Here is a 121,896-nt window from a genome sequence, read left to right on the forward strand (position 1 = left end):
AAATATATATATATATATATATATATATATATATATATATATATATATATATATAATTTCTGAAAGCAGAGACCCCGGAGAATCAAATGAAAGTAGTTGCATTTTTTTTTATATCACACAATATTTGCGTAGTTAATTATCAAATGCAGATTTTCAGGAAAAAAATCCACACAAAAATCTATTTTAGTGCAAACAAACACAATAGTACAAAAGTAAATGGATATCAAACATGTCAGGTCTTAAAATTGCACACAGTCATGAAATCACAAAAAAAAATTGGGTAACAAAATCTCTCTGTAGGCGATGTTTTAAAAGCCTTTACAGGTCATAATTTTAGAGTTACCTTTGAACTTTGGTCCTAGAATTATTGCTCTCACCCAATTGTTTGTGGCAATACACAAACTTGCTCGCCCTATGCTATGCTTTTTACAGTGCACCCAGAAAGTATTCATAGCCCTTCACGTTTTCCACATTTTTTTATGTTACAGCCTTATTCTGCATTAAATTCATAATTTTCCTCAAAATTCTACAAACAATACCCCATAATGACAACTTGAAAGAAGTTTGTTTGAAATCTTTGCAAATTTATTAAAAACAATAAAATCACATGTGCATAAGTATTCATTGATTGCAAAATTTCTGCTCAGATTATCGAGGGAGCCGATCAGGGTTGTGACAGTTCTTCCCTATTGGCCGAAGAGGCCATGGTTCTCATGGACAATGAGCCTCAGTGTACGTCGTCCGGTCAAGATCCCAGTATTCCCGCAACTGCTCTCACAGGGAAAGTTTTTTCGTACAGCCCCACACAAGCTGAACTTACATGCCTGGATCTTGAACGGAAAAGATTCCAATCCCTAGGATGTTCGGCGGGCGTAATTTCAACCCTATTAAAGGCAAGGAAGCCCTCTACTAATTACATTTACTCTAAGATATGGGATAAGTTCAAACAGTTTGCGGAAGACAGACAGTTGAACCCAGCTGTGCCGTCCACCTCAGTAATCTTAGAATTCTTACACTCAGGCTTGGACTTGGGACTCAGCCTAAGCTCCCTAAAGGTCCAAGTGGCAGCTATTTCAGCGAGTACCCAGAAAAGATGGGCAGAAGATGCACTCATCGTACAGTTCTTTAAGGCAGTCAAGAAGATTCGCCCACCGCTAAAACGTTCCTTTCCAGCCTGGGATCTACCTCTGGTTTTAGAAAGTCTAATGGCTCAACCGTTCATCCCATTGGATTCTGCTTCACTTTGAAACCTAACCCTGAAACTGTTTTTCTTGATGGCTATTACTTCAGGAAGAAGAGCTTCAGAGTTGCAAGCGTTGGGGGTAGAAAAAGAGCACATAACCTTTTTTACAGACAGGGTAGAACTACAGACAGTGCATGGTTTTGTCCCGAAGGTTTCTTCCCGTGCCACACTCTCTGAAGCCTGGGCACTACCAACCTTTACAGACCACACTCTGGGGCGGTACAAGAACTGGACATTTCAAAAGTCTTAACATGCTACTTACAGGTCACGAGTCACTTTAGGCTATTCATAATACCATGGGGTAAGAATAAAGGGAAAGAAGCCACATCTAGGACTATTGCCTCTTGGATCTGCAAATTAATTCAAAAGGTGTATAGGGCAAGAGGGTTGGATCCGCCGGCGTTCAGAGCTCATTCCACTAGAGCTGTTTTGTCCTCATGGGCGGCAAGGGCATGCATATCTTTAGAGACTATCTGCACGTCTCCAAATACGTTCATGCGTCACTACAGAATTGACCCAGGGGCACTAACTTTGGTGGAATTTGGTAGAAGGACTATTGAGTCAGCCCTGGCATTGCCTTAAATAAAGTTTTCCTTTAAAGCATTACCCACCCTGGTTTTAGCTATTCATTGTATCACTGGTATGCTGCCATGGAGGGACCAGGAAAATGGAAAATTGTTTCATACTTACCGTAATTTTCCTTTCCTGGTGCCTATCCATGGCAGCATACATACCCTCCCTGGTATTCGATATAATTGGAGAATGCTAGGGGGGGATATGGGTTTCCTTTTTATAAGCTAGTAACTATCCTGAGGGGAGGACTCCGGGGCAGAGTTATCACTGGTATGCTGCCATGGATAGGCACCAGGAAAGGGAAATTACGGTAAGTATGAAACAATTTTCCATTTTTTTTCAATAGAGTAAGGGAGTTATAACCTCTGTCAGTTTTTTTTTTTTCATCTGTGTGAATTGGGGAGATTTCCCTTAAGGTTGGGTTCACACTTATGCAAACTGGATTGGATGCGGGTTTCCCAAGCATCCAATTTGCATAACAGGAGAGTGTTCACACAGCTCCGATGGGGCAACCGTAGTGTGCACTGTAAAAGGGTCCTGTGCGTCTTTGGCTCTGTTTCAGGTGCAAATTCAGCCAAAAATTCGCACCTGATTCGCAGCTGAAACTGTATCAGGGATGCACAGGACCCCCTACTGTGAGCCGCAGCCACAGCTAGTGTGAACCAAGCCTCACTTCCAAAACAAAAAGTCAGAGGAAATTCCTTTAAAGTGATTGAATCCCTGATTGGAAGATTTTCTCTCTGTTCCTGTTCTGGAGACCACCCAAAATTTTTGATTTTCTTTTGCTTTCATTCTCCATGACAAATAGAGAGGATGAATCTTCCTAAAAAATAACTTTGCTCTGTCCACATCTAAAAAAAGTTAAAAATAGTTATAATTTCAGGAGGCCATATACACTTTGATAAATTTCTAATCTGACCAAGCTCTCCTAATAGGAATAATCAACCTCTACGTAGGCAGGTTGAAATGCGTTTATTCTAGCAAGTTAGTAGCTGTCCTAGGCCAGAGGAAAAAGTTAACTGTTGTAAGTTAAGCTAATGGGCTTAATGAACAATGTCCTTCTCTCTAAACCAGTGTTTCTCAAATCCAGTCCTCAGGCCCCCCCAACAGGTCATGTTTTCAGGTTTTCCATTATTTTTCACAGGTGATTTGATCAGTTTCACTGCCTTAGCAATTACCACAGCTGTTTCATCTGAGGGAATCCTGAAAACATGACCTGTTGGGGGGGCCTGAGGACTGGATTTGAGAAACACTGGTTTAGAGAGAAGGACATTGTTCATATTGAACTGTTAGCCCCCATTCACTTTGGAGCGATTTGACATGCCAGATCGCAGCCTATTGGCAGCAACGGCACTGTCCCAATCGGTGTGACGTCGACTTTACAGCACCGCACCAATTTCCAAAGTTAGTTTCTGCACTACTTTTGGTGACTTCGGGGGAGCGATTTCAATAGAAATCTGTGCATGAACCCGCACAGATGTCTTTCAAATTGCCCCTGAACTCGCACTGAAATGCCGGTTTTAAATCATGCGAGTTCAGCTGAACTGATAGTCAGGGAAGCCATCAGAAATTTTGGGGCCCTTACACCACTGTAGGCCTATGACCCTCTGGGCCTGACCGCCAACATTCCCCAGGGCCCACCCACTGGCCGTCCCACGAATCCGCCCACTTTGCATCCCATGAGTCCTTTGGTGCACCCACTTTTATTTTAACACTCTTATCCCAATGTATCCCCATACCCACCCTGAATTATCCACATACCTCTCCAGGAGCAGGGATGGGGATACATTGTGGAGAGGGATGGATGATTCTGGATGAGGATAATGGAGCATGCCACCACCCGCCAGTCACCACCCCCCACCCTACCTACTCTCCTACCCTGGACGCAGTGCTCTGCACCCCGAGCCTACCCTATTTTGAAGCCTATCAGAGCCTCTGGCTCTAATCACGTGCTTCAAAAACCCCATTGGAATCCATCCCCCCCCACCCCCCACATGTGCATTAGGGAGCCGGACGCATGGATAGGAGGTCGGTGCCCCTATTATACGGGCCGCCACTGAGAGTTACATTGTAAAAATGAATGAGGATGATTTTGGGTAGGGATGAGAGTTAAATTGTGAAGAGCCTCTCCACAATGTAACTGTCATCCCCACCCAAAATCATCCTCATCCATTTTCACTGGTTCACTCCAATCTACAGCACAGCAGAACGCCACTGCACACTGGTGACTTACCCTCCATGCTGCTGTTTGTCTCGCATCTGTAAAGCATGCACCTAAGAGGACTGTGTCCACTCCCACCACTGACAAGACTGACCACACCCCCTCCCCGAGTCCCACCCTGCCCAGCCTAGGGAAGCAGAGCGAGTGCAGGATCACCTTGAGGGAGGGAGTGAGGGGGAACACGGAGAGGAGATGACAGGCGGCAGCTTCTTGTGTATGTGTTATTTCTCTATTGCAGACGCCGCGCAGCCAGCAGCTGCCTGCTGTGCTAAGTCTAAAGCCGCGTACACACGGGCGGACTGTATGGCCTACTTAGTCCGTCGAAACACATTTCAGCGGACAGTCCGCTCGTGTGTGGGCTTCAGCGGACTTTTTCAGCGTGCAGTCTGGCGTACTAAGTATTTTGGATTTTTCGAAATACTGTCCGTCATACTTTGGTTTCAGCGGACAATCCGCTCGTCAGTAGGCTAGTTCGACGGACTAAGAATGGCGCATGCTCAGAAAGGATTTACACGGCGAAAGGTTGCATTGCTGTGTATTCGACTTCCTATTTCTAGTCCCGTCGTACGTGCTGTACACGTCATCGCGCAAGCTTTCGACGGACTGTTTGTGCATCCGTGTGTGGTCAAGTCCGTTCATTCGAAAGTAGGACGGACTGTCCGTCGGATTGTATGACGGACTAAGTAGGCCATACAATCCGCCCGTGTGTACGCGGCTTAACAGTTTCATTCATTAAGCTGCTGTGCAGTGGGCCTCTTGGGATGCTTGGGCCCCTTACAAGTCTGTTGCCTGTATGGTGGCCCTGCTCATAGTTACATAATTAGTAATGTTGAAAAACGACACCAGTCCATCCAGTTCAACCTGTGGTGTGTGAGTGTGCTTGTGATTATGTAAATAGTACATTATATACCCCTGTATGTTGTGATCGTTAAGGTGGCCATCTAATAGTTTTTTAAACTATTGACACTCCCTGCTGATACCATTGCTTGTGGAAGAGTATTCCTTATCCTTACCAATATTACAGTAAAGAACCCTCTACGCAGTTTAAAGTGGTGTTGCACAAAAAAAAAAAAAAAAAGGATTAAAATTCCAAAAAAAAAAACATTTTGAATTTTTTTTACCTCTAAATAGCTGTTGCTAGGGGGTCCCTCGTAGTCTGCCTCCTTCAGTGCCTGGGCTGGTGACATCACTTCCCCTTGGCGCAGGAAGGGCTCAGCTCTGCCCCCTCCCTCCTGTCAGTCATCTGGGACACGTGACAGGTCCCAGATGACTGCGTGGGCAATCCCTCGGAGGTGCCCAGAACTAGACGGCATAGTTAAGATGCGGCCGGACCAGAGTCTTGAAGAGTCTTGAAGAGTGGGAGAATTATCATTTTCTCTCTAGAGTGAATCCCCCCCTTTTTTTTTTTACGTTGAACAAACGTTTTTTATTGATCGAATAGGGTATACACATTATGTTCACATTCATGAATCCCCTTTTTTAATGCATGCCAATATTTAGCTGGTTTTGCTTGCAGCAGCATGGCATTGCATGTCATTGCTGAGCCTGTCATTTACTAGGAGGTTATCCCCCTAGCGAGTATTCATATTTTTAACACCCAAATGCATTACTTTACATTTTTCAACATTAAGCCTCATCTGCCATGTAGTTGCCCACCCTTTTTTTTTAAAGTCGTGTTGCACAGAAGACAAAAAAAAATTCATTGAAATTCCGAAAAAAATAAAAATAAAACATTTTGAATTTTTTTTTTTAACTCAGCTATAAATGCCTGTTGCTAGGGGGTCCCTCATAGTCTGCCTCCTTCAGTGCCTGGGCTGGTGACATCACTTCCCCTCGGCACAGGAAGGGCTCAGCTCTGCCCCCTCCCACCTGTCAGACATCTGCGACATGTGACAGGTCCCAGATGACTGAGCGGCCAATCACGGCACGCGGCGCTGCTCACGCATGCACAGTGGGTCCCAGACTGTGAAGCCACAGCCGGGTGCCCACAGTTGCAATTCCGGTGTTGCCGAGCGGAGGGGGGGACGAGCGGGGCTTCAATCCCCCCGCATTTCTGGACCCTGGAACAAGTAAGTGTCCAATTATTAAAAGTCAGCAGCTGCAGTATTTATAGCTGCTGACTTTTAATTTTTTTTTTTAATGGAAACTCCTCTTTAAGGTCTTCTTGTAACCCACCTTCTGTGTGAATGAGTGCTTATGCTAAAACCTGTGCAGTAAAGTTACATTAACATTTACATTTACAAAATTAAATTAAGATTTACAAAGTTACATTAACATTTAGAAAAAAGTTGTCTTTAATTTCCCAGCGAGAATTTCCCAGCTTGTATAGTGCACGTCATGTGATGTTGATCCCTGACATAGGCGTGTGCCAGGGCACACCCTAATCACTACGTGTGGATTCCCCCTACTGCCCAGGCTTCACCTGGAGATGCAGCTTTTCCCCAGCAGTGCTGCTGGCTTCCCTCTTCTCCTGGCTGCTGTGGGAGCCGTTTCAGAATGGAGAGAGGGGGAAAGGGTTAGTGGACACACTTACTCACTGTGTTCATTCATAACTGAAGCATAGTAAACTGTGTATACTATTCTTCAGTCTGTGAATGAACAGGAAGCCGCACAGAGCACCTCCCATTCATTCATTGCAGCTGAGGCTACAGAGAAAGGCATGTGTGTTTGAGCTTTGGGGTGCACACTCCCTGAGAAGACGTTGTCAGTCAAGGCAGAAGGGCGGGACGGGGAGCGTGACTTTACACTAACTACAGAAGATACAGGCACACTGCTCATGCTTAGATGCCATACTTTACTCTCAGAAGGAGAGGCGCAGGCAGGATAAACCAGGTGACTGAGAGTACCGGCAGCCACAAATACGATATTATTAGGAAAAATCACATTCAAAATGTCACGGTTCCCTGTACATTGATCTGGTGCCAGGTTTTACCTCCTGTTCGGGCTGCTCGGGTTCCTGCCAATCTGCCCTGATCCTAGGTGTTATTAAGCCTTTGCACTTGTAGCTTAGTGTTCGAGCAACGTGTCTCCACGCTGAAGCCGAACCCTTCTGTTCCCCTGGTTTTTCCTATTGCTGAGTATTCCTTGATTCTGTGTGTTGTTTGATCCTGTTTTTGTTCTCTATATTTCCCTCTGGCTGTGCAGTTATATAAACTTTGGTTTCTGTCTGTGGATCCCTTCATTTCCTGTTGCTGTGTGTGTGTCTCCCTCAGTGTAGTCTCTGTGTGTACCGTGTCCTTCCAGCGTGCTATTTGGTTGCACTGTGCCCACACAGATGTGCTAGAGAGCCACAACCTGGGGGCTGCCACAAAGCACAACATCCACAGCTCCAGTGGCTCTGGTGAAGACCAGGAGGCTCCTTAGATCCTGCGACTCTGGCACACCTTTGTTGTGTGAAGTCACACTGCTCCCAGACCCCATGAGGTCCCATACCAGGGTTGCTAGTTCTTGAGTTACAATCCCAGGTGATCTTACCCTCTTATCGTGACACAAATATGTTAAAGCAGAGTTTCATTCAAAAGTGGTACTTTTGCTTATACTGTCTCCTCCCCCCTCCAGTGCAACATTTGGCACCTTTCAGGGGTGAGGGGGGAATGGGTACCTGTTTTTGACAGGTACCATTTCCCCACTTCTGGAGATGGTGCTGCAGCCCTTCCCCCACCGCCCGCGAATAAAAAAGCACAGCGCGCTTTGCGCATGCGCAGTGGGGAACCGGCTGGGACGCGGAAAGTCTTCACTGCCGGTTTCCCTTACCAGGAATGGTGGCAGCAGCACTTGAAAATTGGCTGGGGTGCCAACATCATGGGAACCCTGGACAGGTAAGTGTCCTAATATTAAAAGTCAGCAGCTAAGTTGCTGACTTTTAATTTTTCGTAGGAGTGGGGGGGGGGGGGGGGGGTCACTGTATGAGGCTAGTGCAATGTTTTTTATTTTTAGCTTTAAAAAAAAAGGCAGGAAAGGCAGATATGCTTTTTTAAATTGAAATTTTGAACAGGGCAAACCTAATAAGGGAGTCACTGAAAAGTCTAAAAATTGTGTTTGTAATAGCAACGGGTGTCTAAAAACAGGTGGAATGGAGAAACAGAAAAACATGTGAAATGATGCCTGAGAGTGCCACCTTCTGGCTAGAAATATCCATTCATAACAATCAGATTTCAGGTTTCCCTGGGAAAAAAATGTAAAACCTAAATCCAAACATTTTTTTTTTCGATTTTGGATTGAGTGAGTTAACCACTTAAGGACCGCCGCATGCCATTGTACGTCATTACAATGGCATGTACAGGCACAAGCACGTACATGTACGTGCTTGCCTTCCAGCGGGTGGGGGGTCCGATTGGACCCCCTCCCGCTGGATGCGGCAGTCCGTTTCGCTGCAGGAGCGATCCGGGATGAGGGGATGGCCATTGGTTTCTGGCCATCCCCTCTGGATCGCTCCTGGCGAATGAGAAGCTTCCTCCCACTGTGTATTGTATACACAGGCAGGGAGGAAGTGATGTCATTCTCCTCAGGGCGGTCTTATTGACCGGACTACGAGGAGAGGACACAGTAAGTCTGCACCAAACACTACACTGACACTAAATAACACATAGGCACACAAACCCCCCCCCCCCCCCCCCCGATCACCCCCCCAGTCACAGTGTCACTGATTGCAGTGATCATTTATTTACTGATCACTGCATTCAGTGTCAGTTGTAAAAGTAAAAACTGTCAGGGCAGTTAGTGTTAGGTCCATGGTAGCCCCCTACCACCCCCCAATAAAGATTTAACCCCCTGATTGCCCTTAGAGTTAACCCTTTCACCCCCTTTTGCCAGTGCCACTAAGCGATCATTTTTCTGATCGCTGCATTAGTGTCGCTAGGTAGCTAGTTATTTTTTTAGGTTCACCGCCAGGTTTTTATAGCGCTAGGTACCCTGATATACTACCCAATAACGGTTTTAACCCCTGATTGCCCCTAGTTAACCCTTTCACCCCCTTTTGCCAGTGTCACTAAGCGATAATTTTTCTGATCGCTGCATTAGTGTCCCTAGGTAGCTAGTTATTTTTTTTAGGGTCACCGCCAGGTTTTTATAGCGCTAGGTACCCCGCTATACTACCCAATAATGGTTTTAACCCCCTGATTGCCCCTAGTTAACCCTTTCACCCCCTTTTGCCAGTGTCACTAAGCGATAATTTTTCTGATCACTGCATTAGTGTCACTAGGTAGCTAGTTATTTTTTTAGGTTCACCGCCAGGTTTTTATAGCACTAGGTATCCCCATATACTACCCAATAATGGTTTACCCCCCTGATTGCCCCTAGTTAACCCTTTCACCAGCGATCACAGTATAAGTGTCACTGGTGACGCTGGTTAGCCAGTTAGTTATTTAGGTTCCCCGTCAGGTTTTTATATAGCGCCAGGGATCCCCATATACTACCTAATAAAAATTTGAACCCCCTGATTGCCCCTAGTTAACCCTTTCACCAGTGATCACCGAATAAGTGTTACGGGTGACTCTGGTTAGTTAGTTTGCTTTTTATAGCATCAGGGCACCCACCATTTATTACCCAATAAAGGTTTAACCCCCTGATCACCCGGCGGGTGATATCAATTAGGTTTTAGGGTCAGGGTCTGCGTCGCCCCAGGCAGCGCTAGGTTAGTGCCAGTACCGCTAACACCCACGTGCAAAGCATAAACCTCCCGTAGTGGTATAGAATCTGAACAGATCAATATCTGATCTGATCAGATCTATACTAGCGTCCCCAGCAGTTTAGGGTTCCAAAAAAACGCATTGTTAGCGGGATCAGCCCAGATACCTGCTAGCACCTGTGTTTTGCCCCTCCGCCCAGCCCACCCAAGTGCAGTATCAATTGATCACTGTCACTTACAAAACACTAAACACATAACTACAGCGATCGCAGAGTCAGGCCTGATCCCTGCGATCGCTAACAGTTTTTTTTTGGTAGCGTTTTATATTTAAATCCGGAAGGCAGTGCTTGGTTTTCGGGGTCCAGTACGTGGCTAGGCTCCCAAAAAATCCCCCACATGTGGTATCCCCGTACTCGGGAGAAGCAGCAGAATTTATTTTGGGGTGTAATTTGACTTATGCCCATAGCATGTGTGAGCAATATATCATTTAGTGACAACTTTGTGCAAAAAAAAAAAATTGTAATATTCCTGCAACTTGTGGCAAAATATAAAATATTTCATGGACTCAACATGCCTCTCAGTAAATAGCTTGGGGTGTCTACTTTCCAAAATGGGGTCATTTGGGGGGGTTTTGTGTTATTTTGGCATTTTATGGCCTTCGAAACTGTGATAGGTAGTGAGGAGTGAAATCAAAAATTTGCACCCTTAGAAACCCTGAAGGCAGTGATTGGTTTTTGGGGTGCCGTACGCGGCTAGACTCCCAAAAAGTCCCACATATGTGGTGATATGTGAGCAATATATCATTTAGTGACAACTTTTTGTAAACTTTTTTTTTTTTGTGTCATTATTCAATCACTTGGGACAAAAAAAAAATATATTCAATGGGCTCAACATGCCTCTCAGAAATTTCCTTGGGGTGTCTACTTTCCAAAATAGGGTCATTTGGGGGGGGGGGGGGGTTGTACTGCCCTGCCATTTTAGCACCTCAAGAAATGAGATCGGCAGTCATAAATTAAAAGCTGTGTAAATTCCAGAAAATGTACTCTAGTTTGTAGACGCTATAACTTTTGCGCAAACCAAAAAATATATGCTTATTGACATTTTTTTTACTAAAGACATGTGGCTGAATACATTTTGCCCTAAATGTATGACTAAAATTTAGTTTATTCGATTTTTCTTATAACAAAAAGTAGAAAATATCTTTTTTTCTCAAAATTTTCGGTCTTTTTCCATTTATATCGCAAAAAAAAAAAATCGCAGAGGCAATCAAATACCACCAAAAGAAAGCTCTATTTGTGGGAAGAAAAGGACGCAAATTTCGTTTGGGTACAACATTGCATGACCGCACAATTACCAGTTAAAGCAGTGCAGTGCGAAATTGTAAAAAGACCTCTGGTCCTTAGGCTGTTAATTGGTCCGGGGCTGAAGTGGTTAATATGTCTGGATTTGTTTCTGCCTGTAAACCTATTAGCAAGGTATTTCCTCACTTCCTTTCCCTGTGACGACCATACAACACAAATGGGGGTACAGTTGTCTGTGGGACAGAAAGGTACTGACACCGATAATCACTTTGTGTCGAAGAGATTTGTCATTAATTCTTACCACGCAGCTCTCTGTTGAGCTACCCCATTCACTCACATTTGTAAATCAGGCAGAAAAGACATAAAGACACCAATCCATCTAGTTCAACCTGAGTGTGATGTGTGTGTGTGTGAGACTACTATTTTCCATAGCCCTGTAATTTGTGTTCGCAAAGAAACACATCTGCATCATGTTCAAATAGGAAAAGATCCCATATTTTACACGTGTCATCATAGCATGTTACTAGACTCAACATCAAAGAGTGTCTCAATCCTTATAGCACAATCTGTCAATTGCCACTTTAACAACCTCCTCAGTAATGGTTGCCACTCTCTATGTCAGTAATACTAATCAACTTAGTTTATTTGCTAAAAGTATTTAATTTATGAGAGGTGACTTTAAAGTGGGGTACCAACTAAAAAGAAAACATTTAAAGTCAGCAGCTAAAAATACTGCAGCTGCTGACTTTTAATAATCGGACACTTACCTGTCCCAGGGTCCAGCGATGCGGGGGAACGAAGCCCCCCTCATTCCCCCGATCCGCTCGCAGCGCCGTCATGCATACTGTGGGCACCCGGCTGTGGCTTCACAGTCAGGCACCCACCGCGCAATACTCCGTGATACGCCGCACAGTCACCTGGGGCATATGACAGGTCCCAGGTGACTGTGCGACGCGAGGGGAAGTGATGTCACCAGCCCGGGCAAGGAAGAAGGCAGACTACGAGGGACCCCCTAGCAACAGGTATTTAGAGGTGAGTAAAAAAAAATTATTTTCCAATTTTTTTTCATTTATTTTTTTAAAGAATTTTACACAACTTTTTATTTTTTGGTGGCAACACCACTTTAACATCACTCTGGAACTTCTCTTGGATGGTTCTAAAGGAGTTTTTCATCTATCATAAAACCTTAAAAAGTTTAAACGTAGGCTAACTTCTGACAGACTTGTTTAAGCATACGTATCACTAACCCAGATACACATTCTATATACATTCAATTCAACGTACTCTCCATTTGACAACTTCTTACTTAGACATTAAAATCTCCATAATATCATACCCTTATAAATTTAATCCATCAACCTTGATAATCCTGCACTGGTCACTCTTTCTCCAAAAAAGTGAAACTTCTCCTTGTGTCTGGCAATGAAAAATGAATTACTTTCTCTTACAAACTAAGCAAATTAGGAATTGAATTGTAACTCGGCTGAAAAACTCTAACTCTCAGCCTGATATCTCACCCTTAACCATATAGGAAGCTCATAACTGTGTCTTCAGGGTTGATTAGGGTTGAGAATCAGAAAAGAGTAAGCCAACAGAATGACCTCTATCGTGACTCAAACCTCTAAAATTGAAGAAGCCCACAAGAAAATTCCTCCCTAATGAAACATAATGCCCTCAGGCAAAAACTCTATTCTTTACTACCTAACAAAATCAAGGCTTCTTAACACAAATTTAAACATTATATATACTAACACTGTAACATACCAGGAAAATTTTTTGTCAAATCCCCTGGTGAAACCAAACTATGTTCATACATTCCACACATAGATCCACACAAAGGTGGGTCCTAACCAGGGCCGGTGCTACCACTAGGCGGATTAGGCAGCCGCCTAGGGCGCACTGCCGCCTAGGGTGCCTGACCGCTGATTGTCCTACTCCAGCACTATCCACAGAGCTTGCACTATACACCAGCGCTGAGCCTCTGTGTGAAGCAGCGCACCTCATCCCCCCGCCCCCCCCTCTCCACACTGACACATCAGTGACATCATGTCACATGTGTCCACACTGTCCAGAACTGCTCCCTCACGCTCTCCGCTCTGACAAGTTTCCAGCTGTCATCCCACCTCCCAGCCTGCTCACCACTCTGCGCTCTGACTCAGAGCGGGGATAGTTCCGAATGACAGTGATATGTGTCCAGCAGCACCAGCCTTCCCCACCCCACGCTCTCTGCTCTGACGTGTGTGTCCAACCACCAACCCCCCGCCCCCCGAAGATGCTCTCCTGGACTGGCCGTGTCACACTGGAGTGGAGCGGAGAAAATCATGGGGAGGTCAGCATGGCGCCTGGCGGCAGCTCTTTAGGCTTGGGGACAGGTGGAGCCTGGAAGAGGCACAGACAGGAGGCAGGTACAGGCGTACAGAAGAATTTTAGATTGGCACGAGCGAGAAATAGGCAGCAAGCAAACAGGCTCACGTCCTCAGATACAAGTTTGCTGAGCCCAAGACTATCACCTGACCTGGTGTGTGGTGAGTAAACACTGTTGCTGTCTTGGATAATAATGAAATTGTATATATTGACAATGACATACAATTTGCAAATGTTGTGTGTATATGTATTTATATTCACTGATCTGCCAAAATGCCAAGTATGTGCCGAGCACCCCGCCCCCCCCCCCCCGTGAGGGGCTGCATTGATTGGCAGTGGTGAAGCGGCATTGATGGTGGGCACAGCTGAGACTGTATTTTATGGGCACAGGTAAGACTATTTGATAAGCACAGGTGAAGCAGCATTAATGGGCACATGTGAGACTGCGTTTTGATGGGCACAGGTGAGGCTGCGTTTTGATGGGCACAGGTGGGGCTGCGTTTTGATGGGCACAGGTGGGGCTGCATTTGATGGGCACTGGTGAGAGTGTATTTGATGGGCACAGGTGAAGCGGCAATAATGGGCACAGGTGAGTGAGGACTACGTTTTATGGGCGCTGGTGAGGTTGTATTTGATGGGCGCTGGTGACGCTGCATTTGATGTGCACAGGTGAGGCTGCATTTGATGGGCGCTGGTGAAACTACCTGAATTTGATGGGCACAGGTGAGGCTTTATTTGATGGGCGCTAGTGAGGCTGCATTTGATGGGCACAGGTAAGGCTGCATTTGATGGTCGCTGGTGAAATGGCCTGAATTTGATGGGCACAAGTGAGGCTGCATTGATTGGCACTGGTGAAGCCGCATTGATGGGCACCGGTGAGGCTGCATTTGATGGGCATCCCTTACAGTCACACACAGACACAGAAACACACAATAATCTCTTACACACACAACAACCTCTGGTCTGCTCTGGTTCCCTCATTAAAAAAATGGGACATACATGGGCAGGGCAATGGGGGTGGAGCCGTGGGGGGCGGGAAAATGAGGTTTCGCATAGGGTGTCAAAAATCCTTGCACCAGCCCTGGTCCTAACCATAACGATTAACCAATATAGTTATATCATAGTTTATGTTGGAACTACAACTCAATATTATTACCATATATGTGATATTTTCTTTTGCTGCCACCATATATACTTATGTATGCTAATTGTTAAAATTCAATAAACAAATATGTTGACTTGTCAAACTTTAAGCACATGTTAAGCATCCAAAAGTCCTAGCAATGAAAACTTCTGTATCAAGTGGAAGCTATCCAGAAAAACTTCAAAGTTTAACGGACAACCACCTGTTACTTGGGAATACAAATGACCCCAATCATTGCACAGGTGTTTGATGCCAAATTTTCCCGTTTTCATTATTATACATAAAAAAACAACAGTGGGACAATTACTACTTTTCCTGGTTTTGGCAGAGAAAATGTGACCAGGCTCTTAAACATTTTTTTGGCGTAATATCTTGTTACTAATTTACAATGTGTGATTACAAATACATACGTTATCAATCATAAATAACAAAAAAAGGTAGACAGAGAAAATAAAGAGAAGAAAGAAACATCAATAAATTAGTTTAAAAAAAAAAAGAAAAAAAAAGGGGGGGGGGGGGGACTATTAAAATTAAAAAAAGGAGAGAGAAATATACAAAATTTGTATTTCAACATGCAAAACAACTTGAGGGGGAGGGGGGAGGGGTATAGGCAATCATTAATGCCTTTCAATAAACAGGATCTTAAACTTGACAAATACTTATTACATCTTCTTGGCCTGTGTAAACACTGCTTAAAAAAAACACTTCTCCTACACCTACCTAATATGGCCAAAGCTTGTATCCTCACCTTAACCCTCCCACACCTACTTCCACCATGGCACTACCTTTTTGTGGTTTCTACATCTGCAGAATTATAATTTTGTCTATTGTAATCTTTATTATGGACCCATACTGTGCTCTATTTCAGGAACCCCGGGATGGCACCTCCTGGGCAGTATAGGGTAACCATCTCCCTTGCCATCTCTTCCTTTTCCAATTCATCCCTTTTTTTTCTCCAATACAGACACAAACATCCACACACATACTTCCTACCTTATCCACCCCAACCCCCACCTGCTCCTTTCTTCCAGTGCACCCTTCACACACACACACACACATCACACCACTTCCACCAAAGCTTTATTGTCCTTGTGGTGGAGATGTGGGCAGAACAGAACACATGCGAAGATCAAGATTGGTTTTAGGGCCCCTGGCCAGGGGGGAGTCTATTTAGGGGAGCGGAAACAGGGAGTTAGCTAAAGGGAAGACCACGAGGAAATAATATTAACTCCATCGCTGTGAGGGACAGGCAGAAATATAACAGGGTGGCAATAGGGCACATCAAGAGATAAGTCCAGAGGCACAGGTTAGAAATCAGGTACAGCAGGGAGTTAGTCCAGAGTCACCGGGCAACAATCCAGGCACAGTGAGTAGCTGGCCATAATATGGTACTGCACAGGTTAAATTCTGGGTCACGGGGCAACAATTAGGGCAAGAGGGATATGCAGCAATCTGGTACATCAGGGACTCACCAGTCCAGAGTCAAAAGCTAACAATCCAGGCACAGTGAGGGTTCAGGGACTCACCAGCCAACAGTGGCCACAGCAGTGGAAGTACAGGCAGAGGGGCAGGGAAAAGGAGGTCCAGAGGGTAGTTGTCTATCACAAACTCTTCGTGAATCCTTGGAGGGCTGCGTGTCCTGGCCTTCAGGACCACACAAGCAGCAGTTGAAGGAAGAGAAGAGGAAAGAGTAGAAGCCCACTGTCCAGAAAGCCACACAGACAATGCAGAAATACAAGCCCCAATAGTGCAGAAAGCACAGCACAGCCCATACGGAAGTATCTGTTTTAACAGTTCCATGCATTTGAGACCTGCAGTCATGAGCTCTTCTGTCCATCACTGAAGCAAGCTCTGAACAGTCTGACACTCTTCTTTGTTATCTGATACTTTGAATTCAGCCAGAGACCTCGCTCCCCTGTCATCCAATTAAGTTGGGCTGTCCCTAGGAAATCTTCAATATCAGCTGAGGTAGATGGAGTTGGTGGGTGGAGCCAGGGGTATGGCTGCCTCCTCCACTCCTCCCAAAGACTTGTTCACTCACTGAGGAGGAAAGACCACAGCAGCCCCAGGATTGTTCATATCCAGCAATGCTGTAGGTGACTGAGCACATTGTCACAGTATACAGCCCTATACTGCCCTATAATACCCAAACCTGCCACTATACCACCCTATACTACCCAAACTTACCTTTAAACCTCCCTATACTATCAAAACCTGCCAATATACCACACTTTACTACCCAAACCTGCCACTATACCAGGCCTATACTAGTCAAATCTGACACTATACTGCCCTATACTACAAAAACCTGCCACTATACCGCCCTATACTACCCAAACTTGCCACTATACCTCCCAATACTATCAAAACCTGCCACTATAACACACTTTACTACCCAAACCTGCCACTATACTACCCTATACTACCAAAACCTGGCATTATTTCACCCTATGCTACCCTAACCTGCCACTATACTTCCCTATACTACCCAAACCTACCACTATACTACCCAAACCTGTCAAACATTGCCTATAGTAGCCAATCACATTTTATCCTTATTTTATTTATCACAGTCAGATCAATGAAATATGCTTTATGTTAATATTGTTAGAGTTTTGTTAATATTTATTTTTGTAACTAAATTATGCATAAAACATTTAACAGTGTAATTTCATTAGATAATTTAAGAGGGCGTGTTCAGGGGTGGAATTAGTTGCGGGGCGGGGTAGGGGTTGTGTAGGGCAACTGGTGGCGAGTAACTCTTAAGTCCTGGCTACTAGCTCAAGACTTGAAAATTTGAGCCCTGCAATAACTTATGCACTGCCTACTGATTGTAGCCTCACCTCCTACCCCCTGTGGGGAAACAGGAATTCACAAACCAAATTATGCAGATAAATTGTCTTCGTTACACACTGCATCTAGAGATCATTCTTTTCACAAAACAAAAAAAAAAAAACATTTTTTTTTTTAAATATTTCTGCCTTTTATTACCATTCTCAAATACCTAAATGTCTGATTCAGGCTTTCTTCTTACCTTAACATAATTAACCACTTCCCAATCGGTGCACGCCGATGTACGTCGGCAGAATGGCACGGGCAGGCATATTGGCATACAGGTACGTCCATTTCTATATGCCGCCCTGCCAGTGCTGGACGGGACCCCCGCGAGTCCGGTCACGGGTCCCGCGTACTTGATTGCCATGGGGATACCCGCGATCGTCTCACGGGGCATCTGAACGGGGAGATGCCGTTGTAAACAGCATCTCCCTGTTCTACCTAGCAACAAGTGACACTGATCTCTGCTCCATGTGATTGGAGCAGAGATCAGTGTTCACTAACACAAAGTCCAGCCCCCCTCAGTTAGTAACACACCCCTAGGAACACTTAACCCTTACACTGCCACCCCCTGGTTAACCCCTTCACTGCCAGTGTCATTTACACAGGAATCAGTGTATTTGTATAGCACTGATTGCTGTATAAATGACAGTGGTCCCAAAAATGTGTCAGAAATGTCCGATGTGTCCGCCATAATGTCGCAGTCACAATAAAAATCGCTGATCGCCGCCATTACTAGTAAAAAAAAAAAATGCCATAAAACTATCCCCTATTTTGTAAACGCTATAACTTTTGTGCAAACCAATCAATAATCACTTATTGCGATTTTTTTTTTACCAAAAGTAAGTAGAAGAATACGTATCGGCCTAAACTGAGGGAAAATGTATTTATTTTTTCGATATTTTGGGGGGATATTTATTATAACAAAAAGTAAAAAATAATGCGTTTTTTTCAAAATTGACGCTCTATTTTTGTTTATAGCACAAAAAATAAAAACCACAGGGGTGATCAAATACCACCAAAAGAAAGGTATATTTGTGGGAAAAAAGGACGTCAACTTTGTTTGGGAGCCACGTCGCATGACCGCACAATTGTCAGTTAAATCAACGCAGTGGTGAATCGCAAAAAGTGGTCTGGTCTTAAGCCAGCAAAATGGTCCGGTCTGAAAGTGGTTAAGTTAACAAAACACCTGTATCTTTCAAAGTCTGTATCTTTAAAATGTGGATTCTGTGATACCTCTATTATTATTATATTTGAATAACCTGTATTGTGTCACATAATGCTATACCTTTTGTACCCTTTTTTCTTTTTTTTTTTATATAAAACTTGCTAATAAAGAATGTATGTCAATTAAAAAAAATAAAGCCGGTAAAACCTAGTGAACCACACTATTGCTGAGTAAAGTAGATAAAGAAAAATAACATTGAACCACATCCATTTCCTGTGCATCTATGCTGCAACCTCAGAGGAAAAAAACTCTTAGCAGATGGCAATGTTTTATTCCACAATCCCTTATGTTAAATAATGTTATAAATAGCTCTGTTGGTTTTACGGTGTCTGCTTAATTTAACATTGATGACTGATTAATTACAAACTCAACCTTTAAAAGATCTTGGTTAGATAAAGCAACGTGATTCTCTTCTCCAAATTCAGTGCATAAAATTACTCAAGCGTCTTAGAATTCTGAATGAAATTTAATCTGCTATTCTAAGGATTCTGCATAAGATTTATAATATTATAATTACACAATCCCTGCATAAAATTAATATATCCAATGATCTACTCTTTACAGTTATAGCCTCACAAAATAAATATACAAGTATTTTTCATTCCAAAGCAATTTTTATGAATATTTAAATAGGTAATATTAGTATAAAATATTGGGGTAAAAAAAAAAATAGTTTCAACACAATTGTATAAATATGTACATGCTTTAACATACATACCACAGTACAGCCTTTTTCAACAAGGGTGCCCAGTCACCCTGGGGTGTCTTCTGGGTTCTTCAGGGGTGCCTTGGAAAAATGCTTACAAATTGCCCAAAAATTGTCAACAAGCTGGCGGGTGGATCAAATTTTCATTTTTGTAACAAGGGGCCACAGGTTTTTTATTGTGCAGCATTACAACCTTGGACATTGCTTGGGCCAGTGTTCTAACCACCAATAATGTAATCGATTGATAAGGAGGACTTCTACACAACATCCTTGTTTGCCCCTCTCCATCATCACTTGGGTCCCTTTAGCTGAGGGAATGAAAGAAACTGAGGACAAAGAGAAATGCTGGAATACTAGTCAGTACCAGTGTGCAAAGGTATTTGCTTTGTAATAATACATCACCTCTAATGTTGGGTGCCCTACATGTGGGTGTGTTGCTGCAATGTGTAAAACTATTAGTTCAGTTTTTTACAATTTTGAATGGGGTGTCTCAAGATTATACATAATTTTACAGGGTTTAGCAATTGAGTTTTTTTTTAGAAACACTGCCATAGTATATGCATGGGCATTTTTTGTGATAGCATAGGTAAGGGTCCTGTCTGTTTCCTCCCTGGGGAGAATACCCTTCACCTTCTTTGCTGGAAATGCAACAGGAAATAAAAGAAAATTTCCCTAAAGCAAGGCTAACTCCCATTTTTGACAGCTGACACCCAAACATTTTCCCCAATTGGATGATTTAACTTTACTATTTTGCTGTGGTGATAATTTTAGAAAACAAATGCCACAACCAGGACCCATCCGGTTTAAAATTTTGGGGTACAGACAAAATACACCCCAATTGGAGAGGGTCCAGTATGGCACGTGAGATTTCTAAATGGATTTTTCTTATGAACACTTTTACACCGTACGGTATGAATGTTGAATTTGATTGTTTCATAAGTGACCATTGACACATAGATTTTTTATTTTATATTTACATTTATAAAATACAGATTTTTTGTATTATATTTACATAATACTGGAAGAAAATATATCAAGATATAACGGGGAGTAATTTACAACCAGATGTATTGGTTTCTGTACTATCTATGATTCCGGAATCAGTTAAAAAAAAAATAAAGAAGGATATATTAAAACATTTTTTTAATAGCAGCAAGAACGGTTATAGCAAGAATATGGAAAAATTAGATAGCTCCCTCAGTAGAGGAATGGATGGTAGAGATGGATGAGATGCGTTTCCTGGAGGAGAGAATTGTGATCGAGAAGGATCTGAACAGGCAGATAATGTTAATATGGCAAAAATGGGAAGAATATAAAGCAACAATATCAATACTATCAGTAAGGTAGGACGATAACTCAAATTAAGATGGAGGAGAGGGGGATATAGAGGAAGAAGGGTTTGGTTTAAAGTGGGGGGGGGCTCTTTTTTTTTTAAGTGTTATAGGGAAAGATAATCAGAATGGTTACTGTCACGTACCTAGTGGTGAGCCCAGAATGCAGAAGGAGACCTCTTTTGCGTCCCCGACTCACGGCCCCTGATGATGGTGACAGGAGGCGCGGGAGTCAAAGGTAGCACGAGTGCCTGGCAGGATCAACAGCCGGTGGATGGATCAGGCTGACTTCAGGAACAGTAGCTGGACAAGCAGGCCCCAGTGGCAGCGGACAGGAACCAGTAGACAGCAGGAGACCAACAGGAACAGGTGGGTCACTCAGGGGCAGGCACGCAGAAGAGTCAGGCAAGCTGGGTCAAACCAAACAGTCAGTACAGGAACAGATGCAGCAGGCAGAGGCAGGAACGTGGAACAGGCCGGGTCGGTAACGGATGAGCACGGATGGACCAGAGGATGAGACAGGTGCAGAGTCGTAGACAAGCCGGAGGTCAGAGGCAGGCAGAAGGCAGGGAAGGTCACAGGTCAGGCCCGGTCAATACACAACAGATCAGATTCAGGTAGTAGTCTCAGGAACGCTGTAGATCAAGCAGCAAGATCTGAAGGGAGAACTGGGTTTAAATAGCCCGCCTGGCGCCGGGAACCGTGCGTGCACGCGCACGCGCGCACCCGCGCGCACCCGCGAACGCATGCACCCGCACGACCGCTATCGCCCGCAACCGCGAACACGCACACCAGGCACCCGCAGGCGCGCACAGACAGGTGACGGACCACTGTCCCCAGCCAGCCTTTCCTGACAGTTACATATGGATATTGAAATGTAAGTAATATTTGAGTGAAAATAGATTGTAATCCAACATTGTGAAAGAGAGAATGGATTGATAAATGTTGGATGAGAAAAAATGTTTTGTCAAATAAAGATTATAAAAAAAAGTCACTTTCGGCCAATGGTCTTAAAGGGGAAATTTTTATTAAAAAAAAAACAAGAAAACAAAACTCAACATTTACTTTATTGAATTCAAGTGTAAATGTAAGATCTGAGGTATTTTTTACACCAGATCTCACATTTGTAATAGGAATAAAAGTGAGCCAAATTTTTTTTTTTTTTAAAAGGACAGTGTAAAAATAAAAAAATAAAAAGTTAAAATAGGAAAAAATAAAATAAAAACGAAAAAAAGAAAACACCCCATCTCACCCCATCTCACCGAGCTCAAGCGCAGAAGCAAACGCATACATAAGTCACTCCTGCATATGGAAACGGTGTTCAAAACACACATGGCCAGACTGCTGGTTGAAAGCTAAACAGTGGTTGACTGCTGGTAGGTTGCATTTTTAGGTTCTTTTTGGGGCTTTTCCTTGTAGCTTAACACCTTTTTCTGTCACTTTTTAAACAGCATTTTTTTTCCTTCAGCCTAATAATTAAGGGGAGTGGTTAATTGGTCACAGGTGCTTGAGGCCTATATAACCTTCTGTAGAACTCATTGTGAGCATGCTCATCTTTGAACTTGCTGAAACTTAGACCAAGTGGAACTGGACTAAGTGGTGAGTTAAAAAAAAAAACACACAATTAGTGGAACTGGACTAAGTGATGCGTTAAAAAAACAGAGTTGAAAACAAGAGGTTGTAACAGAAATACTGCCATAGTATATGCATGGGCATTTTTTGTGATAGCATAGGTAAGGGTTAAAACCCCTGTGGGTTTTTTTTATGTCTGTTTCATCCCTGGGGAGAATACCCTTTACCTTCTTTGCTGGAAATGCAACAGGAAATAAAAGAAAATTTCCCTAAAGCGAAGCTAACTCCCATTTTTGACAGTTGACACCCAAACATTTTCCCCAATTGGATAATTTAACTTTTTCCCCAATTGGATGATTTAACTTTTTTATTCCATATTTATATTTACAAATACAGATTTTTTGTATTATATTTACATAATACTGGAAGAAAATATTTTTAGTATTATATTTACATGATGGTTTAGTAATTAGTGATTATAATATCAGAATTTGATTTAAAAGGGATCTCAAAAAATTTATTTTATTGTTAACCTGTAAGACAATTCATTTATCCTCTTTATGTATTAACCACTTCCCACCCGGCCAATGCACATATACGGCCGGGTGGGAGCCGTCTACTCCTGATAGGACGTTCAGAAACGTCCATCAGAAGGAGCGGGATCGCGCACGCGCGTGCCCGCGCAGCGGCGCGATCCCGATGCGCCCGTGTCACCCGGACACGGCGCATCTCAGATCGGCAGGAGGGCTCTGTGATTGGCCCTCCTGATCACATGATGGCCGTGTCCAATCACGGCCGTCATGTGATGTAAACAAACAGCCGGTTGCTAGGCAATCGGCTCCTCCTCTCCTCACACAGAAGTCATCGCTGAGGAGAGGAGAGCAGATCGCTGCAGCCGGCTGATGATCAGTGAGTATGAGCTGTTTTTTACAGCTTTTTACTCACTGATCACCAGTCTAGCGTAAACACAAATCACCACACAGTAAACACATCACACAGTATAAACACAATGTCCCCACACATGTCCCCAAAACATACATGTCCCCAAATAATAAAAACACATGTCCCTAATAATAAAAACATGTCCCCCACATATGTCCCACTAAAATCACATGTCCCAATGATTATCTGCACACATATGTACGTGATCACCTGCACACATATGTACATGATCATTTGCGTACATATGTCCGTGATCACACAAACCAATTATTATACACTTAACGGAATTTTTTTTACCAAAAACATGTAGCAGAATACATTTTGGCTTAAATTTATGACAAAATTTGATTTTATTGGATTTCTTTTAAAATAGAAAAAAGAAAATATTGTTTTTTTTTTCCAAATTTCCGCTTTTTTGTGCTTATATCGCAAAAAATAAAAAACGGAGTCGTGAATAAATACCACCAAAATAAAGCTCTATTTGTGCGAACAAAATGATAAAAATGTCATTTGGGTACAGTGTAGCATGACCGCGCAATTGTCACTGAAAGCGCTAGAGCGATGAAAGCTGAAAATTGGGCTGGGAAGGAAGGGGGCGAAAGTGCCCTGTATTGAAGTGGTTAAATATTACATTTATCCCATGATTTTTGAGAATTTAGAGAAAAGGATATGAGAGTATTTCATTAAAATAATCAGTTATCATCGGTTTAATATTATCACTTTCCTCTATTGAATTTAGATTTTTAAAGATTTTTATAGATTTTTAATGTTTTTTTTTAAGATTTTTAATCTAAATATGATAGACTTTTTAAATATATAAGTTCTATAATTATAGTTAAATAATTGTATTTTATTATTATATATTTTATGTTGGAGATTGTATAAGTGATTCCACTACTTTTTTCACTGCTGCCTTTGAATTTTGAATCTTATAAGATGTCATTATCAGTCGTCTATTGTTAATTGATGTATTTATAGAAGTAATAGTGAATTGCACAACATTAATTATTTTAACCCATTTTAAAATTAATTTTCTACCACACTAGTGCCAATGGCCGATCCGTGTGGATCGTAACATCTGCGGAGCTGGATAACATCTAGCGGCCAGCAGCTGGGAGGAGTATGGTTTGTATTCCTCCCGCCTGTGTTCTACGATTAATTAAAGTAGCCACAATGTAGTTTGTTTTTGCATGTTGCTTTCTAACACTAGCAGTGTGTCGGCGGCTCCTATTGTAGTTGTCTCATAGTCTCCTAGATCGACAGTATGTGACACATGTGTCGGAGGTTGGAGAGATTGGTGTCTCTGCCCCGATCCACTGTTGAACAATTGAAACGATATGAAGGTTAACCAGAGCATTAACCACTTTAAGAGCGGGCCTCTTTTTTAGATGTGGTTTTTATAAGTTCAAAACAGGTTTTTTTTGCTAGAAAATTACTTAGAACCCCCAAATGTTATACATTTTTTCTAACACCCAAGAGAATAAAATGGTGGTCGTTGCAATATTTTTTGTCACACCGTATTTGTGCAACGGTCTTACAAGCGAAATAAAAAAAAAAAAATAATACACTTTTTTGAATTAAATAAGACAACAGTAAAGTTAGCCCAATTTTTTTTATATTGTGAAATATAATGTTACACCGAGTAAATTGATACCCAACATGTCACGCTTAAAAATTGCACCCGCTCGTGGAATGGCGACAAACATTTGCCCTTAAAAATCTCCATAGATTACATTTTAAAAATTATACAAAAAAAATAAATAAATTGTGTCACTTTTATTCCTATTGCAAGGATTGTAAACATCCCCTGTAATAGAAAAAAAGCATGACAGGACCTCTTAAATATGAGATCTGGGGTCAAAAAGACCTCGGATATCGTATTTACACCAAAATGCAATAAAAAAAAAACTTGTCACTTAAAAAATTTTTTCAAAATAAAATGGCCCTTTAAGAGCTATGGGCGGAAGTGACGTTATGACGTTGGTTCCTCCCTGCAATATCATGGAGACGGGTGGGGGCCATCTTTCCCTCACTCGTCTCCATGCACAGCACTGAGAAGGATCCAATCGCCTCCGCCGCTGCTGACGGCTCCGGTAAGCGGCAGAGGGCAGCGTATCATGGCAGGAGGGGGGCTCTCTCCCGCCGCCGATAAAAATGATCCCACGGCGAATCCACCGCAGAGACCACTTTTATTGGACCGCCAGATGAACACTGGGATACCGGGGTTATGACAGCTAGCTGTTGCCATAACAACGATATCCGTCCCGAAAGTAGAATGTACATCGGCCTGCGGCGGTCCGGAAGTGGTTAATATATGTAGTTGGCATTAATGGGCCGTTCACTATACAATGGATGTGCATAATGGGTTAAGTTAATTGTATGATTTGAGCATATATAAAGGGTGATCTGTGTTGATTAGCCACACCCTCAGATGATGTCCTAGATGAAGAAATGCATCAGTGCGTGGCTATACAACAAACCTTGAATGAGTTTACACACCAGTGAGAGAGATCCACCATGTTTTTGAAAATTGTGCCAAGTGTGCAAGCAATATGACCACGGGACTCCTTCGGTTGTAATATTTTGTTAGATACTTTTTTATTTTGAAAGAGTGTAAGTGTATTTCTTACAGGGAGTTTTTGCATTTAAATAAAATCATTTGAAATGGGATTACGCTATGCAGCATGTTTGTTTTTTCTTCCCCATGTGAATGAGCTCAATTAGCTGAAGACCCGATCCACCTTTCAGCAGCTGCCTCTGTGTCCACTATCCCATGTAGAGAACAGAAATCACTACGAACCACTGTTACATGCTTGAGACCCAGCTACAGTGCCTTGCGAAAGTATTCGGCCCCCTTGAACTTTTCAACCTTTTGCCACATTTCAGGCTTCAAACATAAAGATATAAAATTTTAATTTTTTGTGAAGAATCTCCAACAAGTGGGTCACAATTGTGAAGTGGAACGAAATCTATTGGATATTTTAAACTTTTTTAGCAAATAAAAAACTGAAAAGTGGTGCGTGCAAAATTATTCGGCCCCTTTACTTTCAGTGCAGCAAACTCACTCCAGACGTTCAGCGAGGATCTCTGAATGATCCAATGTTGTCCTAAATGACTGATGGTGATAAATAGAATCCACCTGTGTGTAATCAAGTCTCTGTATAAATGCACCTGCTCTGTGATAGTCTCAGGGTTCTGTTGAAAGCGCAGAGAGCATCATGAAGACCAAGGAACACACCAGGCAGGTCCGTAATACTGTTGTGGAGAAGTTTAAAGCTGGATTTGGATACAAAAAGATTTCCCAAGCTTTAAACATCCCAAGGAGCACTGTGCAAGTGATCATTTTGAAATGGAAGGAGTATCAGACCACTGCAAATCTACCAAGACCTGGCCGTCCCTCTAAACTTTCAGCTCAGACAAGGAGAAGACTGATCAGAGATGCAGCCAGGAGGCCCATGATCACTCTGGATGAACTGCAGAGAACTACAGCTGAGGTGAGAGAGTCTGTCCATAGGACAACAATCAGTCGTACACTGCACAAATCTGGCCTTTATGGAAGAGTGGCAAGAAGAAAGCCATTTCTCAAAGATATCCATAAAAAGCCTTGTCTACAGTTTGCCACAAGCCACCTGGGAGACACACCAAACATGTGGAAGAAGGTGCTCTGGTCAGATGAAACCAAAATCAAACTTTTTGCCCACAATGCAAAATGATATGTTTGGCGTAAAAGCAACACAGCTCATCACCCTCAACACACCATCCCCACTGTCAAACATGGTGGTGGCAGCATCATGGTTTGGGCCTGCTTTTCTTCAGCAGGGACAGGGAAGATGGTTAAAATTGAGGGGAAGATGGATGCAGCCAAATACAGGACCATTCTGGATGAAAACCTGTTGGATTCTGCAAAAGACCTGAAACTGGGACGGAGATTTATCTTCCAAAAAGACAATGATCCCAAACATACAGCAAAAACTACAAAGGAATGGTTCACAAATAAACGTATCCAGGTGTTAGAATGGCCAAGTCAAAGTCCAGACCTGAATCCAATCGAGAATCTGTGGAAAGAGCTGAAAACTGCTGTTCACAAACGCTCTCCATCCAACCTCACTGAGCTCGAGCTGTTTTGCAAGGAAGAATGGGCAAGAATTTCAGTCTCTCGATGTGCAAAACTGATAGAGACATACCCCAAGCGACTTGCAGCTGTAATCGCAGCAAAAGGTGGCTCTACAAAGTATTAACGCAAGGGGGCCGAATAATTTAGCACGCCCCACTTTTCATTTTTTTTATTAGTTAAAAAAGTTTCAAAAATCCAATAGATTTCGTTCCACTTCACAATTGTGTCCCACTTGTTGGTGATTCTTCACAAAAAATAACATTTTTATATCTTTATGTTTGAAGCCTGAAATGTGGCAAAAGGTTGAAAAGTTCAAGGGGGCCGAATACTTTCGCAAGGCACTGTAAATCTAGTAAGAATTAACTCTATAGGGGGATCTTTCTTTGATTTTTACTATTGTAGCTGTGGAAGAATTAAAAATCATTTGAATGTGATTGCTGTTGTTCCCAGAGATACAAACATGGTCTACATTGGTGATCAGTGTAGAAGTGCTCCCTTACCAATTGTATGTGGTTAGTACAGAAATGCCTTCTTTACTGTGGTGATCAGTGGAAAAGTGCTTTCTTACATTGGTGGTTAGGTATTGCTCTATTACACTGGTGGTCAAGAAAGAAATCTTTCCTTACATTGTTGGTTAGTGAAAAAAATGTTCCCCTTACATGGTGAAGTCAGTGGAGAAATTAGCCCTTGCATTGATGGTCAGTGGATAAGTGTTCCTCCACATTGGTGGTTAGTGAAGAGATTCCCTGTTATATTTAAGATCAGAAGAAGTGTTTCCTTACATTGTTGGTCAGGTATTGCCCTCTTTTCATTGGTGGTAAGAAAATCTCACCTTACATTGCTGGTCAGTTAAGAAATGTCTCCTTTACATTGGTAGTCAGGGAAGAAGTGTCCCCTTAAATATTTGGTTAGTGGTGAAATTCCCCCTTAAATTGGTGGCATTGTCCCATTACATTGGAGGTCGGAAATGAAATCTTCCCTTACGTTGTTGGTCAGTCATGAAATACCCCCATACTGTATATTCGTGAACAGTGGGAAAATGCTCTTTTACAGTGAAGTCAGTGAAGAAATTAGACCTTGCATTAATAGTCAGGGGATAAGTGTTTCCCCATTTTGGTGCTACATTGGTGATCAGTGGAAAAGTGTTTCCTTACATTGATGGTCAGGTATTGCCTTTTTACATTGGCGGTCAGTGGAGAAATGCTCTATTACATGGTAGTCAGTTAAGAAATTAGTGCTTTCTTACATTGGTAATCAGTGGAGAAATTGGCTCTTACACTGGTAGTCAGTGGAGAAGTTGGCTCTTACATTGGTGGTCAGTGGAGAAGTTGGCTCTTACATTGGTGGTCAGTGGAGAAGTTGGCTCTTACATTGGTGGTCAGTGGAGAAGTTGGCTCTTACATTGGTGGTCAGTGGAGAAGTTGGCTCTTACATTGGTGGTCAGTGGAGAAGTTGGCTCTTACATTGGTGGTCAGTGGAGAAGTGCTCTTTTGCATGGTAGTCAGTGGAGAAACTATCACTTACATTGGTGTTTAGTGGAGTAATGCTCCCTTGTATTGGTAGTATGTGTAGGCAGGAGATCAATCTGTCACTGTTCAAGGAACCCTTGACAACCTCTGTAGGAATCTTACAGTTCCAGTGAACCCTGTTTGAGAAATAGTTGCTATCATTATGCTTAAACCATCAATCCATGTGTTGGAAGTGAACAAGAGTAACGTTATATATCTAAAGTTCTACACATCTGTTGGTACAACTGAACTCAGCCATATTGATGTTTGCAGTCCCACATGTTTAGAATGTGTAGAGGAATGTGGCAGAATCTGCATAGCAAAGGAGTTATCTTCAGCCCACCTGGTATGCACAAAGCTTCAAAGAGATTGATGACGAAGACGGCCCAGGGCACATCGACTGCAATACTGGCCACAGAAGCCAAGTATGGCAGGACAGTCAGTAATTTTAGGAGGGCTGTCATGTGAACACTGATTGGTCCAAGCAAATGGGACTGGCAGTAGGGTGTGGTATGGCTGAGGTATGTTTAACAAAAAGGGTTGCAACAATGAGTTCGCTCTCTCACTTCCATCATGGGGCTTAGCTGTGAAGGTGGGATAAGTATAAGGCTTATATTGTACTTTGAGTGTATGCTATGTATTATTGTAACTTCTATTGATACCTTATGCACGCTTTCTTATTTCCTTGGGAAATAAATGAAATTTGATTGATCTTAGACCGTGTATTGATTTCATAGCCAATGGTGATAGTATTGTGATATTAACGATAACATGTGCTTGGCGTATTGATAGACTAGCTGAACTATAGGGACTAGACAAAGGAATACATAACTGATGATAATAATAATTGATTGAATTGATCAGTTACTTCATTTGGCACCCCAGAAGGCGTGTAAAACGTATTTTTACACAGAATCCACGAAAATCTAATGTATTTTTGTTTCTGAGTCCCTGTAAGTCGCGAGGACCCTCAAAGACACCCAGAACTGAAAGTCATCTCTAGTGTGGACAAGATTGGCGCTGGCTGGCGAATTCTGAAACCACGCTTGGATGAGCAGGAAAATTCTGTGAGATATTTCACTGGTAAAACGCACGCGTAAAACCTGGTGAGAATTGTGACTGATATATATATATATATATATATATATATATATATATATATATGTACATTATTGTTGTGTTTGCTGCAGAACTGTAACCAGAGGGCAAATTGGCGCACTGGCGAGATAGGGACTGATCATCCCTGGTTATGTGATATAACCGCAGATTGACAGGATAAACCATACAATTTTGAGGGAAAAGTGGAAATATCCACGTGAGTGTGGCAAAGCTCGGTCCCAATAGAAATTCCCTATGGCCTGCTATCGGATAGGAGGGCATTGAATAAGAGTGTGTTCTCCTAACGAAATTCGTGGGTAAACGGATTTGTATTTGTTTTTTGCGTTTTTTAGCGTTTTTTTTGTATTTGGAGTGGGACTACAGGTCAAAGCTAGCTTCTAAACAGCTTCATCTGTGTCTCTGTGTGTGCTTGGTATCTGTTTGTCTAGTGTATTGCTAATGCAAAGTGTTGGTTAGAGATTGACAGGAATGACCATACATCTTTGAGGAAAAAGAAAAAAGTGGGGGAAATATAGGTTTTTATTTCTACCCACGTGAGAGTGAAATAGCTCTGGTAAGATGACCTGCAACCTAAGGCATTGATTAAGAGTGTGCCTTGTGTCTTGTATGCTGTAGAACCACAAGTCACTGGAAATTTAAACGGTTCGTATCTATTTTTTATTTTTTTTGTTGTTTGTTGGTAGGACTAGAGGGGGTTGTCCATTTGTTTGTCTGTTTTCTATTGTCTAAGCAACTGGTGGAGTAACCTTAGTGTGGATAGGCTAATTAGCATATCAATGGAAGCCATTGAAGGTTTCAATTAGCAAGCATGGTGGGATTAGATTTCAACTTACTCATGAGACTAGGTTAATGTATCAATTCAATGAACTTTTGAGACAATGTAATACACATAACAGTCTCATAAGTAATAAATCAAAAAAAGGCAGGAAACAGAGAATGGCCAATGCCTTATGCATGTTAATGAGAATGAAAGAAATTGCGGAACAAAAAGAATTAGAATGGTTTGCTGATAGAGAAAAAGTGATGGAACAGGTAAGTGATATAGCAATGGGGATTGAAAAGGCTGATGCAGATGCTCATAGTCGGATTAAACAATTAGTGACTGAGAAATGTGTATTGCAACAGAGATTAGATGAATTAGAACAAACGTGCAAATTAAGAGAAAGTTGTATTGCCTCTTTGAATCAAAGGGAGGCTGATAATTTGCAGGTTATCACAATGCTTAAGGCACAAGCAGCCATAATGTAATTATCCTCCAAGTGTGCAATGGTGGAGGTGCCCTCCGCACATGCTCAGTGTACAGAAAAGCTAGAAGTGAAATATGAAGAAAACCTGTATGCTATTATCACTGCGAATGATAGTACTGTGATGGGAATCGATGTGGAAGAAGCAAATAAAGGTGGGATAACTGCACTTGAAATTGACTCAGGAGTTGAAACTTCTGATGACTCCTCAGACAACGAAAGTGTAAAGTCTGTTCATTCCAATCGCAGTAATATTATCCAGCAATGTGGGTTTCCAGCGCCATATGCTAAAAAAATGGCCTATGCAGGGAAACCAGAACTAAAATGTTTTTTGTGTAAAAGGGGGGGTCACATTTCAAAATATTGTCGGGCGGCGAATAATGATATCGAAAGGAAATTATACCCGAAAACGACCCCAAGGCTTCATGTGTGTTATTCAGCCAGGTGGGGTAGCCATCCAAAGCATGGAACCCATAGTAATCCAACCCATTTCCCGTGTAAAACTCAAATGCGGGGTCTACAAACTAAAAAGCAATATGTAGGACAGTTGTGTAGAGTCAAAATGGAGATAGACGCATGGTTACTCATTTATATCACTGGGGGAAACAATGTTAGCAGAAATTAGTGAGCTGCAAGCATGGTAAGAATATTCTGGTCAGTGTTTCCCGGCTATGAAAAAGGTTTGATGTAAGTTTCAGGTTCAGAATATGATAGAGGACCTTGATATAGATATACATTTTTTTTTGTTTTTGTTTTTTTGTTTTGTACTTTCAGGGATAAACCTCTGAATTGGTATTATGGTTTTTTTTGTGTGGTTAAAAGATATTTCAGTTATGAGTTTTGTTTTTCTTGTGTTTCTTTAATCTTCTCTTATTGTCAGTCTTTGTAAACTTTTCCTGAGTAAGATCCAATACTGCTGATTAACATAAGAATTGTGTTTTCTAGAGGCCAGGAAGAAGTTAAACTGGTTCATATACGGACATTTGCATTTGTTTGCAGGTCTCTCAAAGTGAGAACAACAGTGGGTAAAATATAGCAGAACAGGGGTTAGGTTATTGTAAATGCATAATCGATTATCACATGGTACCATGAGCTCATTAGTTAGTAATTGTTTGCAAACAATGAGAAATAAATAGTACCAAAAAGATATAAATGAAGCTACAATGTTGTGATGAGATACATATGCTTTGTTTTGTTTTGTTTTTTGTTTTCCCCATTAACTAATTGTATTTCAGATTGGAATGAGCACGCTCCTCAGGAGAAAAGTCCATGGATGTTGTTAACTAAAAGTTGAGTGTTTGTCATTGTTTTATGGTGGTTGTCTTGTCATGTTTGTGTGATCATGGCCAGATTTTAAATTTTGTTTTACATTTTTTTTTTTTTTTCTTCTAAAATTTTTTTTTTTTTGATATTGGTTTAGTCCTCTATTTTAGTTATATTTTTATTCAGGTGGAAAAGTAGTAGGTCTAATCCACCTGAAAGGGGGGGAATTGACAATGCCCTCAGTTAGAACCAGTCACCTGAAAGGGGGTAGTGCATACATCGTAAAGATACAGATAGATGCATTGTTTTTGTAGCTTGTAAAATTTAAAGTTTTTGAGAAGCAACACTGACGTTCAGTTTTAAACATTTTTTGATCATACCATGGGGATCCATTTTACAGGGGGTTCAGCCTAAAGAGGTCATGGTTGTTTGGATAGTTTGATCAGAGTTGCAGAAGCCAGGAATACTGAGATCCTGGGCTCCAAGGAGGGAACTATAAGTAAACATGGTAAGCGAGCAGATATTGTGGATAAGAATTTGATACTGCTCTTGTTTTTCACTTCCAGAATCCTAGTGGAGCGAGAAGTGGAGAGGCTTCTGGAACATGGATCACAGATGATCATCTGGTTGGCAGTTTGTCTGTGCCACACCATACCGCAAATTTGTTCTGATAAGCATCAGGAGAGGAAAAAAAGAAAAAACTTGAAAGATTCAGATTAATACTTGTTTATTCTTATGGACAATGTGGTGCGAGTGCTGAATCTGAAACATCAGAGCTTGTGAAATATTTTTGCTGAAGTCTCTCCTGATGAATGCAAACATGTTATTTATACATGTGCAATGGGTTGGAGGTTGGGGAAGAATTATGACACATCCAATCCGTCAAAACATGAAAATGTAAAATATGTGTTTTTTGTTGGAAGGAGGAATTGGAAAAAGGAAGGTTTTAACATATGACATGTATTGATGTAACGGAGTTAATATGGTGCAGGTACCTAGGAGGCAGGCTGGCACTTATGCATAATAAGGTAGCTGTTGGCCAGACTAAAGGGTGCCAGGTGACACATCAATGGGGTGAAAACTTCCTCGTAGGGGTGGTGTCTCAATCCTAGCGGTCCTAGAGAGAAGCTTTCGGTTACAGGACATGCGGGACACCAGAACTAGACATGGGGAAGATACGCCTGGTTGACGTCTCACCTGAGAGGTTGAAACCCTGCACAGATAATGCCAGTGAATACACACAGGAGCATGCTCCGTTAAAATAAAGGGAACAAACGCTGGCTACCAGGATACCATAGGACTTCACCACATGGCGCTGCAACATCTCACGGTGGTTGACAAAAACCTACCACCCTATATGTGCTGAGTATACACTGAATCAAGTGCGGTCATTGTACCAGTGACTTACTCCCAGAGAATGAGGTCCATGCAGGATGCTTATTTATGAGGAGTAACCCGAAAGAGGAGGGATGTATTCAGCACTATAGTGGGGGGAGAACAATAGCTGGGATGGGTGTTGTTAATGGAGGGGACATCAGCCTCCTGAGGAACAAACTCACAGCCATAGCTTCAGAGAAGGAGCGTGACTTTGTTACCCCAGGAGATTGGTGGCATCCTTGATAACATTCAATGAAGTCACAGAAACACTCAGATTAGAATGGCTCCGGATTTTGTCAACCATGTTGAGAGGTTGGTAGAGAGGACAGAAACCTGTCATTGGCTCTGGCGCGCACTCTGTAGCAGGTGGAAATATCAGCCAACATCAAGCTGATTGTACCGTCTCTGTATGAAGGGGCAGTGGCCTGATGAGTTAGCATCACCGCTCAGTAAGATTTTGCCAAAACACGTTGCTTACACTAATCCAAAGTAGTGGTCGAATGCCTGTATGGGCTGTACTAAGTTGGATTATGAAAGGTGTTATGCTGTATGTTCCCATATACAGAAGTGCAGACTCGGTCTGTATATTTGGTGGCATCAATGGGCTTACTGACTGGGGATTCTATCTTGCTGCATTTGAGGCTATATCACACATGTGTTTAGAGAAGATGAACGCTGGGGGCAGGTGGATATTTCCCTTTGTCGGAAGCATGACCACGATGTCCGTTGTATGCCAGGTCAATACGTGGGGATGAACGAGTAATGTTGGGAAGTTATTTCTCTCTGTGTTCTGGATGGAGAGATCATTGCTGGGAAGAAGGCACCCAGGTATTATTTAGGACATAGGCAAGTTTGTTTCTTTGTCCTAAAGAATACCGGTGTAGTGTTAGTCATGGAACTAGAGGGTTCCTTGAACCTAACCGTAGGTAGAGGTGCATGGTATACAATGGGCATGATCTCTGAAATCCAGGCACAGGGGTGGAATTGTGTGGGTTTGGTAATTGTTGTAAACTTATATGTGTAATTAAGCGATATTTATCTAGAAGGGTCTCCCATTTGTCTATGCAAGTTGAGGGACGATTTGACGGTAAGCTCTCTGTGTACAAATTGGAGACGTTGCTGCCAAGTCAGAGCCCTGCAACGCCGCTGCGAGCAAGCCTGCCTAATCCCGACCCGTATTTACAGTAAAAGGGTATAGGAGGTTGGGAGCGGGGTGCGTAATACATATATATGTATATATTATGGTAATAAGTTGATTTATGTTTGTGGTAGAGTGTGACCTATGGGTATTGTAGGCTAGTAATATGGGCAAGAAAGGCCCTCCTCAAGACTCTGGGTCTGAAAGCTGGGTGATATGTTGCTCTGAATGGGTGCTGGTAAATGGTGAATGAATGGACACCCCTTGCCTGTACTGCCGTCCTGAAGATACCCAAGATACAGAATGGTGACATGGAAGCTGTCGCTGAAGAATGGTGGAGATGTGTCACTCAGTGGCAAAGCGGCACGTGTTGGGAAACATCACATGGTAAACAATTATGGACTGCTCCATAGGACCTGTTTCTGCACACGTTGAAAACACAGCGTGGTAAGACAATTGTGTACTGTTCCATGAGAGATGTCTCTGGAGCGCTCGTTGAAAACAACCACGCGTTACACAAGCTAAGGACTGTGCCACAGGTACTGGTTCGGAAGCACATGTTGGGGAACCACACACGTTAAGACAGTTATGGACTGTTCAAAAGGAGCCGTGTCTGAAGAAGGGTGGTATGCGCCTTTTAGGCGCAAAGCGGCATATGTTGGAAGTGAACAAGAAGTAACGTTATATATCTAAAGTTCTACACATCTGTTGGTACAACTGAACTCAGCCATATTGATGTTTGCAGTCCCACATGTTTAGAATGTGTAGAGGAATGTGGCAGAATCTGCATAGCAAAGGAGTTATCTTCAGCCCACCTGGTATGCACAAAGCTTCAAAGAGATTGATGACGAAGACGGCCCAGGGCACATCGACTGCAATACTGGCCACAGAAGCCAAGTATGGCAGGACAGTCAGTCATTTTAGGAGGGCTGTCATGTGAACACTGATTGGTCCAAGCAAATGGGACTGGCAGTAGGGTGTGGTATGGCTGAGGTTTGTTTAACAAAAAGGGTTGCAACAATGAGTTCGCTCTCTCACTTCCATCATGAGGCTTAGCTGCGAAGGTCGGATAAGTATAAGGCTTATATTGTACTTTGATTGTATGCTATGTATTATTGTAACTTCTATTGATACCTTATGCACGCTTTCTTATTTCCTTGGGAAATAAATGAAATTTGATTGATCTTAGACCGTGTATTGATTTAATAGCCAATGGTGATAGTATTGTGATATTAACGATAACATGTGCTTGGCGTATTGATAGACTAGCTGAACTATAGGGACTAGACAAAGGAATACATAACTGATGATAATAATAATTGATTGAATTGATCAGTTACTTCACCATGCAAACGTGTTCCTCAGCTTCTGTAAAAGTTTACTGGGCTGAATTACAAATTACCAATCAAAGAAATTGAGGAAAACTAAGGAAAAAAAAATAGTCCTATAAATTCAAGCATAAGGGCAACCCTGCATTTAAAGTTATTCACATAAAAGTATAGGAACAAAATACAACACATCAAAAGAAAAGTCACATAGTTGATTCACTAGCCTGAAGCAGAACATGAGCGCGTATAATTTGTAGGTAAACACATTCTAATAATAGCTTTTATGCCACTTCATCGCTAAACCTAGTATGGAACCGTTATAATATTCTCGTGTGCTTCCTGTGAAGTTAGTTACCTGGGAGACCATCCTTAATGGATGCAGAGCTGCCAATGATAATGATGAGAATGACCTCAGAACACTGATGCACCTGACAGATTCGGCAGCCTGAGATAAACTAGTTTTTCCCTATGGACACAAGTGTTTTATTACAGCCAAGCTTTTCTGCAGATTTTAAGCTTGTGGCAAGTAACCTGTTTTCCATGGCTAGAATCTGTACATAATTGCTGTCCCCTTGAGTAATTAAAATCATGCCTGCAAGGAATCTTTTTGTAGTATACTGCTATGTCAGGCACTGCAGGCAGTTGCAGCAACGAGAATTGATAAGCCATAGATTTAGGGAATTAGCATCAACCGTCAGACTATGAATTACACTCCTGTGGAGCATGACTAAACCACATGAAACATCTTTTAAAAATAAAAGAAATATGTGTCATACATTCCATTTTTAGTATATCTGCATGAAGAACTAAAAAGCGCTTTGGCCACAGGTGGCTCAAATGTGGGCCCTTAAATTAATCTAAAATGTGGGGTTTAAAGTTAAAAAAAGATCTATCATTATCATTTGTATTCTTTATTATTATTTTTTTCGTTTGCAATGTGTTTATTACGATTTCCATTAACAGATAAGGCACATATGAAAAAGATGGAAATGTGCAGTCTCCCCCAACTTAACTAACTGACCCAAGGGGTCCAATATCTCCAAAATTATGCTCTTTAAAAGTCTGTAGGGCATCGGAGAGTTTGCCATAGATAATGCAAAGTCTCAAACAACCATATGTACCGTAGATCACGGAGATTCCCCAAGTAAACAGGGATCTAATAAGCCATAGTTGTGAAAGGAGAGGAAAGAAGGTAGCGATAAGGATAGGTACGGGGGAGATGTGTCTAGTTCAACTGGTATCGTCCGTTAGGTGTCTGATCCAGGGATCACCCGTGTTTTCAAACAACGGCAGTTTATCATTTAAGAGCACTGAAAGGCATTTGTTGATCAAGGCCCACAACAGCTTTGTCTTCAGTAAATCAAACTGAACCACTGGAGACTTCCAGGATCTAGCAATAGTGATACGTGATACTATAATTATAAATGTTATCAATCCTCTTATGGGTTTCGAGGCTCCTTCCAGTGGACGACCCAATAGTGCCTGTAGCGGGGATTTTGATGAGGTTAATGCCAGTAAGACAGTAAATAATGTTATACATGCAGATCCAAAATCTTTTGACTTTTGGGCATGTCCACCACACATGGTAGGCCAAGCCCTCTTGGCCACAACCTCTGATGCAGAGGGGGGAGGCATCCGGGACCCACAAAGCTATTTTAGTGGAAACCATGTACCATCACAGAAACACATTGTACTTGGTCTCTATTGAGGTGTTAACTAGATTTTTTGAGGCATGTTGAGCCAGCATATGCCAGTCTGGCAAATTAAGTATTTCCCTGATATCCTGCTCCCAATTAGTCATATAGGGCAGCTTGATGTCTTGGATGGGGCGCATTAAGTTTGCGTAAGTGGGAGTGGCAGAAGAAAGCTCAGAGGTCCATTTCAGAGATGTTAAGAAATGGGCAGTTTGAGTCTAGTGGCAAATCTCTGTGCGCAGTATGTCAAACTTTTCTTTAAATAATTACAAAGGCAATAAACCACAGTGGTCACAGAAATTTTCTATACGCAAGAGGCCCTTATTTGTTCACCAAGAAAAAGTTGGGGGGCTAAGGCCCAAGGTTGTTAAGTAATTTAGCCAAAGGGGTATGAGCAGATTTAAATTTATACCTGTTTGTCACTCTATCCCACAAATTGGGTGAAAAAGAGAGGGTGGGACATAATACCAGAGGCCTGTCCTTATTCTTTTGCCACAATAAATGGCTAACCAGTCTCGACGGGAGGACGCCAACTGCATCCATATGGGCCGCTGAGCCCCGGGTATGGAATCTGTTCAGTTTGGCTAATTGTGCGGCTTGATACTTGACCATGTCAGGTACCCCCAGTCTCCCAATCACTTTGGGGGAGTATAGTGTACACCTATTGACCCTAGGCCTCTTCCCCCCCCCCCCCCAGACATATTATCATTTTTATTTTGTTCACTATGGAACAAAGTACATTTAGTACTACTTTGTCCTATGTTTTTCAGTACTTTCTAAACCTAGTTACATACCTCCCAACTTTTTGAGATGGAGACTAGGTAACCTATTAGCAAAAGTATGTAGGCATAGGACAAACCCCCTGCCACGCCTCCTTAAAGGAAGATTGTGCAAGATTAGTTAGTGTTTTTTTAAGGGGATTTTATGTGATAGACCAACACAAAGTTTCATATAATTGTGAAGTGGAAGGAAAATGATAAATGGTTTTCTAAATTAAAAAAAAAATATGTGAAAAGTATACATTTGTATTCAGCCCCAGAGTCAATACTTTGTAGAACCACTTTTCGCTACGATTACAGCTGCAAGTGTTTTTGGGGATGTCTCTACCAGCTTTGCACATCTAGTGACATTTGTGCTCATTCTTCTTTGTAAAATAGCTCAAGATGACAGATTGGATGGAGAGCATCTGTAAACCGCAATTTTTAAGTCTTGCCACAGATTTTCAATTGGATTTAGGTTTGAACTTTGACCTCTGGTGGTAAGATTAGAATCATTTTCTTGTTGGAAGGTGAACCTCCACCCCAGTCTCAAGTCTTATGTAGACTCTAACAAGTTTTCTTGTAAGATGACCCTGTATTTGGCTCCATCCATCTTCCCATCAATTCTGACCAGCTTCCCTGTCTCTGCTGAAGAAAAGCACCCCACAACATGATGCTGCCACAACCCTGTTTAACAGTGGGGATGGTGTGTTCAGGGTGATGTTTGGTGTTAGTTTTCCACCACGCAAATTGTTTTGCTTTTAGGCCAAAAAGTTAAATTTTGGTCTCATCTGGCCAGAGCACCTTCTTCTACATGTTTGCTGTGTCCTTCACATGGCTTCTCGCAAACTGCTTTATTTCAACAGTGGCTTTCTTCTTGCCACTCTTCCATAAAGGCCAGATTTTATGGAGAACTAATAGTTGTCCTGTGGGCAGATTCTCCCGCCTGAGCTGTGAATCTCTGCAGCTCCTCCTGGGTTACCATGAGCCTCTTGGCTGCTTCTCTGATTAATGCTCTCCTTGCCCGGCCTCTCAGTTTAGGTGGACAACCATGTCTTGGTAGATTTGCAGTTGTGTCATACTCCTTACATGTTTGGATGATGGATTTTTTCTTTAAAGGGTAATCGGATGATGGATTTTAGTTAGGGGTATCAGAGTAAAAGGGGCTAAATATAAATGCACACCAGACTTTTCAGGTATAGATTTGTAAATAAATTTGTAAACCATTTATTGTTTTCCTTCCACTTGACAATTATGTGCCACTTTGTGTTGGTCTATCACATAAAATCCCAATAAAATAGGCCTTTCAGACCTTAAAGACCAAACACAAGCTCTCCAGCAACTAAAACCTCCATGGAACAGCTAGACGCTGCACGTATAGAACTCAATCTTGCCCTAATGGCGAAAGCAGAAAAACAAATCCGTTGGAGTGGGGCGAAATTTTACACTCCGAGAGATAATATGGGTGCCATGCTGACCTCTAGACTATACCCACGGTATCGCACTCACGCCACCCTCGAGATTAGGATAGCGGGACAGCCCCCTACAGCCAACCCAAACAAACTTCTGGAGGCTTTCCAGAACTTCTACTCCCAGCTCTATAATTCACCCCCAGCAGACAGGGATCAAGAAATTCATGATTTCCTAAAGGACCTTCCTCTACCTTCCCTATCTAACAAGCATAAAAATTTCCTAGAGAACCCCTTCTCGTCGGAAGAAGTCCTGGAGGTTATTAAGGATCTCAAGAAGGGAACGGCGCCGGGCCCTGACGGTCTCTCAGTACCCTACTATAAGGCATTTGCCGATACTCTGGCCCCTACATGGCAACATTTTTCAACGCAAAGACCCAGGGCATCCCCTTAGACCTCTACCTCAATACAGCCTTTAGAACTGTTATACCCAAACCAGACAAACATTTAGAGGAGGTGGGGAATTATAGACCCATCTCCCTCATAAATAATGACCTTAAGATCCTAACAAAAATCCTGGCCAATCGTCTGGCATCCTTCATCAGTCGGTACATCCACAAGGGCCAGGTTGGGTTTATACTGGGATCAAGTGAGAAGGGCAGTAGATATTATTTCCCTCCTACAGTCCGGCTGGGACCATGGCCCCAAACAGGAAGGAATGTTGCTTTCTCTAGATTTGCACAAAGCATTTGACTCTGTGACCTGGCCCTACATTTTTGCCCTCATGGAGCGTTGGGGATTTGGCCAACGCTTCATGGGAGTGATCCACGCCCTCTATTCCTCTCCTAAGGCTGTGATACTTCTACAGGGACTCCATTCACAGCCGCTTAACATAGCAAGGGGTACTAGACATGGATGTCCCTTATCCCCTTTAATTTTTGCCATTGCTATCGAGACCGTGGCGATAGCAATACGCTACAACCCAAATATCCAATGAGTAGCCTGTGGCCCGCATACTCACAAATGTGGCACATTCTCTTTTTTCTAACTTCACCGACCACGACTCTCCCCAACCTCTGCAAACTCCTGAAAGTGTTTTCCATCATCTCAGGCCTTAAAGTAAATTATACCAAATCCCAGGCACTTAATGTCTCCCTCAAAACAGAACTAGTCTCAGCACTAAAAAGCTCTTTCAAATTTGAGTGGAGCGCTTCCTCCGTTAAGTATCTGGGGATCACTCTCACAGCCAAAATTGAGCCCCTCTAATTTCCCACCCATATACCAGAGACTTGTGTCTGACCTGACAAATTGGGACAGGGAAGGTTTGTCCTGGTTGGGGAGGATTAATTCAGTAAAAATGACCCTTCTCCCCAGACTGCTATATTTATTTCGATCCCTTCCCATAAACATTAGAAAGGATCACCTAAAATCTTTCCAAAGCAAGGTTACCAAATTCATCTGGGGAGGATCGGGCTACGGACTTCCACAAAAAACTCTATTCCATACAAGGAATCAGGGTGGGTTGGGACTACCCTGCCTCCTATTGTACTTCCAAGCAGCAAAATAGCACAATTATCCACGATCTATACCAAGTTAAAACCAGACTGGATTAACATAGAGAGACAGGCTGTTCCAACACATATTTTAGACTACCCCAATCTTATCACCTATCCTCTTACAATCCTTGTCTCTGTGGGACAAGATGAGATCACTAACATCCCTGACATCGGAAATGTAGACCCCTGTCGCAGATTTTCTTCCAGGAGGCCAGGACATCAAGTCCTTTCAATGGTGGCTGGACAAGGGGCTGTATCGCATCTGCCATTTTTTCACCCCCTCAGGCCCAGTTTCCCAGAAATTTTGTGTGCAAAACTTGGAAATACCAACCTCGGAACATTACAGGTTCCAACAGATACAGCATTTCCTACACGGGCTATGGAAGTGGAAATCAATGCCACCAAAATTTACACCATATGAAATGTGGTGCGGATGAGCTGGGGATCAGAGGGATGGAGTCTCCATTATTTACCTATCACTCGCTCTCCCGTCTTCCAAATCCTCATACATGCTAGCATGGGAAAATGACCTCCAAATTAGTTGGGACCTTGAGAGGTGGCAGTCCTCGTTTTCCAGAGCATTCAGGGGGTGAGAAACATCTCCCTAATTGAATCAAGCATCAAGGTCTTAACTAGATGGTACCTCACCCCCTTGAAGCTGGCCTCCTTTTTTTCCCACAGAGAGTCCACTATGCTTCCGTGGATGCCAGCTCAGGGGATCCATGGTCCATATTTGGTGAGAATGCCCTAGAATCAGGAAATTCTGGAGCGGGATGTTCACCCTGATCCAGAGTGTAACTACTTACCAGCTCCCGAGGACCCCAATTATAGCTCTCCTGAACGCCAATCTCCCTGGAATTCCTAAAGAAAGCTGTAAACTAATACACTTCATGCTGCTAGGGGCCAAGATGACCATCGATAAAGCGTGGAAACAATCCTTATCAGCAGTCAAACCTAAGATCTCCTGGATTATGTCGCAGGAGAAACTTGTCAGCATATTAACAGACGCAGTCCCAAAGTTTGAAGCCATCTGGGAACCCTGGTCCCTGTATGTGGGAGTTCTACTGCGCCCAGGTTTCCAGGCCCGACCAGAAACTAGTGACAGTGGCCACCCAGATCTCCCCCGGTAAGATTGGATCTCACTCTTCTCCGACTCTCTCTGTGTCTCTCTCTTGTCACCCTCTTCTCCCTTTCTCCTCCCATCTTAAGTACTTTCTGACTAAATATTGCCCTTTTGCCAGGTCTGAACCAGAAACGATAGTCTGATATATAGCCTTCCCCGCTGAGCAAAATGGCACCCCGTCAACAGTTCACTACCGCCCACGAGGTCACTAGTCTTCTTTGGGATCGGGGGGAATCCTCCAGGCACAGATAGTTCCCAATAGGGGTGCCGGAGGCCTTCTCCCTACAATCCTGTACAAACGCCTGAGTTGGGGGTCAGGTTCTTTAGATTGACAGTGCCAGCTCCTGGTCAACTATCTTGTTCCATAACACCCATGCTTGTTTGTTGCCATATAGAATTGTGACTACAACTATGAAAAGATTGTACTTGCTGTTTTTACCTGTAACATGACAAAATGTGTAAAATTTCAAGTGGTATGAATACATTTTCAAGGCACTATAGACCAGACCAAAATGAGGGACAGATGAGTTGGAAAGAGGGACAGAGGTATTTTGTTCCAAATCAGGGACAATCCCTCGAAATCGGAGACAGTTGTAGATAAGAGTACCGATCTGCTCCCATCATTTCCTGCCACAGCCGATCCAACAACTGCAAATTTTTTTTCAAGATAATGGCAAGAGCAATGCAGAAGCTGATATGTCCACCCTCTTCCTGCGTTTCTCTTGCTGTTGCAAGAAGAACTGTAAAATAAAAATTATAATGAGAGATCTTCTTTAAATTGTGACAGAGGTTTCATTCTTTACCACCCTCCCAAATAATAAACAATACTCTGTTTATGATCAGTCTCACCTTTATTGATTTTGAAGAAAAAACAAATATACTTTAGCATGTACTTTTCATACAGGAGATCTGGCATAACGTGCTGTAATACATATATACATATACACACAGTGTAATTGCAACAGAAGTATAACTGTCCCTATCCCAGGAGAGCATCTCTTCCAAGTGGTAAATGTAATCAATCTCACAATTCATTTCCAACAGTGGAGGAATATCTGGTTTACGCCAATGGTTGACACATGGTAGTGCCCTTGAATTGGTATCCCTCTTTTAGTGATATAATGGGTGAAGGTAGTGACCTTTATATAATGCCAGCTGTGTGTGGGGCCCAGGGAAGTTAGGGTATGGGAGAATGACCCCCCTGATCACAAAGATATAGTGCTGTGTTTGGGCTGTATTAGAGAGCCCTTTGCAGGGCTGAACTGCAAGAGTAATGAGAAAGGACATTAAGGAGCAGACAGAGAAACCTTAACCCCACCCCGCGCCCTTGACCCTCGACGAGTGGGTCTCTTGGCTCAGTTTAGAGTGGCCCCTGGGCCTATGGAGGATGTCTATTATGTTACAAGAAGGAATACCCGGTGTTAGTAACACTGCAGTTAAAGACCCTGTAACATCTGGGGAAGGTGGCTTTAACCATTCTTTAAGACTTAGAAGGGTTCTGCACTTGTGTGACTTCTGCATGGGAAGTTATGAAAAAGAGGCAAGTGTTTTGTACTTTGAACTTCTCGTGAGTCTTGTACTGATACTGTACTGCAAAGTGTTTGCAACCTAGAAAATGTACTGGAATAATGTTTGTGCAGTAAAGCATTTAAAATGCACTTTGACTGGACATTTATTTATTCTGGGTTACAGGCCTCAGGCTAGGAACATGAGGCGAGCAGGGGGTTTAGGCCAGGTGAAGGTGGCACAATATGGTGGAGTTTTCCTAAAAGAACAGTTGGGTGACTGTCTCATCCAAGAAGGAGCGGGGTGTGTCCAAGGCCAGCATGGCGCGAACCACCAACGAATAACCCCTGCAATACAGAACCCACAAAAAAAGAAAATCGAACCCAAGGAAACAAAACACAAATAATAAGCACACGCATACTGTATTGCCAAAATGTAAAAAATAAAATGTGCACATCAAGCAAAATAAAACATTAAACAATTTGTTAAAAACACAAAATAACAGTCCATAACTCTATGTGAAATTTTGAATAATAAATAAATCCAATGATCTGTATCACTCTAAGTGTAATCCCTACTGTACTGAGACACACTTCAACAAAATGACCATATGTTAAAGGTTGAAAGCACTAATCTACACTCCATTGAATGAAACTTGCTCCCCTTATGGTCTTAAATGCTGTATAGATGGATATCCTAACATGCATGAGTATGTCTGTGTTTAATGCTCAGGAAGGAGTATCCAGCACTATCAGGCACATGTTAATACAATTTCAGTAAGCTAGTATCACAGCCACAACCCATTATTAAATGTCTCACTCAGTATCATGCATGTACACTGCACATCTACAGTATATGCTGTACAAGAATGTGCTGATTTGTCAGTGAGATATCCATCTATACAGATTTAAAGTCCATAGAGAAAAGCATGTTTGATTTCATAGAGATAAGATTCCTAAAAGCGTTTGACTTACCATTAAACAGGTGATTATTTAATAGTAAAAAGGTCAGGTCTGAGCATGTACTGTAGGCCCTTTACAAAATAATCTGGAGTGGGAGACTAAGGACAAAGAGAAGACAATTTTTTTTAAATGCCTTCATCAGCTTTGTGTATACAAAGGAACATGGGGGAGCTCATTTCCAAATTAGGGATGATATTGACACAGTCCCAAATGATCCACAAAGGCTCAAAATTGATATAGTCCAGAAATATTTAGACAGAATAAAGGTGAATAAGGCACCTGGACCTGATGGGATACACCCACGGATTCTAAAAGAATTCAGCTAATTTCAAAGCCATTTTTTCTCATTTTAAGAGACTCGATGACTTCACTTAATGACTGGACTAGTACCACTGGATTGGTGTAAGGCTCATGTAGTGCCTATATTTAAAAAGGGGTCAAAGTCTTTAACAAGTGTAGCAAAGTCCCGGGGCCCCTGAAACCCAATGAGGACCTCCAGAGTTAAGGACAGCTTCAGTGTAGAGTAGGTTACAAGGCATGGTGGGTGTAATGCAAGATGAACAGGTGGGCGCCAGACACTTTTTTTATAGAGATTTATTGTCTCTTAAACAGAACTGTGGGAGAGAGGATTGGGGCCAAGACACCCTTAGGTAGATGTAATGTTAATTGGCAGACTCTGAGACAGGTGAAGGTCTCCAGCCGGAAACCACTTCTGTATAGGCAGGATAACTGTCTCCTATGGCAACAATCTTGTAGCTGTTACTAGCGGTAAAGGTATTCAACTATCTGCAGCACAAACAGTTCTCTTTACCCCACACTCACTCACTTTGGGTCTTCACTTAACAAGCTCCCAGTCTCTCTCTAGACTTCAGGTCCACTAGCCACTGGATCCTCTGAGTTCTTTCACTGTAACAATTAGTATCTTCCTCAAACGTCACCCCTGCTTCACTGCTGGGTCCCTGGCTTGGTACTAACAGATACTCCTCAAGCTTCACCACTACTGACATATTAGGTCCCTGGCTTGGCACTCCACAAGCGTCACCTCTGCTGTCCCGCTGATGCTTTCCCACTTCTTGATCATCCCCGGTTGGCGAGAAGTCTGCTCTGGTACTGGCCTCAGCTTACACACAATGGTCTCCGGTAGCAAGGTGGATGGTCCCTTTGTGGTGACAGACCACAACTGATTCCCCAGCCGGCTGAACCAATACTCCTGGTTGGACTACAAGCCTGCAGTCCCAACCCTGCACTACTTCTGGATAGGCTCTCAGATAGCCTAGCAGCCAGATGTCCCCAGGATAGACCTTAGGTTTCTGGCCTCGCAGCCCCCTGATCACCTGACTCTACCCAAATAAATAGGTTCTCTCAGCGGACCAAGGGGCCCAAGAAAATCCCTGCCTATTGGCTGAGACACCCCATTCATTCCTAATCTGTCCTTGCAATGCCCTCTTCTTATCTAATGTCATCAGATACCCGGCCATCTAGGGACAGAAGAGAGAAGTGCAGCAATTCCAGTAATAGGGTGAAATCAATTGACCGCCTAACAATTGGCCAAGGCAACTATCACTTGGCAAATAAATTTAATAGCAACCCTGCCTAATTATCAGGGTGCTACATCAGTAACTATAGATCTGTTAGTTTAACTTCTATAAATGGGAAGATACTGGAGAGTTCAATAAATGACCATATACAGTGAGGGGTCAAATACTTATTTCACTCATTAAAATGCAAATCAATTTCTAATTTTTTTGAAATGCGTTTTTTTGGGATATTTTGGTTATTCTGTCTCTCACTGTTAAACCGATCATAAGGCCCCTTTCACACTGGGGTGTCGGCTATTTTTAGCAGTGCTTTACCAATGCAAAGTGATTCTATGCATTAAGATAAAACACCTTCTGTGTGCAGCAGCCCCCCTCAGCCCCTCTAATACATACCTGAGCCCCATTTATATCCAGAGAGTGTCTCGGCTGTCCCGGCTCTTTGTCTGAGATAGCAGCATGCCGCCATTGGCTCCCGTTGCTGTCAAAGTCAGTCAGGCAATGAGGAGAGAAAGGGGTGGGTCTGAATGGACACAGGGAGTTGTGGCTCAGGTGCCTCCATAGCAAGCTGCTTGCTGTGAAGGCACTCAACAGGAGGGAGTGGCCAGAAGCACTGAAGAGGGATCCGAGAAGAGGAGGATTCGGCTGCTCTGTGCAAAACCACTGCACAAAGCTAAGTATGACATGTTTGTTATTTTTAACTGAAAAAGACAAGACTTTAGGGTCTTCACAGAGGACAAGGGGGCACTCTCTACGTCTGTAGGAAAAGAGATTTAATCTCCAGATATGGAAAGACTTCCTCACAGTAAGAGCAGTAAAAATTCTGGCCAGCTCAGTAGATTGTTTTAAAAAAGGCCTGGGCTCTTTCCTAAATGCACATATTATAAGGCCGCGTACACACGAGAGGATTGTCCGTCCAACTAAGTCCGTCAGACAATCCGACAGACAGTCCGTCCTACTTTTGAATGAACGGACTTGACCACACACGATGAACAGACAGTCCGCTGAAAGCTTGGGCGATGATGTGTACAGCACGTACGACGGGACTAGAAATACGACGTCCAATACACTGCAATGCAACCTTCGGCCGTGTAAATCCTTTCTGAGCATGCTCCATACTTAGTCCGTCCAACTAGCCTACTCACGAGCGGACTGTCCGCTGAAACCAAAGTTGGACGGACTGTATTCCGGAAATTCCGAAAGACTTAGTCCGCCAGACTGTCCGCTGAAAAAGTCCGCTGAAACCCACACACGAGCGGACTGTCCGCTGAAACACGTTTCAGCGGACTAAGTTGGACGGACAATCCTCTCGTGTGTACGCGGCCTAACTGGCTACTAATATTTATAGGTAAATCTGATCCATCCAGGGAATATCTGATTTCCTCTTCTGGTGATCAGGAGGGACATTTTTCCCCTGTTCAAGCAAATTGGATCATTGTTTGTTTGTTTTTTTTGCCTTCCTATGGATCAACTGTGAGTATAGGTTAGTGCAGCGTTTCTCAACCTTTTTTTCAGTCAAGGCACCCTTTAAAATTCTGCACCCCATTCTAAAATGTGAAAATCGAAACAAAGACTTTTATGTAATGAAGCAATATCTACACACATAGAACACCCAACATTAGAGGTGATTTATTCTTCCAAAGCAAATACACCTTTGTCACTGCATTTCGTTTATATCCTCCCTCCTGATACTTGCATGCTATGGAGGCATTATGTGCTAAAGTAATTATCTTATCTTTTGTGTGTGTTTTTATGCATGGCTTTTAAATCACATCTGAGAGTGAATGGCTTTCCCTAAGTGGATTATAGGCTATCATAAATCTGTGGGCCAGTCGGTCCTGAAAGGACTTATAGTAGGTTAGAGTGTAGCCATCTGGGCCTGGCACCCTTGCAGACTTCATTGATTTTACTGCCCGAGAGGTAATGGGGGTCATATAAGTCTTGTATGATATCTTCTGAGAGTTTGGGCATGCCAGAAGCTTGGATATACAGTTGAGCTGCTAGGCATTTGGTCTCCAGGGAAGAATGAGGAGTCTGTTCTTCTAAATTCTAGAGGGCAGAGTAATAGTCTTTGAAGGCCCAATCTATGCCAGGTGAGGTCTTAACTGCAATGTCTCCCTGCATCCCAATATGTGGAATATTCCTTGCTTTTGTACATTGAAGAGCATTAGCAACCATTCTTCCTGGCTTGCTTCCTAAAACACAGAATGCCCTTATACACAGTGTAAGTTTAGCTTCTGCTTTATTGATAAGGAGGAAGTTTAGCTTATCCAGAAGATTTTTCAGTTGGTCTCCCACCGGTATAGCCAGCGATTTCTTATGTGCCCTTTCCGAAAGTAGGGAGTAAATCTGGGAGTTAAGAGTTTTCTTTCTGTGGGACCCCAATTTTATGAGCAACTCCTGTATCACACATAAATGTGTTTACCAGAGACAGAAAGGTGAAACATTCTAAGTGTCATTTGTGGCAAAGAACAAGTCTAATTATTGCAGGATTTGATTGTTATGAGCCGGATCTTGTAAGAGTATCTTGTTTAATTTCTATTGTCACAATGAAATCCCTAGCTTAAGGAAGCAATGTGTGAGGGCATGGTCCAACAGGTGAAAGAGCCAATAGCGGCAGTAGAGAGCGCAGAAAGGGTACTCTGTGAAATAACGATATAATCACTTCTGGTATACATACTGTAGAAAGTTTTAGTCCTTGACATGTGTATTGAGAGTCCTCTAGCTATCCACTAATTGATGGTCATAAAGTAGCTTTTTAGGTTTATGCAATGTTGAGGTAAATGAGAAGTTCCCTTCAAAACCTCCAATAGGGGATCCAACGCAAGGTTACAGTCACTTCCCATTAGGAGTACGCCCTTTTTTATGTTGCTCTATTAGGGCTTAGCAGGATTCTAGGGAGGGAAACTGGTCCTCATTTGGCAAATACATACTGACTAGAGTAGTCTTTTGATCGTACAGAAAACCTTTTTTATGTGAGAGAGGTGACCTGTCCCGTCTCTAACACATTCTAGTTCTTTTGATGGCATCTGTTAGCATATTGTTTTTAAAGGTGTTCTATGGTCACAGCATACACTTTCATATTATAACATCAGTGTCAGGGTCCCGCTCGCACTTTGCAAGCGGACCGCCGTTCGCGCATTCGCACTTGCGCCGCTAGTCTGCCTTGGTATCAGCGCGGGTGCGCACGCCGCCGTGCGCCCCAGGCACGCGCACACACGTGTGCGCGCTAACGCGATTGGCGCCAGTGGCCCTATTTAAAGGTACAGCTGATGATGCTCTGTGCTGTTTGTCTGCAGCTAGTACCTGAAGAACCCCGTTATCTGCCTGCTTGTTCCTGATTATTTGACCCGACTTCCGTCTGACTCCGCTGTTCTCTCCCGTCCTGACCTCGGCTTGCCTGACCTTGTTACGGACTGCTTACTGTTGCTGAACCCCTGCCTGTTTGACGTTGCTTATCTATCACCTGTCTGCTGGTTCCAGCCTGCCTGACCTGTCTTGTCAATATCTCGTTCCGAGATATTCCAGGATCCGCTACTGCCTTCCAGGTTCATTGGGTCGCCTGCCTTGCCTCTACTGCCAGTTCTGCCTAGCTGTTCCCTGCTTCCACCAGCCCCTGTGGTTCCAGCATCTTGAGGTTCGCCCGCTTTGCCTGCATCTGCTGCTGCATCCGGCCAGACACTCCTACCCCGCTGTGCTCTCGTACCACTGTTCTCACTCCAGTGGGACTTGAACCAGAGCCGTAAGAGAGGTCTTCTTCCGTCAAGTCAGGCTCACCACCCAGGTAGCTCACAATCAGGATTATAAAAGCAATACAAACAATAGTTATTTGTGACAATCCAATTTAGGCTTCCTTGAAAAATCCTCCCAGTTGTGAGTTCTGTCTGTCTTCTGGCCATCTCTTTCCACAACTATCTGGATTCCCTGCATACTTTGCAGCTCTGCCTCTGCTGTTTAATTTCAAACCCTAAGGACTACATATCTCATGGTCCATTGCTGCCTGCAAGCTGTGATTCATGTATTTGTTGAAAAAAAACAGCATAGTAGCTTTGTATACTGTGAACTATACAAATGCATTATACCTGTCTATACAGGTATACCTGTCTATACAAGCAGGTGACGCTGCAGTATTATAGTGTGTATCTATTATATGATGTAAGGGGAGGACGTACTGTTTTTCCTCTGTTTGTACTTGTTTGTGTTCCTGTTCCTGTCTCCATACTGAAAAGATGTTATGATATTTCTCCATAAAAGTAAAGCTGTATACAAGAAGAGAGAAGGAATAGTACACCACACCATACACTCCTGAACAAATGGTGTAGCAGAAAATAAAAAAATCGCACTCTTGTAGAACTGGCCAGATGCAGGTTGTCGGATGCCGCCCTACCTCGCAAGTACTGGGGAGAAGCAGTCATGACTGCAACTTACCTACAGAACAGACTACCATCAACAGTCATTAAATATACTCCATTCGAAATGTGGCATGGATCAAAGCCTAGCTTAGGGCACATCAGAGTGTTTAGATGTAAAACATATGCCTATATTCCAAGTGAAAATTAACCCAAGCTAGAGAACAGAGCCTTAGAGGGCATTCTCGTAGGCTACAGCGAGTAAACTAAGGGTTACAGAATCCTACACCTAAAGGCTGACATAGTGACAATAAGCCATAGTGTTTATTTTGATGAAAGGCCATCATCAGAAACACCAATCCCTGAAAGCTATGAAGTGAATATACCCAGCAAACCAGAAGAAAAGGTTGACCAAAGCGAACCTGTGCAGGAGTTAGAACAAGAGGTGGAACTCATAACGTCTAAATCAAGTTCCCTACCAAATCGTGCTGAACTACCTGAAGTCAGAAAATCCACTCGGACTACAAAGGGGATACCACCCCTCAAGCTGTCATACACCGTCAAAACACACAGCATACTTGAACCAACATCCTGGGAAGACATAGAAAAAACTGCCAAAATGTGAAGCCAATAAATGGAGAGAGGCAGCAGAAGAATTAAAGTCACTTCAAGAAAATAAAACCTGGACACTCACAGAGCTCCCTCCTAACCGCAAAACTATATGATGTAAGTGGACTTTCAAAGTAAAGTCAGACGCAGAAGGAAATATCCACAAATACAAAGCTAGACTAGTTGCCAAGGGTTAATACCAGAAACATTCGCTCCCGTGTAAAACACTCCACCATCAGAGCGATTCTTATGCCGCGTACACACGAGCGGAATGTCTGACAGAAAAGTCAGACGGAAGCTTTTCATCGTATATTCCGATCGTGTGTATGCCTCATCTGACTATTTTTTAAATGAAAATTCTGATGGACCTAGAAATAGAACATGTGTTAAATATTTCCGACGGAACCATTTCCTATCCGGAAAACCGCTCATCTGTATGTTATTCCAACGGACCAAAAACTACGCATGCTCTGAAGCAAGTACGAGACGTAGGCTATTGGCTACTGGCTATTGAACTTTCTTTTTCTAGTCCTGTTGTACATCACCACGTTCTTAAGGATCGCACTTTGGTGTGATCGTGTGTACGCAAGACCGTTTCAGCGGAACTCCGTCGGAAAAACATTCAGAGTTTATTCCGACAGGAAAACCAGTCGTGTGTACGTGGCATTATCGCTGCAGCCGGGAAGGGCATGCAAGTAAACCACCTAGACATTAAAACTGCTTTCCTATATGGAGACATTAAGGAAGATCTCTACTTGCAGCAACCACCAGGGTTTGAGCAAGGAGACAACCTTGTGTGTAAACTTCAGAAGAGCATCTACGTTCTGCAAGGATATGGAATGAGAAAATGAACGAAGTGCTTACCAGAGAGGGATTGTCAAGAAGTAAAGCAAACTCCTGTCTCTACTCCAAGAATGTGGTTTCAGCCCTGTGTAATGAGGTTAGTCGGGGGGGGGGGGGGGGGGGGCTGTATACAGTGCTGGGATGGGAAAGGAGCTCTGCCAAATGACCTGCCAGGGGTCCCTGTCCTCTGATTCTCCAGCAGTGATCCCTGTCCTCTGATGTAAAGAGGAACTCTGGGAACTCAAAACTCTTAAGCCCATTTGAGTATCATGGTGTGTGGTGGATGTATCTGCACGCACGTTGGAAGTAGTGGGGGGGGGGAGACCGGTCAACTTTTGCATTGGGGCCCACAAGCTTCAAGCTACGCCTCTGGATAGAGAACAGTAGTTACTATCTGGGAATCCAAATAGAGAGAGAAGAGGATGGAAGTTATTGTCTCTACCAATCTCAGAAAATCTCTGAAATCTTGGAACAATTCCATATGCAAGATGCAAAGGAAGTGAAAACTCCTATGGAACCATTCTATCAAACGAGGAATGAAACAGAAAACTTGTTACCCAACAATGACACATATCGCAGAGCAATTGGTAATGTCAGGAAAGGTTCCCTCCGCTGGTAATATCGATCATTTGGCGTGCAGTACTGAGATCCACCAGCAGGTGTCTCCTGCTGGAATTATGTAATCTTTGGTCCGCAGTACTGGTGTCCACCAGCGGAGGGATCCTGGCACTGTGGAGCAGGTATTACCTTCTGCAGTCAGGCGTCACATGACTGACAGCAGCCATTATAAATACCCGGCAAGCGCACACACACCTTGCCTTGGTATTGTCCTTGAGCCCTGAGCCCTGATACCTGATACCTGATACCTGACTACGATTCTGGTACTCCCTTTTACTACATAGGCTGGTTTATTTGTTTATCTTCACTGTTTGGTTTGTTCACTCAGTTTGTATTGGTGGTGTGTTCACATTTATATGCGTTTACTTTAATAAATTTACCTTCACCTATTTATGTCTGGTTCACTCTGTCGCAGTCACACAGTTCTGGTCACATCTAGTTCATGACAGAATACCAAGGCCATTCCTGACCAGAAGTGGCTGCACAGGGGAACCATTTGCTTCAGTTTGGTTGCAAACATGAATGCTGATGAGGTCATTTATTTTTCTCTGCTAGCATCTGAGAGTAGTGATTATTGCCACCAGGCTTTGAAAGGATGGTCTAGTGACCAATTGTTTGCAGCTATCCATTTGGCTCACTCCCTGGTCGATCAGGGCTATATATTGTTTGGGGAGGTGCAGCCTTTGATCAAGATCTGTACTGAGCTGGCCCTGCCCTGTATCCCAGATGGCCGTGATGATTTCACTCCTCCTTTTAATATAAATCAGGTTGTATCTTTAGTATGGCTTTTTGAAGATGATCCTGCTGATTTTTGTGAACACTTCTCAGCCTGTTCCCCACAGGTGATTGCTGAGTGCATTGTATCTGCTCAGTCTTTTGTTGGACAGGGAGACTTAAAACTTCAGTTTGTACAACCTATACTTTCAGCATGGTCTGACATGGTGCAATCAGCCCCAGCCAAACAATCCACCTCTGCCATCAGATATGAGCCTACCCAAATGTATGTTTCCCCATCAGCCATGTCAACCTCAGTTGCAGCCCAGTACACGCTGCTCCCAACCAAATACTCATATCCAGTCTCTGCTCCCTGTACTTAGCCTGCATTCAGCCCACCTGCCTCCTCTCCGCTGCCTACAAACCCACAAGTTCTTCCCCCAGCTACTGGTACCACTTCTCTGCCATATCACAAGCCTCCTTTCCAGTCTGCTGCACCCCTTACCTACAGTCACCTACAGAGCTTCAGTGGCTAAGCCAAAGAAAAAACGAAAGTTTTTCCCAACCAAAATGGTCTTACCATTAACCCAACCTGCCTCCACACCTACCAATCTGTCCCAGCCCGGAGTGCCAGAGCCAGAGTTCCAGCCCGGAGTGCCAGAGCCAGAGTTCCAGCCCGGAGTGCCAGAGCCAGAGTTCCAGCCCGGAGTGCCAGAGCCAGAGTTCCAGCCTGATGTCCCGGCCTTCCAGCCTGACGCCTTCCTGCCTGATGTCCCGGCCTTCCAGCCTGACGCCTTCCAGTCTGATGTCCCGGCCTTCCAGCCCGATGTCCTCCAGTCTGATGTCCCTGCCTTCCAGCTTGACGTGCTGCTGCCTGCCTTCCAGCCTGACGTGCCACTGCCTGCCTTCCAGCCTGACGTGCCGCTGCCTGCCTGACATGCCAGCTTCCCGGTCCGATGTGCTTCTGTCTGCTGTCCAGCCTGAGGTGTGCCTGTCCACTGCCCAGCTTGAAGTGCCCGCTACCCAACCTGATGTGACTTTGCTCTTGGCCCAGCTTGACGCAATGGACTTTCCCCAGCAACCGCTAGTTGGAGCGTCCGGAGGTCGCTCCTTCGAGGGGGGGGGGTACTGTCAGGAAAGGTTCCCTCCGTTGGTAATATCGATCATTTGGCGTGCAGTACTGAGATCCACCAGCAGGTGTCTCCTGCTGGAATTATGTAATCTTTGGTCCGCAGTACTGGCGTCCACCAGCGGAGGGATCCTGGCACTGTGGAGCAGGTATTACCTTCTGCAGTCAGGCGTCACATGACTGACAGCAGCCATTATAAATACCCGGCAAGCGCACACACACCTTGCCTTGGTATTGTCCTTGAGCCCTGACCTGCAGCCTGTTTGATACCTGATACCTGATACCTGATCCTTGACTACGATTCTGGTACTCCCTTTTGCTACATATGCTGGTTTATTTGTTTATCTTCACTGTTTGGTTGTTTGGTTTGTTCACTCAGTTTGTATTGGTGGTGTGTTCACATTTATATGCATTTACTTTAATAAATTTACCTTCACCTATTTATGTCTGGTTCACTCTGTCGCAGTCACACAGTTCTGGTCACATCTAGTTCATGACAGGTAAGCGGTTATATGTTGTCAATGTGACAAGACCAGACATAGCCACAGAAGTAGGTATACTATGCAAGAGAGTTTCAACTCCCTGTCAGCATGACTGGAATTCAGTAAAAAGAGTGAAGCAATACCTCAAAGGAACAATTCAGATGAAGTTACGGTTACCAGCAACAACGGATCCAAAACTGGTTGGGTATGTGGCTGCTGATTGGGTTGGAGACTGCACAGACCGCAAATTCACAAGTGGATTAATCTTCCAGTAGGGGGAATGGACCATAAGTTGGTCTAGTCGAAAGCAAGCAACTGTCGCTCTATCTTCAACTGAAGCAGAGTACGTTGAACAGCATATGCATGCCAGGAAGCGATATGGATTTGTCAACTTTTTGTGGACATTGGGATAGACATGTCCCATTAAAACAACCAGCGATGCCAAGCATCACCTACTGAGGGACAATCAAAAGCAAGGAGTTATTGACATTCAGTATTGCCCTTCAGAGGAGATGACTGCTGATGCACTCACCAAGCCGTTGTCGAAGGAACATCATAATAATTTCCAGAAGAATATGAATATAATTTGACAAAGCACATGCTGTTGAGAAGGGGTGTTGAAAGAACAACACCATAGTAGCTTTATATATTGTGAACTATGCATATGCATTATACCTGTCTATACCAGCAGGTGGCACTGCAGTATTATAGCGTGTATCTATGATATGATGTAATGCGAGGAAGTACTGTTTACCTCTGTGTGTGTTCCTGTACCTGTCTCCATGCCGAAAATATGTTATGATATTTCTCCATAAAAGTAAAGCTGTATGCTATATACAAGAAGCTTCCAGCGCATTATTTCAATACTCTGCACAACAGTATTGACTCCGACTCATGAAATACCTTCTTTAAGCACCTCTGTAGTTGGGAAGGCAGGCTGTGTAAATTCTGTGATAAAGCATTGCCAACTCACAGGACACCGTGAATACAATATACGCCACAGAACTCAAGGAAGTAATTGTGCAGGGATCTTCACAAATTAGGTTTACAAACTTCAAGATCATTCTGATATATGAGTAGGCTAGAAATAATTGAAATGTGGAAACGACCATAGATACACTTTAACAAAATCTCTTAAGAGTTACTCTCTAAGGGCTGGTTCACACCATGAATCGCACAGCAACACGCTGTGTGCTCTTGTGCATTTCACATGTGATCCAGGTGCAGTGTGATTTCAGCACATTCATCTGAAGGGGCTGAAATCGCACCAGACTGCGCTAAAAGTAGTCCACACACTTACTGCAATTGGATAACAAGTAGACACACTGTGTTTAGACCTATATTTGAGGTGTCATTAAGTTAACCCTGACACCCACTCCATATAGCAAGTTCAGTGCGCTTTAAACGCAGTGCAGGAAATATGCATGGAATGGGGGTTTCCCGCACCACATCCCTTGGGCCCTGTTCACATCTATCAAGTGTATTAGTAATGCATGTAAAAGTGTGCAAATTCACAAGGCGCATACAAAGTCATACACCTACAATGCACCTGAAACTTGCAAAAGTGTACTGGCCCTAATATTGTACTGGAAGAAAAATGTAGAATTAGACCTCATGCACACAAGTGTAAAAAATGCATTTCAAAGCATTTGTTTAGTTATGAATATGAATAAATGTGTATTGTTTTTAATGGGGACATGCACACAGGTGTGTAAGCATGCACTACATTCATATCCTTAAACCAAAATCTAAAAATCTGCATCTGAGGACATGTATTTTAGGTGCTTACAAGTGTAAATGTGTACAAATGCATATATACTGTACATTTATACCCGATGCAAAAAGTGCATTATTTAGAAAAAAGCAGAAGGAAATATAACTCAATTTTTACACATTTAAAAGAGGTATGTAAAGGCAAGCGTTTTACTCAGGAACTTTTGTGCCAGAAAACCCCTACCTATATGATCAATACAATTTTTGCATGTACATGTAGCATTTTTTTGTGTGCATGTAGACTTCAAGTGAGCAAGTGTCAGCAGGAACTTGCAAGCAAGTGTATGGACAGTTGTAGCTTTCAAAACAATTGAATAATACATACAAGGGAACAAAGTTTATAGTTTGATATTTAATTCAAAAGTTTATGCAGCTTTTTGAATCTTAAAATTGGGGTATTAGGAAAACAGATGCACAGCTACAGCTCTTCCTTAATCTTCTTTGCATCATCATCACTGCTTGTTTCAGAAGAGTCCTAAAAAAGTGTGAGTTGTTAGAAGTTGTTTTCAGGCAATACAGTATGGATTGTAAAATATTATAATATAGTAAATAAAGGAAAAATGTTAAAGCAGTATTAAACTAAAACAAAATATTTATTATATTACAGTTTTTTTCAATTGTTAGATTTGGTGGCTGCTTTCTTTTTCTTTTTAATGCTTTCTTCTCTGCGTACACTTCCACCACTGTCTGTACCTTTACCACTTTCTGTACACTTCCACCACTCTCCGTGCACTTCCACCACTATGCGTACCTCAACCACTCTCAGTGCCCTTCCTCCTCTCTGTGTACACTTCCTCCATTCTGGGTACCTCCACCACTCTCCATACACTTCCTCCACGCTACGTATCTTCACCACTCTCCGTACACTTCCTCTACTCTCTATATATTATACACTACTATACACAATGATTCTTTAAATGTCAGAACTAAATATCTCCTCCTATACCTGCCCATTATGAAAGCTAGCACTAAGCACCTTCCTATTATACACTTGGCTGTAATGATTTTATTTTTTTTTTTTATTTTTTTTATATATATGTAATGCTGGTTTTGTCAACTAGCAACATTTTTTATTTTGTAGCAAATGTGGCAGTTTCTTTTGAGTGGCGTGAAATATTTGTGTTTTTGTTTGTAATATGCCCTAGGCTCTCCATTGGTGAGTTGTGGGTGTGCTAACCTTCTATGGCCATTATAAAGGGGCTCTTCATGTTGGATATTTTATTTTGTTGGTGAATATTAGAGGAAAAGCTGGGACACGTGAAGGTGTACAGGAGACAAGATGTAGAAGAAAGCAAGGGCCCACTGCTCCACCTAAAACTACCATTACAGATCACTTCTAGGTGGACAGTACCTATGGAAGCTGCCGCCAGGAGGAGCAGTCATGTAGGTGAGGGATGATCGCTTCTGTGACATCTGGATGTATGAGTACCCGGGGGCAAGGGCTGCTCTCCAGATACACTAGACTGGCACAGCAATAACCTTCATTGGCACACACCTTCCAGGCAACCTGAGCGATCCCTGGTCGTTTGTGGAGTGACACTGAGCACAGACCTAGCTAGCCAATCTGAGTCTCTTCCTGTTTGTCCTGTACCCGCCTCCCACTCTAGTGCCGCGTACACATGATCGGAATTCCGGACAGAAAAAGACAGATGAGTGCTTTTCATCGGAAAATGCAACCGTGTGTGCTCCATCAGAATTTAGCTGTCCGAATTTTCACCAGCCAAAAATTGATAGCATGTTCTCAATTTTTCCAAGGGAATAACTTTCTATCGGAAATTCCAATCGCGTGAATGCAATTCCGACACGTCAAAAATCACGCATGCCCAGATTCAACTATGAGACAGAAGCTATTGGCTACTGGCTATTGAACTTTCTTTTTCTAGTCCCGTCGAACGCGTTGTACGTCACCGGGTTCTTAATGATCGGAATTTGGTGTGACCACGTGTAGGCAAGACAGCTTGAGTGGAATTCCATTGGGAAAACCATCAAAGCTTTTTGCCGACGAGAATTCCGATCATGTGTATGCAGCATTAGTGTCTCTCCCCTCCTATTGTGTATGACCAGCTCTGCAGGACTTATTCTTGCCAAACCTGCTATCCGCTCTGCTCACACTGCACCTGTCCAGGGAGGACACACCATGGCCATCTACTGTCAGCAAACCCTGTCCCTCTTGTTGAGACAGAGAGCTGCTCTTTCCCGTACCTAGATACCACCCCCTCCAGCGGTGGCTCTTTAATTAGGCAAATTAGGTGGCTGCGAGGCCCTGTGAGCGTGAGGCCTTAGGTGACTGCCCAGTTTAATTAATTAATTAAAGAGCCTCCTCTGAATACAGGAGGTGTGTTACTGGCAATCACCAGTATCACAAAGGGGAAAAAAAAGTCTAAAAAGGAAAACTAATGAAGCTGCCACATCTAAGCATTGGTAAGTTGCAATTTTTGGTTTTGGGTTTAATACCACTTTATTAAGCTTTTGTTGCAGTCTGTGCCTGGAAATTCATCCTCACTTCCTGTCCCTATTCCAGAGAATGTGGATAAATATCCCCAGCGTGGACAGAGACAACATTAAAAATTTTACTCTAATCATACCCCACTCTATCCAAAACAAAGTTGGTATATTGTAGTTTACCAGACCTTCACCTCTTAATGACCACCTACCATAGATATATTGCGGCAGGGTGGTCGCTTTGTACCAGATCTTACATGGTCTGACACTTCCGGGTCTGGGGCGTGCACATGCATTGACGACCCACTCTAGCTGTGATTGGACACAGCGGGAGATATCAGCAGGCCCCGCCAATCGTTCAGGAGAAGAGCAGAACGGTGGTCTGCCTATGTAAACAAGGCAGATCGCCATTCTGTGAGAGGGGAATGTTAGGTGTCAAATTTGTCTCGTGTAATACCACAGTCCTGCTATATATCACTGATCACTGCCATTACTAGTAAAAAAGGAAAGATAAATAAATAAAAATATTCCATAGTTTGTAAATGCTGTAATGGGAATGTTTTATAGCAAAATTTCAAAATTGTCAGTCTTTATTTGAACATAGCACAAAAAATAAAAACCGCAGGTGATCAAATACCACCAAAAGAAGGCTCTATTTATGGGAGAAAAAAAAGAGTACAGCATTGCACACCTGTACAATTGTCAGTTAAAATAACACAGTGCCATATCACAAAAAATGGCCTAGTTATGAAGGGGGGTAAACCTTCTGGAGCATGAGCCATCTAGGGAGAGGGTAGTATCAGGTGTACTAACAGATTTTTATGGACCTGACTATGAATTAAAACCAAACTCAAAAAAACAAAAAAGGGACCACACTGCAACTGAAAGCCAAATCTTTGGCTTGAGGTTGAGGTGCAATATTTACATATAGAATGTCCATTTGGCTGTCAAAAAACAGGCATTTAGGAATTGCCAGTATCGCCTACTGCTCTCTGAAAAGTATTTTAAGTGTTTTTCAGAGGGGTGGCAAAGGCTGCCGTAGGTGTGGACGATAACTTACAGCAACATTTTTTTATTACCCTTTTTGGGATAAAAGTTTTACATATATATATATCCTGGTGGGGGGCCGGGATATGGGGGGCCCCCTTGTTAAAGGGGGCTTCCGGATTTTGATAAGCCCCCCGCCGCAGTACTATTTGATGCTGCAGTTCTTGGTTAGATTTAGCACTTCTCCTAAAATGTTTTTCAGTGCTTTGCTCACTACAGTCACCACAGTCACACGCTGTAATGGTGGCCATGCTTGCTTTGAGTTTTCATCCAATCCATTTGTGATTTAATCCAAACAATCCGCAAACAATCAAATAGCCATAACTTTACTTTTGATTCAATTTAGATTTAATCAGACTGAGCTATTATAGCCAGAGTAGAATATTATCAATCATTTTGCATCACCATCAGTGAGATACTTTGTTCATGAGTACAAATGTATTTTAATCAATCCAATTATGAAATTACATGAGGGAAACAGAGACATGATCGATAAGTTATGATCTTATTTTAAATATCGATCGAAATCTACTTTCAGCCATGTGGCATATTAATCCAATGGATTGTAGACTTTAGATCGATTATTCCTATTGGAAGAGATCAATTGGAGAAGAAAATGATGACTTATGGAAGCCTTTATGGCCACCATAAACATTTAATGGGGATCCCGACCATTATATTCTGTGGTCTCCTTCGACACCTTACTATTGTATGCAAATCAGTGATATTGGATGATGGGCGGTTGGTGATCGCATACATTTTTATAATATCTGTTAAAGATCATAAAATGTACGTTACCTCCTCCTTGGTGTTTGATGACCTGAGTTTGTTTTCTAAAAACTCTGTGAATGCCGTGATTGTTTTTTCTCCTGTATAGCGGACAGACTTAAAAAGAAAAGGAAAAGTTAGCTAGTGGAGGCGTTTTCCCAAAAACAAAAGAACATACATGGTATCATAGCTCCCAACTGTCCCTGATTTTGAGGGACTGTCCCTGATTTGGAACAAAGTCTCTCTGTCCCTCTTTCCTCCACATTTGTCCCTCATTTTGGTCTGATCTATATAGTTGTATGTAGTCCTGGCTCCTGACGAGCATACGCTATATGTTTTTCAAAGTTAAATCTCCTGAAATCACAGTTGGGTTTTGGGGCTAATTTTACTAAATTTATGGTTTCAGTACCAGTCTGGCTGGGTTGCACTGGGTTCTCTTTGGCTGCAGGTGTTGCTGTCACCACTAGCAAGGTTGAGAACGCAGTCTAGCTGGGTGTATTGAATGCCACGTTTCTTTAGGAACCGGTCCAGTGGGAGTGTTCTCCTGCTGTGCATTCTGGGAGATGGTATTTAAGGTACTGACATCACGTGCTAAGGAGGTGTTCTGTTCTGTTCCAGAGGTTATTTTTTGTCTGTTTGGTTCTGGTTCTCCTTCCCAGCCCCCATGGCCCTCCTGGCCTGGGGTGCGGAACCATGCATTTCCAAGTCTCGGGGCTGGCTAGCCCGAGTCAACACAACTGCAGGGACAGGCCTGAATGGATATTGGGGCCTATTGATTCGAAGGTGGTCCAATGCCATCTGATCTAAGGGAGAGGCCCAGCAACTGGAGGAACCCCAGGCCAGGACTCTTCAGGAGAAGGCCGTGCGCAAGGCTGGCTTCTCTGAAGGAGCCTGGAGGCTCAGTTGAAGGACACTTCACTCATACGGTATCGCCGGATCGGTTGAGAGATACTGGTTCCTGTACGATAGCTCTTTAAATTTGTCTATGTCCCTCGGTTACAATAAAGTCTGTGGCAGAGACTTTTACTCAAGTATTTTACGATCAAGTCTGTAGCAGAGACTTTCTTTGGCACCCTGCTGGCTGCTAGGCCTAGTGAGAGGAGGTCTATCCGGGGGTTGTGAAATCCAGCTGTGAAACGGTTATCCTCTGGATTTTTCTTATAAAAGACTTATAAAAGACTCAACTTTTTGCAGTCCAAAGTACCTGAACTTACTCCTAACCCTCTACCCTAAACTGAGAGACTCTGTTTCTACTTATAAATAACCCAAAAGAAGATTCAGTGTCAGTTTCTACATTTCTTTGGGCCATCCCCACGGGAAACCCTAGATGGAGAAGCAGTCAAGAAGGTAACGGTAAGCCCAATAAAACCAGCAGCTCCTTCGGGGGTCAGTGCTACATATATATTAAAGGAGTTGGCAAAAGGTTTTTTATCTTAATGCATTCTATACATTAAGATAAAAAATCTTTTGTGTGTAGCAGCCACCCCCCCCTAATATTTACCCTGAGCCCCTTCTCTATCCAACAATGTCCCTGATTCCCTCGACCATCCAGGACTCTCCACCTCCATTGGCTGGGGCACAGCCTTGGTGCCATTGGCTCCTGCGGCTGTCGATCAGTGCAAAAGTTAGTTAGCCAACAAGGGGAGAGAAGGAGCAGGGCCAGGTTGGGGCTCTGTGTCTGAATGGACACACGGAGCACTGTCTGGACTTGGGTGCCCCCATAGCAAGCTGCTGGTATATGGGGGCTAGGGATGAGCCGGACACTCCCCCCCCCCCCCCCCGTTCGCAACAGAACCTTCGAACGGACCTAAAATTCGTACTAACTTTAGAACCCTATTAAAGTCTATGGCACTCTAACGTTCGAAATCAAAAGTGCTCATTTTAAAGGCTAATATGCAAGATATGCAACAGAGCAACACCAGCAATAAGGGGTATCTTCAGGTTTATACTGTGCAGGAGGCACACAACACCCACTCTAACTGCTGCAGATGCCTGTATTACAGAAACAGAACACCAGCAATAAGGGGTAGCTTCAGGTGTATACTGTGCAGGAGGCATACAACGCCCACTCTAACTTCTGCAGATGCCTGTATTACAGATACACTTTATTACTGGTGTTCTGTATCTGTAATACAGGCATCTGCAGAAGTTAGAGTGGGCGTTGTATGCCTCCTGCACAGTATACACCTGAAGATACACTTTATTACTGGTGTTCTGTATCTTCAGGTGTATACTGTGCAGGAGGCATACAACGCCCACTCTAACTTCTGAAGATGCCTGTATTACAGATACAGAACACCAGTAATAAAGTGTAGCTTCAGGTGTATACTGTGCAAGAGGCACACAACACCCACTGTAACAGCGCTAGGTTCCCAAGAAAGAAGACACTGTCCCTGCCTATCTTGCTCTTTCCCTGAACGCCAACACACTACACAAGGCCGCCGCGCTGGCGGCCTTATATAGTGTGGGGCATGTACTAAACCCCCCTGAGCTATAATTGGCCACCGGCATCCTGCCTGTGGCCAATTATGACTCTCCCCGCTGCCAGCGATGTGATTGGCTAAGCATGCGGGGTCACAGTGCATGCTTGGCCAATCATGAGCCAGCAATGCACTGCGATGGCGTAGTGCATTGTGGGCCATTCGTTCAACACGAATTTGGTGCGAATGGTCCACAAAGTTCTGAATTCGCTGAACAGGCGAACGGCCGTGTTCGAGTCGAACATGCATTCAAGTCGAACACCGAGCTCATCCCTAATGGGGGAACTCATCAGGAGGGAGGGGCCAGGAGCAGCAAAAAAGGAACCTGAGAAGAGGAGGATCCAGACTGCTCTGTGCAGAAACCAACTGCACAGAGGAGGCAAGTATAACATGTTTGTTATTTAACTACTTCCCGGCCGTCATTTTGCTATAGGACCGATCGGTGGCTCTCCTGACAGGGGGGGTCTGCACTACTTGTTTATTAGCGGGTGTCCACACTGGACCACCAGGGAAGCCACCAGCATGTGCATGGCCAGGTATGTACCCCATGGCCATCCACATATAAAAAAAAAAATGCCCAATACATGCCAATCAGTGCCCACAAATGGGCACTGACTGGCAACATTACGGATCAGTATAGACAAGTGATGCCCAGCAATGCCACCCATCAGTGTCCATCAGTGCCACCTCTCAGTGTCCATCCAAGCCATCAGTGCTCACCTATCAGTGACCATCAGTGCCCATCCATGCCACCCATCAGTGCCACCTATCAGTGCCCATCAGTGCCACCTCATCAGTGCCCATCGGTGCAGCCATATCAGTGCCCATCATTGAAGAAGAAAACTTACTTATTTACAAAACATTTTAACAGAAACAAATAAACTTATTTTTTTTCAAAATTTTGGGTATTTTTTTATTTGTTGAGCAAATACCACCAAAAGAAAGCTCTATTTGTGGGAACAAAATAATAAAAAATCATCCAATTTCTAAATTGCTGCTTCTGTCAATTTCAAAAGCCAGTATAAAGTAATAGTGAAAATAGGAGCCAGTAAAAAGCACTTGTGGGTTTAACTAATCATTTTTTATTTTTAACAGGGTGTGGCAGGGAGGGGGAGATGTCATATGCCTACATACATTTGCTAATAGACGTCCATCATTCCCATCTCAAAACGTTGGGAGGTATGGGCTATGACAGAAAAATGCATCTCAATAACAGCATGCAAATACCACCCACATGTATTAAAATAGAAAACTCAGCTTTGTTCAATTTTTGACCAGACATGATTGCAGATTGACGTTACCCCATTATATTTTGTTGGTAATCTGGTTATCGAAAGCTGGCCATACACTAGTAGAATTGAATTAAAAAATGTTTGTCTTGGGAATGTTTGTTCAATTTTCTAATTGGGGCCAAACTGACGTTCGGTTTAGACTGCAGTGACAAAAAATTTGAAGAGGCAATATGATCATTTGTTCTTGAACGAACAAATTTCAACATGGTTTTCATTTGAAAAAGTCCATGCATTCCAAAACCAAATGTTAAAAGCAAACAAAATTTTAAAGTACTTTTGGATGACATTCCTCAAGTCAGCAAATGTACTGATTGGAATGTTTATACGAATATTCGTACTAGTGTTTGTTTTTAAAATCTACGACTGTATAGCAAGCTTAATGTGAAACTAAAATCCAACAAACAATTTCCTACTCTGTCCCTCCCTCTTACACCATTGCTAGAATTTTTTTATTCACTCTTTTACAATTTTTTTTTTGTGCTGCAAGGTAGTTGGCTTCTGATCAGGTCGGTTCCTGTTACCTCTTAAAGTGGTTGTAAACCCTTACAACCAACTTTGACCTACAGGTAAGCCTAGATTTAGGCTTACCTGTAGGTCCAAGAAATATCTCCTAAACCTACACGATTTAGGAGATATTTGCCGAAAGACAGGCACAGCTGTCTAAGGCGCAGGCGCACTGAGCGCGCCACGGTCAACGGCGATATGGCGCGAGTGGCGGCTCCCGTGCGCCTGCGCGGGAGTGAAGTCATCGCGGCTTCGCCGAATGACAGTGGTGGAGCAGCGAGACCCACCGAGAAGATGGATGCGCCGGACTACAGGGGACAGCGGTGACTTCGCTGGCTCCTGTGTCAGGTAAGTGACACATAATGGACTACTATGCGATGCATAGTAGCCCATTATGCTTTACCTTTGCAGGGAATGAAAGGGGAAGTAAACTCATCAGGGTTTACTTCCTCTTTAAGATTGCAACATCACAGCTATCCCAGATAGCAGTGGGGTAATAAATGGTGAATCTGCAGATTTCTGCGCATGTGCACAAATGATGCTGGGCAATATATTTCCTATCCACCAGGAGACGGTGGCATTTGTGTGCATGTGTGGAAATCCGCTGCGTGTGCACAGATGCACCACCAGCCTCTTCCAGCTCCCAAATGCCTAGAAGAGACCAGTGGTGCACCTGCGCAGGCAGTAGTTTTTTTTTTTTATAAATGGTGGTGTGGAAGAGGAGTGATGGGAAGTAGTTCACAAGCAGTTTAGTTCTGTTTTTGGAAGCCCTACTTTGGATGCAGGAGAACAATGCACTTTGTTTTTTCTCACATACAGATTAAAAAACATCGCTACTTTACCAGAAACTGGAGATGTCCAGGAGATTGTCCTGACAAGTCTATGAGGGCTCACTACACAAGCACAGCCAGCAGGAAAGATTTCTGCTGGAGGAACTAGTTCATGCTGTCCTACTCAGGAATGTAAGCATAGGGGGGTGGTTAGTTAACATCATGAGGTATGGTAGGTAAGTGTACTTTTTTGAAAGTACACTTCCTCTTTAATCTTTAATAGGAGGTTAGGGGAATATAAAGGAATGGGTCAGTTCGTTATTGTAAATTGAGATTACCATATCATGGCAGCCTGGGTTTGGTGGATCATGCAATGCTCTAAAAAAGATGCATGCATTTAAACCTACATTTAGAAAAAAATAATTATGCAGGTACAGTACATGAGAATCTTGCTGTTAAGCTGGCAATGCATGGTTTGAAATTTGTCTGGTTCAGCTCCCTACTCTAAACATCTTATATATTTAATCAACTTCCGTCGAAGGGACACAACGGAAAATTTTCCATTGATCAGAGGCTGCAGCCAATCAGTGCAGTTTTTGAGTGCTGGTTGCTGCTGTCAGGATCCAGTGTCCAAGCAATTGGGTGTTGGGATTCCCCCATCTGCCTTTTTTGGATGGAGGAACCTGTACGTTTTTTTTATTCCAGGCTGAACAAAATGAAATCTAAAGCCGGCCATAGGTTGGACTCTTAGCAGGTTCAGCAGGGATCAGTCGAAATTCGAACCATCTATGGCCATGCTGAATGTACCCAAGTCGATTGATAGATTGACTTGGGTATAACCTGCATGCCAAATTTTTACATGTGATTACTGCCAGTGGCTATAGCCACTAGCAATATTCACTATATTCTCCCGGCATTAACAGCTCCCTCCCTAGCTCCACAGGAGAGATGCCCACATCATCACTGACTGTGTTGATGAGGGAAACAAGTGATTTTCTTTCTTGCAACCCATGGTTGCAGGAAAGAAAATCGCACCATCTATGGACGGCTTTAGGCAAGCCATAGATTATTCAATTTTCTTTTCTGCAACCACTGGTAATTGCATGCCAAAAATCCAACAGGCTGGATGTGCTGAAGTTTATTGATGGATCACCTTCAGCACAACCAGCCTGCTCATACATGGATTGAATCTTGGCCGGCCTCTGCGGAACCAGCTTAAATTCAGTCTATCTATGGCCAGCTTAATCGTGTGTGCCCAGTAGTTTCAGAGGACAGGTTCACTTGAAACAGAAGTCTCTGGTTGTGTCACATTATCAGATTGTTTCCTTACCTTGTTATCTGATCCTGTGGGGAAGAAACGGAAATAGGGGTAGCGATCCAGCACTATAAGCTGAATGTCATTGGCAGTACAATCTATTTTAGCAATTGTCACATTTGTATTATTCATATATCTTTTTCCTAAATCCTCCCACACTGGTAATAGCTCTTGAGATTCCTTGTTCCAGGGAGCATCTGTAATGGGGATGAAGAAAAAAACAGTCATATTAAATGAGCAAGTTATTTATGTATACACGGATGTTAATGCAATACCTCCTCCATGTTTTTTTCCTGTTTCCAGCTTCCCTCAGAGATAAGGAAAAATATAGTGAGTAGGTGGAATTTAGCAGCACAGCCCAGTACCCATTTCTGATGTATACCATAAGACAGAAAAAGCTATGAAAGAGACATTTGAATCTACTTCAGATTGCAAGCTAGTCAAGTGTACAGGGCTACTTTGATGCCTAGAATCCAAACGTTTCCATGCAAGCATTCTTTTAATCCCCATCTTTGAATGTGGAATCTTTGAATACATTCTGAAACATTCTGTCATTGGTTGAACTGGATGGACTTGTGTCTTTTTTTTTTTCAAATGGACTAACTATGACATGTAACTATATAAACCAAAAAGCTGAATTCCAGGTAGAGCAATTTTTACATAGTTAAATTGTTCCAGTTGAAACCAGCTTTCTCTGATTAGAGGAGAGGCGGTGACGTCATGATCTGCACCTCTTCAATCAGAGAACATTTAGCTTTTTTTTTTTTTAAATGGAACGTGTTTTGTGAATGGTGCCCATTAAGAACAAGCAACCACTTGTATTGTAAGCAGAAGTGCAGGCGCTTGGCATGAGACCTGAAAACTATCAGCAATCACTGTAAAAGTGATGCCAGCTACCATGGCATTTTTAGCTTCCATGTGGATCCCCCAGGTTTGGTGCACACATATTTTTATTGGTCTAAGCTGAACCAATGCAACTATGTAAAAATCACTATACCTGGAATTTAGCTTTAACTCCAGACATTTGTTTTGTTATCTATAGAAGTAATATTTGTCAGGTTTTTATTTCTGCCTGTGAAATCTTTGGGGGTGGACCTGTAAAGCCAGCAATAGGTTGTACAGTCAACACTGGACCAGAAAGATGCTGCCAGCAGTGAAAACATTGTCAGAAGTTCTAGCTCTTCTTTACTCTACAATACATGTGTAGCACCCTCTAGTGTGTGCTACTAGAGTTGAGAGTAGGTAAAGGCATATGCTGGCCATGAATAACCTGAGTCGCTGAATTGGGTTCGGCGTACTAGAGGCCATGGATAGATGACTCATCCTGCCAGCTCTCTGGTGCCTCCCCCTGGTGTCTGGAAGGTTTGAGAACCTTCTAGAACTACAGGGCGGCGGATAGGAGGAGCTGCCATGAATATTTATGAGGCCTCAGCCAATCCCCAGATGTGGGCTGGCAGGGGACTGGGACAACTTCATAAATAGACGTGGGCCATTCCAGCGGGGGAATAGGGTGAAAGATGGAGAGGCTGTCGGTGACCCTTGAGGGACCCCTTACTGAGGGGGGTTACGTCGGACTGGGTGCTCGGGAAAGCTGGCCTGTAAAATATCCTAACACAGGAGGCGATGGAAGGATTCAATGCCGGAGAGACAGCGGGAAGGAACAAGGAGAGTCAGCGAGTAGATCAGCACAGTGCAGGGACAGACAAGATGTGTACCAGTCGGGCAGGAAGTCAGTCAGGAGGACTGGGAGGAAGATCAGCCAGGCTGATGGCAGCCAGGTGGGCTAGCATTTTATGTAAGCAAGTGGAGCTGGAAACAGTGGCCACAGGGAAGCAAAAGGAAAGCAAAAGGAAAGATGTCATGCTGTTCACTCACATTGAACTTCTTTTATCAAGGGACTGGGAGTTCCTGCCTGTAATGGGCCTTTCCTGAACTAGCAATATCCCGCTAGTTCCCATGGGGGTGTGCAGCAATGCTGTGCATTGAAAACCAAGTTTGTGCAGGTGGAAGGAAGAAGAGTACCTTTTGTAAATAGGGAGGAAGTTGTCCCTGGTTCAGCCTTTTGGACATTTTCATATTGGGCATCCCATAATTCCCTACCACATCCAAGTTATCAACTCCTAATAAAACATCAAAAATAAGCCAATAGAAAAAGCGAACGGTAATGTTATGCCAGTATAGTGTCACATCCAGTATTCAGAGCAAAAAAGAGGGGTTTCCCCTAGGTGGACTTTAGAAGCACATAGTAGTGTAGGTAGAAGAGTATGCAAAATATTTATAGTAGAAAAAAGTTTTTTATTAATGATTAAAAATCGTCATTAAAAATGTACATATAAAGATGATAGCAGTAAGAGCTGTGTCTGTAGAATTGCTATTTAAAGGCATATATGCTTTAAAAATGGTCTCTGAAGGACCGAGTGCTATAAATACTACCCCCCCAGAGAAGAACGGAAAGCTCCTTTCACATTTCACGGCAAAAGTGTGAGAGGAGCTTTCTGCTCTTCTCTCGTGGGTAGTATTTATAGCACTCAATCCTTCAGAGACTGTTTTTGATGCCTAAGTGCCTTAAAATAGCAATTCTACAGACACAGCTCTTAATGCTATATACGTCTCTTGTTTTTAAACATTCTATAATGAAATGTTGAAATTTGTCTTGCTACCAAACACTATGTAGGTGTATAAGTTTACACAATTGTGTATTTTCACTATAACTTTCCACTACTTGAAATGTATTGTTCTTTAATTATGTCATAGATACATTTTCCTTTTCCTCTTCATATACTCCTGAAGAAGGAGAAAGATTGCACTCCAAAACGCGTTGGGTGCAAAGAGGATTTCCCTGTTTACAAATACAAATAAGGTGACAATACTAGAAATTGTTTACACAATACATTGTTTCATCTTCATATGTACATTTTTAATGACGATGTTTAATCATTAATAATTTTTTTTTTTTTTTACTATAAATACTTTGCATACTCCTCTAAGTACACTACTATGTGTTCACTCCTCTAAGTCCACCTAGGGGAAATCCCTCAAAAACAAGCCAAGGACTGTTTTCTGCATTGGAATGTGGGAAGGAAATGCTATGTGACTGACTGTACAGCAGTGGGGACCCAGGACATTAGTGACTCCTACAGGGGGTGTGCTACACATGTGGCATTGTTTTTGTGTTCCCACAACAGAGATTTCACTTAATTTCCTGACAGGGTTATTTACCCAACAGGGACACAGATGGCAATAAAAACAGAAGTTCTAACCCTTCCATGGTCTACCCAAAACTGAAATAAATGTATTATCTAGAGTTGGGCTCATGGGACATAAACTGAAATTCTAACTTTTGTGGTGGTCAAGCCAGTCAGTGTTTGTGTCACAGGTTATGGACAGATATAGACCCTGGACCATTAGACAACATGTTGGAGAATAGAAAAAGTGGTAAGGCTTATTTGGCACTCATTGTTGCTGACTCTAGTTCTATTTCAGGACTGGTCTTTCACTGTTAAGGCTGCCTTTTTATTCCTTTACCTATATTATTGAAGTGTGTTGCAATTTAATCATACAATTGTACTGGGAACTGCAGTTATATTGAAAATATAAAATATAAAATATATGCAGTGATGTGCAAAAAAATAATAAAGAAATAATAGTCCATAGAAAAGTATAACCAGTCCCTCTGCATCCTGTGTTAAACAGAAAATATCTTCCTATGGTTCCAATTGACACACGTGAAGAGTAATGCCGCATACACACGATCAGGCTATCCGGTGGACTTAGTCTGCCGGACTTTCCGAACGAGCAGACCTGTCCACACACGATGGGACTTTTCCAGCAGACTAGGTCCGCCGGACTATGGCGGGAGTCCAACGTTCTTTTGAAATGAACGTACTTGCCCACACATGGAGGAAAGTCCGTTCATTTTGAATGCGGCTCCAGGTAGCCGGGACTAGCGAAGGACATCAATGTCGCCGCCTTCGGTGTCCCAGAGGATGCTGGGACTGTGACATCATAATGGGTGGGGACATCACCCGGTGACCCCGCCCATTGTCCCTATATAAGTTAGCGCCCAACACGTCCCTGTCATTACGGCCAGAGACAGCGTTGAGTCAACATCTCAAGGAAGAAGAGAAGAAGAGAAGGTGGCGACAGAAGACCGGGCCACCGCTAGTAAAAGAGCTAAAGGAAGAAAGCAGAGGCCCGGCAAGAAGAACCGAAGAGGGGGACATGACCCCCGAAGTCGGAAGAAGACCCCGGGCGGTGACGATGAAGAAAGCCGGGCTCCTCTGCTAGTAAAAGAGCTAGCAGAAGATAGCAGAGGAGTCCGGCGAGAAGACCCCCCAAGACTGAAGAAGACCCCCGGAGCTGTGCAATAAATCATTTTTTAGTACATTTGACCGGTATATTTTGCACACTCGCAGTCCGGCGGACAATTTTTCTGTCAAAACTACTTTCTAAGTCCGCCGGACTTTTGGGGAAAAAAAGTCAGCCGGAGCCCACACACGGGCGGATTGTCCGGCGGACCAGAGTGTGTACGCGGCATAAGAATATTCCTCCAGTGATTAAAATCAGAGGCTTACCAGAAATATTGACTGCTCATTTAAGTGCAGCAAACACACAAACAGCATTACCCTCAGGGGACAGATGATTCTTCTTAGTAATCCTCAATATTAGGACTCCAAAAAAAAATAAACACTGGTAGCAGGCATCAAATTTAAAACTCCTTCCCAGGCTCTCACATTTCTTTGAGCAGTGCAGAAATAAGTGCAGCAAACAAACATAAACAGCATCAACATCAGGGCAGAGATATTTCCTCTTTTTAATCCTCGATAATAGGATCCAAACATAAATAAAAAAAGAAACAAATCGCACCCAGATGAGTATAGTGACAATACGTGCAGATAAGTGTGCAATCACCGATCATCAGACCCCATGCAATGCGCACTCACCGCCAACTGGAATTTAAACAGCGTTACAGGGGAAGAGGACACTGGTAGCAGGCATCAAACTGAAAACTCCTTACCAGAATCTCTGCTTTCTCTGAGCAGTGCTCCATTCATGTGACTTAAAGTACCATAAGCGATAAACAAAAAAGGTGCTCAGTGTAGTATTTATTGCAGTACTTAGACCGTTGCTCTCAACAGTTCCTGATTTTGAGCGACTGTCCCTGATTTGGAGCAATGTCCCTCTGTCCCTCTTTCCCCCTCATTTTGGTCTGATCCATATAACTATATAAAAAATGCACTTTTTATCTTTCAAAAAGTGTTTCCCAGTGCTAAAGCTTTCTTCCAAATTCTAAATTGCTGCATTTGTACATTTTAAAAGTCAATATAAAGGAAAAGTAATGGAAAAAAAGCCCTTGTGGATTTAATTAACCTTTTTTTTGGAGTTAATTCTCCTTTAAGGGGGTGTGGCAGGGGGAGTGTCCCATGCCTACATGCGTTTGCTGGTAGGTGTCCCTCATTCCCATCTCAAAATGTTGGGAGGTATGCTTGGACATAGTTAAACTATCAGGATAAAATCCAAATGCATAAAAACAACTAAAACACAAAATAGATGACCGCTTAACTAACATCATATGCCGCCACCTGGTACAATGTTGTGGACTGACGTTCACGTTATAGTTCCCTACCCTAGAGGAGGGAGTTTGTAGTTTGATGCCTGCTACCAGTGTTTCCTTCACCCATAACGCTGTTTCAAATCCAGTTGGCGGTGAGTGCGCATGGCATGGGGGTGAAGGCTGGTGACCGGTGATTGCACACTCATCTGCACGTATTGTCACTATACTCATCTGGGTGTGATTATAGCTTACATTAGGCAGTATTACACTCTATTAGTTTTTTTTTTTTTTTTTAGGATTTATGTTTGAAGTCCTAATATCGAGAATTACTAAGAAGAATCATCTGTCCCTTGAGAGTGATGCTGTTTATGTGTATTTGCTGCACTTGATTGAGCAGCCAATATTTTTGGTAAGCCTCTGATCTTAATCACTGGATGAATATTCTTATGCCTTGTACACATGGTTGGAAATTCCCACGGAAAAGGTCCGATCAGAATATATTGTCAGAAAATCCGATCGTGTGTGGGATGGAAAAAATTTGAGAGCAGGATCTCAAATTTTCCAACAAAAAAATCCGATTGGACTTTTTCCGATCGTTTGTAGAGAATTCTGATCGGACAAAGTGCCACGCATAGTCAGATCAAATTACAAGACCAAAGCTATTGGCTACTAGCCTCAATGTAGTCCCGTCTTAACGAAAGAACGTCATCACGTTCCGAACGATCGGATTTTCCGACAACTTTGTCCAACCGTGTGTATGCAACACCAGTTTAGGACAAAATCCATCTGAAAAAATCTGACGGATTTTGTGGTCGGAATGTCCGACTGTGTGTACAAGGCATTACTCTTTACGTGTGTCAATTAGAACCACAGAAGGATATTTTTTGTTTAACCCAGGATACAGAGGGAGTGTTTTTACGTTTTTTATGTGGACTGCTTATTTGTTTTATTATTTTTTATTATTTTTTTGCATGTATACAGCGCTGCATATATTTTATACTTATTTTGGGGGTTTTGGTATATTGCCTTTTTTGCTAGCAGCTGTGTAATAATGTACATAGCTCTCGCTATATATATTTTTTATTGAAAGTACTTTCCCAAGAGAGACCCGGCATCTTGTTAGGTGATGAACTAAATGCTCTTTAAAAAGGATCTAACGTCTCTGTACTGTACCGGAGAATAAAAATAGCTATACTTACAAAACATGACAAAGGCATCACTTGATTTATTGAACGCAACTTTGTTGAAATTCTTCCCCACCAGCAATTTAACAGGGTGTTTGTCCCAGTCACTGGGGACCTCTTCACTATTTGTTTGCAGCTGTTTTAAGAAATAAAGTTGTTTATTACACTTTTGCTGAGGCAAGAGTGCCAGTCAAAATACATAAATACCATTAGGCTTCATTCGCGCAGCCATAAAAAAAAAAAAAAATGCATATACAAAAGTGTTTTTTAATTATGGATCTGAAAGCAGCTGCATTGTTTTCATAGGGGCCATTGACACGGGAGCGTAAACAAGAGCTGCTTTCAGATATGTATTACAGAATCCAAAAATCTGTGCCTATGAACATGCGCTTTACGGGCTTGTGTGTAATGCGCCTGTAGGCACGTAAATTAAGTCTAAACAAAGAGGGAAAAAGAAGTTATCAGAAAAACAAGTTATGTACACATTTGCGTCTTTACATGTCTTTAACTGCATTTAAAGACATCTATACGCGCGTTTTTTACTGATCACTAGGCAGGAACTTTTTGCCTAGAAAATACGTGTAGAAACTCCAGTAAAATTGTTACGGCTGTGTAAATGAGATTTTATACTAAGAATGTGTCCCAGAGCATATATGACAGTTTGCCAACACTCTGAAACAAGAGATAATTGTGTTATTTACAACAACCAATCTGGTGCTTCCTTTCATAATCTCATACTGCATTAAGAGAGTAACAGTAAAATTGAATTTGTTATTATTATTATCACAGACAGTTGGAATGTACAGAACAAGTATTTGTACTCTAGACTAGTACTCAGATAGACTTACTATTCATCACACATAAAAGCAGGAAAGTTACAGAATTATGTGAATTACAAAGAAGCATAAATGAGAAGGCGTTTATAAAAATTAGGTTTAATTGAGTTAATTACATTTTTTATATTAGCAGAGCTGTGATTTAATTAGTAAGAAATCCTAAATCTCTATATTACCTTGGCTTTACCATCCAAATAACTTTGACAGAAATTTCTAACATTTTCAAAGGTTACATCATCAGCGGGCATTCTGTATTTGGTATCACTTGTTATGTTTAGAATACGAATTGCTGGAGTGTCAACTTCTGTGATGCGGAAATATTCAAAGAGCCGACCGTTACGAGATTCATCCGTATCGACCAAAACAAAAATTATCTGGAAGATCAATAATGGGTAAAAATAATGGGTAAGCTTCTGTACATATTTTTTTAAATAAAAAAATACCATAGCAAACCTACTACTACAGCATCTATACAGACTTCTTTAACCATAGTAAAGTGGTGGGTGTACACCACAGAAATCACCGTCCATTAGTATACCTACTCTAAGTTGTTGAATGCTAAATTTATTGGTGGACATCTTTTTTTAACACTACTGCTGTTTAAATTATGATAAAAATAATTACAATATATTTAAATTATGTTCATGAATAAGCTTACCATACCATAACTAGTCTCTAAATATTAGGCACATAGTTAAAAAATATGTTATTTGCCAGTTTTTACAATAAAATATACATTATGTAACACCCATATAGGGATCTTTAATCTCCAAAAAGACATAAGAAACAAATAAATTAAAAAGCTAATGGAGGCTATAGCTCTCCCCTATCCTAATATAGATATATATATATATATTATAGATATAATTATATATAGATATAATTATATATATAATATACTGTGCACTAATTTTCCTTGCATATACATGTGGTAAAGCTTGACTTTGTAAATAACAACCAATAAGGTGCAAGGAAAAAATTAATAAAAATTTAAAAAAACTTTTTTGCTTGTACATTATTGTATGGTAGAAATCAGCAGAGCTTTGCAAAGTTCACAGTCTTATTTGCCTTTAGTAAATCCACCCCAATGGGGGAGATTAAATAAAACCACTGCACATAGAATCTGGTGCAGTTGTGCATAGTAACCAATCAGCTTCTAACTTCAGTTTGTTCAATTAAGCTCTGACAATCAGGCACACACTGTTCCGACACAAAGTTACACCACTTCTGATCTGACTTTGCCCTGCGACTTCATGTCCGAATTCCATGCGACTTCAATGAACAGTGAACAGGATCCGACTTTGAGTCTGGTATGCATCTTGAGGGGGAACCCCATGCCAAAAAAAAAAAAACAGCGTGCCCTCCCACTCCAAGACAATACCAGACCATTTTTAATGGGGAAAAAAACAGCGTGCCCCCCCCCCAAAAAAAAGTCCATACCAGATCCTTATCCAAGCATGCAGCCTGGCAGGTCAGAAAAGGTGGCGGGGGGAAGAGGGCTCCACCACCTGGACCATAGCAGACCACAGGCCCTTAACATGGGGGGTGGGTGTTTTGGAACTCTGCACCCCCCACCCCAAAGCACCTTGTCTCCATGGGGAAAAGGGCCTCTTCCCGACAACCCTGACTGGTGGTTGCGGGGGTCTGCGGGCAGTGGGTTTATCGGAATCTGGAAGCCCCCTTTGACAATTGGGGCTCCAGATCCTTGACCCCCCTATGTGAGTATGGGGTACATTGTACCCCTACCCATTCACCCAAAAAAAGTGTAGTGTTACAAAAATAAGAGAAGGTTTTGGAAAAGTGCTTTATCAAAAAGGAAGAATTTTCCCCATTGTGGCTCTGTCTTCTTCCTCCGGTCTTCTCCCTCTGCTTCTTCTCCTGCTGCTTCTCCCACCTTTTCTTCTCCCCCTGCCAATAACTTCTTCATCCTCCAACTTGGTCTTCTTCCGACCTTTGAGGGGGCGGGGTCTCCGTATGACTTCCCCAGATGGTCACGCCCCATGGCTATATAAGAAATGACAGACACCGGACCTGACATAGCAGCGGGAGGCATCACTGGAGGAAGACCGGGTCAGCAGAGGAAAAAGTCATAGGCAGAGGGAGAAGAATTGGAGGGAAAAGAAGCAGGAGCAGAAGTGGAGGGAGAAGACCGGAGGATGAAGACATGAGCTACCATTGGGGACATTCTTCATTTTTAATCAACATTTCCGAAACTGTATCTTTTTTTGTAACACTACACTTTTTTGGGGATGAATGGGTAGGGGTATAGTGTACCCCATACTCATTCACATGGGGGGGCAGGATCTGAGGGCCCCCTTGTTAAAGGGGGCTTCCAGATTCTGATATTCCCCCTGCCCGCAGACCCCCACTATTCCATCAACATGGGGACAAGGTGCTTTAGGGTGGGGGCGCAGAGCCCCTCTGTCCCAAAACACCTACCCAACTATTATGAGGGTGTGTGGCCTGGTATGGTCTAGAAGGAGGGGGCGCTCGCTCATTCCCCCCTTCTCTGACCCTCCAGACTGCATGCTCGGATAAGGATCTGGTATGGATTTTGTGGGTCTTGGAGGGGGACCCCACACCATTTACTTGACTTACGTTCAAATCCATGGGTGGGTCTGACAATTTACCTCTCCCCTTTTCCCTTCAGTACACACCCCCTCCGCACAACTCTTACCCACTCATGGGCTGTTTGATCAGATACTGTGAACATCCTGATATGCATTACTTTCTCATGTGTCCCATGTTTGGGCACACCTGACCTTTGGGTTCCTTTGCTTCCCAAACAACTATAAAAATTTACAAAACGTTGTTGTGTTGCATAACTTTGTATGCTTTATTATCAGTTCTAGGTCATGCAATAACAGTCAGGATGCCTCCCCAGCCTCGCACAGTGATATTATTTCTATACCGAGGTTTTTTCTTCATGTGCCTTACTTACTGTGCAAAAGTCAAACTTTCTGTCTGACTTTTGTTACGTATCTATGCTAGCTATGTTGATTGTTAAACACACTTTATATGAAAATAAAGAATAAAAAAAAATAATAATAATCAATAGGTGCAAATCGTGCCCAAGTCGGACCAATGTAGTGCAGGGAGCATTTTCAAAGTGTCAAAGTGGGACTGACACAAGTTTGACCAGTTAAGACGGCTCTCATCAGGAACTATTGATTTTTACATGTCATGTGACTTGTGTTCTGGAAGTCGGAGGGCATGATGGACCAGTGTGAACCGGCCCTAAAACCTAGAAGCTGATTGGTTACTATACATAACTGCACCAGATTCTGTGTGCACTAGTTTTAGTAAATCTCTCCCAATGTGTCAATTTAGAGATATTTCCATTCAGTTCTTGTCCTGGTGAAAACAGTGTCAAAGGAAAAGAAATTAAAGTGTTTTTACCCCAAAATGTAATATGTGTGTATGTGGTTGTTATCTAAATGCTATTTATCTTTACATTGAGGGGGAAATACCCAAGTAGCCTGGCATTCCCCCAGCTTTTCTAATTCAATCTAACCAGGTGTAAAATGTGCTTGGCTTGGGGTGTCTGGATCCCACTGAAGGATGACTAATTCTTAGTAAGGGTTGGATTTGTTAACAGTAGGGGTAAACGACATTACAATTACAGATAAGAAAATGCGATAGATGGAGATGGACAGGGGAAGAAAAAGGTGAGAAAGGGGTCTGTCTACTATCATACACACATTCTAACTGAATCGCTCATGCCAGGGTCCTTTTTATCCAGACTTGAGACCCACACTCCAGCTGGGGGGGGGGGGGGGTTGTTCATCACGGTCATTGAAGACAGTTGAACCAAAATTCATAAAAATTTTGTTCCTCTCCCGGGCTAAACTTTTAGTTCCTTTGAGCAGATTATTACACAGGATGTCCATCCAATTCATCACCATTCAGGCACCATGCCGGTGTGAGGGGAAAGTTGAATATCTTCAGCAGTTCCACTGGTTAGATAATAACGATCTTATGCATTGTTCTAGCCCTGTTTACTGCAGGGTGGCTGTAAACACTGTCATTTGCCTCACATCAAAATCCTTTTAAAGCTATGTTGTACAAGACATATTGTTCTCATGTCCCATCTGCATTAATATAATTTTTTGCAGTATTACACCAGGCCAAGCATAGAAACAGATGTGTTGGTGTGGTTAGTTATGTGCTGTGCAACCTGCTTGGAGTTACAGGAGGCTTTGCTGATGCACAGCATGCCTTTGTCTCCCGTAGTAAGTTTGGCTGTCCCCTGACCCAGAGCTGCCCTGTTGATTGACAGCAGCTTCTGCAAGGCTACACAGGTGGCATGGCAACCAAACTGTGTTCTGTAACTGCAAGCAGGAAAGAGTGACGAGGCCCAATGGGCATATACGCCACCCTGCTATGGAGAACAGGGACAAACAGGGACAAACTGAGGCTGTGTGGTCATGTGATCAAATTTTTTCTATTTTTGTTCACATTTTAAGAAAATACCAATGAAGCATCCAATCTGCCTACGGAGGGGCTTGGAGTGAGAGCAAAACAGAACAGAGCTTCATGTATTGTCAAAGGAAAAGGGTACAGTAGCAATGATCATGTTCAAGGAGCACAAACGGTTGAAAAACAAGGTCCAAGATCTGTAAGAATAACACTGTCAAACCTGGACAGGCTAATTCCCTGGGATTGATGCAATATATGTTAAACACTCAAAGAACATATAAAAATTCAAAAAGGACAAAAGAGGGAAGAAAACCCAGGAGGAGAAAGATAAAGGGAAGAAAAGGGGATGGGAGAAAGGGGAAGCCAGTAGAGGAAAAAAGAGAAGGAAGAGGACAATAGGGATATGGACTCTAGGTCATCAGGCCAGCCGGTCACGGGAGTCCAATATTAGCCAGGGGAAGCAGGGGTAAGGCACATTGAAGCCAAGTTTTCCAAATCTTGAGGAATTTGGCGTGAGAGTCCTTAAAAATGCTAGACATCTGCTTGTTAGGCATTAAAGCAGTCATACGGTCTCTAATGCTCCAAAAAAGAACCATACGATTCCTCTAGGCCTGTGCAATTGTTCTTTTGGCCGTCAAAAATAAGTACAGTAGGTTCCCAGTTTTTGCTGATGGGCATAGAGGCCCAGGAAAGGGCAGTGTAGTAGGGCTAGTGTAGGGCTAGTTTAGCATCCTTTCTGATAGTTAAATGAAATAGTGTGTAGTAGGCTGAAGACTTGGGACCAAAAGCCTATCAAACACCTACAAGTCCACCATATATGTAAGACATCCCTGAGATGGCCACAGCCCTGGAAGCAGTGGCCACTAGAACTAGGGTTGGCAATATGAGCTGGGACCCAATTCATCGCAGGAGTACTTTATAAGCCCTTTCTAGGGTAGCAGTGTTAAATGAGCACTTTGCTACGGTGGACCAGGCCTTGCTGCAGTCTGCTAGGTCTATCTCAGATGCCAAGTCCTGTTCCCACTGAGAAACATATGAGAGAGAGGTAAGGAACATTCTGCAATTCAGAGGGTGAAGATGAGACCAGACGCGCCTGGGGAGTGTTGTCATATGTGTTCAAAGGCCATTTTCCAAAAGGGGTAGGTAGAGGTGAGGTGAAGGGGTAATATACAATGTTGGAGTTGGAAGTTTGCAAAAAACTCAGATTGTGGGGCCTCCTGCGCTTCCTGGAGAGACACCCCAGAAGGGCCCACAGGCATAAAGCTAAAACAGCTGACAGATCTGAGCAGCTAAGTAATATTTAGTGACATTAGCCTATATAAAATACAGGTTCCTATTCTGCACTAGATAATTTGAGGGGACCCATTTAGGTAGAGTGCAGAAGTAGTACAGGATCTTAGGCAAAATTTTCATTTTTACAGAATTAATGCAGCCTAGTATGGGCATTCCCATGACTGCATAAGAGTGGACAGAGAAAGAAGTAGAGGGTAATAATTGGCAGAAAATAGAGAAGAGTAGTAGGAGATCAGTCTGATACACAAGTATTCGATAGAGGAGGATGCCCAAAGGTAGTGAAAATGGAATTGTAGATGTGTAATTAGGTGAGGAGGTGACCTGTTTTTGATGGCGCAGAGATGAATAAGATGGACAACTTTCTGAATGTTATCGCTTCAGAGATGCAGGTATTAAGAGTTTTGCGGGAGGCATCAGATAGGGCAGGAAGGTTGAGGTCATGAAAGAATTTCTCAGCTTGGTCCAGGGGAAAGGGACCAGATTTGGCGTACAGGGAAGAAAGAAACTCTGCAAAGCCCAAATCTATCTGTGATGGATTAAAAGTAAGGCCGCCTGTACGTGTCTGCAGCCGAACAGACAGATATGGTTTGCCAGCAGAAATAAGTTTCCCAGCCAACATAGGCCCAGGCTTATTGGCACACGTGTACAATTTATTTCTGATCTACAGTAGAGCCTTCTCAGCCTGGGAAGTAGAGAGGAGGTCCAATTCTGTGGCGAGAATGTCACAGGCTTTTTTAAGTGCTGTGGAGGGGTGTGCCTTCCAACAAGCGCACACACACAGTATACTATATACAGTATATCTCACAAAAGTGAGTACACCCCTTACATTTTTGTGAATATTTTATTATATCTTTTCATGTGACGACACTGAAGAAATTACACTTTGCTACAATGTAAAGGGAGGAGGGATTTGGGTTTCTAGAGCACTGGGCTGACTTTTCATTGGGGCGGAACCTATATGCTAACAATGGTTTGCACTTGAATGGAAGGGGGTCTGCTGTGCTTGGGGAGAGGTTTATGGGAAGGCTGGAGGAGTATTTAAACTGGGTTTGAGGGGGGAGGGTGAACTAGAATTACATTGGGCAGACAGGTCAGTTAGCGGTCAGACATTAATGGAGGGTGGAATGGGGATAGATGGGGGGTGGGATATGGCAGGTCACAAGAAATTTCCCATGTTGCAAACAGCCATTAAAAACTATAGTGCAATTTGTACTACTAAAAATAATATGAAAAACACCAGAGCAAAATGTAATAATGCATTTAAGTGTTTGTACACCAATGCCAGAAGTCTGCCAAGCAAAATAGGTAAGTTGGAAGCTGTGGTGCATGAGGAGAGCTATGATGTAATCGGTATTGCTGAAACTTGGCTTCAATCCTCACATGACTGGGCTATTAATATTCCTGGCTATGCACTCTTTCGGAGAGACAGGGTAAAAAGGAAAGGTGGCGGGGTCTGTCTCTATGTGAGAAGTGATCTCAAAGCAAGTGTGAAAGAGGACCTGGTGGATGGAGAGTGTGATGAGTCTGAAGCATTATGGGTGGAACTGCATTTAGATGGGTGTAGTTCAAAGTTAATCGTTGGAGTTTGTTATAGACCACCCAATGTTAATGACCACATTGGGTGGTCTATAACAAACGTTGGAGTTTGTTATAGACCACCCAATGTAATGACAGTGATAATAATGTGGGATTTTAACTACCCAGAAATTGACTGGGGTAATGGCACTGCTGGGACAGTTAAAGGGAAAAAAATGATAAACCTATTACAGGACAATTTTATGGTCCAGTTTATTGAGGCCCCAACTAGGAATGAAGCTCTGTTGGATCTGGTAATCTCAAACCATGCAGAGATTATTACTAATGTCCAGATAAAGGAACACCTGGGTAGCAGTGATCATAACATGATTTCTTTTGATGTTAGCGCTAAACAAGAAATACATACGGGTAAGATAAAAACACTTAACTTCAAGAGAGCAAATTTTCCAAGGATGAGGGCTGCTCTCCAGGACTTAGACTGGGAGAGAATATTCACTTCAATGGGCACAGAACATAAATGGGAATTCTTCAAAAAGACTGTTTGGGACCTCACTGCAAAGTATATTCCCATGGGCAATAAGTTTAAAAGGCTAAAAACAAAACCTATGTGGCTCACGGCCAAAGTTAAAAAAGCTAGAAACTATAAGAGAAGAGCTTTTAAAAAATATAAAAATGAAGGATCACTAGTGTCATTTAAATGTTACAAAGAATTTAACAGAATATGTAAAAAGGAAATCAAGGATGCAAAAATTCAAAATGAACGACAGATTGCAAAAAATAGTAGGACAAACCCCAAAAAATTCTTCAAATATATTAATAGTAAAAAAGGTCAAGCCTGAGCATGTAGGCCCTTTACAAAATAATCTAGAGTGGGTGACTGGGGCCAAAGAGAAGGCTAATTTATTAAATACTTTCTTCAGCTCTGTGTACACAAAAGAGCATGGGGGAGCTCATGTCCATAATGGGGGTGGTAGTGACACAGCCCCAAATGATCCACAATGGCTCAAAAGTGATATGGTCCAGAAATATTTAGACGGAATAAAGGTGGATAAAGCACCTGGCCCTGATGGCATCCACCCACGGATCCTAAAAGGATTGAGCTCTGTAATTTCAGAGCCATTGTATCTAATTTTTAGGGACTCGTTAATGACGGGAATAATCCCACTGGATTGGCGCAGGGCCAATGTGGTTCCTATATTTAAAAAGGGATTAAAGTCTTTACCAAGTAACTATAGACCTGTTAGTTTAACTTCTATAGCTGGGAAGATACTGGAGTGTTTAATAAAAGACCACATCGACGAGTTCTTGCAACAGACAGCATGGATTCATGAAAGACAGAAGTTGTCAGACAAATCTGATTTCTTTTTATGAGGAGGTAAGCAAAACCTTGGACAGATGGGTGGCGGTGGACATGGTATACTTGAATTTTGCAAAAGCGTTTGATACAGTTCCGCACACACGGCTCATGTGTAAGGTAAAATCTACAGGTTTGGAAATCAGTTTGTAAATGGATAGAAAATTGGCTAAAAGACAGAATTCAGAGAGTAGTGATGAATGATTCTTACTCTGAATGGTCTAAGGTTATCAGTGGTGTACCCCAAGGTTCAGTGCTGGGACCCTTACTTTTTAACATCTTTATAAATGATATTGGGTCTGGGATCAAAAGTAACATTTCTGTCTTTGCAGATGACACCAAGATATGCAGTGGAATAACATCCTTACAGGATGTCTCCAATTTACAAGCCGACCTCAATGCTCTGTCTAATTGGGCGACTATGTGGCAGATGAGGTTTAATGCTGATAAATGTAAAGTTATGCACTTGGGGGCTAAGAATATGCATGCATCATACATGCTAGGGGGAGTACAACTGGGGGAATCCATAGTGGAGAAGGATCTGGGGGTTTTGGTAGATAATAAGCTCAATAACAACATGCAATGCCAAGCTGCTGTTTCCAAAGCGAGCAAAGTCCTTTCTTGTATTAAGAGAGGTATGGACTCCAGAGAGAGAGATATAATTTTGCCTCTGTACAAATCATTAGTAAGACCTCACCTGGAATATGCAGTTCAGTTTTGGGCACCAGTTCTCAAAAAGGATATCGGGGAACTGGAGAAAGTGCAGAGAAGGGCAACCAAACTGATAAGAGGCATGGAGGAGCTCAGCTATGAGGAGAGATTAGAGGAACTAAATTTGTTCACTCTTGAGAAGAGGAGAATAAGGGGGGATATGATCAACATGTTCAAATATATTAGGGGTCCATATAGTGAACTTGGTGTTGAGTTATTCTCTGTATGGTCAACCCAGAGGACACGTGTACATAATGTACATAATATAACTGGGTACTAACATAGGTAAAGTTGATCCAGGGAAAATCTGATTGCCTCTTGGGGGATCAGGAAGGATTTTTTTTCCCCTGCTGTAGCAAATTGGAGCATGCGCTGCTGGGGTTTATTTCACCTTCCTCTGGATCAATTGTGGGCATAAAATTGGGTATATTGGATTGTACGATTATTTTTTATTTTATTTATTTGTTTTTAAGGTTGAACTGGATGGACTTGTGTCTTTTTTCAACCTGACTAACTATGTAACTATGTAAAGTAGTGAGTGTACAGCTTGTATAACAGTGTAAATTTGCTGTCGCCTCAAAATAACTCAACACACAGCCATTAATGTCTAAACCGTTGGCAACAAAAGTGAGTACACCCCCTAAGTGAAAATGTCCAAATTGGGCCCAAAGCATCAATATTTTGTGCGACCACCATTAACCTTAACACTCTTGGGCATTGAGTTCACCAGAGCTTCACAGGTTGCCACTGGAGTCCTCTTCCACTCCTCCATGATGACATCACGGAGCTGGTGAATGATAGAGACCCTGTGTGCTCCTCCGCCTTTCGTTTGATGATGCCCCACAGATGCTTAGTAGGGTTTAGGTCTGGAGACATGCTTGGCCAGTCCATCACCCTTACCCTTATTTTTTATTTTAGCAAAGCAGTGGTCATTTTGGAGGTGTGTTTGGGTTAGTTATCATGTTGGAATACTGCTCTGCGGGCCCAGTCTACGAAGGGAGGGGATCATGCTCTGCTTCAGTATGTCACAGCACATGTTGGCATTCATGGTTCCCTCAATGAACTGTAGCTCCCCAGTGCGGGCAGCACTCAGGCAGCCCCAGATCATGACACTCCCACCACCATGCTTGACTGTAGGCAAGACACACTTGTCTTTGTACTCCTCACCTGGTTGCTCCCAGACATGCTTGACACCAGCTGAACCAAATAAGTTTATCTTGGTCTCATCAGACCACAGGACATGGTTCCAGTAATTCATGTCCTTAGTCTGCTTGTCTTCAGCAAACTGTTTGCGGGCTTTCTTGTGCATCTTTAGAAGAGGCTTCTTTCTGGGACGACAGCCATGCAGACCAATTTGATGCAGTGTGCGGCGTATGGTCTGAGCACTGACAGGCTGACCCCCCACCCCTTCAACCTCTGCATATGTCTATTTTCAAAAGACATCCTCTGGATATGACGCTGAGCATGTGCGCTCAACTTCTTTGGTCGACCATGGCGAGGCCAGTTCTGAGTGGAACTTGTCCTGTTAAACCGCTGTATGGTCTGGCCACCATGCTGCAGCTCAGTTTCAGGGTCTTGGCAATCTTCTTATAGCCTAGGTCATCTTTATATAGAGCAACAATTCTTTTTTTCAGATCCTCGGAGTGTTCTTTGCCATGAAGTGCAATGTTGAACTTCCAGTGATCAATATGACAGAGTGAGAGTGATAACACCAAATTGAACACACCTGCTCCATATTCACACCAAAGACCTTGTAACACTAACGAGTCATAACACTGGGGAGGGAAAATGGCTAATTGGGTCCAATATGAACATATTCACTTATGCTGCGTACACACGACCGGACTTTCCGGCAGACTAAGTCCAACGGTCTTCCCAATGGACTTTTGGCAGAGTTCCGATGGACTTTCCAAATGCACGGATTTGGCCACACATGAACGGACTAAGTCTGTTCAAAAGTCCATTCGTTTTGAACGTGATGAAGACGGGACTAAAAAAGGAAGTTCAATAGCCAGTAGCCAATAGCTTCCCTTGCGTTGTATTTGGTCTGTTGGACCAGCATACAGACGAACGGTCCGTCTGATTTTTTAAACAAAAAACGATTGGATTAGCCCACACATGATGGGATTGTCTGATGGACTGATTCCGTCGGACCTAGTCTGCTGGAAAGTCCGGTCGTGTGTATGCACCATCAGGGATGTACTCACTTTTGTTGCCAGTGGTTTAGACATCAATGGCTGTGTGTTGAGTTATTTTGAGGGAACAACAAATTTACACTGCTATACAAGCTGTACACTCACTACTTTACATTGAAGCAACGTGTCATGTCTTCAGTGTTATCACATGAAAAGATATAATAAAATATTGACAAAAATGTGAGGGGTGCACTCACTTTTGTGAGATACTGTATGTGTGTGTGTGTGTGTGTGTGTGTGTGTATATATATATATATATATATATATATATATATATGTGTGTGTGTGTGTGTGTGTGTGTGTGTGTGTGTATATATAGATACATAGATATATATAGATATATATATATATATATAGATATATATATCTCAAATGTAAAGGTAAATATAAGTAGAGAATGCTTTGTACTGTATTACAGTTAGCTAGGATATTAGGAGGCTCACAAATACTTTAAATGAAAATAAACAGTTTCTGAATGTTTTCTGCTCTATACAAAACTAAAAGCTCATAGTAGTAGAGTTTAGTACTATTTTAGCCACTGATTAATGCAAAAGTTTGGTTTTTATGTTATTAGACTAGTTAGTAAAGTCTAAGTTTACGTAAAAAAAAAAAAAACAATCTCAAGGGATATTACTTCCCTTCAGTGAGATGTGTTCCTCGTGCTGCTGTGTCCTTGTTTATCAGAAATCTTCTTGCTTTGTAATTCCTCCTATCCCTCGCCATAATCTTTCGATAAGGCATGGGTTCATTGAACTAAGGGAGCTGTGACAGGCACCTATCAAGTGTGCTCGAAAATGCCTGCATTTCCACTCAGTTCCTCCATTCATAGAAGCAGTCAGGGAACGACTTAGCCAGTCTGTTGTGGAGGTGCAATAAAAAATGTCAGGGGACAGAGTATAGAAGGTTAGCAGGGTCAGCAGCTTGTAGAGCAGTTTGTAGAACAGTGTCGAGGATGTCAGCAGGGCAGAGAACAGGGCTCAGCGGGGCAGACGATAGGAGGTCAACAGGGGAGTGTACAGAAATTAGTAAGGCAGTGTACTGGGGGTCAGTAGGGCATAGGACAGGGGTCAGCAGGGCAGATTACAGGGGACAGCAGAGCCAAGAATAGGGTTCAACTGAGCGAAGGACAGGGGTCAGCAAGGCAAAGGACAGGGGTCACTGCTGGCAGGGTAGAGCTAGAAACAACCCAGCCTCCATCCCGCACCACCCCAAGGCATCAGGTCTGGGGTCCTCTCCGGCCACTTAACAATCTCCCATCCCACCCCCCCATTCACTCCTCTCCAGTGACTTCAGCACCCCCTAACTCAATACCCCATTCCCCTCCCCTGCCCACCCCACCGTACAAATCCCCCTACCAACTGCCCAACTTTTAGCACTCCCACAGTCCCCTTCCCCCTATATCCTCCAGTACCCCCAAACCCTCCTTGTCCCCCCCCTCTGCACTTCCCTCCACCCTTCCCCACTACCCCTTGCCCCAAGCCCTCCCCCTGCTTGCCCCCCCCCACCCCTTTTCACTTCTCTTCCACCCTTCTCTACAACCCCTTGCACCACAACAGGACAAGTTCTTCTCCCCGCAGATCCTTGTGCGACAGGTACACTGCATTGGGATGCTTCCCTCATCGATTAGCATGCAGCAACAGGTTAGTGGTAGAATACTAGTAACCATTTTTATTATTTTTTAATGCCTCTTTAACACTACATTTCCAAATGCCAGTTAACAATAGACATATATTGATTTTATATTTGTGTTTACTTTTATCATGTTTACTCTTATTTTTATTTCTGTATTTATTTTATTTGGCAATGTGTTTCTGTATCGATAATTATAGCATCTGATCATCATATTTAGACATATGTATATTTGTTCTGTACAGCTCTCATTCATTTTATTGCATTTTACTTTTATAAGATTTTTGGCATACAATCATCTAAATGATGTTTTTAGCTGCCACCTTTACATTTCTACAAATTTATACTGTTCCATATATATGTTCTTATGTACCTCTTTGTTTGCCATATAGCCCTGAAGAAGAGTCACTGTTCCCCTGAAACGCGTTGGCTTGATTTTACTTGTTGCTACTCTCAATAAACGGCTTTAAAACCCATTTTGAAACTCTTATTTACTGGATACTGGGCTCTCCTCCCTATCTACTTTCCAAGGGCAGTGGACAGGGATCACCATTGGCAGGGCAGAGGACAAGGTGTCACCACTGGCAGGAGGAAGGACAAGGGTTCGCCGCTGGCAGGAGGGAGGATAGGGGTCACTGCTGGCAGGGGAGAGGACATGGGTCACCACTGGTGGCAGGGAGGACAGGGTGCTCCGTTGAGGAGGTCACTGGTCAGAGCTCTATCTCTCATCCCTGCACGATACACAGCCATAGTGTAGGCACTAAGATCTCCTCCTCCCAACAGCACACACTGTAACTATGATCTGCATAGTGTATAGCTGGTTATTGTGTTGCATGTCTGGTCTTTGAAATTCCCTGGTCAAAACAGCAGCTTAGCTGCAGTAACCAGCTATACACTGTGCAGATCATAGCTGTGTGTAATGGAATCAGATTTTAGCTACAGTGCTGTGGAGAGGAGTAGATGTTAGTGCTTGTGCTCAGGTTGTGTAAAGTGCAGGGATGGGCGACAGCTGGCACAGCATCGGGGGTAGTAGGTGTCTTGGGTGGGTGGGGCGCAACTGAAATATGGGGGGGGACAGCCCACCACAGTACCCCCCTAGATCTGGCTGTGGAAGCTATACTACAGCTTCTATTGATTGAAAGGTCCATCTCCTCCATTTATAGGAGGAATTGGTCATGTGCTGGAGGGTATAGAGCTAGGAGGTAGAGAGGTAGCTAGTCTAGGTTTAGAGTTTTACAAACTGTCATTCCTCTCTCCTAAAGAAGGAATGAGAATTCATAGCTTTGTTGCTGATTTGTGAATTCATGGAGCAGCTGCTTGCACCAGACATAATACACTTCAGACAAGGGGATTAGCCAAGAGGTTGATGCTTAGTGGGGAGGCACTGGGCTTAGTACATGCAGGATGACTGAATATTTAGGAAATGTTAGGTGCCATTTATTATCTGCTTGGGAATGTATCTCCAATATGGCAACCAAGGCAAATGGGGACAGTTTTCAGAGACAACATACCACAGAAAGAATAGCTTTGTAGAGTTTGGAGACCACAAAATACCAAAAACAGTGTAATGCAAAGGGGTGGATTTACTAAGGGCAAATAGACTGTGCATTTTTGCAATTGCAGTTGCACTAATTTTCCCCAGTGCTTAGTAAATGTGGTGCTGATTTCCATCATCCAATCACGTGCAAGCAAATTATGTTTTTTAATTCTCCTTGCGCCTGATTTGGGTATTCTTTACAAAGTGAAGCTTTACCACATTTACTAAGCTTTGGGGAAAAATAGGATTTTTATAACAGCTTACCTGTGAAATCCTTTTCTTTTGAAGTACATCATGGGACACAGAGCCATAGTAATTACTATGTGGGTTATAGTCCACCTTCAGGTGCTGGACACTGGCACACCCTAAGCAGGAAGTTGCTTCCCTATATAGGAGTATCTCAGTTTTGTAGCAAAGCAATACACGTGTATACTAGAAAGAGGGGCGGGACCTCTGTGTCCCGTGATGTACTTCAAAAGAAAAGGATTTTACAGGTAAACTGTTATAAAAATCCTATTTTCTTTAATCGTACATCACGGGATACAGAGGCATAGTAATTACTATGTGGGATGTCCCAGAGTAATGCCAACTGAGGGGAGGGAGACACAACCAAAGTAGGGCACCATAAGATCAGAGGCTTTATACTGCTGCCTGCAGTACACTGCACCCCAGGTGACATCCTCATGTCTTTTTACATCCACCAGATAGAATCTGGTAAATGTATGGCTTGAAGACCAAGTTTTGGCCTTGCAGAATTGAGCCATGGAGGCTTGATGATGCACTGCCCATGAAGCACTAACAGCCCTAGAGGAGTGTGCTTTGATTTAAGAGGGTAGAACTACCTCTTTAAACCATAAGCTTGAACGATTACTTGTCATATCCATTTAGAAATAGTAGATTTCAATTCTGCCTGTCCCTTTTAGGACCTGCAGGCAACACGAACAAAACATCCATTTTCCGAATCTGAGCAGTCGCCTTAAGTAGACTTTGACTGCTCTCACAACATCAAGAGAATGTAGTGATTATTCTTCCATAGAACAGGGTTCTGGAAAAATGAAGGTAGAATAATATCCTCGTTTAGATAAAAACCTGATATTACCTTCGGTAAAAAGTTTGGATGGGGACGCAATACTACGTTATCCTTGAATAATATAAATATGTCTCTTTATAAGAAAGAGAAGCCAATTGTGATACCCTTCTTGCAGCAGATATGGTTACCAGAAAAAAATGTTTCCTTGTCAAAAAAGGACCAAGGGAATATGTCTTATCAGCCCAAAAAAAGCCTGTTTTGTAATGCCGACAAAGCTAATTTCAAGTCCCAAGGGTTCAGGGGTTACCTAACCGGAAATTAAGCCGTGTTACGAACCAAAGAATGCGAAGAAAGTGGTCGCTGAAATAATACTGATAAGGCTGAGACCTGTCCTTAGAAAGCACTCAAGGCCAGCCTTATTTCTCAACCCATCTGCAGAAAGTCAAGGATTCTACCTTTGACATTTTTACTGGGGTGCAACTCCTGGTTTCACACCAGGAGACATATGTTTCCCAGACTCCATAATATATAATTTTGTAGGTCGGCTCCCTTGCATTAACCAAGGTAGAAACTACTGAACCTGACAGCCCACACTTCTTCAAAGTGTGGGTCTCCATAGCCAGACCGTTAAATTTAGCGCTTCTAAAGTAGGATGGAACCTTGTGAGAGACGGTCTGGCCATGATGGTAGGGTCCATGGGTCCCCTACTGCCATCTTTACGATCTCTGCATACCAAGTTTCCTGGGCCAAGAATCAACGACTTCCCTTTCTGCTTGATCCTGAAAAGAAGTCATGGACACAGGCAGAATAGGAGGGAATGCATAAATCAGTGAGAACCGATTACATGGGAATAGTAAGACATCTGTTCCGCATGCTAGCGGATCCTTTGTTCTTGACACAAAGTTGTCAATTTTCTTTCTTGAACCTGGACGCAAACAGATCTATGTCTGGGATCCCCCACTTTTGACATATTGACAGGAAGATATCAGGATGAAGGAACCATTCTCCCGGGAACAACTGCTGGCGACTCAAGTAGTCCGCTTAACAATTTTCTATTCCTAGAATGAAGACTGCCAATAGGCAAAGTACATTGTTTTCTGCCCAGAATAGGATATGATTCACCTTTCTCTGGGCCGCACAACTTCTTGTGCCCTCTTGGTGATTAATATAGGCCATTGCTGTGGCATTGTCAGATTGAATCCTGGCAGGGCAATACCATAAACTGAATGTTCGGGCCCTCAAGACTAAGAGCTAAACTGAGGCTCTGGCGCACCCAACCCACAGCACCTGGTATTTCCAGGTGGTCTCTCATCCGGGTACAAACCAGACCGACCCTGCTTAGCCTCCAAGATCAGACAAGATCGGGTGCTATCAGGGTGATGTAGCTGTAGGCTTTGGAGTCAGACACATTGGGAATGTAGAGCTTGAACCCTTTGTTCCAAGCCGACAGGATACTGTTTTGCAGCAGTCCTGACTCCTGAATGAAACTGAGCATAAGGAACGGCCTTGAATGAAGCCACCATCTTTCCCAAAAACCTCATGTAAAGTTGAATAGAAGAAATTCATCTTGCTTTGACCACCCAAATCAGTACTTTATGATGCTGATCTTTTCCTAGGGTAAGAATACCCTTTTCTGGGTGTACCTACGATCAGACCCAAGTACTTTAGCCTTTTTCATGGTTTTAAAGAAGATTTCTCCTAGGTTAAGAATCCAACCTAGATATTCCAGGTAGTTGAATGTGGTGACCATACTTTGGTCTAAGCGGGCTACTGACTGGTCTATCATGAACCGATCAACTAGGTAAACCATAATCTTTATACCTTGGGCCCTTAATCTGGCTAAAAGAGGGGCCAGAACCTTTGTAAACACTCAAGGTGCAGTAGCTGGACTGGAAAGCAGAGCTACACTCTGAAAATCACCGTGAGCATTGGGCGCTCGGCCAGACGCCCCCCCTCGCGAGGGTCGCCCGGGGTTGAGGCTTCCAAACCTTACGAGCCCCATCTGCCCCCCCCCCGGGAAAAGGGCAGTGGGGCCCGTGCGGTACCTGGTGGGCGGGAGATTTTCCACCTTAAAAAGTAGATAGTGAGCGAGAAAATAGACATATGGAGGTATGCATCTTTGATGTTGATTGACGCCAGAAGTTCTTCTCCTTGTAGGATGGAGATAACTGATTTGGATTGACTCCATACGAAAAAAGAATGGTTATATTCAGGAACTAAATTTAGATTTTTGAGATCCAGAATGTCCATTTGGATTTGGCACTGTGAAAAAAAAAAAGAACCTCTGTTCTTACATGTAGACCCCCATGATCACTTTTTTCTTTTTCTCTGGATCCTTAGAAACGTTTGATCTGAGAAAGAAGTTTGTACGTGGAGCTATTGAGAAAGTTCCCCATTCGTCTCGACACTCTTCCTGCCAGATCCTTGAAAACTGCAGAAGAATTCCCCCTATTTGATTGAACATGGTGGTGGAAGCCACCATGACTGCCTGGAGTCTCATGCCTCTGCACAGAAGAAGGAGCTTTAAAACGAAAATACATTTACTTCTTTTCCTAAATGGCAAAAAGGGGGCTTTCCACTAGAATTTCTTTGGATGTATTATCAAAAACATTCCCAAATAGCTGTTTCACCGCAAAAAAGAAGACTAGCCAGGAGCTTCTTACAAGGCGTTTAGCAAAGGGCGCAAGGCCTGAAGGATAGAATCTCTCTTGCAACTATTGCAAACATAAAGCTGCCTCCTGGGCCTGCTCAGCAGGATAACCTTGAACACCTGTTTAAGGTTGAATATATATTTTATTGTTGTTTTCAGAAAAAAATTACAAAACATCGACATTGTAACAAAGTCATTATCAAAAAGACATATCGGTAAAGGTAAAGGGGAAAAGGTAGGGAAGGGGGAAAAGGGAACAAAGTAGAGGGAAGGTAAAGGGGAAAGAGGAAGAGTAAGCTCCCTGTAGCAGTACTCTTCTCAGTGCAATATATATCAAAGTGCAATGACAAATAACCTTGTAAACTAGAAACAGTCTCCAGTATCGAGAGACCCATCTCTGTGTAGGGCCATCAATCTTCGGGCCCAACCCAGAGTTAAAATCCAACTTTTACACTGTCTCCAGGAGGAGAGTACCAATGGTATTAAAGGGAGGGAGGGAAGAAGAAAAAAAAAAAAAGGAGAGAAAAACGGGGGGGGGGGCTCAGCATTTATGGGCTAGCAAAAAATCGAAGTCACCTAGTTAATTTGAACAGGTGATTAACAGATGATCGCTACCATGAAGAGCGAAGTTGCACCACATTTCACTTAAATATGATTCATAACTCGATCAGTGTCTCCATCCCCTACCCCTTCCATAGCTTCTGATCTCAACCTCATATGGTTAGATTGTTGAGGAATAGATCAGAGGCGGAATGATGGCGCCATAGGGACCATAAGATAATTAACTTATCATATGTATCATCTGCTTTCGCTTGCATCTCCTCCATGAGCATTATGTCATTCAGGATGTCCACCCATCCTGAGATGGGAGGGGTGGAGTCCTTCTTCCAGTAGAGGGTGACAACATGGTGGGCTGCAGAAAGAAAGAATCTCAGGAGGCATTTTTTTGGTGATTGGGTTGAACCGGCGAGAATGGACAGGAGAGCCACAAGAGGCGAGGGGGATAAAGATGTCTCATTCATATCATTATAGATGACAAATATTTTATCCCAATATGGCTGAATCTTGACACATTCCCACCATATATGAATATAGGAACCTTTACCTCCGTGACATTGCCAACAAGCGTCCGTAGTGGACGGGAACATCCTGTGTACCGAAGCTGGAACTCTGTACCACCGAGATAATAGTTTGAAGTTTTTCTCCTGTGTAAATCGCAACCTAGATGATTTGTGGGTGAGTATAAATGAGGTAGTCCACTGAGCTGGGGAAATCTCAACAGCTAAGTCTCTGGACCACTTGTGTGTGTACGCAGGAAGCCAGTCGCACATGTGAGATTGAATTCCCTTGTAAATTAGTGATAGAGTGTGTCTGGGGGTTTGGGAAAGACTACATAAATCCTCAAATGGTGTTAGAGGCCTGTGTTGAACACCTGTTTAAACTGGTCTCTCAATGATTAAGCAATTACTGTCAGCTCAGGCTGAGACATTCAATCTGCCAGAGAAAAATAGGAATGCCACCTTTTTATCCATTGGATCCCTAAGCATTTGAGCATTGTCAACTGGACATGTCAAACTTATTCACAGAGGATATAGCAGCGTTAATTGCTGGTATACACTACTTAGTGAATTTCCTCCACCATAGGATAAAATGTGAAAACTTTTTAGGAGGGAAAAATATGCTTATCTGGGTGATCCTCTCAGATACAAAAAAGCTTTTCCAGCAATGAATGGACAGGAAAGGGCATGCACAGCTTGAGGAGGCTTTAGTGAACCCAAACACTCAGTTAAGGGTACATAAATGTGGAGCGATCATTCAGCAAGAAATTGCACCATCAATCTTAAGATTGGAACAACTGATTCTCCCGCATTTGACACCTCAGAAGAGGAGTCATCAGCCTCACCATGGTCCCCTTAGGGAATTTGTCTTCTCATGCCCCTAGTTCCTCAGTTTGAGGGTCCTGAGTAATGGAAGAGAACTTGTCGCATTTTGACCCACACTGCAGTGTTAAAAACAGTTGCAGACATTTGGTGGCCCTGATGCTCACTGTGACTAGCCACCCCTTCTCAGGGGAGGATGCCATTTGTAGAGATGAGTAGGCTTTCCAGAGCTTGAGGGGGACCCTTTTAGCTCTTTTTTGGGGGTGTTTCAACCCCCCCTTCTGACCATAGCCCGATGCACAAAGCAGAGGTACTACCAGAATTAATGCTCAGCCTGATGCAAATAGTAAATGTGTCAAATAGGAAATGCCTGTGTCACCCAAACCTCTTTCATGCTTTTCTTTGCTCTTATGTCTCTCCAACAATTTTGCAGTCAGCATAAATTGAGTTTTTTTTTTAAAACACACTCCCGCATTGGAGAACGCCAACGGCATGCTAAGCCCCTCCCCACCTAGCATTGCGCCCCGCCCCCACCTCGCATCGCTCCCCCCCACCTCACATCGCGCTCCCCCTTGCTCTTTCAAGCATGGGCCTCCGATCCGATGGCATCAGTATGTGAGTGAGGTAGGGATGGCGTGGAGGAGACCTGGAAGCCGCCGCCGTGTAGGGGCGGTGAAAGAATGTCATTTACGATCGTTTTTAGTTCTTCCTTATACTCAGCCTCTTGAAGAGGGGAAGAGTTCAGCTCAGGTGGGGGGGTGTCTGGAGGAAGCAAAACCCCCCAAACTTACCGTAGGTCTGCCTTCTAGCCAAAAAAAGCCTGCTGCTTCTGTGACACAGCAGGACTCTGAGCAAAGCATGAGAAGGTACGTGCTCCATACAGCCCCCAGTGGTGACACTTAGGCATGACAACATTTATTTTAAAGGAGACATTTCATAAGAAAATTTAAAAATTCCTTAGAAACTCTCCACTTACCTTTCCCGCCGCAGGGTTTTCTGTGGTAAAACCAACAGACCCAATCTTCTCTCTTCACGGTGGGTTCCATTAACAAACCTTCAGGAACTGGGGACCCTCAGGAAACCACAATCCTGGACCTGTAAAAAGCACCCCGCTAGTAAAACTTTATGGCCTTAATACCAAAAGTACTGGATCCCGGGGGCCAGCTCGCTAAAAAGAAAAGCGTTACAGGCAAAATCTTGTTTCTTCGGATATGAGGCCTGGTTACCATTCAATTTGGTCTAAAAGATACTTTGAATGGATCCGGCTGCATAGCTAGCCCCAGCAAGGATTTCTTCAGTGGAGCACAGCACATCTTCACTCGTGACCAACACCTTAGATACTGGCGAAAAAACTGAGATACTCCCAGTAGTGGGAGGGGTTATATAGGGAGGCAACTTCCTGTTTAGGTGTGCCAGTGTCCAGCACCTGAAGGTGGACTATAACCCACATAGTAATAACTATGGCTCTGTGTCCCGTGATTTACGATTAAAGAAATTATTACAACTGCACTTACAAAGTGAATCTATTTGCCTTTAGCAAATTCACCGCAAAAGTGATCACAGGGCAGCAACTACAGGGCTTAGAGCAGAGCACAAAGCTCAGGGGATAGGAAAGTACTGATGAATGCAGCAGATGTATTGTGTAGCAAGACTGGAGTGGAGTACAGTCATATCGATCATATACACGATTGGGGTGTAGTGTGGACCGTGGGGGAAGACCTGCAAAAAAAGCTACCATAGACAATGAGGGGAAAAAAGGGAAGAGAATAGAAAAGAGAAAAGAGATGCAAGAGAATGCAGAGCAAACTATGTGGCCAGGAGAAGCTGCCAGGGAATATATTTAGGTAGCATGGACAATGGGTAAAGGTGCCAAATCATGTAGTGTGGCTTTCTTAACCACTTTCAGACCGGACCAATTTGCTGGTCAAAGACCAGACCACTTTTTGCGATTCGGCACTGCGTCGCTTTAACTGACAATTGCGCGGTCGTGCGACGTGGCTCCCAAACAAAATTGATCACCCCTGCGGTTTTTATTTTTTGCGCTATAAACAAAAATAGAACGACAATTTTGAAAAAAAACGCATTATTTTTTACTTTTTGTTATAATAAATATCCCCCAAAAATATATAAAAAAACATTTTTTTCCCTCAGTTTAGGCCGATACGTATTCTTCTACATATTTTTGGTAAAAAAAATCGCAATTAGCGATTATTGATTGGTTTGCGCAAAAGTTATAGCGTTTACAAAATAGGGATAGTTTTATAGCATTTTTATTAATAATTTTTTATTATTTTTTTTACTAGTAATGGCGGCGATCAGCGATTTTTATTGTGACTGCGACATTGTGGGGGACCCATCGGACATTTTTGACACATTTTTGGGACCATTGTCATTTATACAGTAATCACTGCTATATAAATGCAGTGATTCCTGTGTAAATGACACTGGCAGTGAAGGGGTTAACCAGTGGGTGGCAGTGTAGGGGTTAAGTGTTCCTAGGGGTGTGTTACTAACTGTGGGGGGGTTGGGCTTTCATTTAGTGAACACTGATCTCTGCTCCAATCACATGGAGCAGAGATCAGCGTCACTAGTTGCTAGGCAGAATGGAGAAATGTTGTTTACAACGGCACTTCTCCATTCGGCCGCTCCGTGAGACGATCGCGGGGATGCCCGCGGCGATCGAGTCCGCGGATCCCGCGACCGGACTCACGGGGGTCCCGACCAGCGCGGGAGTGCCACCGGCGGCGCGCTCCCGACGGCAGGGCGTACATGTACGCCCATTTGCCTGCCCGTGCCATTCTGTTGACGTACATCGTCGTGCGCTGGTCGGCAACTGGTTAATAAATACAGGGGTTTGAAATTACATGAAATACTGGCAGAAGTTTAGTGTTTAGTGTTATTGGAAAGCTTGAACTCACTTTTATTTCCTTTGGTGAACATTAGGTACCCCAGTCTAGGGACAAACATTTTAATATTTCTCTTTGAAAAACGCTGTATCTGAAAGAGGTGGGAACCTTTCTTAATGTGATAGTAAACAATCACCTTGTAAAACAACCCATTCAGTTTAAAATAGAAATTAAAGGCAAAACATTTTTAAACGGATATCAAAAAACATTATAAATATATTTTTTTCCCTGTTTTTATAAGTGATCACATTCTCTCTGTTCTCAGCTGCATAAGAGCTGGGGGGAGGAGAAGCAGCAGCACATTGGGCTTCCCAGTGACAGGCTGTGTGGGGTGTGTATGGCAGGACAAGTCTGATCATTGGAAGAGAGCAGCCTAAGTTCCCAGCATAGCTAGAGAACTGACCACACTGAGCTATCCTGCTTAGTGTGGTCAGATTTTTTTTAATAGGGAAGCAAGGGGACTATCAGGAACCCCAGTGATTTCACACAAATGAAGCAATTCAAAGAGAACAGGAAACTTTCTTATACATGGTACAGCAGGCACATATCAGGAATAGGAAATGTTGGGGTAACAAACGCATAAAGTTAGTTTATGAAGAGATCAAATTAGAGTGAACTTTCATCAAATTGAAAACTACTTTATATAACGTCTACAACTTTTTTGTGAAACCAAGCACTGAGCATATAATACCATCCTGCCCTATGGTTCTGTACAGTATTGTCCTGATTAGTGTCAATGATAGTTACATAACATACTAACACTTGTCTATCTTTTGAGTTATTACCGGCCATTGTATTATAATACATACCCGTCCTCTAAATTCCAGTGCGGCGGATTCATAACTTTCATATATTGGATTAAAGTTTTCTGATGTTTTTGATGTAAATAGCAGAATGTGATTATTAACAGGAACATCAAATATAGTCACAGATGTCTGGAAAACAAAACCAGTAATCTAACCAGAGACATTGCTACTTAAAAAACTCATTATATATCATATTTTCAACTAATGCAATGTAATTTAATCTAAAAATCCAGACTGTAATAGGTCAATTACCTCCAAATTATACTCTGTTACCACATCCATGATGTAAATTCTTATTGATCGAATTAGGTCCAGTTTGCTTTTAATTTCCTCTTCTGATAATAAATAGCGGATAGGTTTCTCCTTTAGTAACAGAAAATAAAATAACAAGCACATTTTTTAAACAGATATAATTTCTATCAATTGCAAGAAAACCTTTTCTTATAAAACACGGTTAATGTGAGATCCAAAGTAATGTTGTGTCCATTTAAAATAAGATTTAACTAAACAAGCAAACAAGCAAAAGGTGAACAATCATAAAATTCAGAATGCTACCCGCTACCATTATTTTACACATAAATCTTGATTGCAGAAAAGCAATGCACCACTATGCAGGTTTTAATGGACCTGCAGCATTATTTCAATGCAGCACACCACAAATGGTCACATCTATGCACTGTGGTACGCAAAAACCCAAGTGTGTTGTTATGTGTTTTTAAAGGGTGCACTGGGGTGCTGTTTAAAATGAATGGCACTGCAGTGTACTGCACCGCACTACACTTCATTCAAGTTAGGCCGCGTACACACGGGCGGACTGTTCGCCCAACTTTGTCCGCTGAACAGTGTTTGGGCGGACAGTCCGCTCGTGTGTGGGCTTTCAGCGGACAGTTTCAGCAGACAGTTTGACGGACAAGGTTTTTCGGAATTTCCGAAAAACTGTCCGCTGAAACCTTGTTTGAGCGAACAGTCCGCCCGTGTGTAGGCTTGTTCGTCAAACAAAGTTGCGCGCATGCTCAGAAAGGATTTTCACGCCGAAAGCTATAATGCAGTGTATAGGACGTCGTATTTTTCGTCCCGTCGTACGTGCCGTTCACGTCATCGCGCACGGTTTCAGCAAACTGTTCGTCCGTCGTGTGTGGCCATGTCCGTCCATGCTAAGTTTGAGCGGACTGTTTGCCGAAACTGTTTGACGGACAAAGTTGGGCGAACAGTCCGCGCGTGTGTACGCGGCCTTACTGTGCCAAGCAATGTTAATGTCTTGTAAGTGCAAACTTCTTCCCTAGAATACCAGGGGTCTGAGTTCCAAGTCTCCAAGATATTCACTTAATGGGCTTTAAAGTTCTAGCTCCTAAAAAAAGCAACGTGTGGTCAAAACGTTTAATGAAACTTAAGCATCTCAAGCGGAGTCCCATTCTAAAGCTCTCATTTTAGAGATCTTAGATCTCAAAACGGCCACATTTGCCTGTATACAAACTGTCCCTGATGGATATACACAGGGATATATGTTGTACACACATAAATGGTTGTACATACATTATATGCATACAGCTGCCAGCAAGACTCTGCATAAATTGTACACCTGTGTGGATGAGCCCTAAAAACATGGTTTATTTTATAGCAGTTCCGTCTACTCTAAAGTGTATGTTACCCCTAAATTTATTACAGCTGATATGTGTATTGTATTCTATGAAGATGTGTGAATGAGCAGCCTGTTGCATTCTTTTGGACAGAAATACCTGGTGATCCTGCCAGTCATTTTCATTTACTTATCCAAACTGACCAGGCCATGCATGGAAGCAGCTTCTTTCTGGTATGGTGAATTTGCATCTCACTCTTCCCTTGTGAGAGTTACAGGATGCCATGCCAACGCCTGGAGTATCTGTATCTCTGTTGTCAGTTTTATAGTCATGCCCCCAGACCAGCGCTTGATTGACAGTCGCTCCCACCTGAAGCCACGCTGCAAATTGCAATGTACACAGATGGGGAAAGTAATTCCCCGTGGTATATAACATCACTTACAGCTTGGAATGCAGACGCCCTTCTGGAGCACAACGTACACATATGGTGAAATGACTTCCCCACTGTGTTCAACTTCACAAAGAGCCAGCCCACTTACAGAATTGAAATGCCCCCTGATATGAGAAAAAAAACGTATGAACGGCTTTTTTGACATGTGATTGCTAACTTAAATATCAAAAAAGTAATACATTTTTATTTTTAAACACGTACAGTATCCCACAAAAGTGAGTACACCCCTCACATTTTTGTAAATATTTTATTATATCTTTTCATGTGACAACACTGAAGAAATTACATTTTGCTACAATGTAAAGTAGTGAATGTACAACTTGTATAACAGTGTACATTTGCTGTCCCCTCAAAATAACTCAACACACAGCCATTAATGTCTAAACCGCTGGCAACAAAAGTGAGTACACCCCTAAGTGAGAATGTCTTTACATTGTAGCAAAGTGTAATTTCTTCAGTGTTGTCACTTGAAAAAAATATAATAAAAGATTTACAAAAATGTGAGGGGTGTACTCACTTTTGTGAGATACCATAGATGCAATTATGGGACACACATATTATTTGCTTTATAAAATGTCCTTTAGGTAAAGTTAATTTACATCCACCATTGAAGCTGGGGAAAAGGGGAGGTTATAATTACACTGTCACCAATGAATCTGGGGAAAGGGGGTGATAATCACCGTGATTAAGTCAGCTTTATTGGGGCCGATTATTAAGGATTATACCAGACCCCCCCACTGCCCAACAAGATTCAGTGAGTATACTAGTATGCATTGTGCACTACAGTACCTACACCCAGGCCCACACTGTGGCTACTACAACTAGTTTGTACACTACCTCTGGGCCAGGCTCCATGCATGCTCACTCTCCTGTGGGGCCTGCTGGTTGTGGCTAAATTAATCAGAGCAGGAACTATCAGGCAGATGTCAGTAGGAGATCACTCCATGTTTCAGAGTCCTGGCACTTGGTACAAACTAACAGGGAGGACAGAGGGAAGTGACTAACAGAAGCACAATCACTGGCAGCTACAACATACATACCACATGTAGGTGACAGAACAGCAGATGGTGGATGGACATCAAGGGACAGCTCACCCCTCCTTGTCCTGATTGGGCCCCCCTCTCCCCTGGTCTCTATAGAGGCTGCATGGTTGGCCGTGGCAACAATTTTGCTCCTAATTGTGAACTAATTCAAAGCGGCACCCAAACTAGAACAAGAAGAGCAGCTTTGATTGTAGAAGAGATGTACAGAATCTCTTTTGCAATGACAGCCTAACTGCTAGCAATTTTTTTGTTTTGTTTAAAAAAAAATCACCATATCTTAAAAAAAATGCCTTAATCAGATGGTGGTTTCCAAAGGAGCTTAAAAGGCTGATACTGACATGCGTTCAAAGTCGGCCAATCAGATATATTCTGGCTATGCAATTTACCCATATGCCTGTGTCCGGTTATCACTATCCTCTCCAAGTGGATGCTCATGTTTAAATCTGAATGGGTATCTTTTGACAGTTGTAGAGTACACTTTTATAATAATATAAACAGCAAAGGGCTTCTTACCTTTTTATATATAGCAACCATGTTCCCTGTAATGCCAACATATGACAAAATGTCTTCATTACTAACAAATCCAAAAGGAAACTCAGAGACATCTTTGGCTGCTTCTGTGAAATGCTGTATTAGGTTACTGTTAAGATCCTGTATAAAACAGTGGATTATATAAAGAGACTATACATTTATTCATCTTGTCTTCTTATATATGACACTTATGAGCATATGTAATAAAGCCATGAAAGAAGTAATGCTCGTGTGCAGATAGAACCAGCCTTATGTTATATGGTGCATTTTGCAAAAAAAAATAGTATGGTGCTCTCACATACACTTCAAAGGCAAAAAATGTGAATTCTACATGTTACCATAACCTCACTCTGATATCAAGAAAATAACAGCCAAATCAGGCCAACAGAGCAGAAAATAAGGTCCCCCAGTCCTACTAGCGGCTTGTAGTGTTGCTTGTATGTTGTAATTGACTTTTGCAATGGTATAACACAAAGACATCATCTGAAACAGTTAAATACATGGCCTTTTTTCATTTTAGCTCCTACCCTTGAAGAATTTTCTTCAGATCCCTGCCGAAATCAGAAACTTTTCATTGGAAATGAATGCCTTGTATACATGACTGGACTTTCCGGCAGAAAAGGTCAGACGGAATCATTCCGTCGGATATTCCAATCGTGTGTGGGCTTCATCAGACTTTTTTTCTTCAAAAATTCAGATGAACCTAGAAATAGAACATGTTTCAAATCTTTCCAACGGAATTAATTTCTATCTGGAAAACCATTCGTCTGTATGCTGGTCCGATGGACCAAATACGACGCAAATTGCTGCTATTGGTTTACTGGCTATTGAACTTCCTTTTCTAGTCCCGTCATACGTCATCACGTTTAAAACTAATGGACTTTGGTCCGTTCATGTGTGGGCAAGTCCGTTCGGTCGGAACTCCGTCGGGAAGACCGTCTGACCTTTTCTGCTGGAAAGTCCGGTCATGTGTATGCAGCATTAAAAAAGGTTTATCTTTTTACTGTTTCCATCTCTGCTTGAAAGGGCTAGCCGAATTTGTGAAAACAACTCTGAAAGGCATACACATATCCAATGGCCATTAAGAACTTGAGCAGACTGTAGATGCACATGTTCAAAATGTGAAGCTTTCAAAGATACTGCTTAAAAATACCAAAAAACAAATCTGTGTCAACAACACAAAGTCTGTGGAACAAGATCTTAGGTCATATGGACAGGGTAAATCAAGCTCTCCATGGTAAAGGCATTTCCATACTACACACCTATGTAGCTGACATACAGTTTATGAGGTTCTCACAGTTGTGAGCAACTAACAACTGTTAGCATGATCCAAGCAAACTATTTAAAGTTATATTCTACATGAAAAATATTATTGCTCATACCTCAAAAAATCCAACCACACTAACTTTATCTGACTGAATAAAAGATTCATACTGCTCAGTAGTGTTGAGTAACACAAAACTATGTCCAATTCTTCTGTTTATCCATGTCACAAAGGCAGCGGCTGTTCTGACACCTTTTGGAGAAAAAAAAATTGAATCATAATAAGAAACCGTTATTGTAATTATTATATATAAATTACGCAATCAAAAGATGTATAGTAACTGTCAATTTACATAATAAGTCAGTATACAAAAGCCTCAGCTGCTGGGCATTTAAAAAAAACTCATCAGGATAAAGTATGGGAACTGCAGGGCTAACTTGTGTTTTGAATGTGTACATTATAGTATAAAGTTTAAAATGGACAGTCTCATTCACTTAAAAGAGAAGTATCCACCTAAGTGGATGCAGCATCGGTCTGATGCTGCATCCGTCCCCCGCCGCCTCTAAGACTGAGAGCCGAGAGATCAAAAACCACTGATCACTTATTTCTTGGTCTTCTGTGAGCAAAGAGCAGTAGCTGTAAGCCACTAGCTCTCTGCCCCTTCAGCGTTCACTGTAGCGCTAGGCTGTGGAGGGGGCAGGAGCAGTTGGCTCAGGGTCTCAGCAGCTTGCTGAGAGGCTGAGCCAGCTTCTGGTCCAGGCATCCCAACAGTAAAGTCAGAATTCCTCCAGAGTCTGACTGGCTCAGTGATGTAAGACGATAGTAGATTTTAGCCCAATGTTGGCTGAATATCGGTCAGAGGAGTGCAGAACTAAGTGCACTCCTGTGACCTAGAAGAGAAGTGGGGCAAAAAGAACATCTTCTCCTTTAAGATACGGGAATTACAGTCTCCATGTTACTATTACAAAAGGTTTCTTGTAAAGGAAGACTGTAATGCAAAACATACATGTTGCCTGGAGGAGAACCTGTCCATCTACTTTGTGGCTGTTATCACTTTATGTAAAGTTCAGCAGGGCATGGTGTAAAGCTTTGAGATCTTTGAGTGGGATTCTAATTGTAATCGTTTCTAATAGTTTCATATTAGTAAACTAATTTTGGTAAAAGGGTAATTTTAACTGGTGACTTTTCCATTTTTTTAAGATGTTTTTAAGTTCTCAAAATTAAGGTAGTTTTATTGTATACTTTACAGTATATACTTGGAATGTAAGGTCGTTTTTTATGTCTTTAAGTTTGTTTGACTTTCAATTTTGATGAAAGAAGGATTGCTGGTTAGACAGTGTTTCGGTGGGTATATTTATCAGCAGGGCTTCAATTTTGGTCTGGTATGAGTTTAAAACAAGGGATGAGCCAAACACCCCCTCGTTCAGTTCACATCAGAACATACCGAACAGGCAAAAAATTGGGCAGAACACACGAATACCGTTAAAGTCTATGGGACATGAACATGAATAATCAAAAGTGCTAATTTTAAAGGCTTTTATGCAAGTTATTGTCATAAAAAGTGTTTGGGGACCTGGGTCCTGCCCCAGGGGACATGTATCAATGCAAAAATGTTTTTTAAAAACTGAAGTTTTTTCGGGAGCAGTGATTTTTTTATGCTTAATGTGAAACAAAAAAATTTAATATTTCTTTAAATATCGTGCATGGGGGGTGTCTATAGTATGCCTGTAAAGTGGTGCATTTCTCTCGTGTTTCGAACAGTACCACAGCAAAATGACATTTCTAAAGGAAAAATTGTAATTCACGGCTGTAATGAATTGTCAGGTCTTGGCAATATAGATGAAACTCATTGAAAAAAAGAGCATGGGATCCCCCCCCCCCCCCGTCTATTACCAGGCCTTTTGGGTCTGGTATGAATATTAAGGGGAACCCCAACCCAATTTTTTTTTTTTTATTGCGTGGGGGTCCCCCTAAAATCCATACCAGGCCCTTCGGGTCTGATATGGAAATTAAGGGGAACCCTGCGCCAACATTAAAACAAAAATGGCATAGGGATCCCCTCAAAATCCATACTAGACCCTTATCCAAGCATGCAACCTGGCAGGCCGCAGGAAATGAGGGGGGGCGAGAGAGTGCTCCCACTCCTGAACCATACCAGGCCACATGCCCTCAACATGGGGAGGGTGCTTTGGGGTAGCCCCCCAAAGCACCTTTTCCCCATGTTGATGGAGGTCTGCGGGCAGGGGGCTTATCGGGAGCTGGAGGAGGGGACACAGCGTTCAGTGTGGGAAGGGCTGCAACCTGCTGGAAGGAACACACTGGAGATATTCGGATGTGAAGGAATACATCTTATATGGGTCTGAATGCTGGAGTCGCTTGAGGCTTGGAACCGCGACACATTTAAAGGAATCTGATCTATAGGCACGTTACCCCCGTAGGGGTTCGGATATCTGGTGAGTGGGGACCCTTGTGGGGGAGCACTCGAGTCACCTGAAGGACATATGAGCACAAAAGTCACTTTATGAGAACACTTTTTTCAGGTGGATTTGAAGACTTTTTCTTGTGGACATTGAGATTTAATAAATATTATTATATATATATATATATATATATATATATATATATATGTATATATATATATGTATATGTATATATATATATATATATATATATATTTTTTTTTTTTTTATATATATATTTTGATACTTTTTTTATATTTTTTGGATTCTTTATTTTTTGACAGATTTCTTGGTCTGAGTATAGATTTTTATATATACTCATATATTTTCATATCTCTTATAGTCACTAATGGTATCAATTAATTAACTAATTACCTTTTCACTTGCACTTTATACTCTGACAAGTCTATTTTATGTGGCTATATAATATAAGTGGTCTAGCGAGGACTTAATTTAATCTAGCACTTATATGACTTGTAAATATTAATTGCACTCTATCACTAAGCACTTTGTCATTTTGCACTTTACCTGTAGAAGCAATTTTTATTTTAGGTACATTGTATCCACTGATTATTACATATTGTTATATATCAATGATCCTACCCTTTATAGACACGATAGCTGTGATATAGACTTTGTACAGGCACTAGGAGAAACTTCACTGCACTATAATAAATAAATAAATAGATGGGATATCTGGACCCTTAAAAATATTGGGGTTCCAGCTTCAGGATTAGGTAGCGCCAAACACCCCATTTTAACATATTTCTAATCAGGGGGCTTATTGGGATCTGGAAGCCCCCTTTAACAAGGGGACCTCCAGATCTCGCCCCCCTACCATTTCACAAAAGAAGTGTCAAAAATTACAAGACACAGCTTGGGGACAAGTCCTTTATTCAAAAAATAAAAAATTGTCTGCAGGGTTCCCCTTAAAATCCATACCAGATTTGGGGGGACCCCTACACCATTTTGTTAAATTTAGTGCAGGGTTCCCTTTAATTTCCATATCAGACCTGAAGGGCCTGGTAATTGACTGGGGGGGAGGGGATTCCATGCTCTATTTTTCAATGAGTTTTATCTATATTGCCAAGACCCGACAATGCATTACAACCGCGATCAGTTTTAAATGACAATTTTTCCTTTAGAAATTTAATTTTGCTGTGGTACTGATCTAAACATGGGAAAAATGCGCCATTTTACAGGCATACTATACACACCCCCCAGGCACGATATTTAAAGGAATATTTCATTTTTATTGTTTCACTTAAAGCATTAAAAAAAATCACTGCTCCCGAAAAAAATTTCAGTTTTTAAAAAAAAATTGCATTGATACATGTCCCCTGGGGCAGGACCCAGGTCCCCAAACACTTTTTATGACAATAACTTGCATATAAGCCTTTAAAATTAGCACTTTTGATTATTCATGTTAGTGTCCCATAGACTTTAACAGTGTTCCGGTGGCTTTGGAATTTGCCCGGAACACCGCATATTGTTCAGTGTTCGCAGAACATCCAAACAACCAAAGTTCAGCCTGAACTTATGCTCGGGCCGAACCGTTCTCCCATCCCTATTTATAAACTGATTCATGAGAAACATGTTGAAAGTTCAGAAGAGACAGTAAGTGTTTTGTTAGGGTTAGTAAGATGTTGTCTTACAGAAATGGCAGAAATGAAGTGCATATTGAAGTGTCCTTGCCAGGTTTGGGGAGGACTAAAATATGGAAGCTTGTGGGTGGGCGCATCATGGTGTGGCAGCAGTAACACCTACTCGGTCCAGATACAGTTGAAAAACGTATATTGAAGACAAAGAACAGCAGTTCACAACAAGTCCGTGGAAGGGGGCACAATCAGGAAACACAAATGGATGACAGTGCCGTGTAGTGGACCAGGTCTCAGCTGAGCTGACATTGTCTGTCTTGAGGGGTGAAATGTGGCCTGGCCAGTCCAAGTTGAAGTGGGGAGGTTTCCAGGAGAGTGGCAAATCCCTACACTTTCCCTCCTCGTCTGGAACCTTACTCTACCACTAACACTGTCTCTGACAGATGGGTGACCTGTCCTTACACTACCCACACACTAGAATGTGTGCCAAACCCATGACTCACACCTAAGCCACACCTAAGATGGCCACCAGAGTCACATGGCCAGCCAGCATCCAAACAAAGATTGGCAAGACAGGTCTCCTTTAAAGTTTAAAGTTAAATGTACCAAACGCCAATATAGTTTCTCTTTAAAATTCAACTCACATTACAACCTATTTTAGTTTGTTGTGAGCAGAATGGGGACAGGCTAGAGCAGTGGTCATCAACCCTGTCCTCAGGGCCCACTAACAGGCCAGGTTGGCAAGATAACTAAAATACATCACATCTGCATCTCCCCAAGGTAATACATAAAACCTGGCCTGTTAGTGGACCCTGAGGACAGGGTTGATGACCACTGGGTTAGAGCATCTGTTAGGTTTGTATTGCTGTCTGTGTTCCCTAATGGAGGAATTTCTCCTCACTTCCCATCAATAAGGGAAACAGACATAAACACATTTTTATTAGAGTTGGGAAGGGTAAGTGCCTGCATTGACAGGCTTTGGGCTTGTGTTGATGGCAACAATTTGACATTAGTTTGAGACACTTCTGTAACGCTTCCCCAATCTAATCTATATTATAAATATGTATAGAGTTACTTTCAAGCTGTTTATCCTATGAGGTGCTAATATAGTCTGCAGTTTAAATAGGTTGTAACCCTAAAAATAAAATTAAAAAAAGAAATCCTGTTCCCGTATAGCAGTTTAAACAGCACAGTGCTTTTGCTGTTTAATCTGTCCCTCTCTAAACTGTAAAAAACCTGGTTGATACTGCCTGTTCCTGTGTCCCCCTTAGTGTGCTGAGCACGGTAATCATGGCTGCTGATCTATGTTTACCGTGGTCAGGTTATGTGCCTCCATCATATCGTTGCTCTCTTCTCTCCCCTTCCCTCCCTGCCTGTCAGCTCCTGGGTGTGTAAGCCATGCCATCCCCTCCTGCCACTTCTAGTAGATGGTAGTAAGGTTAACTAAAGATTACTGCCAGCCCCCCTGTTTTATCAAGCCATCCTACACTGTGTAAATGTTTATGTAAAATGGTGCCTCTAAATACCTCATCTCCGATCTACAAGCATCAGGGCTGAGCGGACAGCACAGCGGTCACGTGACCTTCCCATCTGACATCATAGAGGAATCTTGGCCCCTCCCACTGTAGCCCTTAGATAGGAGGAGGAGAGCGACCGGAGGTCACGTGACCAGCCAGAAAAGATCTGAGATAAGGTATTTCGAGGCATCATTTTACACGAATATTTACACTGTGTAGGATGGCTTGATAGAACAGAGGGGCTGGTAGTGAAATTATGTTTTGACATTACAACCACTTTTTTTTTTTTTTTTTAACAATCAGGAGTGCTTTATTGAACTTCATTATAATACAGAATCCACATACAAGGTATACATTACAACCACTTTAAGTCACTTACCTTTGCAGTCTATAGGTTGGTTCTTTTCACCATTAATAAACAGTTTGAATGTTGGAAAATCGTGGATTTTAAATTCTTTTCCAAGTTCTTTTTCCTGTGTGATGTCAACTTGGCCAAATTTAACTTCAGATTGTTCTTTCCTGAGCTGTCCAGCAGCAATTGAGAACTCTTCTTTCACTGTCTGTGATGGTGCAGACAAAGCAACATCTAGAATAAAAATGAAAAACAATTACTAAAATAAATATTTTAAATATTACTTGGCTATTATATGTTCTACAGAGAAGTATTAATTCACATGTATAGTTCTTTCAAATCTGAGTCAAGCAAACTTCGGCTTTGGTCCAGTGGTTGCTAGGAGTACATCTGTTCCCATAGGGATGAATTGGCTGCAGTGAGTGTGTGCAGAATTAAGATGAGCCAGGCAGGACCAGGTAAGTGGTGAAATTAAAAGCAAGTATAAGCTTGCACTGTCTGCTTTCATGGTGGTGGGGGCTTTATTAAAGGACAACTCCAAGGTGGAATTTTCCCTAGGAGCATCTACTAGGGCTGTTGAATTACAAAGTGCAGTCACACATGACCACAGATTTCTGTTTAGAAGTCAGAGTTTCGAAAAGTGAATTCTGATTAGTTGCTGCACTTTCCGCAATATTGCTACCCTACATAATTGTTTGTGGGAACATCCCAGCTATCTGTAAAGGTAAAATGAAATCAACATATTTACCCCACTGCCTCTTTCCCTCCCCACCTGTCACTGGTTGTTACGGAAACTGTTGGCTTCAAAGATGACAGCCCCATAACACCGAATGAAACTGAGTGCACAGAGCAGAGACACTAGTTCCCCATCATGTCCAATTTCTCCTTGTGATTGACAACAGGCATTGGGTGGATTCTGTAGCAAATAGCAGGCTGTCTGTTAACCACTTCAGTCCCAAAAGATGTGGCTGCTCATTGACCAGGCCATTTTTTGTGATTTGGCACTGCTTCGATTTAACTGACAATTGCGCGGCCGTGCGATGCTGTACCCGATCAAAATTGGCGTCCTTTTTTTCTCACAAATAGAGCTTTCTTTTGGAGGTATTTGATCACCTCTGCGGTTTTTATTTTTTGCGCTATAAATAAAAAAATAGCGTAAATTTTTTAATTAACACACTATTTTTTTTACTTTTTGCTATAATAAATATCCCCAATTTTATTTAAAAAAAGCAATTTTTTTCTGAAGTTTAGGCCGATATGTATTCTTCTACGTATTTTTGGTAATAAAAATCTCAATAAGTGTATATTGATCGCTTTGCTCAACAGTTATAGCGTCTACAAAATAGGGCATAGATTTATGGCATTTTTATTATTATTTTTTTTTTACTAGTAATGGCGGCGATCTGCGATTTTTATCAGGACTGTGACATTATAGCGGACACATCAGACACTTTTGACACATTTTTGGGACCATTGACAATTATACAGTGATCAGAGCTATACAAATGCTCTGATTACAGTGTAAATGTCACTGACAGGGAAGAGCGATCAAAGAGTTAACTGTGTTCCCTAGTGTTCTAACTGTGGAGGGATGGGACTTACTATAGGAGATGACAGATCGCTGTTCCTAGCTAGTAGGAGCTCATGATCTATCTCACCTCAGCTCACAGAACAGGGATGTGTGTGTTTACACACACACACATATTCCTGTTCTGGCTCTCGTGCGTGGCCGGGGGTCATCGCAACCGTCGTCCACGTGCATCGGCACCCCAGTAGTGCAGAGCATGCTACAATGGCTCGTGGGATTGTGCCGACCTGCTGCAGTATACAGACAGTGTTTGGTCCGCAAGCGGTTAATTCCTAATGGAGTGGACTTGATTGGAAAAGAGTGTCTGTGAATCCCCATCAGGCTCTGCTCACCCAGCTTGATATATCCCTGGCTGCGGCACTGCCTATGTAACAGCTGAAATGGCAGGAGGCATTTGTTCTGCGATGCATACTAGCTCATTATGCCTTTGTCTTATTATTATATTTTTCATATTGGTTTACAACCACTTTAAGGTCTCATGCACACCAGGCATTTTTACAGCTGCTGTTTTGGGCCTCAGATGTTTTTTAAAAAGTTAATTCCCTGCACTGCTGTATCTCATTCTCCGACAGCTTCTGTCCACAACATTGGTCCCTAGTATTGTAGTGACTATGCTGACAGCTCTCCTACTACCTGTCCTTGATTTGGACATGCTCTGTGTTAGGAATAATGACAGTAGGGAGGTCACCAGGGGGCCCCATCAGAATTTTGTTATGGGGCACCATTATCTATAGTTACACCAGTGACTTTGAATTAGGATGCTCACAGTCCAACAGCATTCAGGGGGAATTTAGATTGGGTTGGTTGTCATCCGTGTCACACTCATTCCATTTTAATGTGGAACATTGCTCGGTGATCACTAATGCCCCACACACGGTCGGATTTTCCGACGGAAAATGTTCGATGGGAGCTTTTTGTTGGAAATTCCAACCATGTTTAGGCTTCATGAGACATTTTCCATTGGAATTTCCATCACACAAAATTTAAGATGTGGAGCTCAAATTTTCCGACAACAACATCAGTTGTTGTAAATTCCAATCGTGTGTACACAATTCTAACGGACAAAGTACCACGCATGCTCGGAATCAAGCAGAAGAGCCGTACTAGCTATTGAACTTAATTTTTCTGGGCTCGTCGTACGTGTTGTACGTCACCGCGTTTTTTACGTTGGAATTTCCGACAAGATTTGTGTATGTAAGACAAGTTTGAGCCAACATCCGTCTGAAAAAATCCATGGATTTTGTTGTTGGAATGTCCGATCAATGTCCGATCGTGTGTATGGGGCCTAAGGGTTGCCACATATAGGTGTAAAACTTTTGTTACAGTTTTTTAAAACGTTTTAGGCCCCTTTCTCATGGGGCTGTCTGTTTGGATGTACTCTGCTTGCTCAGCAGGGATCAATTCGTTGATCCCTGCTGAGCCAGCGGATGACAGGTCCGTCTCTGCTCACTGTACGGGGTGGGACCTGTCAGAGTCCTGCTCTCCTCTATGGGGAATCGCATGAAAACAAACCGCCTGCCGGTTTACATCCAATCCGATCCATCAGACGAATGGAAGATAGGGTTTCCATCCATCTGGATTTAGCAGATCGGATGTCAGCGGACATGTCACATCTGTGGCTTCATAGAGGTGCATGGAGCGTCCGTTCAAGTCCGACTGAAAAACTGACAGTCAGACTTGAATGGTCCGCATGTGTGAAAGAGCCCTTATACAGATTTTAGTGCTAAATAAATCTTTGAGCATATTCCTAGTGCTATTGTCAGTTGTTTTTTGCATGTATCTACCTTTTTGCAAGCAGTATCATCATCTCTGGGTGTATTTCTATGACTAACTGCTGAAGACGCAGGTAATTCCTTCAAGGGATTGACTTACCATAGTGTGAACCAACCTCTGTGAATTCCCTAATGTCTACGTTTTTGCTAAGTCTGCACTTTACTTACAGTAGAGGATATAGTTTATCCTGAGCGAGAAGTGCTGCACTCACAAATGGCTTAAAACTCACATAAAGGGTAACTCTACTTTTTTGGAGAAATAAACATTTCCCTCTGGGTGATCTATGTACATTGCAGGGATGTTAACAAACCTTGTTGCAGATTCCTACCATTTGCTATTCTGAAGAAATAGCTGTTTGTCTGTCTGTGTCCATGATCAAAGTGAATCTGTATGGGAGTGGTTTTATAATTATCAGTCAGCTGCTGCACCTGCAGGGCTCTAATGGCAAGGTCTGCATCCCTTTAGATGGGATTTCCCTTTGGCAGTATCTCACCAAAAATGACATTTTTGTTACAGGGGATGCCAGAAAGCTGACTTCTTAGTGCAGACTTCTGGGAAAATCCGTAAGCCAATTTCTGCGGGGGGCATTTTGTACACCACCTGTGTACAGAACACATCCAGGTATCCATGGTGCATTGCACTTTACAGAAAATTACAGCGCTGCAGATTGAAAACTAAAGCTCAATTACAATATGACTTGATTTGCAATTGATTTTTTTTTTTTTTTCTCACCCACGAAAGTAGAGTTGCCCTTTAAAAACTTTTAAAAGTAAATATATGACATTGTTGCTTAAAATAGCACTTTACACAAGGTTAAACAAGGGTTTAATCAAAGCACTTTTTGGATAAATGCCTAAAAACATATCACCTATTAGCGGAATAAAAGAAAAAGGAGAACTTAGCAAATATTTGTATTGGAAGGCTATGTAAACTATATGTGTTAAAATATGATTGGTTTAATAAAACATGTATCAGTTTTAATCATATTTCTAAATTTAAATATCACAATTTGTTAATCATTTTATAAACATGGTTTGGATAGAAAGGGCATCTATTGTACAAAAATAACGTACAACATAAAAAAATAAATACCTAGTGTTATCTGCGGCAGAAATGGTCAGTCCACACAAATTGAGATTTCAGAATGGAACTAAACCCATTAATAAAATGGTTTCCCAAAACAGTTATATTCAAAGCATTCCATGAATGATAACTGTCACAGTTGCTTGTACTCTCAATCGAACTATCAAGCCGTCAAATGGCTGGTATCATACCTGATTACATGGACAGTAACATGGCAGCTGCAGATCACACATAGACTAAGATGGCAGCTTACAAACTTTAAAACAGCCACCCAGGTGAGTTGAAATGAAACACAATGTGAGAGTGGTTAAAGGGTGCCAGCATAGCCCATCTATAAATGCACATCAAAGAAAGGTTCCAGAATTGCTGCACTCCTTGAAATCTTTGATTGTGTATCATAAAAACATCACAGACACCATGGGGATATCACAGATGAAACACGTTTCATGCTAGTAGCAGCGATTCCTCAACCTCCTGTGTCATACCAAGACTGACCAATATATGTAGGTGGCACAGGTGCATGCACTTGGTAAGGGGTTGCCTCTAGCTAAACACAGCAACTCCTCTCATACAATCAAATCCTGTGTGCCATGTGCTGCCATACACCATGCAATCTATGTAATTAAAAAACATAGGATCATTAAAAGAATTTGGTTGTTTGTGTCAAACCCATGACCCCAATGATAGAAAAGCCTCCAGCACCAGATTAGACATGTAAATGGCCTGAAAAAACAGCTCTCTTGAATGGCCAGGGTAACAAACACTTTAAGGTTAAGGTGCGTATTACATTTACTTTTGGCAAATGTTATACAAGAAGCAATTAAAATCTATTACCATTTTTCTTGATTTTTTTATGCTTCCCAAGGGGCAAAGTACATATAGTACTTTGTCTCATCTTTCTATGTGCTGTCTAAGGTTAGCTGTGAGGTCAGATAGGGCACCACTCCTCCCTCTGTGGCATTCAATGACGCAGCCAGCAAGGAGACAGCTGCCTTAAAGTGGTTGTACGCCCTGTACAACCACTTTTACCTACAGGTGAGCCTATATTAAGGCTTACCTGTAGGTGCTGGAAATATCTCCTAAACCTCCACGGTTTAGGAGATATTTCCAATAAAGCCATGTGCCAATCTCTATGGAGCATGTGCACTTTAGAAAGGGCAGATTGTGCAGTTTATAAAGGGGTCATGTTGTGACTGACCGCTCCTACACGTATGCGTGGGAGTGAATTCACGAGACTCCGGCCAGTCACAGAGGGGAAGGAAGGACGAGGGGTGAAGGTGGACGCTCGCTGCTAGAGGGGACATTGGTGACATCGCAGGCTCCGGTTTCAGGTAAGTGACACATAATGGGGTACTATGTGATGCATACTAGCCCATTATGCTTTACCTTTGCAGGGAAATAAAGAGGAAGTAAAACCCATCAGGGTTTACTTCCTCTTTAACAGATGGCTATTTTTCTCCATCTGCTAGCACTTCCCTGGTTGCCTGGAACATTTTTTACAAGTCAGCTATTGCCTGGAACATTTTAGCTGACAAGGCTCCTTCCTAGTATATACTTGAAAGACACTTGTCTCTGGCTAGTGCTTGGAGTTGGAGAAAAGTGCCATCTGTCAAAGCAGCCATCTCTTTGCTAGCTGAGTTGTTGGACCGCCATGGAGGGAGGAAAGGTGCCATGTCCAAACTCACAGCTAGCCTTAAGCCAGTACATAGGCAGATGGAACTACATGTATTTTGTCCCCTGGGTAACAGAATACATTAATAACAACCAATGAGAGACTTCTTTAAAAGCAGCCTAAGTACATATGGTATGAATTTTTACATCTTATGCATAATCAATACTGACATTACTAAAGGCCCAAACCCAGTACACAAATATAACTTATGACTTGAGAACACCAAATAAAATTTTGGGAGCCAAGTACAGAGAATTTATACCATAATATATGGCACTGGGTTACAAAAACAGAACCAAAGCAGATCAAGCAGAAGCTCAGGGAGGTTGTTACTTGTCTTTCCTAAAAAAGAACTGTGAAGTAAAAGCATATGACTGAGCAGAGATTTAAGTGCATTTAAAACTATGTTGAGAAATTACTTGTATAATATATTTAAAAAAAAACACTGTACTTACAGAATTTGACCAACAAATACTTATTTTCCTTGAGTGCCCTAGAGAAGTTGGAGCCTGTAAGTACAAGAACATTGTCCTCCTCCTTGAACTTTGGTGCCTTGTGCTTCTTTGTTTTGGGCCCTATTCCCGGTTTTTGTTCCTCTGCTATAATGAGAGGTGTTGAGGATACAAGACAAAATACAAGCAGCAGAGTCTTCATTCTGGCTGGACACTTAGGCTAAGAAGAAAAGTAAGTACATCTGTTTAGCCTCGTGGTGACATTCCCAGTGAGGGAGAACAAGTGGTAGTTTCACACGTCACATTAACTGATTAAATTATTGCCAGGAAATAATGCCAAAAAAATGCCACGGCTTTCCGCATTAATCACTATCCTACAAAGGGACAAAAAAGACAGCAGCCTAAAGCTGTGTATGACCTGTACTCAAAGTCCTCTTGTACACTGCAACTTGAAAAAGCTCAGTACAGCTTATTTTTTGACTGAGCTAAAATACAGCCCATTAATTGTAATGGGCCTATGCACACAGGGGTGTAAACAAGTGCTGTGTATTTATTCTTCAGTAAAAAAAATTATAATAATAGAAAGATCGGCATTTCTTTTTTTTAAATCAAATACGTTTTTATTGCAAAACATATATGGTACAAACCAAACATAGACAGGAAATACAGTCGTACAGCAGTATTGGTTTTTACGTCTAAAGGAATACTGGAAATACAAAGTACAAATTGACCCGGTTTGTAGCCCGCTGAGACATAGGAAATGTCATTAAAACTGAAAAATAAGAAAAATAAACCAAGAACAGAAACAAAAGTGGCATTCTCTCTGAGACCATATTGCATTTTGGGACAGCTATATAAGTACAGTGTTATGCACAACGTCCAGCATCCCTTTACCCAGTCCTGCTGGTCCCTCCTCTTACCCCTCATAAATGCCGGGAGAGGGAGAGACATAGAATTAGCCCCATGAAGAGATTAAGATTGTCTATGTGCCTCCATGCACATGCCCCTGGACCCACATTCAGCCCTGTAAAAGTCTGTCCTGTATAAGTTGGTGGGGGGCTAGCCCCGGAACCTCGAGCCATCCCTGCCACATAGCATTAAATTTGCACGGTGCGTTTCTGTGTTGGTATGTTATTTTTTCCCTGATCAGCATCTGGTTCACTTGGTCCGTCCATTGCTGCCTGGTGGGAACCCTGCGTGTTATCCACAATCATGCTATTAATTTCCTGGCTACATATAATAACCGAATAATGGCAGTATGAGCCGAAGGCGTTAACGATTCTTCGTCTAGGGCCCCCAACAGGCAGACCAATGGACACCGCGGAATACTAACAGAGAATACAGAAGAGATAGTGTCAAGGATCTCATCCCAATACTTTTTTAGTTTTGGGCACCTCCAGAACATATGCAGGAGATCCCCATGGTCCCGCATACATTTTGGGCAAAGGGGGGATCCCCTAACACCCCAGTTGTGCAGTTTAACTGGCGTCCTATAAACCCTATGCAGTAGATATAGATGGGAGAGTTTATGGGAGGCCGATACCGACACCAACGGAGCGGAGGACAAGCAAAGGTTCCAGGTCTCCGCGTCCATAGGCCCCGGGTCCGCCTCCCACTTCTTCCGACATGGGAGATGTGCCGGGTCTTGCATTGCATCCAGAAGCATGTCATACCCCCTAGATATCATACCCTTTCGTTCAGTTTGCATGAATATCCCATGTACTACAGCATGGTCCATCAGGCAAAGCTGCATACTGCGGGCTTGCGCCTGTAGCGCATGTCGTAACTGTAAGTATTTAAAAAAGTCCCTACGCGGTATGCCAAACTCAGCCTGTATTTCCATGAAGGACTTCAGCACCCGGCCACTATACAGCTGCGAGAGGTACCGGAGGCCGCTCCTTCTCCAGTTACCAAATCCCTTGAGCTTAAAAAGCTCGCCATAGTTAGCGTTCCGCCAAATAGGGGTGAGACCAAGGAAACCACGTATTTGTAGCAGTCGTTTAACATGGGACCATAGGGTATTCAGTAATATAATAGTTGGGGAACTCCTGTCCATATGAGGGAAGCCTGCTTCCAACCTGGACAATGCTGTGTCCGGGGCGACAGTGTCATCAAGTATCCTACGTATCGGGTCCAGGGGATCATCCGACCCCCAACCACCCAAGTGTTGAAGCTGCGAAGCCAAGAAATACAATCTAGCATGTGGTAGTGCCAACCCCCCCTCGTCCTTTTTATATTGCAGGGTAAGTAAACTAAGCCTGGCCGTCTTCCTACACCATATTAATTCCCTAAGCTGAGAGTCAATTTTATCAAACCAACGTTTCGGAATCCAGGTCGGCGAGTTATGACAAACGTAGAGCAATTGTGGAGCCCATACCATTTTGATGAGATTCACCCTTCCCACTACCGATAGCGGTAGTTTGCACCAAGTTTTACATTTCTCCCTGAACTTAAGTAATAGCGGTAGAAGATTCAGATTGGCGTAGTTCGTCACCTCAGGGGATACCTGTACCCCCAGGTATTTAAAGGACGCAACCGTCTGTATCATGTTTGCGCATGGGGGTAGAGGTGCCGTTAAAGGGGATAAGGGCATTAATACAGACTTGTCCCAGTTTATCGTGAAACCGGATAATGTACCAAATAGGTTAATCAAGTGCATAGTTGCTGTTAGGGAACCCTGTGTGTCCCCCAGGTAAATAAGTGTGTCATCCGCGTATAGTGATACCACATCCGTCCCAGTGGGCCTGCAGAATCCAACAATGTCCGGAGCCGACCTCATTCTTGCTGCCAGTGGTTCGAGCGCCATGGCAAAGAGCAGGGGCGACAAAGGGCACCCCTGTCTCGTGCCTCTATACAGCATGAATGGTTCGGAGAGTTCCGCGTTAGCTCTAATTCTAGCCGTAGGCTTAGCATATAATAGTTGGACCCAGCTAATAAATGTACTGCCTAACCCCATCCTTTCCATCACTTTCCACAGGTAAGGCCATTCAACACTATCGAAGGCCTTAGCTGCGTCCAGCGAGAGGACGGCCTGATTACCGGGGTTATCCACAGGGACCTGTAGGTTTAGAAATAAACGGCGAATATTTAGGGCAGTCGAACGTGTGGGAATAAACCCTGATTGATCCCTATGGATCAGTTTATGTATTACCAGGGACAATCTCGTTGCCAATGCCCGAGCCAATAGTTTAACGTCCGTCTTGAGCAAGGAGATGGGCCTGTATGCGTCCGGTGATGTCGCTACCTTACCCGGTTTTAGGAGTACAATTATGATTGCTTCATTCATAGAAGCAGGCAGAACCCCTTTCTCTAGGGCGTTGTTAAACACTTTCAAGAGAGTGGGCAGTAGAACACTAGCGTAACGCTTGTATACCTCGGATGGAAGGCCATCTGCCCCCGGAGCTTTATTATTATGGGAGTGTTCCAGTGCAGAGGCCAATTCATCCTCTGTTATGGGGGCATTCAACAGCTCCCCATCCGACGCAGACAAGCATGGAATATCACATCCGTCCAGGAAGCTCACAATCTCCCCGTCACCGGGCTGCACTTTGGATGAGTACAAGTCTGCATAAAAGGACCAAAATATCTGTAAGATCCCAGGGGCGTCCGAGTGGGTCACCCCCTGCGAATCGCACAGCGAGTGAACCATAGGTGTAGAACCCTGAGCCTTTGCCAGCAGAGCCAGCATATGACCTGTCGATTCCCCTTCCTCAAAGTGTGTTTGTTGTAGGAAAAATCTTTTATTTTCTGCCAGTTGCAAAGCTACCTGTCTGGACATAGACTGCGCCCCCAACCAAGTTCTCTTTGTGTCCTCTGAGGGGTTGGCAATATAGGCCTGCTCTGACTCTCTGAGTGCCCTACCGACCTCCATTTCCCAAGCTTTAGTATTCTGTTTTATACCATTTATAGTAGTGATAAATTGCCCTCTAAGGAAGGCCTTAGCTGCATCCCAGACTACATCTATAGAGGCCGAGTCTAAATTGTCCTGCAGGAAGAGTTTAAGGTCACTCGCTATGGGGTCAGGCTGCGGAAAGAGTGTAAGCCGAAAGGGGTTAAGCTTCCAACTCCTAGGTGCGAGGTCAGTAGATAGGGACATCTCAATCCACAAAGAGGAGTGGTCGGATATGTGTCTATCCCCATACCCAGAGTCACTAATTAGGGGGAGAAGGGTGGAGTTCCCCAGTCCCAAGTCTATTCTAGACAAGCTCCCAAACGCTGGAGAGCAACAGGAGTACAGTCGGGTGTGGGGGTGGGCTCTCCGCCAGACATCCACCAACCCAAGTTCAGCTAATAGGGCAGCAAAGGGAGTATCACGTGAAAGGAGGGGGGTGGTGTTGCGCTACCTCTAGTATATTTTTTGGTATATTACCACAGTATTGCCAAAATATTAGTTGTATATCCAGCAATAAACAATATAGTGCATTAAAGTGCAACAATCAGTGAATAATCTTAAATTAATTAATTCAATAAATTAAATCGGTATGTCTAAAACGCATAATAGTTTTAAAACAACGAGAGATACAATAAACAATCTCTAAACCACAAAAACAAAAAAAAAAAAATATATATAAAATTATAACTAATAGGTGACTGTATCACTTGTGCAATAAATATGAGGTATAGGTAAATGGTTCAAAAAATTATGATAGATTGCGAACAAATAAAGCAAAATTAACTAAAGATATATATGTGCCATATAAGGCAAAAATGACTCAAGATATATAGGTAACGTGTATACAAATATTCCAACTGGCTACATAAATATAAAGTGCGATATTGAATTTTAGTCCTTAATCCAGTGTGCAAATATTGGTGCAAACGTGCAAAGGTGCTTCGCTGGAATACTATATATAGCTATCTTGGTATTATAGTGACACTGTGCCTTTAAGTGCAGAAATTAAATCAGATCTTCAGTGTCCTAGACACCCGTGAAAAAAATGGGTGATTACCTTACTGCTGTAAGGTATACAGCGTATAGCAGAGTAATCTTTAAGAGGAGGGGAGAGTCCCTTCAGCTCGGTTCAATCCTGGACTTTCATTCACTTTTAAGTGGAGCCAGGGGGATGAGGGGGGAGAGAGGGGTGGTAGTACTCCTTTTCTTCCTTTCCTTCACTGGGTGCCTCGGATTATATCATTCACGATATGTATTTAAAAGAGATAA

General features: G+C 42.6%; 1 protein-coding gene and 1 pseudogene across 1 annotated transcript; both read right to left on the reverse strand.

Annotated features, from left to right (window-relative positions):
• Positions 1–57,576: 57,576 nt before the first annotated feature.
• PDILT (protein disulfide isomerase like, testis expressed) lies at positions 57,577–116,991 on the reverse strand. Its single transcript, XM_077450003.1, has 11 exons — positions 116,739–116,991; positions 110,195–110,401; positions 104,360–104,493; positions 102,960–103,097; positions 99,628–99,738; positions 99,379–99,504; positions 75,606–75,803; positions 74,609–74,729; positions 67,871–68,052; positions 61,525–61,611; positions 57,577–57,712 (listed from the first exon to the last, which is right to left on the reverse strand). The coding sequence occupies exons 1-11, from the start codon at positions 116,935–116,937 to the stop codon at positions 57,656–57,658; spliced, it is 1,560 nt and encodes a 519-aa protein (XP_077306129.1). The 5' UTR covers positions 116,938–116,991; the 3' UTR covers positions 57,577–57,655.
• LOC143925899 (5S ribosomal RNA) lies at positions 92,409–92,526 on the reverse strand (annotated as a pseudogene).
• Positions 116,992–121,896: the final 4,905 nt, after the last annotated feature.

This window comes from Lithobates pipiens, unplaced genomic scaffold (genome assembly GCF_037356315.1).
Source record: "Lithobates pipiens isolate NorthernLeopardFrog02 unplaced genomic scaffold, aLitPip1_a1.2 Scaffold_22, whole genome shotgun sequence".
In the NCBI taxonomy this organism is placed as follows: domain Eukaryota; kingdom Metazoa; phylum Chordata; class Amphibia; order Anura; family Ranidae; genus Lithobates; species Lithobates pipiens.

Excerpts from the sequence above, each read along its gene's own strand:
- PDILT (XM_077450003.1), bottom strand. The coding sequence starts at position 116,937 with ATGAAGACTCTGCTGCTTGTATTTTGTCTTGTATCCTCAACACCTCTC. Across the intron at positions 75,804-99,378 it reads CACTGGAATTTAGAGGACGG|ATAATTTTTGTTTTGGTCGA; the intron begins GTATGTATTATA and ends TTGATCTTCCAG. Across the intron at positions 74,730-75,605 it reads ATTTGGATGGTAAAGCCAAG|CTGCAAACAAATAGTGAAGA; the intron begins GTAATATAGAGA and ends TTCTTAAAACAG.